Raw genomic sequence first — 144,179 nt, 5'->3', positions numbered from 1 at the left:
AATTGAGCCATCTAAAGAAGCTTCCAGGGAAGAGTCAGAAACAGGTATCTGAATTAAAGTTTAAAGGATCAATAAACAGCCTGACCAGGCGGTGGCACAGTGGATGGAGTGTCAGTCTGGGATGCGGAGGACCAGGTTCGAGACCCCGAGGTCGCCAGCTTGAGCATGGGCTCATCTGGTTTGAGCAAAGCTCACCAGCTTGGACCCAAGGTTGCTGGTTTGAGCAAGGGGTGTCTTGGTCTGCTGTAGCCCCACGGTCAAGGCACATATGAGAAAGCAATCAATGAACAACTAAGGTGTTGCAATGAAAAACTGATGATTGATGCTTCTCATCTCTCTTCATTCCTGTTTGTCTGTTCCTATCTATCCCTCTCTCTGACTCTCTCTCTGTCTCTGTAAAAAAAAAAGGGGGTGGGGAATCAATAAACATGTGGCCAAAGCAGAAAAGAGATTGTCACAATACGTGGTATGGGGTGTGTGTGAGAGGGGAACAATTTTCCAAATAAGTCAGAATCTCTGTCAGAACAACCTGTATTAGTAGTCATGCTGTTTTTATTGGTATGAACCATGTTCAAGAAAAAGCAGACCAGAATTTTATGTATAAAGTAAAACACATATTATGAGAGTTGGTTCAGGCTCATTTTCCATTTCTTCAACAATCTGTTTTTGATCCATGATTTCTGTGCTGAGCAGAAGTGGTATCTTGAATGCCTGGGTTCTTGGGTGTTGTCTTCCATGGGAGCAGTGGGGATGGGAGAATGGGGAGAGCAAATATTCTGGTTTGAGCTATGGGAAAAGAAGAAGATTTTGATTTCAAAGACAGGAAATCAGAGAGAAAGAAAAACAATAGAGAAATAAAAGAATAAGTGAATAAGTAGTTGAAGAAAGAAAACAAGAAAAGTCTCACCTGTGTTGTTTAAACCATGAGCTCACCACACCAGAGTAACCAGGGTAACTGCTACAGCCAAGCAGATCAATATTAGGGCAATGGGGTATCCATCTGATTGGAGAAAAAATAATGTCAATCTATAAAATACTCTCTATCCTACCTCAGTTAGTGCTTCTCATTTCACATGGTTGGGACTTTCCAAAAGTTTTCTTCTGTATTTTCTAGAGCCCTTATTTCAATTCTTCCTGAGACTATGTGTCTCATCTCACCCTTTTCTATCTTATTTACCAAATCATCAACTTCTTGTTTTATTTCTCTTTAGTACTTCTAATCTGCTTCGTTTTCTGGAAATTTAATTGCTATGAATCTTTACCCTACTTTATGATTTGTATTTTCCCACTTTTATCCTCCTGTGTATAACACTCCTATCCATTCTCCAGCTGTTCATTTAATAGCCCTGGAACTATGGGAAGACTATCATTTCCCAGTGGAGCCTTCATTCTTTCTCACCCCAGTGGTTGATAATATCATGACCTCCCAGGCTGCTGTGTTTCACTTGGCAGGTCAGTCCAGCTGCCTGTCCAGATGCCACATCCAGAGTTACTCAAAGATACCATGTCTCATCAGCATTGGGCAGGACTTCACCTTGCTGAGTGCCCTGCTGCTCCTGTTGACCCCGCATCCACATCACCTACACAGGTTTTGGATGAAAGCCAGAGACGTGGCACACCAGCAGCAGATAGCCAGGACCAGGCCTGGAGCTTTTTGTCACCCAAGCCTGTGGCTTCACTGGAAAAAAGACGAGAAGTGGAGTTTAGGAGGCCATCCCAATATGAGTTACATGACTCACGTACTTTAGCTCTTTGAGTAATCCCTTCTTTCTCTGGTCTTCGAAATGGTTCTGAACCCACACTCACCTTCTAGCCTCTTATTCTGTGTTTCAAAGGGATGACAATAAGTAAAAACTCAAATACAAGGGTTAAAGCAGTGAGGCTGTGAGGGGAGAGAATGTTGGGCTCACCTTGTTGTTCAGGTCTGACTTCCCTCCTTGCAGGAGACCTGTCAGGAATCGAGGACAAGTGCCACTGAGAAGGCCCTGCACAACTTCTTTAACAACGCGGTAGGGAATAAGCCCATTACAGACATTTGGAGCCTGACTCCCAGCTCCTGGAGATGGCTTCCCGGAATTTCTTTGGAAACTCAGGAAATCTGATCCTTGATATGCTGTATTTAAAAAATTCTCTGGGGTCTTTCTGGAATGCATTCTAAGGCCACCTGATACCTGGATCTCAAAGGGATCTGGGGGTGGACAAGTACAAGAATCAATATGGAAGGATGTGTAGAGAGGAAACACCAACAATCTAGAAAATAAAATAATTCAAGGGAAGAAACATTTACTGGCAAATAACATGAAGACTAGAGTTTGGATAAAAAAGTGGGTGGAAATCTGTGGGATGAAAATGTGAAAATAATAAAGAAATGTTGAAATAATTAATTTGAAGGGGCTAGATGGGAAGACTGTTAGTAGACCATTCAGGAAGAGCTAGCTCTGGAATGGTTAGGTCCTGGTTAAGCCATGTGAACATTAGGCCAGAGAGAAAGGGGTGCAGATTCTTGTGGCGAAAGATGAGTCTGAGGCCAAAGATGGTGCAAAGAACATAAAAATGTGACAACTATTCCCAGGAGACAGAATATGAGGGTACATTCAGGAGTGTGAAGAGACATGTACCTGTAGGTCCTTCTTTGTATGTGGGGGTGGGGGTAGGGTGGGAACAGTGGTAAAGGTGAATCAAAGAAGAAATGAGCCAAGGGATTCACAACACAAGGTCAGAAAGATTGAATAATGGTGAGAGCCCATATATCACCTGCCCTGGTTGGAGCTTTCAGGCAAATATCAGCTTGGAAAAGGAAACTCACATTCAAACTGAAACTGACTGGAAAATGCCTGCACTTTCCTGGAAAAACTGTGCATGTTCAACTGTAATAATGCCTGGATGTTCTTCAACTCTTCCTTGCTAAAATTACCCTGGGACCACGGCCACAGAAAGCAGACAGTGCTTGACACATTGTCCCAGCGATGAGTCTACAGCTCCCTCACCCAGCCTGAGCCCTCTGTGTGCTGCCAGCTCTGGTTGGCAAAGGAGGAGATCTGGAGTGTATGATAGGAGGGGACTCTACTTCTTCTGAATGATGGAGTGCTACTTGGGTCGCTGAAAAACAGAGAGGTGACTACTGAGAGAGGGTAAAAGAAAGAAAGAAGAGTGGCCAATGTTGGATAAGAAAGATGGGAATTGCCTGACCAGGCGGTGGCACAGTGGATAGAGCGTCGGACTGGGATGCGGAAGGACCCAGGTTCGAGACCCCGAGGTTGCCAGCTTAAGCACAGGCTCATCTGGCTTGAGCAAAAAGCTCACCAGCTTGGACCCAAACTCGCTGGCTTGAGCAATGGGTTACTCAGTCTGCTGAAGGCCCACGGTCAAGGCACATATGAGAAAGCAATCAATGAACAACTAAGGTGTCACAATGAAAAACTGATGATTGATGCTTCTCATCTCTCTCCGTTCCTATCTGTCTGTCCCTATCTATCCCTCTCTCTGACTCTGTAAAAACAAAACAAAACAAACAAACAAAAAACCACAAAAAAACAAGAAAGATTGGAATAGTAATAAAGTTCTTATTCCCAAAACCAGAGAAACAGACTTGAGTCAAGAATGGTGCCTTGCCCTTGCCTGGCATGCAGATTTTAAGGATGCCCAGTCAGAGCATTACTCCCTGCCTCCAGTTCCTCTTCAGAACTTTTCTCCACTCTGCTTTGCCCAGCCACAGATTCTTTCTACCTGAGTTCTTCTTACTCACTGTGCTTGGCCCATGCCAGAGAATTTCCTTGAAGAGCAGGGGCAGAAACAGCAGCATTGAACCTCTGGTTGGTAAGGATGCCTCAGTCAAATGAATGCCCACAGACTCAGATGTCAGCTTCCCCTGCAAACCCTTTTGAACTCATCTGTAACTTCCCTTGTCATACACACAAACCAACCTCCTCTCTGCTCACTTCCCTGTCAGAGAAACCCGACTGCCTCCCTCAGCCACAGCCTCCCACAGGGTCTCTCATTTCCACTCCATGTCTTCTCTGTCTGGCTTCCAGATTTTCTTTTTGCTCATGTCTGCCTCCTAACCACCCCACTGCCCCAACACCTACAAAATGGGTCCTGGTTTTATAACAAAATGTGTGGTCTGTGTTCTAATTAGAAAATGTAGTATCTCTTGGCTTTGGAAAACTCAAGCCCACACTTGGATTCTCAATATCCTTTCGTATAAAAAGAAGTAACAGAAGGTCCTCAGTAGTGCCTCGTGGCCTTTTCAGCAGTGTCCCCACTCCTGATCTCTCTGTGGTCTCCTCTGATCAGCTTTCCAGCCTTCCCTCTACCTCTTCTTGATCTTCTCTGTATATTTCTACCTACCCATTATTTTTTCCTCTGAAGTCTACTGTCACTCTCTTATTGCCTCACCTGTTTTTCCTGTTTCCTCTAACTACCATCCATCTTTTTATCTTGCTCTTCAGAAATCATTATCAAAAGACAACAAGAACTTTGAATGTAGCTACATAATCCACAGGCAAATCTCCGTAATCCACAGTGAGAAAGGAACAGCAGTGGCTATACAGATTATCAGGTAATCTCAGGAAAATACCCTTTTCCTTAGTTTCTCCAGTCAAGCCAATTGTCACTATTAAGGATCCATGAGTACTCTTGACCCAGAAGTAGTGAGCTGATAAGTAGACAAATTTTCATGCATGTTGTATGAATGGGTCTATCGGGGATGCACATGGCCTTGGGCTCCCACTCTACCCTAAATGAATTGAGTGTGTCTCCAGGTCCCTGGGTATGAAGAGCAGTCATGCAGCCTTCCCCTCATAGATTATGTACTGGAAGCACTGGAGTCCCCTCAGTGTGTCTAATTAGAGAAGAATTTTATTAGAGACAGGTACATGACTCCAGGGACTGGAGTGTTCATGGGAGAAATAATTACTGTGTTGAGTCTTGACTTTTGTTATTTTCACTGATGTTTGCTGTGCAACCTGCAAGCAGTTTAAATACCATCCCTACAGTTTCCATAGACGCATGCAATATTCAGAGCCTATTTGGTACCAAAAGATATGGCAGACACTAAGATTTCACAGACAAGTCCTTAAGAGAAAACAAAACAAAAGAAAACAAAACAACAGCAAATAAAACCATTCTAAAACCTTTACATTTATAAAATAAAGGACTCACAGAATTAATTGTGCTCAGAGTTACTGAGATTAGTTTATACTCAGCCTCATCCATTGTTTCTGACTTCTAGGACACTGGCTTCAGACATTTCATGTTCAATGCCATGCAAATACATCAGAATGTTAAGATAATGAGATAATTAAAATTTTTGTTACTCATGAAAATTTTTATTTTCTTTTGAGAGCCAAATAAATTTATATTTGAATACTCAAAAACTCAAAGGATAATGCTACATAATTTTTTATGAAACTAATGATCTAAGTAAAATAGAAAATTAATCTGAATGAGACAATAAATATAAATTTATTGTTATAAATGAATGGATTACATCACACTGTAAGGTTTCTGCACAGAAAGAACAACTATCAACAAAACAAAAATACAACCACCAAAAATTTAGAAGATATATTTACAAAAATTTTCCAATAAGGAGCTAATATCCAAATGTACAAAGAACTCACAGATCTCAACAAACAAGAAAGAGTTCAATTTTAAAAATGGGTCAGAACATCGCCCCCTGGTGGGCATGCTGGGTGGATCCCGGTCGGGCGCATGCGGGAGTCTGACTGCCTCCCTGTTTCCAGCTTCGGAAAAATGAAAAAATGAAAAAAAAATGGGCCAAAGTCTTGAAAAGATACTTTTCTCAAGAAGATACAGCATGGCCAACAGGTACATGAAGAGATGCTCAACCTCACTAGCTACAAGAGAAATGCAAATCAAACCACAGATTTACCACCTCACACCTGTTAGAATGGCTGTTATGAACCAGATAAAAAATAACAAGTTTTGGAGAGGATGTAGAGAAAAAAAAGCCTCATCCACTGCTGGTAAAAATGTAAATTGGTACAGTCACTATGGAACCAGTATAGAATTTCCTCAAAAAATAATATGTGAGATTGAAAACTGAAAGCAAGAAACAAACAAAAAACCCAATCAGATTGTCAAAGACAAGAGTAGGGTGGTTATCTGTGGGAAAGGAGAATGAGGGTAAGTTGAAGAGGGCAAATGTGGTCAAATATATGGTGATAGAAAGAGATTAGACTTAGGTCATGGGCTGTGGACAAGGCCCAACTGGGGTGAGGATGACGGAGATGCAGAGACCCGACTCCAGAGACCAGGTTCAGTGACGCAGATCTGATTTATTCAGGAAGTAAACTAGCTTATATACACAGGTTCAGCGTGTTACAGCGTGTCTTGCACAGCCAATGGCTGAAAAGGTCAGGGAGCTGCCTGGTTGGTGCTGAGTTACTTCCTTACAGTGGGCGAGTTCCCTCCTGGGTGTGCCTAGGAGGGTTACAGGTGCTGGAGTATTCTCATAGCATTGCATCAGCCACAGCTGTTAGGAATGCGCTCTGCACTCTACCTACATTTCCATTTTCTCATATAATTAGGGCCAAGTTGAACTTGATGAATGAAAGTTTGCTGTTGTCTCTATGGGCAGGATAATGCCAGGGTGAAGAAAAGCAGCGGGCAGGTCGCCACGTCTGGGGGTTAGCGGTTACTATAGCACACATAAGCAGGAACAGAGTAGTACCAGGGCCTGGGGCTAATCAGGCCTTGCTCTGCTAAAGCCTTCATATGCTCCCAGGTGATGGGATGTGCACATTGGCCATGAGGTCTTCTTCTGGAGATTAGCCATCTCCTGGGTTGGGGGGTTCGTCAGAGGGGTCATCTTAGGACACCAGGACTGGCCTTATGTTTCATCCTGGGATCCAAATTGGCTGAGGGCTGTTTTCTGTAAAGACACAAGCATAACTTCTCCCTTGCATTAGAAGGGGGTGTGGACCCTGCCACTGTGCTGTGGCTGGGTCCTTCCAGCGCACCAACGGTAAAGGACTTTGGGAGTGGCAACTTCCGCTTCTTTGGCTGGTGGAGCCAATGCGCAGTTAGCAATTTGGTTGGTTTTGTTTTTGCGCGCTCAGCTGCAAGTGTGTTAAACTCGGAGGCTTAGCCACTTTCCTCCTCAGTGGAGGGGGGCGAATAGGGAGGTAGGGGCTCCTCAGGGAGAGGGGTAGCCTGTAATATTTTTGGAATAGGGGGAGGGTCCTCGGTGGGAGATGGCTACTAGGGCAGGAGTGAGACCGAGGGGGAAGGTTTGCCCTTCATGTACTTCCACTGAACAGATGCGCCAGAGAGCTTGGGCCCAAGTATCGGGGTCCCAAAGATGAACCTCCCGAAGCAAGGGTTGAAACCTGAGAGGATTTCCTAATAGGTACAAAAATCCTTTTCATTAACTTTAACTCGCCTACTCTGCAATAGGGCATGGAGGGCTTGAGCTTGCGGGGCTCGGGAATGAGGGAGAAGGTTTCCCATTGCAGGAGGTCACTCACCCATCCCTTGGATGCCAGTTGGGTTCCTGTCTGGGCGCCAGTTGTGGACAAGGTCCACTGGGGGTGAGGACGATGGAGACCCAGAGGCCCGACTCCAGAGACCAGGTTCAGTGATGCAGATCTGATTTATTCAGGAAGTAACCTAGCATATATACACAGGTTCAGCCTATAGGGTGTTACAGCATGTTCTTCACAGCCAATGGCTGAAAAGGTCAGGGAGCTGCCTGGTTGGCGCTGAGTTACTTCCTTACAGTGGGCGAACTCCCTCCTGGATGTGACTAGGAGGGTTTCAGGTGCTGGAGTGTTCTCACTGCATTGTATCAGCCACAGCTGTTAGGAATACACTCTGCGCTCTATGTACAATGGGCACACAAAGCAATATACAGATTATTTATTATAGAGTTGTGCACTTGAAACTGATATAACATTTTAACCAATGTCACCTCAATAAATGTAACTTTCAAAATTTATTTTAAAAATATGTAGTTAACTCTAAATATTCATTTAAATGTCCATATATAAAATTTAATGCATTTGATTAATATTTTAAAAAGGAGTTACTATTCAAAGAATCAAATTTTATATTGTTTTACTCCCTGGGAAGTCATATATAGAAGTGAGATAAATAAGGTTTATATAAAATCATATTTTATTGACTACAGAAGAAAAATATAAAATACTGTTTGTCAGAAAAATTTGTTAAATTATAATTTTATAGAAGACTTTAGTCATGGTGATGAAGAGCACTAGCATTTTCTTTATCTCTAAAATGCTAAAAATGTTGTAAAAATATTTATTTAAAAATATAAATACATTCATTAACATTCTAGAAAGCAATGAAAGTGTTGAACTATAAAGAGAAACATTAAAGAATTCCTTCAAAAAAGACAGCAAAAAAAAATGCTTCAAAATCCGCTGCCCAAAATTCATGCAATAGAAATATAATATAAAGATAAAAGATGTTTGCAAATACTATAAATATAAATGAAAATATACAGAGTATGATAATTGGAGAATTATTTATTTTTTAAAAATTATATAAAATTTATTAAAATAACATTGATTTATAAAATTATATACATTTCAAGAGTACAATTCTATAATATATTTTTTCTATTTTGCAATGTGTGTTAACTCTAAATTAAGTCTTCTTAGACCAGCATATATTTACCTTCTTTATACTTTCTTATCCATTTTTCTCTCTGGTAACCACCGTACTGTTTGTTGTCTGTACGTTTTTGTTTCTTTTCTTTGTTCATTTGTTGTTCTCAGCTGTATATCTCACATATGCATAAAATCTTATAATTCTTGACTTTTTTCAAATGACTTCTTTCACTTAGCATAATATTCTCAAGATCTATTCCTATTGTTGAAAGTGGAAGTGTTTCATTTTTTTTCCTATGGCTGTATAGTATTTCATTGTTTTTATGTATCACATCTTTTTTATTTGATCATCTGTTAAAGGACACTTCAGTTGTTTCCACATCTTGGCCATTGTGAATAATGCTACAATAAACATAGGAGTACATATATCTTTAGAAATAAATGCTTTCAAATTTTTCAGATAGACACCAATTGAGAAATTGCTGGGTTATAGGGGAAACTCTATTTTTAATTTTTTGAGGAGTCTTCATATTATTTTTCATAGTGTTTATCACAATCTACGTTTCCATCAGCAACATATGAGGGTTTCTCTTTCTCCATAATATTTTCAACACTTATTATTAATTGTCTTGTTAATAATAAGTGAAAAATTATTTATCAACACTGGTTTTGTTGAGTTTCAAGCTGTAGGAGAAGTTGGTCATATGACAGTAATCCAAGAATTTCTCTCTTAGCAGAGTGATATGCTTGCCTGGAAAGCCCAAAAGTGAGAAATTTGGCTTTGGTAATAGTGCTTTTCAGTTGTAATTAAGAGGAGATATGTAAGGGTTAGGAAATAGTTAATCTGATTGCTCATCTCTTAATAGATCCCTGGCCTTTACTTTGAAATGCTGGTAAAATTTTATCTTTGCAGGAATTTTGGGGAGGAGGAACGTAATTACATTGGGCAGAAACCTGACAATTAGGGGAGTTTAAACCACAATAGTTATTTGTAAAAGCCTAGTCACAGTACTTACTGTGAATAGTTAATGCCTATAGATTAATTGAAAGCTTGGTTTACAAAATATTAATCTTTACTTTGTTGCCTAAAAAATACAGGTAGTTCTCTTGCAGAAAGTTTCCAGAGGTATCAGACCCCGACCTTTTAGGTGCAACATCAAAGATGGTGCAATAGATCTATGACAGTGTAAGAAGGACATTCTGGGGACCAGACTCCCACCTCCGGCACACTGTTATGTGACTAACTGTATGCTCTGTAATGAGTTGCTGACCTCTTAAAAACATATATAAAATGGCCAGTCAATGAAACTGTTAAGGCAGTTCTTTTGTACAGGAGTTCCCTGCCTTCTCATGTTGCCGCATTTGAATTAAAGACATTCTTATACCTATTTGGTTGCTGTCTCTTACAAAATTGGGGGAAAAAAAAGCGACAAACAACACAAATCTTGGCTTGTTCTCAGAAGCGAATTAAAGTTGGTTGAGGCCCCAGGTGCAGAAAAAATATTAAAGCCTTTATGTTAGAATAAAGTATAAAGTTGGGGTTTTGAGGGGCCCTTCAGAAGTTGGGTCCTAGGGTGCACTCCTGATATGCCTGCCATTAAATCTGTCTCTGCTTGTTCCAGAAACAAGATCCTGTTATCAATCAAGTAATTGAAGTACCATGTTTCTATATGCTGGCCACTCAAAATTTTCAGAATAACAGCCTCTTCAAGTACTTCTGGGTAATGTGGGGTCTTTCTTCCCCACCACCACCTTGTTGCACATATGCGAGCTAATGAAAGCTTGAGTACTTCATTTTTCTACAACACCACGCAACAGGCCTCCATGGCTCTTTTAAACATTCAACTAAGCTTTTGTTCAAGTTTTTAGTTCTGTGCATGGCACCAAGCCCTTACACGAGTGGAAATGTTCCTAATGCAACCTAATTATATGCAGACAAGCAGTGCTGCAGCAAATCTGACCACCTTTTTTTTTTTAATATGAGGAACTTTTAGAATATTGACATGAGGAGCCTAGCTAATTCTTTCACCAAAAACAGCATTGACATTGAACAATTTTTTCAAAGACAAGCACATTAAGACTCTGGAAATGGTTCAAAGGCATATAACCGAGAAGTGTTTATTCTAGAAAAACTTCTAAATCCAGATAAGCACAGCTGTGGTTCTAATCAAGGTTACTCTCATCTCCTTCCAATGCCCAGTACTCTCAGTGAAGTTCTACAAGAGAAGGGAAAGCCACAAAAAGCAGAAGCTTTCCAGTTAGAGGTGGCTAACTTGATTTAGAAAGGAGTAGGAAAAAAACAAAAGTCAGGGACAATATTGTCAGTAACAGTAGCAAACTCGAAGGCATGCACATAGAAAAAGTTAATTTTCCAACTTGCCTGAAGGTGTATCACTGGATGGGGGAAGCAAGGTACCTGCAGACTAGCAAGAAAATTTAGAGGAAGATCCTGTGAATAAGTTGACCATAGTGAACCATGATAATCTGCCACTTTTCCCTGAGAGTTTGGAAGGATGCACATATGTGCAAAGCAGCATGCATGCGCAAAAGAGACCAGAAATGACCAACTTCAGATTCTGCAGGTCCTTGGATGAACATGAGGCTTTTATACATGCTGTGGAAAGACAAGTTTAGAAAGTGGAGAGAAAGTCAAGTTCAGGGAAAACTTCCTAAACCTTACATGCACACTCCAACACAAACAAACATCCATTGGCAAAGGATAGCAACCTTACAGTCTCAGAGTTTGAATACAATTTACTAAGCTATACAGACATACAGTGTTCCATAAGAAAAATTAAAAAATAACTGAAATTAAAAAAGAAAACTTGCAGAGGTATCTGTGGCCACATACTGTGGGAGAGTCAAACTTTGCAGAAAAATTACAGGTAGGTCATTAAGCAAACATGCAAAGAAACAAAGAGCAACATCAAGAACACTTGTGTGATCAGAATCAATATATCATAATGCAGTTTTCAACAATATAATAAAAGGCATTAAAAGAAAGAGGGAAGCATGACTAGACACAGTATAAAAAGAAATCAGCATAGATTGCATTTGATATTGCTTAGATGTTAGAAGAGAAACTTCAAAGCTAGAAAAAATGAACATCAAATATATTCAAAAAATAAATTGCGTATTTAAGAACTAAGGGAAAGTATGAGCCTGACCAGGCAGTGGTGCAATAGATAGAGCATCCATTTGAGATGTTGAGGGTGCATGTTCAAAACTCCAAGATTGCTGGCTTGAGCATGAGCTTGTTGGCTTGAGTGTAGTGTCACCAGTTTAAGTGTGGGATCATAGACATAACCCTAAGAATGTCAACTTGAGCCCAAAGGTCACTGGCTTGAATAAGGGGTCACTGGCTCAGCTGGAACCCCCTGTCAAGGCATGTATGAGAAGCAATCAATGAAAAACTAAAGTGCTGTCACTACAATTTGATGCTTGTCATTTCTCTCCCTTCCTATCTGTCTATCCCTGTCTATCCCTATCTCTCTCTATCTATCTATTAGTAAAAAAAAAAAAAAAAGAGGGAAAGTATGAAAACAATGATGACTCATAACGAGAATATCAGTGAAGAAATAGAACATATTTTTAATAACTCAATGAAAATTCTGGATTGAAAAGTATAATGAATTACTAACAAGATGCAAGACAAATGTACTAAAATATTATATATCTCTATATTAACACTAAATAATTTTAAAACAAAATAAAATTTTATTTAAAGGCCTCAAAAATAATAAAGTACATAAGAACAAATTTATTAAAAGAAATGAAAAAATATAGAGTGAAAACTAAAAAAGATTGCTGAAATTAAAATTCTAAATAAATAGAGAAACATTTCATATAGTCATAAAAGCACCAAAAAGTAATATAAAAAGGATAAAATCAACTAAAATATACTATCTATTTACTTTATATCTACTTATGTCATAAACAACTCACCTTGGTTTTCTGCAAATAAAGTTTTATTGTCTTTTATTTTGTTTTGTTTTTTGATGAAAATCATTTAAAATAAATGGGTCTTAATGTAAATGTTTGTAATTTGGTATTATATTTACTTAACATGTTGATTTTGTATTCATTTAAATAGCTGAATTGTTTTCTTTTTTTTTAATTAACCTCTCTATTGTTTAATGTGTTCTATAAAGAAAACAGATCAGATCATATTATATAAAAATAATATGCATATTATAGCATACACAAAAAAAGTGGCAGTTTGGCAAAGAAATCTAAAGAAGTTTGAGCCAATGATAGGGGAGCCCCAAAGTGAGAAATTTGGCAGCAATAATAGTAGTTTTTAGTTGTAATGAATAGGAGATATTTAAGGGTTAGGAAATAGTTAATTTGCTTTCTATTCTCTCTTAATAGTTCCCTGGCCTTTACTTTGAAATGCAGGCAAAAGTTGATCTTTCCATAAAAATAGGGAAAAGCTTACATTGGGGAGGAATCTGACACTTTTGAGAGTTTAAACCACAATAGTTGTTTGTAAAAGCCTAGCCACAGGATCTACTGTGAAAAGTTAAGGACTATAAATTAATTAAAAACTTAGATCACCAATCGTAAATCTTTATTTTTATTCTAAGAAAACAGGGAGTCTTTTCACAGACAATTCCCAGAGGTAGATGGTCTCAGAGGTGCCAGGTCCAAGCTGTCCTTGGGAAAGACCTTTCCTCACTGCCTTGAAGATTTACCAAGGACACCAGATAGGACCATGCTGATTAGGCCTGTGCTACAACAGAAGAACTTGCAGGGGAGATGTTCCTGCAGCTGATCCCCCACTACCCACACATTATTACATAATTAACTGCAAGGAATCTCCCTTTATTTTCTGTGGCCCCTTACACCATTACTAACAGCCCCTGAACCATATAAAACACAGCAGCACCAGGAGAGTGTTAAGGCAACCTTGTGGATGAATGTCCTCTGTCTTCTCAGGCTTCTGGTTTCAGTACTGTTTCATGTTTGATTGACTAAAAGTGAGGGGCAGCCCCAAACCAGGCTCATTCCTGTAACACAATGAAAGGGAAACAATAGAAGAATTAAGAAGGATGTATCATTAGATTTTATCTTCTTATTCCCAATTATTATGTACAGATACAAGAGTCTAAAAATGTAGAAGGTTAATAGAAAAAAGAATGACTCATTGAAATATGATGTTGGAGGAGAGCTCTACAAATATCCTGGACTGTCAGAAACCAACAACTATACTAGGTTCTGAGCAAATTAAGTCTGAAGCATTGCTGGAGGCAAAAATGAAGCTGAAGCTTTTCTACTTTGGGCACCTCATGAGAAGCCAGGTTCTTTGGAAAAAAGATGATAATGCTGAGAAAAGTAGAAAGCAATAAGAAAAGAGGATGACTAACTATGAGATGGAGTGACTTTGTAAAATAAGCCATAGACATGAGTCTACAGGATCTGAGCAGGACTGTTGAGGACAAAACATTGTGGACATAACTCATTCATAGGGTCTCCAGGAGTCAGATCCAACTTAACAGCCCATAACACACATGCAAATAATGATGATTTAAACTTTCTTTCTACCCTATCTTTTTCTTTACTCACTGGGCTAGAAAGTACCACCTTAGTACCACTTTGAATAGTATAAGGCAATTGTAGACAGTCTTGTCCTGTTCCTAATTTAAATGTTAAACCTTCTAAATGTTTGTTATCAAGTGTATGTCCTTTAACTTGGTTATAGCTAAACTAAACTATATTAAAGAAGTTCCCTTTTATAGCAGAATGGATAAGATGTTTTCTTCATCAATGTACATATAATTGTTTTTAAAAAGGATTCCCAAGGCGACACTTTTTTTTAGATTTTATTTATTTATTTTTAGAGAGAGAGGAGAGAGACAGAGAGAACAGGGAGAGGAGCAGGAAGCATCAATTCCCATATGTGCCTTGACTAGACAAACCCAGGGTTTCAAACTGGTGACCTCAGCATTCCAGCTTGATGCTCTATTCACTGCACAACCACAGGTCAGGCTGTACATTTAATTTTATTGAGGGTTTTATTACAGATACAATGTGCTGATAAGGTTGTTTATTTTTTCTCCTTTAGTTTGTTAATTTAGACAACTATATCAATTCATTTTTTAATATTCAATTATTCTTACATTCCTAGTAAAAACTCTGCATGTACATATAAATTTACTTTCTTCCATGAGTAAAATTGGGTAAGAGCTCTTGGGTGTTTGGTTTATTCGTTTGCTTTGTTCTTATTTTTTTGCAAATATTTAGTTTCAAGCTTTTTTCTCAGGTTGTGGCATTTTTCAGCTGTGATATCCTAGTCTCATAAAATGACTTCAATTTTTTAATCTATCTTTTTTATATCCTGAAATTAATCATCAAATAAGAACTAGGACCTTTGAGGTTAGTTATGACTTTGACATTAGGTTTAATTTTTATAGTAACTGACATACTTAAAGTTTTTTCTTCCTTTGAATCCTATTTTAACCATTTATAATTTTCAATATAACACCCACTTTTTTTTTGTGGCAGAGACAGAGAGAGTCGGAGAGAGGGACAGATAGGGACAGATAGACAGGAAGGGAGAGATGAGAAATATCAATTCTTTGTTGTGGCTCCTTAGCTGTTCATTGATTGCTTTCTCAATGTGCCTTGACCGAGGGGCTACAGCAGACTGAGTGACCCCTTGCTCAAGCCAGCGACCTTGGGCTCAAGCTGGTGAGCCTTGTTCAAACCAAATGAGCCTGCACTCAAGCTGGCGACCTCGGGGTCTCGAACCTGGGTCTTCCACATCCCAGTACGACACTCTATCTACTGCCCCACCACCTGGTCAGGCAACATCCACTTTTAAAATCCCAGTGTTGTTCATTTGTGCATTATCTATTTCATCAGTTCTGCTAGAATTTACCTTTATGCTTTGTTAATATATATTTCCAAAAAATTGTTTATAAATAATTTGATAATTACTGTTATATGGTTTTCTTAATCTGTATTTTAATAATTCAGCCTTTATATTGTTTTCCTTTTTTCTACAATTTTGGTTTATTTTATGTTTCTTTTACTTGTTTCTAGAGTGGATTCTAGATTATTTATTGTTAACATTTATTCTTTTCTAAAAATACCTTTAAAACTAAAAATTATTCTATAAGTCAACTTGGTTATAATATCATTATAGACTATAGACAAAGAGAGATATTGAAGGGAATATAGACCAACTTAGAAAAAACTAAATAGTTAAAAGATTGAAATGATATATGCCAATCATCAATGTTATAAATTATTGTACTAATTTGAGGAAGTTTCAAATAATTTACAAAGTAAAATAAATAAATAAATAGATAATAAGATAATTTTATTTTTCCACAAGAAATTGCACTATTATATTGGTAAAGATAGCCACATACCATTTTTTAGTTTGAGGTGACCAGATTCACAAATCACAGCAAAGAAATGGGGAAAGTAGAAATAAATTTCTGATAACAACCCACTAACACAAATCAAATTATTAGTAAAATTACTTCTAAATTAAAATCAGTCAAAGGACAAATTCCAAAAGAAAATTGATGTAACATTAATTTTAATTTTTTGGAATAAAATATGGTATATTATTTCCTACTAGCTTGATAAAATTTCATTAGCTCCTAACTAACACTTAAAAATATTCATTGAATTTATTGGGGTGACATTGGTTAATAAAATTCTAAAGGTTTCAGGTGTACAATTCTAGAATATATCATCTGTATTTTTCATTGTTTACCACCCCAACTCAACTCTCCGTCTATCACCATCTATTCTTCTCTAATTTCCTCCAACTCTTGCTATTCTCCTTTTCCTCTGCAATACCTACAATGTTGTCAGCATCTATGAGTTTCTTTCTCTTGCTTAATTCCTTTTTTGACTAAAAATATTTATTCTCGTGGCCAGGTCACTTTTAAGTAAAAAGTCCCATCTTATGTCCCATAGTCATACTCACAGATCCTGTTTCATTAACATTCCTGTCTAAAGTAAAAAATTCACTGGAAACTCATCACAAGACATGAGTTAAACAAATTGAATTTTCTAACTAATCAAATGATGTTGGGGTAAATAATCTAGAATTGACCTAAAATCATATTTTTAAAAGTTGTATAAATGTAAGAAAATGTTCCATCTTCTATTTTTGAAAACTTTGAAATAATTAAAAGGATGACCTTCTTGTATTTCCTTCAAAAAAGTCTGATTTATAACTTTAAAAATATTAAACTAAAAATGCCTGTTTAATACAATATTAATAGAAGTTATCAGTCAAATCAAAAATTATATTTATAAACAATAGACATCTAAAGTTTTATACAATAAAATTGTGTCTTTCAATTTAAACATGTTGCTCTTTCATCTTAGGTCTAGAAGAGGGTGAGTGCCCAGACTGTCCTATATAGTCACACAATGAGGCCTTTTCTTTTTTCTTTTCTTTTCTTTTTCTTTTTAAGAGAGAGGAAGGGAGATAGTAAGACTTCTGTTTGCACCTGGACCAGGACCCAATTGGTAACTTATGTCTGGTGCTGACGCTCAAACCAATCAAGCTACTGGCTGCGGGAGGGGAAAAGGGAGAGAAGAACAGGGAGAGAAGAAGATGGTTGGGTTGCTTCTCCTTTGTGCCCTGACTGGGAATCAAACCCAAGACGTCCATATGCCAGGCCAATGCTCTATCCACTGAGCCAAATGACCAAGACCTACACAATTGGGCCTTTTCTAAATGTCATTTATCCACTCAAAAGTTATTTAATTTTTCAGCTCTGACACACAGCCAACTCCTTCTTAGGATTAATTTTTAGGAGGTTTATATATTCTAGCTTTCCCCCTTGCTCCATATCAAATTTTAAAGTTAAGTGATATTTTTTTTCTCTGAGGGCTCATTCTTTTTCAAAGCAATCTTCCTTTAGATAACAGCTTTCTTCATGTGAATGTATGAAGTCAATACTGTCCCAAACAACCACAGTAAAGGACGCAAGAAAGAGCTCTTCAGTGCTATCAACCACATTGCTCTAATGATCATTTCCCTACCTCTTAATTGCACTATTTTCAGATTCCTAAAAGCCTTTAATAATTATGATTCTTTCATAAACTCACCAAAATGAGTGCGTTTAGTGCCCACCTTGAAAACCTGTGTGAGAGTTCCTAGCCCTGTCTGCCATGGCCTCAGTCACCACCTGTCACGTATCATTACAGTCATGGCTATTGACATAAACTGGGTTCATAGGATAAAATTATTATATAAGCTCTGAGGCCCTCAAAGTGCTAAAATCAAATGGAAATCCTGTCTTTCTCCTCACCTTTAGTTACATTTTTTTATGTAGCTTAAGGAGCTTTAAATTATGCTATACATAATAGTATTTAATTAAAATTAATTCATTTTAATTAAATTTGGAAAGACATTTCATGTGAAAACTAAAAATAATAGTGGGTTTCTGCAATTTAAATGTTCAGCCCACAAATCAGGTTGGCCTACACCTCATCTTTGAATTCCAAAAATAGACACTGCTCATCCCCAGCTGAGACTCCTGACACACTTATATGGCAACTGAGGGGCTTCATTTAAAAACGTCTGGAGTGCCTGACCTGTGGTGATGCAGTGGATAGGGCATTGGCCTGGAATGCTGAAGTTACTGGTTCAAAACCCTGGGTTTACCTGGTCAAGGCACATAAGAGAAACAACTACTGTAAGTTAATAGTTCCCTCTCTTGTTTCTTCTTTTTCTCTCTCTAAAATCAATCTATAAAATTGTAAAACAAAACAAACAAAAAAAAAACAATACTCCCTTTCCCCAAAATCCCAAATCTGGAGTATTTAAGCCCTGGCTGGATAACTTGGTTTGTAAGAGCATCATTCTACAATTTCCAGTTTGATCCCCAGTTAAGGCACATACAGGAACAGCTTGATGTTCCTGTTTCTCTGTCTCTCTCTCCCTGCCTCTCTCTAAAAACAACAACAACAACAAACAGTCTGGAGCATTGATCACCACATAATTCTGTGCTTCTTCATCCAAGTACCCGGTCTATAATATACTAGAAAGGCCAGCGGTCATACGAAATGACCGCTGTTCTAGATATTATAAGTTGTAATTAAAATGATTTGTGCAAAGGTGTCTGCTAATTCAAACTGAATTACCCAGGGCAGGTGGCGAGGACCCCCCTTTGCTTACTGCCCCACGGGGTTTCCCCCTTCTACTTGCTTAATTGCTTAAAGTAGAGTGCAATGAAGGAAACCACTGGTGGTACATTTCTTAAGAGCCACCGCTAGCTCAATAAATAAAGGTGATTTAAATAATAAAATGTTAATTCACATGTCAAAGATCTCTTTGTACACAACATTTCTTGTGTAGATCTTTCCATCATTTTTAAGCTCCCCTTGCAGAGGACCATCAATTATTTTTAATTTTACGTCAGTTCTTTCACAAACTCTTGAACAGGCAACATAAAGTTGACCGTGTCCAAATGCAGGCTCAGGTAAAAAAATGCCAATACACTTAAGCGTTTGGCCCTGAGACTTATTGATGGTCATAGCAAAGGCAAGTTTTACAGGAAATTGTCTACGTCTCAATTGAAACGGCAACCCTGTTTGAGATGGAGCCAAATCAATTCTTGGAATGACATGTATTTCACCTTTAGAGGAGCCAGTCAAAGACTTAGCTATTATGACATTATTTTTCAATTGGAGAACCTCTAGTCTTGTACCATTGCAAAGACCCCTTCTGGTGTTAAGATTTCTTAATAGCATAATAATTGCTCCAATCTTTAACCTCAATTTGTGAGGTGGCATGCCAGAAGGCAGGATTATTTGAATGCCGTGGCAACTTCACCCCATTGGCTAGTACAGTTACACAAGCAAGCAATAAGCTATTGGCGACAAACAGACACTTAAGCCACATATAATAAAGATTCTATGGTTAAAAATGACCGTTTATTTATTCTTTGAACTATTAATGAAGTGTAACAAAAGGTGGAGTGGCCATTGCATGAAGTTATTTATTTTTATTTATTTAATTAACTCAGATGTCACTATTCTGATAAATTACAGCTAGGGTAGTAGGCACTTCACAATAGATTCATAAAGTTTTCCAATGACAAAATATTTGAATGATAGATTTAACACTGAAATTCAACCTTTATATTTTTTATTTTTATTGTCAACCTGTTGTCTATCTATTTCTAATTAAATTTGTGCCCTCAGAGTAAGTTTAGGAGACATACATTTGTGTAAGTAATCTTAATAGGTTACACACTGTAGAAACTTTAGGTTTTTCTTTGATTTTACTAGAACTTTTATAAATAAACACTCTATTTTAAAATGATTTTAGATTTAATAAAAAGTTCAGTGATAAGCATGGAGTTTCCATGTAACTTTTACCTGGTTTCTCCTAAAGTTAACATTTTACATCATTCTGGAAAATTTGTCAAATTTAGGAATTAAAATTGGTACATTATCATTACCTAAACAACAGATTTTTCTAAATTTCACCAGGTTTTTTTTTTAAAGTAATTTTTGTTTCCTATTCAAAGTTTCAGTTCAGGTTATCACACAGCATTTAGTTATCATGTCTCCTTAGTCTTCTCTGATCTGCGACAGCTTTTCAGTCTTCCCTTGATTTCATGACCTTGAAAATTTTAAAGAGTATTATTAGTCAGACATGACAGAATTTTCCCCACTTTGGGTTTGTCTGATGCTTTTCTTAGAATATTGAGGTTGTGGGCTTGAGGAATAAATACCACAACAATGACATGCTCTTCACATCACATTGTAGCTGGGACACATGATGTTGACATGTCTATAACCTTGATCATCTGGTTAAGATTGTGTCATCCAGTATTTATATTTATTTATTTATTATTTTTTACAATAAAGTTACTCTTTTTATCTTTACAATCTTTAACTGAAAGTGTGACACTAAGTATCTATTATGCAAGATGAAGAAGTTCTAAAGATATGTATATAGTATCTGTACTTAGCAATATGATATTGTGTATTTTAAAAATGCTTTAAGAGGACAGATCTTAAGTTAAGTGTTATAACCACAAACACACACACACATACATACACACACAAACAAGGTAACTTTTGGAAGTAATAGATATATTTAGTACCTTGGTTATGATGATGAAATTGTTATTGTAGATAGTTAGATATTAATAAAGGAAGGAGCAAAGGGAATCAGACATTAAAAAGCCTACTTGCTTCAATAGGAAGTTACAATTTTGAACATTCCAGGAGATTTCATCTTGCCCCACTAAGGGAATTACCACATTCACTCACCCATTAAAGACAAGCTCTTCTATCTCCCCAAGGTCAACCAGTCCATCCCCAGACTATGGGAGGAAGAAAAGCAATAGAAGTCAAGATGGCACTGAGAGAGTTGTTTCTGTTTGGAAGCGTGTGCATTAAAAGCCATGATGGAGAGCATCGGCCTGGCATGTGGAAGTCCCAGGTTCAATTCCTGGCCAGGGCACACAGGAGAAGCACCCATCTGCTTCTCCACCCTTCCCCTTATCCTTTCTCTCTATCTCTTTCTTCCTCTCCTGCAGCCAAGGCTCCATTGGAGCAAAGTTGGCTTGGGCACTGAGGACGGCTCCATGGCCTCTGACTCAGGCACTAGAATGCTCTGATTGCAGTGGAGTAACACCCCAGAGGGGTCGAGCATCGTCCCCTGGTGGGCATTTCAGGTGCATTCCCGCCAGGCACATGTGGGAGTCTGTCTGCCTTCCCGCTACTTCTCACTTTAGAAAAATACAAAGAAAAAAAAAAGCCATGATGGGAGCCATAGATGCCTGTCAGTCTAGCTTGGAAAAAGTATCTGATTGATTAGTGAAAGAATCCAACACAAGCCTGCAAAATATCTGAAAGTTAACTGGTTAGTTAAACAAGGCCAACTCCTATCCAAAGTTCAAAACAATATAACCCAAGCCTAAGAAAGAAGCTCTCTCTTCTTTGTTCTCACTGACCAAATGTTTGTCCCACTGATTTGTAAATTCTCCAAGCAGTCATGCAGCCTTAAGAGGCATATTGACAGGTTAGCTGCTAGTAGCTGTGTGGATTCCAAGCATGGGCCTGGACACAGCACCCACCAGAGGATAGCCAAGCACACAGACTATGCTGAAGGACAAAGACAAAGACTGGACTACACTAGGTTAGATAAGGATCGAGTCATTGCTCAGAATTTCTGCACACTAGTCTTCTCCCTGGACTTGATAAAGACTAGGCTAGAGTTTTTTTATGATGGAACCAACAGAGATGAGCTATTGGCAACCTGTGGACAGCTTTTTAATTTAACTCCATTAAATCTTACCAAGCTACCATCTCCCTTATGTGAATCCTTTGGAATGCCTTCCCTGCAACTTTGTAAAGAACATTGTTTCCACCAGCAACAGAATTATGCATTTAAGCATGTTAAACTCATTAAGAAGTACACAATGAATGTGCAAAATTTTTAAAATATTAATTATACCTAAATAAAGCTAAAAAATTAGAGATGACATATTTATTCATGAGGTAACATGAATAAGTGTTAAATTTATCATTTCAAATGTAAGATAGGTACTAGATCAGCATGATTACTTCATAATTTATATAAGTTGCACACCTGAAACTAATATAACATTGTATGTCAACTGTAAATAAAAATTTAAAAAGTTAAACTAATAAAAAAAAATACCAAGTCTTCAAATAAATATCAATGATGAAAATATAACCATTAATTTTTCTGCCTAGAAATTCAAAAATACTTGTTAATCCAAATTTGGAGGGACCCGAAATATGGAAGACAGGAGCAAGGTCCGTCGTTTACACATTAAAGCTTTATTGTCTAGCTTGGCCAAGCGGCGGGAACTCCGACAGAAAACTGGTGGAGAGTGCGCTGGCCCTTTGTTCTACTTAGTTTTTATAGTTTTGTAAGTGGGAAGTACAGAAGCAAAAATTGCAATTAGGAGCCCCTTACCGCTATTGGTTATAGTCATACGTCCTTTAACATGATAGGACCCCGTTCAATTTGCAAACCATACATTATTTTGGAGAAAACAAAATTTACAAGTCAACACAATGGTAGAAAGATATCTCTTTACATATTAAAAGGCCTTCCTATATTTCCTAGTGTTCATTCTCCATCTCTCTGTCCAGAGTCAGACGTATTAACCACATTCATTTACATAAGAGAGGTAGTTTCCGTGGGGACAAATGCCCGCAAATGGCTCATAGTTATAAGAAAAGGTTTATTTTGGCTTTTCTCTTCCTGCACCTGGCTAGCCATTCACCCCTTTCCCCACAGGTGTGGTGGAATGTCAGGGAATCCATGCTTTCCTTCCCTTTTCATTTACAATACAATGCCAAGGGCCATCCTGGTTATACCAATCACACAGTACAGAGACTATTCTCACAATTTCTCTGCACACCTTAACCCAAATTAATAAAATGTTCTCCAAGCCTCCTAAAATATTAATATTAATTCTGTAGCCTTTTGGTACTTTACAACATCTGCAGGTGAAATGGCTCAGTGGCTTCTCATACTAATTCTAAGTAACTGTGTCAAAATGATTATTAAAAAGGCAAGCACTATGTTCAACTTTCTTATATGCAGTTAAAGACATGCTTTAAAAAAAATTTTAGCCTAAAAATAAAATATGAAACGATGACGTCTAAATATATATAAATTATTTAAGAGTCTACATCAAGAAATGAGAAATAATGTGATATTATACTTTATAAGAAATATACATTTGGTCTTGATCCTGTTTGTGGCACAGAGCTCCTAAAAATCTTTGGAATTTTCTAAGTGTTGAAAAGCAATCAAGGTATTTTTTATTATGTTAATGAGGTGACTTTTGGAAATTCCTGAAGTAACCTCAGGATGAGGGCTGGTTACCAGCAGAGACAACCCTGTGATTGGAAGGTTAAAACTTTTAGTCACACTCAACTGACCTTCAGGAAAGGGAGAGGAAGTAGATATTAAATCAATAGTCAATGGCCCATTATTTAACTAATCTTACCTACATAAAGATGTATTCATACAAACCCTAAAAGAGAGGGTCCAGAGAGCTTCTGGGTTGACAGACACCTCAAGATTCAAGGGAATGGCATCCTTGAAAAGGGTTTAGGGCTCTGAGACATTTCTCTGTATATTGCCCTACGCATCTTTCAGCTGGTGTAAAGCCAGTAGTCAGGGCTAGGGCCAGAATCACAGCAGCCCAGCCCATGCAGGTTCGCATTGGATTCGGACAGTCGGTAAAGAAACAACGGAGCCAAAAACTAATAGGCCATTTTCTTTAATTCTAGCTTGCACCTGGTGGGCAAGTAAAAACACACACTGGGCTCCAAAACCCACTCACATTCAGTGCTCTCAAAGCCACTGACTTATCCGAGTTTCCTAGAATCAAAGGTTTCTAGCTCACCAGCCTTATTCACCTCTGTTCCCCATCTCCTTCCTTATCCCAGATACAAACTCTGCACAAACTGGTATCTCACTCAGCACTCCGCCATCTTGGCTGCTTCTCCTGGCCACATGGCCTCTTTCTGCTCTCTGCTCTGCTCCCTCTGCTCTCTTATGCTAACCAAGAGAGCAAGCTCCCGTTCTGCCCCCATTTTATAGTGTAGATTCAAAACCTTTAATCCAATATACAAAATAGGGAAGTCTCTAATACAAAGTCACTTCTCTGAGGCATGATTGGACTGTACCGCCCCACATCAAAAAGGGTGGGAAAGGCTTAATCCCAAAACCAAGCCCCAGACTACAAAGATCCTGCCTGCCCAGAAACACACATTAATATCACCTGGGCGACGGCCTCCACGTGGGAAGCACCATCTTTAACAAAGTGAGCATAATATATTTTATCTGCCCAACAGCTGGCTTTTTCTGAGTTATAGCATTTTCATAATTAACAGATGATCTATAAGGATATTTATCTGACTTCTGTGAGGAACTTTGGAAAATTAATTGAATCCCTAAATAAAAGCATAAAAACTTAAAATCTGTAATTATTTGGTCAGAAGCACAGGTAAAATCCTGAGCTTGCAATTGGCATATGAAGGTAGGTAAAAGGGGGCCATTCTTACAGAACAAAATTTTAACCTGTGAAACCTGACACTATCTTCAGGTAGTGTTAGAATTTAGTTAAATTATAAAATGTCTACCTGATGTTCAAGAAATTGCTTGCTAGAAATGTGGGGAAACTCCCTCTCCATTCATTGAAATTGGGGTATTAGATATTATTTGACACAAATAAAATGCAAAGAAAGTAGAAAGAAAAAAATAATAAAGAAAATTTGAAGAATAAACCTAGTGACAAAGCCATATTGCCCTTTTAAGAAAACAGCTGTGTTAGGCTTGCTCACTTGCACTTTGCATGATCAGTGCATGAGCACATGGCATAGCCACATGTATATAGCCTATGTAAGGCTATGGGCGCTTCCCCTGAGGGTGGATTGAAGATTGCTTGCCTGCCAATGTGAGGGGCCATTTTGCTGTTTTTTTGCCTACTGTCATGAGAGGATGTTTTTCCCTGCCTGTTTGTTTATTCACCATTGTGATAATCTATTAAATGGAAATGGCCCAAAGCTTTCTAGCTCTTCAGTTCCTTTACTATCTGCCTGAATCCAGTATGAACCTGCCTGGCCTTAGCCACCAGCATTACATCTAGTGTAGTATGCAACATTTAGATCAGATGGTATGGAGCTCTTGACACCCTTTAAGAGCGAAATAGAGAAGTGACTATTCTTGAGCGTGTGGTTCCCCGTGGCTTCCCTGTTGGGGTCATGGCTGGGTGTTTTTTACAGCCCTGTGAACAAAAACTAAATGCTTTCTGCAAGAGGCCAAGTGCCAGCAGCAACAGGAACTGAAACATTTGATACAGAAGGAATTTCAGGTTCAAGAGATCCAGGTTGCCCTAAAAGCCGAATGCTGGCACTGACAGTTGTTAGAAACCCAAGAGTTTCAGTTCCAGCTTCAGGATAAAAGCCAGCAGCTGTAAGAGCCAAAGCAATTGCTGAAGGAGGAGAAGGTTTAGGCTGAAATTCCATTGACAGACTCAGAGCCTGGCCAGTGGTCACCCAGAAGGAAAAAACCCAGCAGCAAAAAGTGCTTCAGGGCAGGCACAACCCCGTCCGCAACTAGTTGAGCACTCTGTGGTCCAGCCCTACAGAGTTGATGCAGACAGAGTTGATGAAGTTACGGGTGAAATTCAGGCAGAAACCTGAGTCCTTGGCAGCTTGGTTGTTGTGGTTGTGGATCATAGGGATGGATGGCATCATGCTCTCCAGAACAGAGATGGAGAAATTAGCTGCCATTACTATGCACTCTGCCTTGAGGCAGTGTCTTCAGAACTGTCACGACAACCTAGGAAATCATGCCCTATTAGAATGGGTGATGCTGCCCTTTGTACAGTCTGGCAATGCCAGATACTTGCCAGGGGTAGTGAGTTGGTCGTAGTCATACACTGAGCTATAGCAGGTCCTCTGGGAACTAGGTATGAGGAATACTGCTTTCAACCTGATGTCCTGTGGGCCAGATAAGGAAGTATTTACAGAAGGGATGAGGGACCTTGTCCTCTGTAGAGCCCCATCAGTCCTTGTTGGGTCACTAGTAGTTATCTTGAGCCCTTATGTGGAGCATCCCAGCAACATTGTTACACAGACGGGCAGATTTGGGGGAGGGGGAGGCAGCTTAGAACTATAAGTTTGTATGGTGGGCAAGTGATCCACAATTCACCTTGAAGGCAAGCACCTGTAGCCTTACATAGGCTATACACAGGCGTCTCTGCCACGTGCTCCTACACTAATCATGCAAAGTGCAAGCGAGCAAGCCTAACATAGCTGTTTCCCCAACATTCCACCCCTTTTGGGTTGCTCACCTCACAATCTACAAGACAGGTATCTTCCACAATGGTCCTTGTGTGAGTAGTAATTTACATTACATCACAGAAACAGGTCAGAATATAGCAAATGAATTACAAAAGCACAAGCTATACCAAAAAATGACAATAATTGCAAAGGTGCCCTACACAGTGACATCTCTCCAGGCACCCAAGGGACAACACACTTCCACCCCAGGTGTCCATGTGCCAGGTGCCTAGGGAGTTAACTAGAGGCCCACCTCTAGCCTCCTACCCCACGGTGCCAACAAGGCTACTCATCATAGTTAGGGAGCCTGTACAGCACAGGGCCATGCCTATTTAAGAAATGTCCTTGGTGCATATATGTGTCTGGATGAGAGCAGCTTCCAAATGCATAAGGACCCCCACAGGTGCCATGCCCCCCATCAGGGTCTCCTATTACTGTCCACAAGTAGTGTATCCACTCAGCAAGGAAACCAATGCCCCACTTTGCCACAGTCCCTGCTTCAAGAGTCCATTACAACACTCAATAATTAGTCCATGATAGACAGCCCAGATGTCTGTGCAAATAACCCAAGGTGAAAGTTCATTACAAGCAATTAGCCATACAACTAATAATAGACCTCAGTAACTTTCCATAAGCACTCTGTCCTTTGCCACAAGTCCCGTCCAAACCCCTCAGCAAGCTTATGAGTTCTGGCAGGTTCAAACACATTCAAGACCTGTGCGACCTTGACAGTTTTCTATGCCAAAATATCTTAATAAGAGGGAAATGGAGAATATCAACTAAATAAAATAAAAAGAGGAGGAAAATAATTTTGAGAAAACCCATTAACATGGCAGTTATAACAACTCAGATAATTTTTAATGAACAAATACATATACAAGTTAAAGATCTTGACAGGAATTCATTTAGACCAAGTGCTTTGCTCAAGGGATTTATGAGTACAAAAAAATAATGTCAATGCAATGTTGAGGACAGGGAGTAAGGTGGATTTCTGCATGACACCAGACAAGGGAAGGTGCTTCCACTGTAGTACTAGAGAAGGATGAAGCATCATCACAAGTGAGCTTTGAAGGTTAGAAAGTCATCCATGTAGAGACTAAAAAATTATATTAAAAATGATCAGTATCTCTGCAAACACAATACTTCTAACATAATTTTAGTTAGCTTACATTGACAAATATTATTTCAGAACAAGCAAAAAAAATTTTTTTACAGTAGGAAGACAAAGCTATGTCACCATTAAATTGGAGACCAATGCTCCTTGACCTATTATGGCATTCCATGCCAAAAAATCCATTGTAAATTGAAAATATTGTATGTCAAAAAAGCACTTAATGCAACTAGCCTACTGAATAGTGCAGTTAGCCATGCCTTCTTTAAACATGTTCAAAACACATTAGCTTATATGTGGGCAAAATCATCTAACAAAATAAACACTCAGTAGATTATCAATGGTTTATCTTCATGGTCTCATGGCTGACTAGGAGTTAGGCTCATTGACACTGCCTAGCATCATAAGCCCATACCTAGCCCAGGAAAAAAAAAATCAAAATTCAAGTACCATTTTTACTAAATATGGATTGTTTTACACCATTATAATGTAAAACTATTGTAAGTCAGGGACTATATATACTTTATTTATTCTGAGACACATTTTTTTTTTCATAGCTTACAACTATGAAATCTGGATGGAGTCCACTATTGATAGCATCTTATAATAAATTCATAGTTTTAAATTTTCTTCTGCTAGTGTATCAATTATATATATTTCACAACCTATGAGAACTGATTTGATCAAATGTGATAATTAATTTATTAACTATGACGAGATTGATTCCTGGGCTGACAACTTGAGCTTCTGGTCTTCTGGGTACATATTTCAAATGGGAAAGGAGACTTGATAAAATCTCATGGAATAGCCTGATATGACCTGTTAAGAACACAAACAATTTTAGTTCTACATAAGACATAATTGTACAGCCATTTCACAGCAGACTTACTCATAATGACCAAAAGGTGGAATCAACCCAAATGTCCATTGCCAGGTGAATGGATAAACAAACATATTACATACTGTATTTCCCCATGTATAAGATGTACCTTAATTTTGGGGCTGAAATTTGAAAAAAAAATGTATTACATAAAGTTATTGAACTCAAGTTTTTATTCATCATAAAATTCAACCAACTCCTCATCACTGTCAAAATTCCCATTAGCTTGTCCTCTCTGTGTTGATGATGAATCACTATCTTCATATATTGCCTCATCCTCAGTTCTATCTATGGCATATGAAATGCCACAGTTCTTAAATGCCTTGACAACGATCTCAATCTTGATTTTATCACAGGATCTTTTCAGCCTTGTACAAACTTCTCCTATAGTTGATTTCTTCACTTTTCCTGCTAGTGTCAAATTGTCCATTGGTTCCATTGGTCTCCCATGGCAGCTTTGAAAAGTTTGTTAATGCAGACATCAAGTGATTGGAGCTGGGATGTCAAGCCTTCAGGTATGATGGCAAATTTTGTTTTTTGCTCTGCAGCAATCTTCTTTGTGTTTTGTTGTTATTGTGCCCTAAATTGATCAAGCACTAATAGGGCAGGTTTGCATAAGAGCCCACCCGATCTTCTTCTCCAAACTTTCTCAAACCAGATCTTCATCCCATCCTGAACCATCCAACCCTTGTCATGAATGTGGACAATCACTCCTTGAGGAATGTCTTCTTTTGGCATTGTTTTGCATTTGAAAATCAGCATGGGAGGAAGCTTGGTTCCATTGGCACAACAAGCTAGAACAACTGTATAATGGCTTTTTTCATGTCCACTTGTCTTCACAGTTACAGTTTTCACCCCTTTCTTATCAACGGTTCTGTTACTTGGGAAATCAAATTGAAGGGAGACTTCATCCATATTTGCAATCTGTCCCAATGCAAACTGATGTGTCTTCTGACATTGAATGACAAAATGATGAAATTCAAGGACCTTCTGCTCATAGCTTTCAGGAAACTTGGGCAAGTCTGGTGTGAGTATGCATGCTTAGTCCATTCTGTTTCATGAACCTGAAGCACCAATTGTGTCTTCTTTTGAAATCAGTAACTTCTTTTTTATCAGCAATTCTTCTTGATCGATGCTAAACCATCTTTGTGGATGCAGGAATTCCAATTGCCCTTTACTCTTTGATCCATATCTTCACTTCCCTCTCTAAATCAAGCCATTTTGCTGACTTGCCTCTGATGGCTTTCTTCTGCCTTGGCATTTTCAGTAGGGTTTCTTCTTCCCGTAGCCAGTCTCAGATTGATTCCTCAGTTGGAGGAGGACCAAATTTATGTTCAGCAGCATAATTTCCATTCACTTCTGCAAACTGGATCACTTTTAACTTGAATTCAGCACTGTACAAAATATTTTTCTGAGCCATTTCTGCGCAGAACATGGCAAAATGTAACCTACCATAATATATTGGTAACAAGTGCGAAACAATGAGTGCAAAGACAACAAGCACAAAAAAACAGAAAATGCAAGTAAAAAATCTACAACCACTGTATGATACACACTCAGTTTTTAGACCCCAATTTTTTTGAGAAACGGTACATCTTATACATGAGGAAATATGGTAAATATGGTAGAATATATTAGCATTCTTTAAAAAGGAAATAAATTCTGACGCATGCTACAACAAAGCTGAAATGTAAGTGCATTGTGCTAAATAAAATAATCCAGTTATAAAAAGACATGCTGCTGATTCCACTAACATGAGGTATGGAGAGTAGTCAAATTTAAATAGACAGAAAGTGGAATGTTGGTTGTCTGGGCCTAGATGACCAGAAAATGACAAGCTGTTGTTTAATGGGTATACAGTTTTAGCTTTTCTAGATGAAAAGAATACTAGAGATTGATTGCTCAAAAATGGAAATGTAGTTAATACAATTAAACTATGCATTTCAAAATGACTAAGAGAATAAGTTTCATGTCATGTATACTTTACCACAGTTAAAAAAATAGATTTACATAGATAGAAGGGAGGTGAAGAGAAAGTGCAGAAGTATGGGCACAGAAAACAGATGGACAGCTGCAAAGACCGACTGGATCAAAGAAGGCAAAAGGATTAGCCAAAACATAAACACATAACACATAGATACAGACAATGAAATGGCAATGGCCAGAGGGAAAGGGGGGTGGTGGTAGAGAAAGGAGTTCAAAGGGAGGGGAAGGTGGGTGGAAAGAGAATTTATTGGGGGGAGGTTCAACCATGATGCAAAGTACAGATGGTGTTATATTGAATTATACAGTTAAAACCTGTACGGTTAGGTTAACCATGTTAATTCAATAAATTAAAAAAAATAAATGAAAAGAAGAAAGATTGAGGCTAAAAATGATGTAAATAAATAAAAATGGTATAAAAGAATGGGAAGTGGACAGAAAAATAAGATATTAAAAACTTACCGGCGCCTCAAATACCATAATGCAAGACATATCAAAAGAATGAAGGTGGGAAATATTATTGCCAAAATTATCACCGTGGTGGCAGTGGAATGTCCTGACAATTGGGAGAAGACACACAGATGTCACTGCAAAAGCCATTCCTGAGTCTCCTGCCCTTCCTTTGCTCACCTGAGTGTCAGCTCCATCACTCACAGGCTTTGATGTAAAGGCATAGCCAACTTCCCCTCTCAGATTCTCTAACACAATAGTCTATATCTATCTTCTATTACTTCTTCTTGCCCACATCACCCAATTTATAGGTCCATGATTCTTACCTCGTTTATACCTTAAGTGAGTGATTTTCAACCTTTTTCATCTTATGGCACACACAAAATTACTAAAATTCTGTGGCCTACCAAATATATATATTATATTTTTTGCTGATGTGACAAAAGAAATTGATAACATTTTTACTTATTCACTCTGCATAGCTATTGTTGTGTTGGCTGTTGCCATTTTTATTTGATAGTCTAAGGCAGTGGTTCTCAAACTTTTTGAAGTTGGGGTGCATTTAAAATTCTACAAATAATTGTAGGTGCACTATATACAAAGTTCTGAGAAATATGTTATAATAATTAAGTAACTATTTAAATATATATATATATATATATATATATATATATATATAAAGTCCAAGCATACTTTTATGGTAATTAAATGAAACAAATACAAAATTAAATTTATTCTGACATTAAAAACATTTTTATGTTACAGTTTTTGAGTTGTGCATTTTAGAATTCATAAAAAAGATGGGATAAAAAATAAAAAAACAACAAAAAAGTTATCTTTTTAAATATATAGATACATTCTTAGTAAGATTTAGTAAATTCAGCAGGTCCCAGCACAAATGTGTTAAGTTTTTTCATTCTTGTGTTTATGAGAAACATGAGCCTAGCAATTTCTTTAATGTTTAGGCATATATTTGAAAGGCAAACTCTCATTTCCTCATCAATACATTGAAGAATTCCTCTCCTTTTACTCTTAATTGTGTTGAGGGCAGAAAATCCTAATTCACATAAATAAGATGTTGGAAATTGTAGTAAAATGTTCAAACCTTTTTTAGATATTGCCACATATTCTTCTTTTATAGAAATCCAAAAGGCTTCAAGAAACAATTTTTTATGTTTAATCATCAATCCAAAACCTCCAACATACATATCATCTTAACTTTACACCAAACTAAGGATTAAAGAAACTTGCCTCCAGTCTTTCCCAGAACGTGAGGGTAGTGTAAACAATTCAGCACCACAGCTTAACAGCCTTTTGCAACCTAATCAGGCAAGTGAGGTGGGGGGTTGGGCAGACTGTCAGCTTACAGCCAATTCCCCATATCTCTGTCCCCCCAAAACCTAAACTCAAAAAACCCTGTTGGTTTTCTGGTCCCCAACAGGCACATAGGGCGTACCTGGAAATCTTCTAGGGTGCACCAGTGCACCATGGCACACACTTTGAGAACCACTGCTCTAAGGGAAAAGGGCTCAGTGCCCCTGAGGTGTTGCATGTTTTCAAAATTCTTGTGGCACACCAGTTGAAAATTGCTGCCTTAGTTCATCTCCCTCTTTCTCTTTCTTGTTTTTCCTCCTTTTTACTTTTATTTCCTCCCTCTTTCCTTGCTTCTCAGTCACACTCACTAAGTCTCACCATTTGCTTGCCCCTCCCTCCATGTTTGTGGACCATCTCCTCCTATATCCGGCCAGGGCCAGTTCTTTCTCACCCCAGTGGAGGACGATGTCCTGGCCTCCCAGGCTGCTGTGCTTTACTCGGCAATTCAGGTTAGCCTCCTCCCCAGCCACAACGTCCAGGGTTACTCGGAGATACCATGTCCCATCAGCATTGGGCAGGATGTCACCTTGATGAGTTCCTGGATGCTCCTGCTCACCCCTCATCCACATCACCCATACAGGTTTGGGGTAAAATCCTGAGACATGACACACCAGCAGCAGATGACCAGGCAGAGGAGGGGGGCCACTGGAAAGCCAGGCCTCAGGCTTCTCTGGGATAGAAAAGAGCAGGACAGTGTCACCTTATAACTCTAATCTAGAGCATAAGTACTCATAAACTGAGAAGTTTGGACAGTAAATTTGAATTCTAATAATTTATTGACAAAGCCTCTCTCTTCTTAGGGAACCCCCACCTTTGAATTTAAAGAGGTAGTGGAAAGTGAAATAGAAAAGTCTTGGAGAGAAAAAGGACTTACCTTGTCTCTGCAGTTCTGCCTTCCCTGCATCGAGAACCCCCAAGAGAAATCGAGGGCAGGTGTCTAAGAGGAGTCTCTTTAAAATAATAGAGAGACCTTGGTATTGAGTGAAAAGCACACAGAACCACTGTGCTCTGCTGCCGCCCTCTGCGGCAGGCACACATGAATCATTCTGGTAGCTCATGAAATCTACTCCTCCCAAAGCTCCCCTCAGGAAGCTTACTATGATCTCTTCAGAATGTAGCTCACAGCCGGCTATACCCTGGACCTCAAAGGGATCTGGATTGAAGAAAAACAAAGAAAAAGATATTAAAAGCTAACAAGAAGAAAAGGGATGAAGAAAGAAACTAGACTTTTGGATTTGAGTGGGGAGAAAGTTTTGAGACATGAAATGAGTCAAAAACCTATCCAGTACTGTCATGTGCTCCACAATGACTTTACAGTGAACAACAAACTACATACAAAAGGGTAGTTCCTTAAGAAGCTGAAAAATTCCTATTTGCCCAGTCACATCGTGGCCGTCATAATAGCATAGTGCATTGCTCATGTGTATGTGGGGATGCTGGCTTAACCAAACCCATTTTGCTGTTAGTGGTATATCAGAATAACAATGCAATATGTACAGTACATAACACTTGATAATAATAATAAATGATGTTACTATTTTATGTATTTATTATACTTTTAATTGTTATTTTAGAATGTACACTTCCTATTTACAGAAAGACAAGTTTGCTATGAAACAATATGCCTTGCATTCTTGTCTGATAAAGAACCCTCTTTGTTTGTGTATAACTTTTTCTCTTATTGTTGCATTACAAGAATGCAACAATATGACCGGCAATAGCCTTATACCTCTCTCGTTTACTGCACATCTTGATGGGATACTTTTATTTTTTGCTTCATTTAATGTTATATATTTTTTGTACAGTAATGTGCTGTATAGAATTATAAACTTGGAACAATAAAATATACCATATAGCCTAGGTGGGTGGTAGGCTATCCTATCTAGGTTTGTTTAAGTGCACTTTTTGATAGTTACACAACAATAAAATCGTCTAACAATGTATTTCTCAGAACATATCCTCAATGTAAAGTGGTATATGACTGTATTCAGAGACTGTAATTTTTAAAATTTTAATTGATTGATGATTTTAGTGAGAGAGAGAGAGAGAGAGAGAGAGAGAGAGAAAGAAACATTAGTTTGTTTTCCATTCATTCATGCACTCGTTGTATAAATCTTGTATATGCCCTGACCTGGGATTGAACCTGCAACCTTAGCATTTGGGATGATGCACTAAACAACTGAGCTACTCAGCCAGGGCTATTTGAAGAGACTTTTAATTAAGAAGAGAACAGGGGACAAGTACACATGTCATAAATGGTGGGGAAGGCCTGTTGTAATAAAGTACAGTGAGTGAGAAGAAAGAAGAGGGTAATGTGAGGAGCAGGGTGGTAAAGTCAGGAGGAAGTACACATTCCAGGATGAATGGGAGAATTACATTGAGAGGAGGAGCAGGCAGGAGATGCCTGAGAAGATGGATTGGGAACAAAGAAAGTCACACTTTAGTTCACTCAGGGATAGGGCAAGAAAAGTGATTGCTTCTTGCTTGGGGTTTAAGATAAAAAGTTATACACAAACAAAGAGGGTTCTTTATCAGATAAGAATGCAAGAAGCAGGAAGAGTCTGAAATACTATGTGGAGGTATGGAGTCTAAAATGGAGACTGCTCTACAAAAGTGTGTGTGTACAGCTGGATAAACTGGGAAGGAGGACAGAAAGATCCTGGGGTGCAGCAGCATGAACAGAGAGAGAGAGAGAGAGAGAGAGATAGAGAAATCACTGGTAATCTCCCCAAATCAAAGGACTGCACTCACATGTCAACTGGAATTCACTGATGTGATCCTGTACTATACGAGTGAATCCGATGAAATAGACTTGGATTATCTCCACCAGCGCTGTCACCTCTGCATCACTGAAGTTGCCCTTGGACCAAGGCTTCAGGAAAATGGCAGTGCCCGAGTTGCTATCCCAGTCATGAATCTGCAAATCTTCCAGCCAGCCTGAACCTTGATTTTGTTCCCAGGTGCTATTGACAAATGATGATATCTGGATAACATGGAAAGATGTCGGCCCCTGGAAAGCTGTCGGCCACTGGAAAGCTGTGGGTAGTGGAAGAATAAGAAAAATAAAAGAGAAAAGCAGCAGGGAATGGTGGGGGAAGGGTGGATAAGGAAATTAAAATCAGAAATATTCAGGAAAGAACCCCCCTCTTCCCCCAGAGTCTCAAGAACAAAATGGCAGAAACATTTGCCTGTGTCAGAACCTCTGGCTCCATCCTCAGCCTCCAAAATAGAAAAAAAGGGCTGGAGACGAGCTAGCCCAGACCCTCAGGGGTATGCACAACATGCTTTCATCCAGACCACCCACACCCAGAGTTCTGGTCAGAGTTACTCTTACCATGCTTATTGTCACCAGCTGGGATGAGATCTGATAGCAACAGAAGTGGCAAAAGCAGCATTTCACCGGTAGACAGAACTTCTGCCTCTTAGAGTTGGTGTTTGATCTCTGAACTCAGCAAACCGTTGTTTCCTCAGTCCTCTATAGTGACTTCCTCTTCCAAGGGAGAAGACTGCCTCATCCACATTGCACATCAGAGAAAAGTTGTGCCTCCTACACCCTGACCCTCCCACTCTGCCTGTCATTTCCACTCCAGCCCTTGACTTCCAGATATTTTCTTATTTCCCTGGCTTCCAGTTGTTCTTCCTAACCTCAGCTTTCTTTATACCACCTTGAAAAAGCCAGCATATAGTTTTGAAAAGTTATTTTTCTTCCTCAGTCTTTTATTATAACCTCTGTTAAATCAGAAGGCACCCAACTTGATATTCTTCCGCATGATCCTCTCTTCTCTTGAACATTCTCAGTGGCTCCTCTTTCTCATTTTACCCCCTTGGCTGATCTCCCTAACCCCACATTTGTATGTGAGTGTGTTGATGACAATTTATGAAAAGCAAAACATTCTTTTTTTCCCCCATGTTTTCAAGGTTTTTAGCTCTTCCAACACCTTTTAATGGATTTTAAAGAGGAAGGGTGAGAGAGAGAAAGAGAAACAGAAATATCAATTTGTTGTTTAACTTATTTATGCATTCATTAGTTGATTCTTATATGTGCCCTAACTGGGGATCAAACCTGCAACCTTAGAGTATCAGGGTGATGTTCTACCTTGCCAGGGCCCCAAAGGGAAAATATAATATATATATTAGCATTGGAGACAGGAAGAGACAGTGAGTGGGACAGATAGGGACAGACAAACAGGAGAGGACAGAAATGAGAAGCATCTGCCTGACCAGACCATGGTGCAGTGGACATAGCATTGGACTGAAACCATGAGGTCATCAGCTTGAGCACAGGCTCATCTGGCTTGAGCACAGGTCACCAGCATAAGCCCAAAGGTCACTGGCTTGAAGCCCAAAGTCTCTGACTTGAGCTCAGGGTTGCTGGCTTGAGCAATGAGTCACTTGCTCTGCTGGAGCTCCCGGTTAAGGCACATATGAGAAAGCAATCAATGAACATCTAAGGAGCTGAACTGAAGAATTGGTGCTTCTCATCTCTCTCCCTTTCTGTTTATCAGTCCCTATCCATCTCTTTCTTTCTCTCTCTCTCTCTCTCTCTCTCTCACACACACACACACACACACACACACACACAAGCTGGAATGAGAAGCATCAATTCTTTGTTGTATCACCTTAGTTGTTCATTGATTGCCTTCTCATATGTGCCCTTACTGGAGGCCATAGACAAACCAGTGATCCCTTGCTCAAACCAGCGACCTTGCACTTCAACCTAGTGCCCATGCCAGCGACCATAGGTTCATGTCTATAATTCCACACTTAATTAAGGCAGCTACTCCCTACTCAAGCTGGTGCACCTGTGCTCAAGCCCAATGAACCCACACTTAAACCAGTAACCTTAGGGTTTCAAATCTGGCTCCTCTGCATCTCAGGCTGACACTCTGTCCACTGCACCACCATCTGCTCAGGCAGATAAAACATTTAAAACATTTGCCTGAACTATATATTACTGCAGACCCAAATCTGCACATAAGGTAAATACTACATTTTATTCTCCAAGCAAAGTAATATGCTATATGCAATTTTTGGAAGGGAAAAATTACATTTGCTAATAGTATATAACTTTCTTTTCAGTAGCTCTTGACATTTGGAAGACTGAGTAACAAATTTTTATAGGACAAGCAAAACTTTCGGAGATATGCTATGTATAAATTCAGATAAAGTAAAAAATAACATTATTTTGTCTATGAATTTGTTCTTTTGTTTTATTTTTCTGCTTAGTTCCTGTTCCTTTTTCACTAAGCCCTCTCATCTCCAAACATTCATCCTTCTGACAACTGTCAGTCTGTTTTCTATGAGTCTTTTTTTTTTAAATTTTGTTTATTAGATTTTACATATAAGTGAAATCATATGGTATTTATCTTTCTCTGACTAGCTTATTTCACTTAGCATAATACTTTCTAGGTTCATCCATGCTATCACAAAAGGTAAGATCTTTTTATGAATGACTAGTATTCCATTCTGTAAATGTACCACAGGTTTTAATCCACTCATTTACTGATGGGCACCTAGTCTGCTTCCACATCTTGTCAATTTTAAAGAAACACTGCAATGAATATAAGGGTGCATGTATAATTTCCAATTAGTGTTTTAGTTTTCTTTGGATATGTTCCTAGACATAGAATCATGGGTCATAAGGCAGTTTTATTTTTAATATATTGAAGAAGCTCCATACTACTTTCCACAGTGGTTGCACCAATTTATGTTCCACCAAGAGAGCACAGAGGTTCCCTTTTCTCCACATTCTCACCAATACTTGTTTGTTGATTTTGTGATGATAGCTATTATGACAGGTGTGAGATGATAGCTCATTGTGGTTTTAGCTAGCCTTTTCCCAATGCTTAGCGATTTTGTGCATTTTTTTATATGTCTGTTGACCATCTGTATGCCCTCTTTGGAGAAGTGTGTATTCAGATACCTTGCCTATTTTTCTTTTTCAGTGAGAAGAGGGGAGGCAGAGTCAGATTCCTGCATGTGCCCCAACCTGGACACACCTGGCAACCCTGGTTGGGGGCAATGCTCTGCCCATCGGGGGCATTGCTCTATTGCAACCTGAGCCATGATTTAGTGCCTAAGGTGAAACTATGGAACCATCCTCTGTGCCTGGGGCCAACTTGCTCAAGCCAGTTGAGCTATGGCTGTGAGAAAGGAAGAGAGTGAGAGAGAAAGGAGAGTGGGAGGAGTGCAGAAGCAGATGATCACTTCTCTTGTGTGCCCTGACTGGGAATAGAACTCGGAATATCCATACCCTGGGCTGATGCTCTACCACTGAGCCTTCTTTGTCCATTTTTTAAATTAGATATTTTTTGGTTTGACTTGTATAAGTTCTTCATAAATTTTGGATATTGATCTCTATTCATATGTATCATTGGTGAATATGTTCTCTTATTCAGTGGATTTTCTTTTTATTTTGTTGATTTTTTTGTTATGCCAAAAATTTTTAGTTTAATTTAATCCAATTTGTTGACTTTTTTCTTTTGTTTCCTTTGCTTGAAGTGATATATCAGATAAAAAATTCCAGGGTGAAAGAAATTTTAGAGTTTTACTTCCTATGTTTTTTTTTAGGATTTTTATAGTTTCTAATCTTAAATTTAAGTCTTTAATCCATTTTGAGTTTATTCTTGTGTGTGGTGTAAGGAGGTGGTCTACTTTTTTTAATTTTTGCATGTATCTGTCTAATTTTTTCAACTTCCCTTACTGAGTAAACTGTCCTTATCTCATTAAAAGTTATTTCCTCTTTTGTCAAATATGAATTGACCTGTGTTTTACATCCTGGGATCAAATTCAAACCTTTCTTTTCTCTCAGGGCAAATATCTTATAAACTAAGTGATTCCAAGAGACTTTAAACCAGTAGAGCAATGAACATGAGCAACTCTTTAGGACTAACCCCATGAACCTATCTATCTCTTAGGCTCATTTTCTCTGACTTTTCAGTAAGTAAGCCAGTAGCAGCACTACACTGGCTCACTTTTGCCTCTGTGATATTTACTTCTTAGTGAGCTAATGTACCCATGACTAAGCTCATTTTTTCCTATAACATTTCTAGAGAGCAAAACAGCAGTGCCTGTACTCTCTCATGTTGCTTCCTCTATCCTAAGCCCCTCTTTGTTTCACTGTCCCCAACTTTAATAAGCAAACTCTCAGAATAAAAAAAAATTAATTGACCATCAAGGTATGGGTTTATTTCTGGGATTTTTATTTTCTTTCATTGGCCTATAAGTCTATTTTTATTCTAGTATCATGCTGTTTTGATTACTGTGTCCTTGTAGGAAAGTTCAACATCAAGTAAGATACTTCCTTCAACTTCATTCTTTTATCTCAACATTGCTGTAGCTTTCAGGGTTTTTTGTGGTTTTATATCTATTTTTGAAATATTTTTTCTAGTTTCTTGAAAAATATCTTGGTACCTTGATAAGAATTGCATTGACTCTATAGATTGCTTTGAATAGCATGGATATTTTAATGATGTTAATTCTCTCTAATTATGAACACAATATTATATATTTCCACTTTTTTGTATTTTCTTCAATTTCTTCCCTCATTGTCATATAATATTTTGGGTACAGGCTTTTTTATGGACTTTTTATATGACAAAGAGGACATGACAGCAAGAAGACATAATACTTCTTAGTATTTTCGCACTGAATCATAAAGCATCAAAATATGTAAAAAACGTACTTACAGAACAGAAAGGAGAAATAGACAAAAACAAAGTCATAGTTAGTGAGCTTTCTACTCCCTTTTATCCCAGAAAATCAGATTATACATTCTTCTTTAGTGCACATGGAACATTCTCAAGGATCAATCCTATTTTGGGTCACAAAACTAGCCTCAATAAATTCAAAATTTTGAAATTATACCAAGCATATTCTTTGAACACAATGCTTTGAGATTAAAAATGAACTGCAATAAGAAAGTAGTAAAACCCACAGAAATGTGAAAATTAAACATACTTTAAAAAAATGAACAGGTCAAAGAAGAAATAAAAGAAAAATTAAAAAGATATATATAGATAAATGAGACTGACAATACAACATATCAAAACTTTTGGATGCAACAAAGGCAGTAATAAGAAGGAAGTTTTCATTATTACAGTCCTATCTCAAGAAACAAGAGATATTTCAAGTAAACATTTTAACATTATATCTTAAGGAACTAGAAAATATCCTTACTAGTCTCACTAAGGGAAAAAGAGAAACAACTCATATAAATAAAATCAGAAATGAGACAAGTTACCACAGACATTATAGAAATACAAATAGAATACTGTTAAAGACTATATGACACCAAAATCAGTATTCTATAATAAATGAATAACTTCATAAAACTACATAATCTTTCTAGACTGAATCATGAAGAATGGCAAAACCTCAATAGACTAATAAACAGTAAAAAAATTGAAACAACTATAAAAAACTTTCCCCAAAATAAATGTCCAGGACCAGATAACTTCAGTAGTGAATGTTACAAACATTCAAAGAAGATTTGTTACCTGTCTTTCTCAAACTCTTCCAAAAAATTAAAGAAAAGGCAATACTACTTAGCTCATTTTATGAGACCAACATAACCCTGATACCAAAAGCTGGTAAGACCAACACAAAAAAGGAATACTATAAGCCAATATCTCTGATGAATGTAGATGCAAAAATCATAAATAAAATACTAGCAAATCAAATAAAACAATACCTTAAAAAGCCATACATCACAATTAAGTGGGATTTATTCCTGGGGCACAAGAATGGTTCAACATATGCAAATCAATCCATATAATATACCACATTAATGAAAGAAAAGGCATAAACACATGATCCTATCAATAGATGCAGAAAAGACATTCAATAAAATACATTTACTTATGATTAAAACACTCAATAAAATATGTATGGAAGAAAGCTATCTCAACATGATAAAGGCCATATATGAAAATCCACAGTCAGTATCATACTCAATAGTGAAAACTGAAAATTTTTTCTCTAAAATCAGAAAGACAGCATAGACGCTTATTCTTACCTCTTTAATTCAACATAGTTCTGGAAGTTCTAGCCTAAGCAAGCAGGTAAGAAAAAGAAATAAAAGGCATCCAAGTTAGGAAAGAAGAAGTAAAAGTGTTACTTGTTGCAGATGACATGGTTCTGTATATAGAAAGCCCCAAAGACCACCAAAAACCTCTTAGAAAGACTATTTAAATACTGTAAACTTGAAGGATATAAAATTGGTATACAAATATCTGCTTTCCTATTTGCCAACAATAAAATCTTAAAAATAAAATTAAAAAAAAATTCCTGTAGAAGTCCCGGGTTTGATTCCCAGCCAGGGCACACAGGAGAAGTGCCCATCTGCTTCTCCACCCTTTCCCTTTTCTTCTCTCCTTTCTCTCTCTCTTCCCCTTCCACAGCCAAGGCACCATTGGAGCAAAGTTGGCCCGGAGCACTGAGGATGGATCCATGGCCTCCAACTCAGGCACTAGAATGGCTCTGATTGCAGTGGAGCAATGCCCCAGAGGGGCCGAGCATTGCCCCCTGGTGGGCATGCCAGATGAATCACAGTTGGGCGCATGTGGGAGTCTGTCTGCCCCCACCTGCTTCGAAAAAATACAAAAAAATTCCTTTTAAACTGCAACAAAAATAATAAAATATTTAGGAATAAACTTAATAAAGGATGTGAAGGGCCTATATACTGAAAACTGCAAGGCATTATTAAAAGACATTGAAAAAGACACAATGAAATGGGAAGATTCTCTGTGTTTATGGATTACAAAAATCAACAGAGTTAAAATGGCTATATTGCAAAGCAATATACACATTTAATGCAATACTCATTAACATCATAATGCCAGTTTATAAAGAAATAGAACAAAAAATTATCAGATTTGTATGAAAACACAAAAGACTCTGAATAACCAAAGCCAACTAATAAGAAAAGAACGAAGCCAGAGATAGCACACTACCTGACTTTAAAGTATGCCACAAAGCCACAATAGAACAGCATGGTATTGGCAAAAACACACACTGACCAATGAAACAAAATTGAAAGCCCAGAAATAAAACCACATGTACAGGGTAAATAATTTTGACTAAGGATCCAAAAACACACAATGCATAATAGAAACTCTTCAATAAATGGTGCTCAAAAATTGGAAACCCACATGCAAAAGAATAACAGTAGACTACAATTTCTCCCCATGTACAAAAAGTAACTTAAAATTGACTGGTCTATGTGGTTTATATGATCCTTATATATGAATAGCAGATATATGTCCAAATATTCCAAATTCTAGTGTCATCTAACTTACTCTTTTTTTGCATCTGTAGTTGACAAAGAAACTTCTATCATTCTATTGATTACTTTATATACACTTTTTCCTCGGAGATTTTCCATCTTTTTTTCTTCTTTTCTAGTGGAACATCTTACCTTTAGACTCTGAGTTTTTATTTTTTGTATGAATATCTCATAATTACATGTTTTTTAATGAGGTGAAACATGGCATAAAGCTAACCATTTTAAAGTACACAATCCATTGACATTTAGTGCATTATATTTTTGTGCCACCATCAGCTCTAACAATTTCCAAACCAACTTTATCATGAAAAAGAATATCCCATATTCATTAAACAGTCACTCTCTCATCCCAGATCTCTATTAGCCAGTAACCTTTTCTTCTGTCTCTGTGGGGATTTTTGTTCTGGATATTTCATATACACTTCATTATAAAATATGTGACTTTTGTGTCTGGATTCTTTAACTTAGCATAATATTTTTGAAGTGCATTTCTATTCTATTCTATCACATTTCACGCATTCTTCATTTCCATTAGCAAGAAATATTGTTTTCCATGTTTCACTTTCAGTCTATGTGTATCTTTTGTTCTGAGGTGGGTCTCTTGTAGACAGCATATATGTGGGTCATGTTTTTTTATCCATGAAGGCACCCTATGTCTTTTGATTGAAGCATTTAATCTATTTATATGTAACATTATTATTGATATGTACTTACTTATTGTCAGTTTATACTTCTTTATTATATGCAGCTTAAGTGTCTGTTTGTCGCTGATAGCTTATTGGTTGCTTGCATAACTGTACTAGCCAATGAGGTGAAGTTGCCACGGCATTCAAATAGTCCATATACACTGTACGTCTTAACGTAATTTCTTTTAAGAATGCCTCCTAGAAAATACAGCACTGAAGAGGAGAGAAAAGGAGCTAAAGCTGCATAAAAACAGCTTTCTCGACAAAAAGAAACGACTGAGCAGAGAAAGACAAGGCTTGCTTCAGTCGCAGAGCAAATGTGTCTTTCTCGGCAAAATGAGACTGATGAGCATAGAGAAACAAGGCTTGCCTCAGATGCAAGACAAAAAAGCTTGTCTCAACAAAATGAGTCCCTTGAACAAAGGCAGGAGAGAAATGCAAAAAAAAAAAAACGACAGAGTAATGCTGACTGAAACACAAAAAGGATTAAAACAGTTTCAAATGGAGAAACTTTAATTTTTGAGCATTCCTATGGAGACATGAATATTAAATGTGAACACTGTCAGTCCTTAAACTTCAAGTTAGAAACTAATCGATTTGACCATGGCAAGAAAGGATTTTCTCAATGTTGCAGTACAGAAACATTGTAGTTCCACTAATTGAGAATTATCCACCACTCTTGAATAAATTATTGACTAATCAGCATCCAAATAGCAAACAGTACATGGATAGTATTCGATCCATTAAGAGTTCGTTTGCTTTTGCGTCCATGGGAAACAAACCAATTGACTTGCCTGGACCAGGACTTTATTGCTTTCGACTTCATGGTCAAGTTTACCATCAAACTGGAACTTTGCATCCTTCTGACGGGGAAAGAAAGTTTGCTCAATTATATATACTTGATCCCTCAGAAGCCAGTTCGGCATGTTTAGTTAGCAGACACCTTTGCACAAATCATTTTAATTACAATTTATAATATCTAGAACAGCAGTCATTTCGTATGACCGCCGAGCTTTCTAGTTAAATTTATAATCCTGTATCTCTTATTTTCCCTTTCTTCCCTTTTCTTATAGGAGACCACTTAACATTTTTGCAGTACTGGTTTGGTGATATTGAATTCCTTGAGTCTTGTTTTGTCTAGGAAGCTCTTTATTACTGATTCAATCTTAAATGAAAACTTTGTTGGATAGAGTAGTTTTGGTTGTAGGTTCTAGTTTTGTATCACTTCGAATTTTTCTTGCGAATTCCTTCTGGCCTGAAGTGTTTTTGTTGAGAAGTCAGATATCAGCCTTATGGGGGCTTCTTTCTACATAATTAATTGCTTTTCTCTTGCAGCTTTTAGTATTCTTTCTCTGTTTCTTACTTTTGGCATTTAATTATGATGTTACTTGGTGTGGGCTTTCTTGGAATCATTTTTAATGGGCTCTGTGTGCTACTTGAACTTTTGTGACTTTTCTTCATCAATGTAGGGAAGTTTTTGGCTATGATTTCTTCAAACAAGTTCTCTATTTCTTGTTTGTTCTCTTCTCCTTCAGAATTCCCTATGATGTGGTTCTTGTTTCTCTTTATGTTATCATGAAGGTCTTAGAATTTCCGTGGAAATTTTGAGTCTCTTTTCTTCTTGCTGTTCTGCTTCTGTGCTTATGTTTATCTCATCCTCTAAATCACTGATTCAGTCTTTCACTTCATCCAGTCTGCTGTTACTTCCTTCTAGTTTAGTCTTCATTTCAGATATTGTATTTGCCATTTCTGACTGGTTATTTATAATTTCAATATCCTTTGTAATGCTTACTATCTCCCTGTTTACATTCTCATTGTGATCATCCATTTTTACTCTAAGATCCTTGAGCACTCTAATAAACATTATTTTATACTCTGCATCTGGTAGTTTGATTACTTCCATTTTATTTAGTTCTTTTTCTAAGAATTTCTCTTGTTGATTTTTTTGAGTCACATTTCTTTGTCTTTGTATTACATAGCTCTACTCCAACTTCCAATTTTGTTGTGGCATCTCTACAAGAAAGGTGGGCTCAGTGGTACTAACCTTCAGGGCACCTGAGTTCTTTGAGGATTATATTTACCCTCCTGTTGTATGTGAGTCTTAATGCAATTGGCCCTTTTATAAGTGAGGTTATTCCTTCAGGCTGGCTGGCTCTAAAGGTAAACCTTGATGACATGTTTTAGATGCTATGTGTTGTGTGTCTTGTTGTGTGTATTTATTCTCCACAGTGTCTGGTTCTTGCTGAACTCCTCTTTTGGGCATGTGCCACAGACCAGCGTGGCTAGCAATTGTCCTGAGTAAAAGGTCCTGAGTGAGAATGATGCAGAATGAAGAAATAAACTCACAGAGAAAAAGAATGGGATTGGAAGGTTTCTGCACAGCCCATAGCTTGCAAGAGCGAGTCTCCACCACCCAACTGCTTTATTTATAGGGCAGAGCACGGTCATTAGCAAATCAAAGAGATCTCTGATTCAAAGTTACGTTTCCAAGGCAACTCAATAATTCTCCCAAGTGCAGAAACCCCTCACCATACATAACATCTTAACTACACAAAACAAAGTGTAAAAGAAAACTGCCTCCAGTCTCTCTGAGGGACATGGAGGATAGGAGGAGTAAAAACAATCCAGCATCACAGCTAACATGGAAGTGTGGAGAAAAACCTAGCCTTTAGCAACTTAATCAAGCAAGTAAGGTGGGGGGTTGGGCAGACTGTCAGCTTACTGCCAGTCCCCCACACCTCTGTCCCCCCTCCCCAATCTAAACCATAAGGACCCTGTCAGCTTGTAGTCTCCAACAGGCATGCCACTAGCTGAGTCTAGCATTGGTTTGGTGTGCCACTTACTACTGGTTGTGTTGGTTCTGGGTCCTCTTGACTGGTTTGAGTATGAGTTGGCATCAGCCATTGTTGTAGCCCTCTATGGGTTACCTGTCTGTCGCTACTGCTCTGTTTCTTGCTTTTGTCTTCAATTTCTGTACCTCGGTAGTGTAGGAGGGGCCATCTTTCTTCTGCTTAGTGGTAATAGGAGCTTTGTAACAGGGCCCAAGCTTTATAAGGTTTGCCTCCACTTTTTAGCTGCTCCACCTCTTGAAGTTGTCTGGTCTTTCCATAGAATCTTCTCTAAAACATCTGTAGTGTGCACTCAGACTGGTCTTACCCTACTAACCCATCTATAGGTTGCAAACTTGGTGGGTTAGGGCAGTTGAGGTTGGGATGAAAATGTGAGTGGGACCCCATGCTTCAGGGTTTTCTTGGTTAGAAGGTCAGTATGTGGAAAGAGCTTCCTACTCCAGAGCCTAGTTCCTCAGACATTGCTGGATACCCCAATTCTATTTGATCCTAGCAGGTTAAAATTGCGTGGGGCCGGCAGTCCCCTCTGCAGAAGTTCTTCTGGCTAGGGAGCCCTTGGTGAAAGACTAAGAAAGTCCTCTACTGAGGTTGACAGTGTCCTCCCCCCCTTCCCAGAAAGTGGCTAAGCCACTTTAAAGTTTCAACAATTGGCTTCAGGGAACCCACACCTTAAATATCTGTGCTCCACACATCTCTTTCTTTCCTCTGTGGGAAGAATATCTGGGACCTGGGACAGGCCAACCGTGAAGCTCCCTTCTATTCAATGCATTTGCAAAATGTTGTGCAGGTGCTGACCACAGAAAGCAGAACTCACCTCAGCTGGACCCAGTGCTCCACAAGCCCTTTTGTAGGATTCACCCCCCAGCAAGGGTCATTAAGTCCTGCTCCAATTCTCTTCACAGATGGCCACTGGATGTGCCAACATTGGGGCTCCCTGGAGGAAACCTGGTACAGCCCAGTGCAGGACACTGCCTATGAGTGGCCCTCAGCAACTTTCTTGGAGCTACAAGCTAGCCAGAGGTTGTGGCTGCCTCTACTGTGCCCAGGTGCACATGGACATTCCAACCTGCACACCTAGGCTACCTTTTACCCACACTGGGCCTGAAGGAAGGTCTGCAAAATGTCCAAGGATCTTCGAGAGCTGCCTCTGTCTGCTGGCTGCTTGTTGGGTTTGGCCACTGAAATAAAATCTCTGGTAAAGTATAGAACCTGAGGCAATTCAGGGATCAGGAAGGATACTGGGTGTGGCTTCAACCCCTCAGCCCCAGATGTCAGTCTATTCAGATTTTTTCTCAGGCCTTTTAAATGTATCAGGTGTGACCTCTGAGACCCAGATATGAGGTCTGCCCACAGTCAGGACAGTTTCCACTGAATCTCCCATGAGAATCTCTACTCTAGGGAGAGTGTGGTGGAAAGCTCTGGACTCAATGCTAGAAATCTGTGTCTCTGATGTACCCTTTGCTGCCTGCCATACTTCCCAGGATGTCCCAGTCTCCATAGGTTGAGATAGGAGAGATTCTTGAGGCTGAGGCAGTTGCTTTCCTCTAGGCTACTGCTGCCTGGAGCAGGTTGCTCCACCCAAAAAAGATGGTGACTGCAGCACTGAAGAATGACTAAACACAGGGGTTCCAGTGGCCATTCCCCACAGTGTCTCTACTTGGACCACCAACCTCAAAATCTCTTCATACTACTCACTTCCTCTCTGCCTTCCCTCCACCAGAGCCATGGATAAGTGTCTGTGAATGAGGTTTTCTGTGTTGGCCCTTTAAGATGGTGCCCTCATCTCTGGAGCTTCTGTCTCTTTTTTTCAGATGAAAAACTTGCCTCTTTTCATTGCCAAATGCTGTGTGGGTGCCTCTTCTAGTTTCTGGTGTTCTAGGCGGTGGTATCTGGCCTGGGGTTCAGGACCCTCAGAGCTCAGGGTGAACCTCCGCACAGTGAGAGTCCTTCTGGATCCTCCACCCCATTTGCTCCTGGGAGTGGGGAAGCACTTTTTGGGTTTCCATCCTCCTTCTAGTCTCAGTGTGGGTTCTGTGACAACTTGGTTGTAGACACTTCATTTAGTCCAAAGTTGGTTTTTCAAGATGATTATTCTTAAATTTATATTAACTCTAATTTGTTCCTGGGTGGTTCCTGGGTATGGCAGGCAGCAAAGGGTACATCAGAGACACAGATTTCTAGCATTGAGTCCAGAGCTTTCCACCACACTCTCCCTAGAGTAGAGATTCTCATGGGAGATTCAGTGGAAACTGTCCTGACTGTGGGCAGACCTCATATCTGGGTCTCAGAGGTCACACCTGATACATTTAAAAGGCCTGAGAAAAAATCTGAACAGACTGACATCTGGGGCTGAGGGGTTGAAGCCACACCCAGTATCCTTCCTAATCCCTGAATTGCCTCAGGCTCTATACTTTACCAGAGATTTTATTTCAGTGGCCAAACCCAACAAGCAGCCAGCAGACAGAGGCAGCAAGAGGCAGCTCTCAAAGATCCTTGGACATTTTGCAGACCTTCCTTCAGGCCTAGTGTGGGTATGAAGGAACAAATGTCTGCCTACTCTGATTAAACAGAACAGATTAAACAATAGAGAGATTAATATAAAAAGTGGGTATTCTTCTATTTGAATAAATATAAAACTAACACACTAAACAAATATAATCATACTAACATACAAAATTTTACATTGAGACCCATTTAACTAAAATGATTTCCAGCAAAAAACAAAAGACCAAAAAGCTTTATTTTCAGACAACCAAGATGAGTTCTTTATGATATAAGCAGATGTAAAATGAATAAATGTTATATATTTGTATATTTTATCCCTTTTATTTATTAATTATTGATGCTTTTATGGCTGCATGAAATGTCTCTCCATATATTAAGTTCTTTAATTTCTCTTAGTAACTGTTTTTGTTTTCACTGTATGTTCTTGCATAATTTTAAATAAGTTCTTGTATATTTTATTCGTTTTGAGGTTTTTGTGAATAAAATTGTTTCCTTATTCTATTTTAAAATTATTTCTTCTTATTATAGAGAAATATAATTTTTTTTTGCTATATTTGTCTTGTATCCTGTTAGCAATTTATTGTACATTTCTGTCCACAATTTTCATTGAGTTATTAAAATATGTTCTATTTTTTCATTGATATTCTTGTTTTGAGTCAACATTGTTTTCACACTTTCCCCTAATTCTTAAATGTGGGATTTATTTTAAAAGTATTTTTGATGTTCATTGTTTTACAGTTCTGAAGTTTTTGTTCTATGTCTAACACGTGAGCAACATCAAAGGCACTTTAATGTTGACTTCTTTTTATCCTGTGTATAGTCACTCTTTCTTCTTTCTTTTCATGCCTCTTATTATGCTGTTGAAAACTGCATGATGATATATGGATTTGGCTCTCCCAAGAGTTATTGGTGTTGCTTTTTGTTTCTTTGCATGTTTCGTTAGTGACTTCTCTGGAATAATTCTGTAGTCTGACACTCTTGCAGTATGTGGTCACAGATAATTCTGCAAATTCTTTTTTTCATTCTTGTTTTCTTTTTTAAGATAGTTTTTTAGGAAACACTTGTATGTGAGCACAGTTTAGTAAATTGTGTTCAAACATTAAGCCTGTAAGGTTTCTACCCGTTGCCAATGGATCTTTGATTTGATGGGGTGTGCATTTTAGGTTCAGGAAGCTTTCCCTGAACTTGACTTTCCTCTCTACTCTCTGTGTCTTTCCACAGCATGTGCACAAGCCTCTATTCAGTCAGGGACTTAAAGAAGTTGGAGTTGTTTGTTTCTGGTCTCTTTTGAGAATGCATGCAGCCTTGCACATGTGTGCATACTTCCAAACTATCAGGGATATATGGAGGTTTACCATGGTTCACTATAGTCGCTTTATTCACAGGATCTTTCTCTAAGTTTTCTTGCTATCTGCAGGTAATTTGCTTATGGTATCCAGAATTACACCCTCAGGCAAGTGGCAAGGTAACCTTTTTTATGTGTGTGCCCTTGAGTTTGTTATTGTTTTTGACAACATTGCCCCTGACTTTGTGTTTTTTCCTACTCCTCTTTAAATCAAGTTAGCCACCTCCAGCAGGAAAGCCTCTGATTTCCGTGGCTCTCCCTGCCCTGCTAGCACTGCACTGACAGTAATGGGCATAGGGAGGGGCTGAGAGCAGCTCTGATTAGAACCACGGCTGTGCTTATCTGGGTTTAGTCATTTTTCTAGAATAAACAGTATGAAATAGTTATAAGCCTTTGAACCAATGGAATCTTACTAGAATGGTCTTGAAGAAAAATTATGAGGGTCATCGCTGTTTTGGCAGAGAGGATGTGCTAGGCTCCTCACTTAAATGATCTGAAAGTTCTCCATAGTAAAGAAAGCAAGTGGTCAGATTTGCTGTAGCACTGCTTGTCTGCTTGGTATTAAGGTGCTTTAGGAAAATTCCCACTAGTGTGGGGCCACTCAAAGAACTAAAACTATAACAAGGGCTTAATTGGATGTATAAAAGGGCACTGTAGTTTGTTGGGTGGTGTTGTAGTAAAGAACTCAAGTTTGCTTTAGCTCACATTTGGGTAACAGGGTGGGGTGGGGTAGAAAGACTCCACATTACCCAGAATTAATTGAAGAGGATGTTATTCTGAAAATATTAGATGGCCAGCACATAGGAACCTGGTACTGTATTTCAGTAGGTTAATTGATAATGAGATTTGACACACCATTTCTGAGTTTGAGATTTGCATATGCTGCAGGCTAACGAAGTAAACTATGTCCTTTTCAGATAGCCAGCCTTCTGAATATGTTACTTACATATAAACATGATACAACCTATTTCCCAATGTATAAGATGCACCCTTTTTTAGAAAAGTTTGGGGTCTAAAAACTGGGTGTTATACAGTGGTTGTGGCATTTCAAATGCCATAGATGAACTGGAGGAGGCAATATATGAACATGGTGATTTTTCATCAGACACAGATGAGAACAAGCTAATGGATGGGAGTTTTGACAGTGATGAGGAGTTGATAAATTTTATGATGAATAAAACTTGAGTTCAGTAACTTTATGTAATACTTTTTTTTTCAAATTTTGTGCCCCAAAATTCAGGTGCACCTTATACATGGGAGCGTGTTATTCATGAGGGGAAATATGGTAAGTTTTACTAGAATATACTATGTAATTCAGTGAATAGTTATATCCTAAAATATCTTTTGTCCATTTTTTAAAGAATATATATACTTAAATAGAGTAGAAGATTTTAATGTTGGAGAGAAGTGTTGAGTTATGAAATACATGTGAATTGTTGCTTTTTCTAGTTCCTCAAATGGGATATACTCCCTGTATTTACTGGGTCTTAGTATATACTTTGCTCTGTTTATCAGGTTAACTCCTAATCTTTTCTCAGAATGCAGATCTCCCATCACTCTATGGAAATCCTTTGATATTCTTGACTTGGTCAGTCTCTCCTATCACTTGTTATCATGTCACTGTATGCTTAGAAAATGGCTGGCACAGAGAAAGTGCTCAGTATTTAATAAAAAAAATAGATAAAAAATTTCAAGAAACTTGAATACTTTCAAAGACACAAAAAATAATATTGATTAAATTTAGCTTAAAATGTACCTGAAGAAGAGGAACAGAGTTACAGACATCAACACTGCTTCCTATGGCCACGTGCTCAGCAGATCCAGTGCAGCCCATGGCACCTCCTTACAATAACCCATATGCCAGAGTCACCAAAATACCTCCAGCTGGGGCCTCAATTTCAACATGATCCAAACTGACTGTACTTCTCAACACCATCTTTCCCAAACTGTGTTGTCTATCTCCGTAAACGACACCTTTTTACCTCCTCCTGGTCACACTTTGACTAATCCTGTTTACCACCATGCTTTGTTATTCCTACCCTGCAGCCTCACTGCTACTGCCTTTGTTCGGGTCACTAAAGTCATCTGCCTTGTAGCTTTCATCACTGTCTGATTGCAAATGTCAACGTGAATTAAAATTTTTTTCTAAATGCTATTTTAACAACCTCATTCTCATGTTTAAAATTCACTTGCTTGAAATACAAGACAATTTTTCAATATGCCAACTATAATCAGGGCTTTCTCTTGTTGGTCTTTCTTGTTTCTTCTTTACCTTTGTTCCCTAAGCTTTACTATCTACTTCTCTCATGTAAGTATCCGTAGATTTCCAATTTCTATTATGTTTGCTATGTGGTAAGGCAGAGAGTCCCTTCATTACTATAATGCAAAAAATATGTAGGATTTATGCTTTTATTTTTTTCAGATAAAATTTAAAAATTATGTTATAGCTACTAGAACTTTCTGTAGAACTCGAGAGCTGCTACTCGATATACCCTGTTTCCCTTACCTTTTTCTGCACATGATGAAATTTATTGTAATTTCTAGCAGAAACAAAGGAGGAACTAGTAGGGGGTCTAGTTACTTTGGCCCCTATTGCTTGTTTTGGAAGCACAATGCCTGTTTTCAGGATCAAATATCTTTCCAGGCAAACATATCCTTCTACTAGAAGAGACATTTTTAGAATACTGTCATATGACCAATTGCTCTTACAGCCCAATAAAAATCAGTGTTAATAAATCATTCTCAGCTATTATTAGCAAGACAAGAAATAATAAGTGTTGGAGAGATTATGGAGAAAAAGAAACTCTCATACACTGCTGATGGAAATGTAAATTATTATAACCACTATGGAAAACAATGGAGGTATCTCAAAATGTTAAAAATAGAGTGACCATATGACCCAGAAATCTCTCAGCTAGTATCTACCTGAAAAATGAAATACATTTATTTCTAAAGGAATATGTACATTTATGTTAATTGTAGCATGGTTCACAGTGGCCAGGACATGAAACAACCAAAGTGACCCTCAGTAGATGACTGAATAAAGAGAATGTTATACACAAATACTATGAAATACTACACAGCCATTAGAAAAAAAATTAAGTACTTCCATTTGCACCAATGTGGATGAATCTTGAGAATATTATGCCAAGTGAAAAAGGTCATATGGAAAAATTCAAGACCATAGAATTTTACACACATGTGCAATATAAATCTGAAAACAACAAGTGAACAGAGAAACAAAAACTTCCAGACATAACAACGAACAGTGTGGTAATTACTAGAGGGAAAATACAGTACAATGAGGTAAAAAATGATAAACAGGGTCAAATGCACACTAATGTAAAAAGATTTCATTTAAGGTGGTGAACACATATTGCAAAATACAGAGAAAGCATTATAGAATTGTACACTTAAAACATATAATTTTATTAACTAATGGTATCCCAATAAATTTAATGTACTTTTAAAATAAATAAATAATTCTCTAATTATCATACTCTCTGTGTTTTCATTTATATTTGTAGTATTTGAAAATATCTCTTATATTTCTATTATTTTTCTATTGCATGAATTTGGGGATGTGGATCTTGAAGCATTTTATCTGCTGTCTTTTTGAAGGACTTCTTTAATGTTTTTCTTCACAGTAGAACTCTTATGTTTTATTCATTTGAGAGAGACAGAGAAAGAGTGAGAGAGAAAAAGGGGAAGAGGAGGAGCAGGAAGCATCCACTCTATATGTGCCTTGACTGGGTAAGCTTATGGTTTCGAACTGGCGACCTCAGCTTTCCAGGTTGACGCTTAATCCACTGCACCACCACAGGTCAGGCAGGTGAACCCTATCATTGTTTCAAGAAAGATAATAAATGTATTCATCTTTTAAAATAAATATTTTTAAAACATTTTCAGCATTTTGGATATAAAGAAAAGACTGATGGTCTTCACCACTGTGACTATATCAAATCTAAAATAAAAATCATAATTTAATGGATTTTTCTGACAAACACTATATTGTTCTCTTGTAGTCAATAAGATACGATTTGAAGCCTGGGCCAGATAGCTTGGTTGGTTAGAACATCATCCAGAAGAGCAGAAGATATGATTTGATATAAACCTTTTTTATCTGCCTCCCCAGAAAATAAAGTAATATGAAACTTAATTCTTTGATTATTAACATTAAAATTCTTAACATTTTTCTGAAATGTCTCTCAGGGGTCGTCAAACTTTTTATAAAAACCGCCCACTTTTGCAGTGCTGGCAGACCTGGTCCCTACCGCCCACTAGTGGGCGTTCCAGCTTTCATGATGGGCCAATTGCGGCGCTGTTTGGTTGCACGGTAGGGACCAGGTTGACCAGCACTGCAAAAGTGGGCGGTTTTTATAAAAAGTTTGACGACCCTTGTCAGATGACATTGGTTAATAACATATTACTTTCAAGCATACAATTCTATAATAAATCATTGGTATATTAGCTTTGTGTGTTCATGACCTAAAGTGTTGTCTCTTTCCATCACCATATAGTTGACCCTCTTTACCTTCGTCACCTCCCCTTACTCCCGTTTTCCTCTGACATCCAACCTACTGTTGTCTGTAACTATATGATTCTTTTGTTTGTGTGTTGCTTTCTGTTTTCAATCCCACATATTATTTTTGGGGAAACTCCATACTGTTTCCATAGTGACTTTACCAATTTACATTTTTTACCAGCAGTGGATGACGCTTTTTTCTCTACAGCCTCTCCAACACTTGTTATTTTTTATCTGTTTTTAAACAGCCATTCTAACAGGTGTGAGGTGGTAGCTCTGTGGTTTGATTTTCATTTCTCCTGTAGCTAGCGAAGTTTAGCATCTATTCATATATCTGTTGGCCATGGCTGTCTTCTTGAGAATAGTATCTTTTCACGTTTTCTACCCATTTTTAAAATTGGAACTTTTCTTTCTTATTGTGTTGTTCAGTTGTATGGGTTCTTTGTATATTTGGATATTAAAATGACAGTTGTTGTTTCTGATATTTTATTTGTCATTTCTGACTGATTTTTTTTTTTTTATGATTTCAATGTCCTTTTTGGTACTTGCTATCTCTTTATTTAGGTGCTCATTATTTCCTTCCATTATTTTAATTTCTGCATCTGGTTGTTTGGTTACTTCCATTTCATTTAATTCTTTTTCTGGGGATTAATCTTGTTGAATCTTTTGGATGGCATTTCTCTATCTGTCTATTTTGTTTGTGTATTAGGTAGCGCTATCTGACTTTGAATTTTTTGTGGTTTCTTTATGAGGAAGATGGGCACGGTGGTACTGACCTCCAGGCCACCTGTTTTCCTATTCTAGGAAAGCTTCTTGAGTATACTATTTTCTTTCTTGTTATATATGAATATTTAATGCAGTTGATTTTTTCATGGATACTGCTATTCTTTCAAGTTGGTTGGTGCTAAGGTTCAGCCTTAATCATGTGTATTACACAGTGTTCAATGTTTGAACTGTTGTGCATATTTATTGTCCACAGTGTCTGGTGCCTGCTAGACTTCTCTTTTGGCATGCTCCTTGTATAGCCAACTGAGTCTTGGGTTGATGCTGTGTAGCACCCACTACTAGTTTTGTCGGCTCTAGATCTTCTTGGGTTGGTGTCAGCTATTGTTTGTAACCTACTATGGTCTTTCTGTCTGCAGCTACTTCTCTTTTTGCTATTTGTGTCCACATTTTCTGTGCCTGGGTAGTGTTGGAGGGGCCAACCTGTGTAGAAGAATCAGCCTTCTCCTGCTTAGTGATGACAGCAGCTCCATAAAAGTCCCAAGCTCTGTAAAATTTGTCTCCACTTTTCAGATCCTCCTCTTCTTCTTGCAGCTGCCTGGCCTTCCCAAAGAGGCTTCTGTAGAAAGACTGTAGTGTGGGCTCAGACTGGCCTCACCCAACCAACCCTTCTACAGTTTGCATGCTTGGTGGGTCAGGGTAGCTGAGGTTGTGAATACAGTATAAGTGGGACCCCTTACCTAATCAGTCTCTTGGTCAGGAACTCAGTACAGGGAATGTGGCCCCTACTCCAGAGTTTAATCCCTCAGCCACTGTTGGATACTTACATTTTATTTCTCCTTAACAAGGTGAACAGCAGGTTTAGATCAAGTGTTGCCAACAGTCCCCTCTGCAGAAGTTCTTATAGCTGGTGAGACCCTGGTCTCAGGGAGAAAGACTGAGAGAATTTTCTCCTGGGGCTGACTGTGCCCCCCCAAAAAGTGACTAAGCCCCTCAACCAGATCCAACAATAGGCTCACAAGGACCCATACATTAAATGTACATGCTACAAGCCTGTCTTTCCCTTGTAGTATATAACCCAGCGTGGCAAGATATCCAGCACCCAGGCTGGCTGACTATGAAGCTCCACCCTATCCAATGCACATTAAATTGTTGTGCCAGTGCTGATTATAGAGCGTGGAACTTGCCTCAGGTAATCAGGTGTGAGGAGCCCTTCCTTAGGATACCATTCTAGCAAGGGTTGTTAGGTCCTGAACCAATGCTCTCCACTGCTGGTCACTGAATGTCCCAACCACGGGCCTCCCTGGCAGGAAACTGGTGCAGATTAGTCGGAGACACAGCCTGTGACTGGCTCTCTGAAACCTTCTTGGAGCTACAAGCAATTCAGAGTTTGTGGTTACTTCTGCTGGGCCCAGGTGCACATGGAAATACCAAGATGCACATCTATGTTGGCTTTTACCCACTCTGGGCCTGGGGGGGAAGGTCCGCTTAAAAGGCCAAGTTTTTTCTTGGCTTGCTGACTTCAATTTCTCCATCAGGTCTTTGTCTGTCAAAGGTTGTGAGTAGCATAGATCAGGTCATTAATATCATCAGGATCATTTCATTGAAGCCATCTCCTCCCAGTAGTTTTGCCAGCTTCATAGCCTTTTCTACTGCAGAGTGATGGAATTCATCAGGAAAGAATTATTTATAATTGTGGACCATTTCTGGTCACAAATTTTTCCAGCTGGCATTTAAAGTTATTTCAATTTAATATTTAAAATTTAATCAATTTAACATTCTTTTAACATGTTTTAATATTTTTTTATATTTTCATTGTTTTAGCCTAGAAAATGTTTATTTTACCACAAAAATAATTCAAATAATAACTATATAAAAATACTTATATACCACAAAATCCCATGATATAGTGAAAAATCTGCAATACAAAATTAGATATATACAATTTAAAAATCCACAATATAGTGAGACCGCAAAGAGTGAACTGCAATATGGCAAGGGATGACTGTATGTCCAGACTTTTTTTGCACACCTCAGTCGAGTGTGGCCCCCAAAGTCTGGTGGGTATAACCTCTGAGACCCAGAGGTGTGGTCTGTTCACACTCTGGGTAGTTTCTACTGAGTTTCCCATGAGGTGGAAGCACCAGTTGTAGACTCAGGAAAGCTACGGCCTCAACACCAGAAATCTGAGTCACTGACACTCCCCTTGCTTCCTAGCCTCTCAGAACAACCCAGTCTCATGACTGGGATAGGAGAGACTCCTGAGGGTGGAGTAGGTGCTTTCCCCCAGGCAGATGCCACTCAGAGGTGACTGCTCCACCCAGGAAAGATGGTGACTTCAGTATTGGAGAATGACTCAGCACAGGGGTTCCAGTGGCTGTCCCTCACTGTGTCTCTCCCTGGGCCTCCAACTTTACACTGTCCTCATACAACTCTAATCCTCTCAGTTCTCCCTACACCAGATCCCTGAGTAAGTGGCGTGAATGAGATTTTCTGTGCAGGTACTTTAAGATGGAGCCTTGGTTTACGAGAGCTCCATCACAGCAAGAGAGATGTAAGGCTCTTTTCACCTCCAAATGCTGTGTGGGCACCTCTTCTAATATCTGGGGCTCTATGCTGGGGCTCCAGGCCAGGGGCTGAGGACCCACACCTCTCAGGGTGACCCTCCTCACAGTGAGAGTCCTTCCAGAACCTCAGCCTCCATCTGCTCCTGGGAGCGGGGCAGCCCTTTCTGTATCTCCACCCTTCCTACCAGTCTCGGTGTGTCTTCCTCTGTGCTCCTTGGTTATAGACTCCTCTTTGTTTAGTCCAAAGTTGTTTTTTCAAGATGATTGTTCTTAAATTAAATTGTAATCCAATTTGGTCCTGGGAGGTGGCAGTTGAACGTCCACCTACTCCATCGCCATCTTGGAATCTTCTCCTTTCATCCTCTTGTAATCATCACATTATTTTCTGTGTCTATGTGGTTTTTTTTCTGATTAATCCCTTCAGCTTTTTTACCAACACCCCAAATTGCTCCCCTCTGACAGTTATCAACCTGTTCTATCTATGAGTATGCTTCTATTTTGTTTGTTAGTTTACTTTGTTCATTAGATTCCACATAAAAGTGAGATCATCTGGTACTTCTTTTGAGATTTCAAGTGAGCCATCCAGTGAAACTTCTAAGGAAGATTCAGAAACAGGCATCTGAATAAGACTTTGAAGATCAATAAATAGGTTGTCAAAGCAGAAAAGAGATTGCCACGAAATAGGGGAGAGGAGAAAGGTTTCCAAATGAGTTAGAATCTTTGTTAAACAAACTACTTTAGCAAATTAATGCTTTGATTATTTGATTGAACCCTGTTTAAGAAGAGGCAGACCAGATTTTTATGTATAAGGTTAAACAAATATCATCAGATTTGGTTTAGACTCACTTTCCATTTCTTCACAATTTGTTTTTGACCCATGATTTCTGTGCCAAGCAGAGATGGTTTCCTGAACTCCTGGGTTCTTGAGTGTTGCCTTTTGTGGGAGCAGCAGGGCTGGGTGCATGGGGAGAATAGACATTCTGATTTGAGCTGTGGGAGAAGAAGAGGATTTTGATCTAAAAGACAAGAAATCAGAGTGAAATAAAACAATAAAGGAATAAAAGAATAAATGGATAAGTAGTTAAAGAAACAAAGTAAGAAAAGTTTCACCTGTGCTGTTTAAACCATGAGCCTATCACAACCAGCATAACCAGGGTAACTATTATAGCCAAACAGATCAATATTGGGGACATGGGTTATCCATCTGATTGGAGACATAATAATATCAATCTATGGAATACTCTCTATCCTATCTCAATTAATGCTTCTCATTTCACAGGGTTGGGTCCCTCCAAGAGTTTTCTACTGTATTTTCCAGAGCACTTATTTCAATTATTTCTAGTCTATGTGTCTGATCTCACTCTCTCGTCTCCTTTTTATCAAACTATTTGATCTTTTTTTTTTCTGTATTTTTCTGAAGCCGGAAATGGGGAGAGACAATCAGACAGACTCCCGCATGCGGAGGATAATGGAGGGGAAAAGAGGAGCTCATGTAGGAAAAGAAAAATGGGAATAGTTACAAAGTTGCATATATTCCCTTTTGCCCGATTTAGCTTCTTATCTCAAAAATCGAAAAGGAAACGGATTGAGGTTAAAGATGGTGCCTGGCACTTGCCTGGCTTTCAGATTCCAAGAGTGCTCAGTAGGAGCATTACTCCCTGCCTCCAAATCCTGTCCAGAACTTTTCTCCATCCTAATTTGTCTAACCATAGGTATCTTTCCACCTGAGTTCTCTTTCGCACTGTACTTGGCCCATGGCAGAGAATTGTCTTGAAGAGCAGGGGCAGAAGCAGCAGCATTGGAGCTTTGTTAGGGAAAGGATGTCTTAGCAGGACAAGTTGTCCTCAGAACTCAGATGTCAGCTTTCCCTCCAAATATTTTTTTAACTCTTTCTGAACTACCCTTGCCACACAAACAAACCTCTCCCTTTGTTTCTCTCATCCACAAGCCTCTTACAGGGTCTCTCATTTCTCCACCATCTATTCCCTGTCAGGATTCTGATTTTGTTTTTGGTTTGTCTGCCTCCTATCCTCCCCATTGCTCCAAGGTCCTGGTTTTATAACAATGTCTGCAGTCTGTGGTCTGGCTGAAAAATGTAGTATCTCTTGGTCTGGGAGAACTCAAGGCCACATTGGGATTTTCAATGTCATTTCTATAAAAAGAAGTAACAGAAGGTCCTCAGTAGTGCCCCATGGCCTTTGCAACAGTGTCCCCACTCCTCATCTCTCTGTGGTCTCTTCCTCCTCCTATCAGCTTCCCAGCCTTTCCCCCTCTTCTTGGTCTTCTCTGTATTTTTCTACTTACGCATAACTTTATCATCTAAAGTCTACTGCCTCTCTTGTCATTGCCTTGCCTGTTCCTCCTGTCCCCTCAGACTACTCTCTGTCTTTATATCCTGCTCTTCCTAAGATCTCTATCAGAAGACAATAGGCACTTTGAATGTAGCTGTATAATCCACAGGGACATCTCCATAATTCACAGAGAAGAAGGAGCAGCAGTGACAATACAAATTATCAGGCAACCTGAGGAAAATACACTTTTGCTCAGTTTTCAGTCAAGCCAAGTGTCACTGTTAAAATTTTCTATGAGTATGATTACCCTGGAAGTGGTGAGGGGATAAATATGTGATAGATGGATGTTCATTCATGTTGTGTGATTGGGTGTATAGGGGATGCACAGGGCCTTGGGCTCCCACTCTACCCTAAATGAGTTGAGTGTGTCTCCAGGTCCCCTGGGTATGAGGAGCAGTCATGCAGCCTTCCCCTCACAGTTCATGTACTGGGAGCACTTGTGTCCCTTCAGTGTGTCTAATTACAGCAGTGTTTTATAGAAGGCACAGATGAGACTCCAGGGGGACTGTAGTGTTTATGGGAGTAATAGTTTCTGTGTTGAGTCTTTACTTTTGTTCTTTTCTTTGATGTTTGACAATTTAAACCTGCAGGCAGTTTAAATACTACTCCTATGCTTTTCATAGACACATTCAAGTGATATTTAGTCAGAGCTCACCCTTTGTTTCAAAAGTTATGTCAAACAGTAAGGTTACAGAGAGAAGTTGTTAAGGGAAAATAAACACAATTAAACTAAACAAAAATACCCAATCTAAAACCCATGTTTGTAATATAAAGAACTCACAGAATCATGCTCCGAGTTATTGAGAAAAGTTTACAATCAGTCTTATCTATTGTTTCGGACTTCTAAAACACTGGATTTAGACACCTCATGTTCAGTATTATGAGGAAATATGACAGAATTCTAAGATAATAAAATAATCTTTAAACATTTTGTTCAGGTAAAATATCATTTTCTTATAAGGGCCAAATAAATTAATATTTGAATACTCAAAAACTCAAAGAATATGCCATAAAACTCCCTCTTGAAATTAATGATCTAAGTAAGACCAAATATTAACTCAAATACAAAAATTCTAAAATAAATTTATTTTTATAAATGAATGTACTACATCAAACCAAAATGTTTCTGCACTGTAAAAATAACAATTAACAGAAGTAAAAGGCAATCAACAAAAAATTAGAAGATATGTGCAAACAGAATCTCTAATTTGGGGCTAATATCCAAATATACAAAGAGCCATACAACTGAAAAACACAATAAGAAAAAAAAGGTCCAATTTTAAAAATGAGTAGAAAACGTGAAAAGACACTTTTCTTAAGAAGACAGCCATGGCCAACAGATACATGAATAGATGCTGAACTTCACTAGCTACAGGAGAAATGAAAATCAAACCACAGAGCTACCACCTCACACCTGTTAGAATGGCTGTTTAAAAACAGATAAAAAATAACAAGTGTTGGAGAAAAAAGCATCATCTACTGCTGGTAAAAATGTAAATTGATGCAGCCACTATGGAAACAGTATGGAGTTTCCCCCAAAATAATATGTGGGATTAAAAACAGAAAGCAACACACAAACAAAAGAATCATATAGTTACAGACAACAGTAGGTTGGATGTCAGAGGGAAACGGGAGTAAGGGGAGGTTTCGAAGGTAAAGAGGGTCAACTATATGTTGATGGAAAAGACTACCCTTTAGGTCATGAACACACAAAGCTAATATACCAATGATTTATTATAGAATTGTATTCTTGAAAGTAATATAATGTTATTAATTAATGTCATCTCAATAAATGTAATTTTTTTAATGTATTTTATTTTATTTTTATTTTTTATTTTTATTTATTCATTTTTAGAGAGGAGAGAGAGAGGAAGGGAGAGAGAGAGAGAGAGAGAGAGGAGTGAGAGACAGAGAGAGAGAAGGGGGATGGAGCTGGAAGCATCAACTCCCATATGTGCCTTGACCAGTCAAGCCCAGGGTTTCAAACCGGCGACCTCAGAATTTCCAGGTCAACGCTTTATCCACTGCGCCACCACAGGTCAGGCCAATAAATGTAATTTTTAAAAACTAAAAAATATATAAAGTTAACTCTAAATATAATGGTTTATATTAGGTGTAAAATTTAATGAATTTGATATTTCAGAAAGATGTTAATAATCAAAGACTTAAGTTTCATATTACTTTATTTTCTGGGGAGGCAGATATAAAAGGGAGATAGAAAAGGTTTATATCAAATCATATCTTCTGCGCTTCTGGATGATGTTCTAACCAACCAAGCTATCTGGCCCAGGCTTCAAATCGTATCTTATTGACTACAAGAGAACAATATAGTGTTTGTCAGAAAAATCCATTAAATTATGATTATTATTTTAGATTTGATATAGTCACTGTGTTGAAGACCACCAGCCTTTTATCTCTAAAATGCTAAGTATGTTTTAAAAATATTTATTTTAAAAGATGAATACATTTATTATCTTTCTTGAAACAATGATAGGGTTCAACTGCTTGACCTGTGGTAGTGCAGGGGATAAAGCATCAATCTGGAAAGCTGAGGTCGCCAGTTCGAAACCATAAGCTTGCCCAGTCAAGGCACATATAGAGTGGATGCTTCCTGCTCCTCCTCTTCCCCTTTTTCTCTCTCACTCTTTCTCTGTCTCTCAAATGAATAAAACATAAGAGTTCTACTGTGAAGAGAAACATTAAAGAAGTCCTTCAAAAAGACAGCAGATAAAATTCTTTAAGATCCACATCCCCAAATTCATGCAATAAAAAATAACAGAAATATGATATATTTTCAAATACTACAAATACAAATGAAAATACACAGAGTATGATAATTAGAGAATTATTTATTTATTTAAAAATTACATTAAATTTATTGGGATATCATTAGTTAATAAAATTATATGTTTTTAAAAATCTTTTATTTATTTATTATTTATTTATTTATTTATTTATTTATTTGATATTAATTTTACTAGGGTGACATAAATAAATCAGGGTACATATGTTTAAAGAAAACATGTCCAGGCTATCTTGTCAATCAATCATGTTGCTTACCCATCACCCAAAGCCAGATTGTCCTCTGTCACCTTCGATCTAGTGTTCTTTGTGCCCCTCCCCCTCCCCCTTTCCTTCTCCCTCTCCCCCCAACCCCTATAACCACCACACTCTTATCAATGTCTCTTAGTTTCACTTTTATATCCCACCTACGTATGGAATAATGCAATTCCTGGCTTTTTCTGATTTACTTATTTCACTTCGTATAATGTTATCAAAATCCCACCATTTTGCTGTAAATGATCCGATGTCATCATTTCTTATGGCTGAGTAGTATTCCATAGTGTATATGTCCCACATCTTCTTTATCCAGTCATCTATTGAAGGACTTTTTGGTTGTTTCCATGTCCTGGCCACTGTGAACAATGCTGCATTGAACATGGGGCTGCATGTGTCTTTACGTATCAATGTTTCTGAGTTTTGGGAGTATATACCCAGTAGAGGGATTGCTGGGTTAAGGTAGTTCTATTTTCAGTTTTTTGAGGAACCACTATGCTTTCTTCCATAATGGTCCTAGTACTTTACATTCCCACCAACAGTGAATGAGGATTCCTTTTTCTCCACAGCCTCTCCAACATTTGCTATTACCTGTCTTGTTAATGATAGCTAATCTTACAGGTGTGAGGTGGTATCTCATTGCAGTTTTGAGTTGCATTTCTCTAATAACTAAAGAAGATGAGCATTTTTTCATATATCTGTTGGCCATTTGTATTTCTTCCTGGGAGAAGTGTCTGTTCATGTCCTCTTCCCATTTTTTTATTGGGTTGTTTGTTTGTTTGTTTGTTTGTTGTTGAGTTTTATGAGTTCTTTGTATATTTTGGATATTAGGCCCTTATCTGAGCAGTTGTTTGAAAATATCATTTCCCATTTAGTTGACTGTCTGTTTATTTTGTTATTAGTTTCTCTTGCTGAGCAAAAACTTCTTAGTCTGATGTAGTCCCATTCATTAATTTTTGCCTTCACTTCTCTTGCCTTTGGAGTCAAATTCATAAAATGCTCTTTAAAACCAAGGCCCATGAGTTTAGAACCTATGTCTTCTTCTATGTACTTTATTGTTTCAGGGCTTATATTTAGATCTTCGATCCATTTTGAATTAATTTTAGTAGAAGGGGACAAACTGTAGTCCAGTTTCATTCTTTTGCATGGGGCTTTCCAGTTTTCCCAGCACCATTTGTTGAAGAGGCTTTCTTTTCTCCATTATGTGTTGTTGGCCCATTTGTCAAAAATTATTTGACCATATATATGTGGTTTTATTTCTGGGCTTTCTATTCTGTTCCACTGGTCTGAGTGTCTATTTTTCTGCCAATACCATGCTGTTTTGATTGTCATGGCCCTATAATATAGTTTGAAGTCAGGTATTGTAATGCCCTCAGCTTCATTCTTTTTCTTTAGGATTACTTTGGCTATTCGGGGTTTTTTATAGTTCCATATAAATCTGATAATTTTTTGTTCCATTTCTTTAAAAAATGTCATAGGAATTTTGATGGGAATTGCATTAAATTTGCATATTGTTTTGGGTAATATGGCCATCTTGATTATATTTATTCTTCCTAACCAAGAACAAGGAATATTCTTCCATCTCATTATATCTTTTTTGATTTCCCTTAAGGATGGTTTATAGTTTTCATTATATAAGTCCTTTACATTCTTTGTTATGTTTATTCCTAGATATTTTATTGTTTTTGTTTCAATCATGAAGGGAATTATTTTTTTCAGTTTGTTCTCAAATGTTTTATTGTTGGCATATAGAAAGGCTATGGACTTTTGTATGTTAATTTTGTATCCTGTGACCTTACTGTATTGGCTTATTGTTTCTAGTAGTCTTTTTGTGGATTCTTTGGGGTTTTCTACGTATAGGATAATATCATCTGCAAAAAGTGATACCTTTACTTCTTCTTTTCTGATATGGATGCCTTTTATTTGTTTGTCTTGTCTGATTTCTCTGGCTAGAACCTCTAGTACCACATTAAATAAGAGTGGAGAGAGTGGACAACCCTGTCTTGTTCCTGATTTAAGGGGGAAAGCCTTCAGTTTAGTGCCATTTAATATGATGTTAGCTGATGGTTTATCATATATGGCCTTTATCATGTTGAAATATTTTCCTTCTATACCCATTTTGTTGAGAATCTTAAACATAAAATTGTGTTGTATTTTATCAAATGCTTTTTCTGAATCTATTGATAAGATCATGTGATTTTTGTTCTTTGTTTTGTTGATATGGTGTATTACGTTAACAGTTTTACGTATGTTGAACCATCCTTGAGATTCTGGGATGAATCCCACTTGATCATGATGTATTATTTTTTTAATATGTTGTTGTATTTGATTTGCTAGTATTTTGTTTAGTATTTAGCATCTGTATTCATTAGAGATATTGGTCTGTAGTTTTCTTTCTTTGTGCCATCCTTGCCTGGTTTTGGTATGGGGGTTATGTTAGCCTCATAAAATGTGTTTGGAAGTATTGCTTCTTCTTCAATTTTTTGGAAGACTTTGAGTAGTATAGGAACCAAGTCTTCTTTGAATGTTTGATAAAATTCGCTGGTATAGCCATCTGGGCCTGGACTTTTATTTTTGGGGAGGTTTTTAATGGTTTTTTTCTATTTCTTCTCTACTAATAGGTCTGTTTAGGCTTTCTGCTTCCTCTTGACTCAGTCTAGGAAGGTTGTATTGTTCTAGGAATTTATCCATTTCTTCTAGGTTGTTGAATTTAGTGGCATGTAGTTTTTCATAGTATTCTACAATAATTCTTTGTATATCTACGATGTCCGTGGTGATTTCTCCTCTTTCATTTTGGATTATGTTTATATGAGTTCTTTCTCTTTTTTCCTTGGTAAGTCTTGCCAGGGGTTTGTCAATTTTGTTGATCTTTTCAAAGAACCAGCTCCTTATTCTATTAATTTTTTCTTTAGTTTTTCTGTTCTCTATTTCATTTATTTCTGCTCTGATTTTTATTATCTCCTTTCTTCGGCTGGTTTTGGGTTTTCTTTGTTCTTCTTTTTCTAGTTCCTTAAGGTGTGAAGTTAAGTGGTTCACTTGGGCTCTCTTTTGTTTGTTCATATATGCCTGAAGTGATATGAACTTCCCTCTTATCACTGCTTTTGCTGCATCCCATAAATTCTGATATGTTGTGTTGTCATTTTCATTTGTCTGTATATATCTTTTGATCTCTGCACTTATTTCTTCTTTGACCCATTCATTTTTTAAAAGTATGTTATTTAGTTTCCACATTTTTGTGGGATTTTTTTTCTCTTTTTTGCTGTTGAATTCTAGTTTAAGGCTTTATGATCAGAAAATATGCTTGGTACAACTTTGATTTTTCTGAATTTGCTGATGTTGTTTTTGTGGCCCAACATATGGTCAATTCTTGAGAATGATCCATGTACACTGGAGAAAAATGTATACTCTGTCATTTTGGGATGAAATATCCTGTAGATGTCTATCATATACAGGTGCTCTAGTGTTTTGTTTAAGGCCAATATATCATTATTGATTCTCTGTTTGGATGACCGATCTAGAGCAGTCAGCGGTGTATTGAGGTCTCCAAGTATGATTGTATTTTTGTCAGTTTTTGTTTTAAGGTCAATAAGTAGCTGTCTTATATATTTTGGTGATCCTTGGTTTGGTGCATATATATTAAGAATTGTTATGTCTTCTCGATTCAGTGTCCCCTTAACCATTATGAAATGGCCATTTTTGTCTCTGAGTACTTTTGCTGTCTTGTAGTCAGCATTATCAGATATGAGTATTGCTACACCTGCTTTTTTTTTGGATGTTATTTGCTTGGAGTATTGTTTTCCAGCCTTTCACTTTGAATTTGTTTTTATCCTTGTTGCTTAGATGAGTTTCTCGTAGGCAGCATACAGTTGGATTTTCTTTTTATTCCATTCTACTACTTTGTACCTTTTTATTGTGAGTTTAATCTGTTTACATTTAGTGTAATTATTGACACTTGTGAGTTCCCTATTGCCATTTTATAGATTGCTTTCTGTTAGTTTTGTGTTACGTTTGATCCTTCTCTTTCGTTTTTCTATCTTTTGTTTTTATTTGGTTGTATTCCATACATCTTTTCTCTGTTGCTATCTTTTTTAAGTCATGTGCTTCTGTGGTGGCTTTTTCAATGGTGGTTACCATTAAGTAATGAAAAGGGTTCCTACCCTGTTCATTGTAGTGCACTATCTTGTGAGTACCTTTGCACTCATTCGTCCTTTGCTGCTGTTCATCTCTATCCTCTCCCCCCCCTTTTTTTGTTGTTGTCACAGTTTAAATTTGGTTTTATTGTGTTCTTCTTGGACCTTTCACTTGTGGCTTTGGGTTTTTTTTTGTTCTTTGTATCTTATTGGAGAATCCCCTTTATTAATTCCTGGAGTGGAGGTTTTCTGATGATAAATTCCCTCATCTTTTCTGTATCTGTGAATGTTTTTATTTCTCCTTCATATTTGAAGGATAGCTTTGATGGGTATAGTATTCGTGGCTGAAAGTTCCTCTCTTTCAGGACTTTAAATATTGGGGTCCACTCTCTTCTAGCTTGAAGAGTTTCTGTTGAGAAATCTGATGATAATCTAATGGGCCTTCCTTTTTATGTTGTATTCTTCTTTTCCCTGGCTGCCTTGAGAATTTTTTCTTTGTCATTGGTTGTGCCAATTTCATTATGATGTGCCTTGGAGTAGGTTTGTTGGGGTTAAGAGAACTCGGAGTTCTGTTTGCTTCTTGAATTTGAGGCTTTAGTTCTTTCCACAGGCTTGGGAAGTTCTCATCTATTATTTGTTTGAGTATGTTCTCCATTCCATTTTCTCTCTCTTCTCCCTCTAATATACCTATTATTCTTATGTTATTCTTTTTTATGGAGTCAGATAATTCCTGTAGGGCTATCTCATTTTTTTTTTAATTTTTGAGTCTCTTTCTTCTTCTCTCTGTTGTGCCTCAAGTTGCTTGTCTTCTATTTCACTAATCCTACCTCCTATCTGGCCTGTTCTATTAGCTAAGCTTGTTACCTCGTTTTTCAGCTCATGAATTGAGTTTTTTATCTCTGTTTGATTTGTTTTCATGGTTTCAATTTCCTTGGTAATATATTCTTTGTTTTCATTGAGTTGTTTTCTGAGCTCCCTAATTTGCCTTTCTGTGTTTTCTTGTATATCTCTGAGTATTTTTAGGATTTCTGTTTTAAATTCTCTTTCATTTAGCTCCAAGGTTTCCAATATATTAAATTTTTTCTTCATAGATTTTTCCTCATCTATCTGTGTTACCTCTCTTTCTTTTGTATCCATAACATTCGACTTTCTCTTCCTTAATGGCATCTGAGGGTGGTTTTCTTGATAGTATTAATGAGATTTAATAAATAATAAAAAGTTAAAAAAATAAAAATAAAAAATAGAAAAGAATTAAAAAATAAAAAAACTATTCCCCCCCCCTACTTTTTTTCTCTCCTCTCCTCTCCCCTCCTTCTTGAGAAAATCTTGTCATAAACTGTGAATTATATTGTGCTAAATAGAACAAACAATGCTTATAACGGAGGGCCTGAGTTGGGGATAAGTGATAAAGGGGCAAAAGAAGGGATTATGGATCCACAAAATGCAAATAAGTAAAAAATTTGGGTCAAGAATAAAATGATTTGCTTTTTGGTGTTGGTGACTAAGAAATATGATGCGAGGAATAAGAGGGAAACAGGAAAATGGCGGGAAAAATTAAAAAATTACTATTGCATTTAGAGGAACAAGAACTAGATAAAATGGAGATCCAGGGTTGGGAGCACTGCTAGTGAGTTAAGAAAGTGAAGTAACCCCCCCCCCCCCAAATGCCATAAACATAAGTTTGAGTCCCAAATAAGATAATTTGTTTGTTATTGAGTGTTGAATGAGAGAATACGTAAAGGAGAAAGGAAGAAACTAATATAGAGGGAGAAAAGAAAGAGAGGAAAAAAGAAAGAGGGAACCACTAAAAGAAGAAAAAAAGGAGAGAGAGAGAGAGAGAATTAAGGGTTTTGGAGTGCAACCCTCATAGAGAGAAAGGAAGAAGAAAGAGAAGATAATGGGCGATGTAACACTTATGGGTAGGGTAGTTCAAGGAAAGGAGAGAGTAAGACTGGCAGAGAATTAAATGACCAAATTGGAAGTGGAAAAAAATAATCAGACATGAAGATGAGAGAAACAAATGAACAAATATAATAAAATAGGATAGGTTATAAAGTCTGTGGATTATTCTTGATTTTGAGAGGTTATCTTCTTGCTTTTTCTTTTCTCTCCTTCTTCCTGGTTGGCGACTCTGTACCCCGGGTTCTGCCCCTGTGGCACGCTGAGGTAGAGGTTTGCAGTTGATAAGTTTTTATGGCAATGTCATATATTGGGCTTCAGTCTCCTTGGCAGTCGAGGCTCATTAGCATTTGTAGGCTCCGACAGTGAGAGAGTCCATGTTCCCAGAGACTCTCTCCTAGTCTTTCCTTCCTTAATTAGTAGCCTGATAATCCAGCTATGGGGTTGCTGCTGCCTCTGCCTGGACAGTAAGAGGCTCAAAGAGCTGGCAAATCCTCACTCTATGCCCACTCAGCACAGGGCTCTGGATAAGGCTCAATCAGTCAGAGCTGCTAGTATCATCAGGCGGGGCTTCCGCTCATACAAAGACCTCTGACTGCCACTCTTTCTGGTTACACTGGTGGGCGCCCACTCCTGTGGCACTCAGAGGAATCTCTAGCTCACTATCTGTGTGTGCAGACAGGGGTATGGAGCAGGCCGTCTCTTACTCCGAATGAGATCCCCGCCCGCACGGAAAATTTCCAGCGTTTGAATTAGCTATTGCTCCCTCCCCGTGCACGGCTTTTTCAGGGTGCTGGGGCAGCCTGAGATTCCGCTTTCAGCCCACACAAAGGCCCCTGACTCTGCTCCTCTGTCCGGGAACACAGGCACCCACTCCCGTTGCGCTTGGAGAAATCTTTTGCCCACTCTCCGTGCGCTGACCAGGATATCAGGCCAGCCGTCTCACACTCCGAGTGAGACCCATGCCCTTATGGAAAAGTTCCAGCATTGGAATTAGCTCTTGCTCCTTCCCTATGTGCGGCTTTTTCAGGGTGCTGGGGCAGCCTGGAGATTCTGCTTTTGGCCCACATAAAGGCCTCTGACTCTGCCTCTCTGTGGGGTAACACAGGCACCCACTCCCGAGGTGCTTGGGGGAATCTCTTGCCCACTCTCGATGCACGCTGACCAGGATATCAGGCCGGCCGTCTCATACTCCGAGAGAGACCCCCGCCCTCACGGAAAATTTCCAGCGTTGGAATTAGCTCTCGCTCCCTCCCCATGTGCGGCTCTTTCAGGGTGCTGGGGCGGTCCTGAGATTCTGCTTTCAGCACACACAAAGGCCACTGACTCTGCCTCTCTGTGGGATAACACGGGCGCCCACTCCCGAGGCTCTAGCAGGAATCTCTCGCCCACTATCTGCATGCGCCGACCAGGAGATTGGGGCAAATGGCTGCCCCACTTCTCTTTCTTTGTCTGGGTTTGGCGCGAGTGTTAGCTTGTATTGACTGGGTTGCTACAAGCACAGTTTTTCCTCGGCTTGGATCTCCGTGCCACAGCCTGGTTCTGCCGTTTGTGCCGTGGCCTGGATCTATTCATCCCCTTTGCCTGCCTTAGTTCCTATACTCTTAGCTCCCAGTGAAAGCAGCCCTATTTAGGTTAGTGAGGAAGATGGAGTGTTTCTTACTTCCTATTTCTTTCGGGGTTTGATTATATATTTAGCCAATTTTTTGCTCGACTATACCTTCAGGTGTATTGCAGAACATTTGGAGGCTCCAAGGATAGATTTTTCTGTTTCTGGTTGAAGATCTTGTTGAGTTTTTGGGGAGATTTATCGGTATTGCTTCCTACTGCGCCATTATTCTGATGTCATCTCTCAAAATTATATGTTTTAAGTGTACAATTCTATAATGCTTTCTCTGTATTTTGCAATGTGTGTTCACCACCTTAAATGAAATCTTTTTACATTAGTATGCATTTGACCCTCTTTATCATTTTTTACCTCATTGTACTGTATTTTCCCTCTGGTAACCACCACACTGTTCGTTGTTGTGTCTGGAAGTTTTTGTTTCTCTGTTCACTTTTTGCTTTCAGATTTATATTGCACATGTATGTAAAATTCTATGGTTTTGAATTTTCCCATATGACTTTTTTCACTTGGCATAATATTCTCAAGATCCATTCATGTTGATGCAAATGGAAGTACTTAATTTTTTTTCTAATGGCTGTGTAGTATTTCATAGTATTTATGTATTAAATTCTTTTTATTCAGTCATCTACTGAGGGTCACATTGGTTTTTTCATGTCCGGCTACTGTGAACAATGCTACAATAAACGTAAATGTAAATACTCCTTTAGAAATAAATGCATTCCATTTTTCAGGTAGATACTAACTAAGAGACTTCTGGATCATATGGTCACTCTATTTTTAATATTTTGAGATACCTCCATACTGTTTCCCATAGTGGTTATAATAATTTACATTTCTATCAGCAGTGTATGAGGGTTTATTTTTCTCCATAAACCTCTCCAACACTTATTATCACTTGTCTTGCTAATAATAACTGAAGAATGATGTATTGACACTGATTTTTATTGAATTTGGTGTTGTAAGAGCAATTGGTCAGTGACAGTATTCTAAAAATGTCTCTCCTAGCAGAAGGATGTCGAAAGATATTTGATCCTGAAAACAGGCATTGTGCTTCCAAAACAAACAATGGGGAACAAAGTAACTAGACCCCCTACAGTTCCTCCATTGTTTCTGCTAGAATTTACAATAAATTTCATCAGGTGAAGAGAAAGTTAAGGGGAACAAGGGTATATTCTGAGTAGCAGCTCTCTAGTTCTACAGAAAGTTCTAGTAGCTATAACATAATATTTAAATTTTATCTGAAAAAAATAAAAGCATAAAATCCTACATATTTTTGCATTATAGTAATGAAGGGACTGTCTGCCTTACCACATAGCAAAAATAATAGAAATTGGAAATCTATGGATACTTACATGAGAGAAGTAGATAGTAAAGCTTAGGGAACAAAAGTAAATTTAAAAAAAGACCAAACAAAAGAAAGCCCTGATTACAGATGGTATATTAAAAAATTGTCTTTGTTTCAAGACAATGTCACTTGTTTCAAGCAAGTGAACAATTTTAAACATGAGAATGAGGTTGCTAAAATAGCATTTAGATAAAATTTCTAATTCACGTTGACATTTGCAATCAGATAGCGATGACAGTTACAAGGCAGATAGATGACTTTAGTGACCCAAATAAAGGCTGTAGCAGTGAGGCTGCAGAGTAGAAATAACAAAGTATGGTGTTAAGCAGGATTAGTCAAACAAAGTGTGACCAGGAGGAAGTAAAATGGTGTCATTTACGGAGATAGACAACACAGTTTGGGAAAGATGGTGTTGAGAAGTACAGTGAGTTTGGATCATGTTGAAATTGAGGCCCCAGCTGGAGGTATTTTGATGACTCTTGTCATATGGGTTATTGCAAGGAGGTGCCATGGGCTGCACTGGATCTGCTGAGCACGTGGCCATAGGAAGCAGTGTAGACGTATGTAACTCTGTTCCTCTTCTTCAGGTACATTTAAGCTAAATTTAATCAATATTATTTTTTGTGTCTTCAAAAGTATTCCAGTTTCTTGAAATTTTTTATCTATTTTTTATTTATTAAATACTCAGCACTTTCTCTGTGCCAGTTGTTTTCTAAGGATATAGTGACATGATAACAAATGATAGGAAGGACAGACCAAGTCAAGAATATCAAAGGGATTTCCATAGAGCCATGGCAGATCTGCATTCTGAGAGAAGATCAGGAGTTAATCTGAAAAAGGGAACATAGTATATACTAAGACCCAGTAAATACAGAGAGTATATCTCATCTGAGGAACTGGGAAAAAGCAACAATTCACATGTATTTCACAACTCAACACTTCTCTGCATCATTAAAATATGCTACTCTATTTAAGTATATATATATTCTTTAAAAAATGGACTAAAGATATTTTAGGATATAACTACTCACTGAATTCCATAAGATACACTAGTGAAACTTACCATATTTCCCCCATGTATAAGACGCTCCCATGTGTAAGGTGCTCCTAAATTTTGGGGCCCAAAATTTGAAAAAAAATGTGTTACATCAAGTTATTGAACTCAAGTTTTATTCATCATAAAATTCGTCAACTCCTCATCACTGTCAAAATTCCCATCCATTAGCTTGTTCTCATCTGTGTCTGATGACGAATCACTGTCTTCATATATTTCCTCATCCAGTTCGTCTATAACAATTGAAATGCCACAACTACTGTATTAGATGCACCCAGTTTTTAGACCACAAATTTTCCAAAAAAGGGTGTATCTTATTCATGGGGATATATGGTGTATCATGTTTATATGTAAGTAACATATTCAGAAGGCTGGCTATCTGAAAAGGACATAGTTTACTTGTGTTACCCTGGAGCATATGCAAATCTCAAATTCAGGAATGGTGTGTCAAATCTCATTATCAATTAATTTACTGAAGTACAGTACCAGGTTCTATGTGTTGGCCACCTAATATTTTCAGAATAACATCTTCTTCAATAACTTCTGGGTAATGTGGAGTCTTTCTACCCCACCCCACCCTGTTACCCAGATGTGAGCTAAAGCAAACTTGAGTTCTTCACTTTACTACAACACCACCCAACAAGCTACAGGGCCCTTTTATACATCCAATTAAGCCCTTGTTAAAGTTTTAGTTCTTTGAGTGACACTAAGGCCCCACACTAGTGGGAGTGTGCCTAAAGCACCTTAATACCAAGCAGACAAGCAGTGCTGCAGCAAATCTGACCACTTGCTTTCTTTACTATGGAGAACTTTCAGATCATTTAAGTGAGGAGCCTAGCACATCCTCTCTGCCAAAACAGCGATGACCCTCATAATTTTTCTTCAAGACCATTCTAGTAAGATTCCATTGGTTCAAAAGCTTATAACTATTTCATACTGTTTATTCTAGAAAAATGACTAAACCCAGATAAGCACAGCCATGGTTCTAATCAGAGCTGCTCTCAGTCCCTCCCCATGCCCAGCACTCTCAGTGCAGTGCTAGCAGGGCAGGGAGAGCCACGGAAATCAGAGGCTTTCCTGCTGGAGGTGGCTAACTTGATTTAAAGAGGAGTAGGGAAAAACACAAAGTCAGGGGCAATGCTGTCAAAAACAATAGCAAACTCAAGGGCACACACATAAAAAAGGTTACCTTGCCACTTGCCTGAGGGTGTAATTCTGGATACCATAAGCAAATTACCTGCTGATGAGCAAGAAACCTTCGAGGAAGATCCTGTGAATAAAATGACTATAGTGAACCATGGTAATCCTCCATATATCCCAGACTGTTTGGAAGTATGCACACATGTGCAAGGCTGCATGCATTCTCAAAAGAGACCAGAAACAAATAACTCCAACTTCTGCAAGTCCTTGAATGAATAGAGGCTTGTGCACATGCTGTGGAAAGACACAGAGAGTGGAGAGGAAAGTCAAGTTCAGGGAAAGCTTCCTGAACCTGAAATGCACACCCCATCACAATCAAGATCCATTGTCAACGGGTAGAAACCTTACAGGCTTAGTGTTTGAACACAATTTACTAAACTGTGCTCACATACAAGTGTTCTCTAAAATAACTATCTTAAAAAAGAAAACAAGAATAAAAAAAAGAACTTGCAGAATTATCTCTGACCACATATGCGATAGTGTCAGACTGTACAGAATTATTCCAGGGAAGTCACTAATGAAACATGCAAAGAAACAAAAAGCAACACCAATAACTCTTGGGAGAGCAGAATCCATATATCATCATGCAGTTTTCAACAGCATAATAAGAGGCATGAAAAGAAAGAAGAAAGAGTGACTATACAGAGGATAAGAAGAAGTAAAAATTAAAGTGCCTTTGATGTTGTTCACATGTTAGACATTGAACAAAAACTTCAGAACTGGAAAACAATGAACATCAAAAATATTTTAACAATAAATCCCACATTTAAGAATTAGGGGAAAGTGTGAAAACAATGTTGACTCAAAACAAGAATATCAATGAAAAAATAGAACATATTTCAATAACTCAATGAAAATTGTGGACTGAAATGTACAATAAATTGCTAACAGGATATAAGACAAATATAGCAAAAACAATTATATTTCTCTATAATAAGAAGAAATAATTTTAAAATAGAATAAAGAAACAATTTTATTCACAAAAACCTCAAAAAGAATAAAATACACAAGAATAAACTTATTTAAAATTATGCAAGAACATACAGTGAAAACAAAAACAGTTACTAAGAGAAATTAAAGAGCTTAATATATGGAGAGACATTTCATGCAGCCATAAAAGCACCAATAATTAATAAACAAATATATAACATTTATTCTTTTTACATCTGCTTATATCATAAACAACTCATCTTGGTTGTCTGAAAATAAAGCTTTTTGGTCTTTTGTTTTTTGCTGGAAATCATTTTATTTAAATGTGTCTCAATGTAAAATTTTGTATGTTAGTATGATTATATTTATTTAGTGTGTTAGTTTTATATTTATTCAAATAGAAGAATACTCACTTTTTATATTAATCTCTCTATTGTTTAATCTGTTCTGAAAAATAACAGATCAAATTATATTATATAAAAATAACATGCATATTATAGAATATGCAAAAATGGTGGACACTGCAGCAAAGAAATCAAGGGAAGGTTGAGCAATGAAAGAGAAGAAATAAGTTTTCTACTTTGGGCATATCATACAAAGGCAGGGTTCTTTGGAAAAGATGGTAATGTTGAGAAAATTAGAAAACAGAAAAATAGGAAGACCAACTCAACTGTGAGATTGATTGACTTCATAAAAGAAGCCATAGGCATGAATGCACAGGAGCTGAGCAGGACTGTTGAGAACAAAACATTTTGGACATAATTCATTCATAGGGTCTCTGGGAGTCAGAGCCAACTCAACAGCACATAACACACACACACACACACACACACACGCACGCACACACACACACAATGACAGTTTCATCTTTATACTTCTTTTTATACTCACTAAGCTAGAAAGTACCGCTTTAGTACCACTTTGAATAGTGTAATGGCAACTGCATTCACCTTTGTCCTTTTTCTAATTTTAATGTTAAACCTTCTAAGTTTTGTTATCAAGTGTATGTCCTTAACCTTGGTATAGCTAAAGTAAACTGTATTAAGAAAGTTCCCTTTTATTGCAAAATTAGCAAGATGTTTTCTTCATCAATGTATATTTAATTTTATTGAGGGTTTTGTCAGGTGTATAATGAGATGATAGGGTTGTTCATTTTTTCCCCTTTTAGTTCGTTAATTTAGACAACTACACTAATTTATTTTCTAATGTTTAATTATTCTTACACTGTTAGTAAAATCTTCGCATGTACATCTACATTTACTTTTTCTATGAGTAAAATTTGGTACAAGTTTTGGGTGTTTGGTTTATTTGTTTGCTTAGTTTTTCTTTATTTTCAAGTATTTAGTTCCAAGGGTTTTTTGTTTTTTCTTTTTTGGTCAGGTTGTGGCATTTTTTTTGTTGTTGTGATATTCTCTCCTCATAAAATGACCTCAGTATTTTTCTGTCCTTTTTATATCCTAAAATTAACCATCAAATATGAATTTAAGACCTTTGAGGTTAGTTATGTCATTGCCATTAGGTTTCATTTTTATGATAACTGACATATTTAGGGTTTTTTCTTTCACTGAGTAATATTTTAATCATTTATAATTTTCAAAAAACCCCTTTCTATTTCAATTTGATGTCAGACCTCTTGAAATATCCATTTGCTCTGTCCATTGACACCCACTTTTTACATCCCAGTGTTGTCCATCTGTGCATTATTTTTCATGAATTCTGTTATCCTTTACTTTTATATTTTATTAAAATTTCTAAAAATAGTTTATGGTCATTGAATAATTACTATTACATGGGTTGATTTAATCACTGTTTTAATAATACAGCCTTTATATTGATTTACTCTCCTCTACACTTTTGGGTTTACTTTATGTTTCTAGAGTGAATGTTTTTAACTCTGAGCAGGAATAAATAATTCTATGTTATTTATTATCAACACTTATTCTTCTCTATAAATACATTTAAAGTTTCCCTCTTATGCTTTTCCCTGAGGGCATCCCATAGCCACACTCACAGATCCTCTTTCTGCCAAAAGAGAAAGATTCACCAGAAACACATTACTAGACATGCTTTAAAAATATTGAATTTCCTAAGAAAATGATGAGAAAGGACATCACATAAGATTGATCTACAATCATATTTTTAATAAATTTGTGTAAATGTAATAAATTGTTCATCTGCTATTATTAAAAACTTTGTACTCATAAAAAGGATGACCTTCCTGTATTTTCTTCAAAGAAGTCTGATTCATGAATTAACAATATTAAAATAAAAATATGCAAATATAATAAAATATTAACAGAAATTATAAAATAACATCAACAATTATTTCTATAAACAATAGATAACTAAAGTTTTGTAGAATAAAATTGTATCTCTTAATTTAAACATGTTGCTCTTTCATCATAGGTCTAGAAGAGGGTGAGTGCCCAGACTGTCCTACATATTCACACAATGGGGCCTTTTCTAAGTCCATTCATTTACTCAGCAATTATTCAATTTCCCAACTCTGCCCACACAGCCAACTCTTTTTTACAGTTAATTTTTAGAAGGTTTATATATTCTAGGTTTTTTTACCCTCCATATCAAATTTTAAAACTAAGTGATATTTCTCTTCTGAGGGCTCATTTCTTATCAAAGTGATTTTTCTTTAGATGACAGCTTTACTCAAGTGAACGTTTAAAGTCAATACTGTCCCAAGTAATCACAGTAAAGGATATGAAAAAAGATTTCATCAGCAATATCAACCCATATTGCTCTAATCATCATTGTCCCTCCTCTTAAGTGCACTACTTTTAGATTCCTGAAAACCTTTAACAATTGTGATTTTTTCATAAACCTACCAGTGAGGGCATTTAGCTCCCCCCTTGAAAACCTGTGTGAGAGTTCTTAGCCCTGTCTCCCATGGCCTCAGTCACCACGTGCCATGTGTCATTATGTGTCACAGCTCTTGACATAACCTGGGTCCATATGCTAAAATTATTACATAAGCTCTGAGGTCCTCAAAGCACTACCTTCAAATAGAAATCCCTTCTTACTCTTCACTTGTAGTTATATTTTTTTATGTAGCTTAGGGAGCTTTAAATTTTGTTACTCACAACTTCTAATCATCCTGTCTAATAGAACTATTATGGAAACAATTTATTCTGTGCTGTTCAGTATAGTAATTAATTAAGTTGAACCAATTTAGTTTAATTAAATTTGGAAAGTGTCTTCATGTTTTAACTAAAAATGATAATTTTTAGTTTTTATCCAAATTCTTATGGCTTTCTTAGATTCAAATGTTCAGCCCATAAATTATGCTGCCCTACTCCTCATATCTGAATCCCAAAAATGGAAACTGTTAATCCCCAGCTGGGACTCCTGACACACTGGCATGGTAACTACAGTGTTTCATTTAAAAATGTCTGGAGAATGTAAGCCCTGGCCGGAGACCTCAGTTTGTTGGAATGCTATCCTGAAGCACAGAGGTTGCCAGTTTGTTCCCTAGTCAGGGCACATATAGAAACAGCTTGATGTTTCTTTCTCTCAGTCACCCTCTCCCTGCCTCTCTCTAAAAAAAAAGAAGTCTGGAGAATTGATCATCACAGAATTCTACACTTCTTCATAAAACTACCCAGTCTATGCTATTTTATATTCTATGGTTAAAGGTTACTGTTTTCTTATTCTTTGAACTATAACTAAAGTATAACAAAAGAAGGAGTGGCCATTGCATGAAGCCATATACATATTTTTTTATTAACATAAATATCACTATTTTGCTCATCTATGTCAGGGTAGTCAACATTTCTCAATAGATTTATGAAGATTTCAATGACAAAATATTTGAATAATTGATTTAAAACTGAAATTGAGCCTTTTTTTGCCACAGAGAAAGAGACAGAGAGAGGGACAGATAGGTACAGACAGAAAGGGAGAGAGATGAGAAGCATCAATTCTTTGTTGTGGCACCTTAGTTTTTCATTGATTGCCCTCTCATACGTACCTTGACCAGGTGGCTATAGCAGACTGAATGATCCCTTGCTCAAATATGATGGCAGACCCTCTTTGCCAGTTGGTCAGCAAAACAGTTTCCCAAGGTTATTGGGTCAGTTCCTTTTTGATGTCCTTTGCAGTGTATGACTGCTACTCTTTTGGGTTTTCAGACTGCTTCCAGTAGTTGAAGAATTTCTTCTTTGTTTTGATTTCTTTACCCACAGCCATAAGTAGTCCTCTTATATATTTCTTCATGCACATGTTGGGTTGTGAAGACATATTTAGAGTCAGTGAAGATGTTGACCTTTTTCCCCTCTGAATATTGTAGCTCTTGGATTAGTGCCCATGTTTCTGCTCTTTGGGTGGAACATCCCTGTGGTAATGCTTCTGCCTTGATGACTCAGTCCTGGGTGGTCACTGCATATACAGCTTTTCATTCCCCATTTTGAATAAAACTATTCCCATCTGTGAACAGTTCCAGTTCAGGTTCAGTAAGGAGGGGTGTGTATTAAATTAGGTCAACATGAGTAGACTTCATTTGTGGTTTCATCACAGTCATAATCTGGCGGTCCAGCCTTGGTGGGGAAGACCTTGGCTGGGTTCAGTGTGCGTACTTTTTCTAGTGTCACCTTTGGGTTTTTGTGCAATAGTCCCTGATAGTGGGCCATTCTGGCACTGGTGAGTCACCAGTACCCTTGGCTATTCATCAGGGTTGCCATCGCATGTTGGATTGTCACATGAATGTTCCAACCTAATGTGAGCTTGTCAGCCTCTCTGAGTAGCGTCACCATGGTGGCTAGTGCCTGGAGACAACGAGGTCACCTGGCAGCCACTGGGTTGAACTGTTTAGACCGGTGTTTCCCAATGTGGGGCCCACGCCCCACAGGGGGGCAATTTGAAAATGGACTCAACACGACTTTAACTCTTTCGCCCCGGGCCATTTAAATGCAATGCTAGATATCGGTGCCAAATTTAACAAAAAATGCAATTCTTAAATAATTGCGGTAAATAATTATTAAGTATAATTTTGTTTGATGAGACCAAAATATCAACTGAGTGATTGGCGTCGTCAAGTAAACTTCGTCCTGGATTCACCGCGGAGCGTGCCGTCTGCCGCAGGGAACCCCGGACGTTTTAAAAACTCGCTAAACAACGCAGTTATTCTCACCTAATTGGCCCATCGCAACTTCTGTAGTGTTTCACATCATTCAGTTGGTGTTAATTTGAAATAAGTGTCAGTCAAAACTGTTGTAAAAGCTCGTTGATTTAATAAATATACATATACATATATATATATTGTATAGATAGAATTGGTAAGTATTTGATTTTATTTTTATCAATATTAAACTCTTTATTAAGTACTTCTTGCATCGGAGCTAGAAAGCACTAATATTTTATAAATATTATTGGGGCTATAATAGTGCATGCATGACAATTTTAATTTTAGAAGCATAACTTTCCAGAAAATTTTTTCAAGTGGAAAAAATATAGATACCTTTTGATTTGCGGTGGTAGTGTAGTAAATGTGTTATATACATTTAAATAAATATGAATTTTTAGTATACATTTACTCTATGTCACATTGAATATATTTTAACACATATTTTAATATTAGTTTTTAATTGATCTTATTTTTATTTCTTACAGCCCATAGTAAAATGAGTGGTGCAAGCAAGAAAAAAACTTGTCAATATTCAGAGGAATATTTAAAATTTGGGTTCATACCCACTGTTCACGATGAGCGGATTCCTTTTTGTCTTTTTTTGCCAGCAATGCTTGACCAATGAATCAATGAAACGAGGTCATCTTGAGGTGCATTAGAAGGTGAAACATAGTGCTCATATTAATTCAGATTTGAGTTACTTTAAAACTTTAAAGAAAAATTTTGAAAAAAGAACAACATTAAAGTCTCTATTTACTGCTCATACTTCAACTAATAATCGTGTTCTTGAGGCTAGCTATCAAATTTCTTTATTCATCACTAAAACTGGAGAAAATCACACTATAGGAGAGAATTTAATAAAACCATCAATATCAGCATTTCTTAAAACGGTTCTTGAAAAAGATGACAAAGATGTAAAAGCTATGCCACTCAGTGACAATTCTGTTAGCAGAAGAATAGATGAAATGAGTGAGGATATTGAAAAACAACTTATTGAAAAGCTGAAAACAAGAAAATTCTCCTTGCAAATGGATGAATCAACTTTGAGAGACAGTGAGGCAGTATTGACAACTTATGTAAGATATATTGATAAAGGACATTTTGCTGAAGAAATGTTGTTCTGTAAAAGATTAGAAAGCACCACTACCTTTAAAGATATATATAATAAGCTAAAAAAGTACTTAGATGTCAATGATATACCAATGAAAAATATAACATCTTGTGCTGCAGATGGTGCTCCCAATATGATGGGCAAGAAAAATGGCTGCTTAAAATTGATGAAAGATGCGAATCCAAAAATGATTCTTGTGCATTGTGTTATTCATAGGGAAAACTTGGTAGCTAAAAACATCTCGCCTGTTCTGAATGAAGTATTACATACAGTAATAAAGTATGTTAATGCTATTAAAGCTAGTGCCAAATGTGAGCGTCTTTCCAAGCTATTTTGTGAAGAACAAAATGAAGACCATGTGAGACTTTTACTTCATACTGAAGTAAGATGGCTATCTAAAGGAAACTGTTTGAAAAGATTTATGGAACTGTTTGATACTCTTAGTGATTTTTTTAAGCGACAAACCTGAAATGAAGTATCTGTTAACAATAGATGGTAAAGCATTTGTGAGTTATTTAGCCGATAACTTTGAAAAACTAAATATATTAAATAAGCAACTTCAAGGAACAAATAAAACTCTTGTCGATGCAAAAGCAAAGATATTTGGTTTCATTACCAATACTGAGTTATGTCAGAAATATATTAACAACAAAAACTTAAACAGTTTCATTGGCTCCAAAAATGTGAAGTAACTGATACCGCTTTATTTGTTATTGTCAATCATTTGAATATTCTATCAACTGATTTAAAAGAAAGATTTTCTGATTTAAAACAAATTGATTTCCCAACATGGATGATGCAGCCAATGTTAGTGGATTTGTCTGATATATCAAATATGCAGTATCAAGAAGAACTCGCAGAATTGCAAAATGATGAGTCAGTTAAAGCTTTATTTAATATCAAAGGAGCGATGGCATGGCTTTGTGAGGAAACAGAAATCAAATACCCAAATTCAACCAAATGTGCAAGAAAACTATTGCTACCATTTCCATCTTCATTTTTAGCTGAATGTGGATTTAGTGCTGTAAATGATTTACTGGTAAAAAAAAAAGAAATCGGCTGGATATAACACAACGTGGAGACTTGAGACTAAAGCTAACCAAATTGGAACCTAATATAAAATCTCTGTGCAGCAAGCATCAAGCTCAAGGATCACACTAAATTAAAATAATAAATTAATATAGAAAAATCTGTATTAAAATTATTTGGAATTTAAATTTCTGTTTTTCATTATATGTTTTGAAATTTTACTTACTGTGTTTTGTTAACAATTTCATAGTGATTTCTTCCTAGAACCTATCATTTATGTTTATTAAGTGAACAAATCAATTTTTTAATGTTAAAAATTATATATGTTACATAGGGGGGGACATAAAAATTTTAGAAAGGTTAAGGTGGGGCATGGCACAAAAAAGGTTGGGAAACACTGGATAGGCCAATGGTCTCTGCCATGGCCCGGCAGTTTGGATGAGCACCCCTAGTGCTACACAGTCTTTCTTGCAGACAAAGGGATTCAATTCATAATTTACATTCGGCAGTCCTATTGCTGGGGAACTGGTAAGCAGTTTCTTTATTTCCTGGTATGCTGTCTCCTGTTTTTCACCTTAGTGTAAGGGTTTCTTTTCTGGCCCATTGAGTGCTTCATATAGGAGCTTTGCTTTTCCCCAGAACCCAGGGATCCAGAAGTGGCAGAATCCCACTGCTCTGAGGAACTCTCAGAGCTTCCTTTTGTTGTTGGGTCTTGAGATCAAGCACATGGTTTGCTTCCTCTTGGGTCCTAGGGAACAATGTCCTTCAGTGATGATGAACCCAAGATATATGGGCCTGGGACCAGCATATTTGGAACTTTTTCCATACTTTATACACTGCCTCAGTCAGCACTGTAGCAGAATTCTTGTGCCTCTCTAGCAGTCATCTCAGGAGTCACTGGCCAGGAGGAGATCATCTACCACATTGTAGGAGGGCACAATTTACCTCTTCCCCTGGGAAGGCTGTGAGGTTCGCAGCCAAAGCTTCACCAAACAGGGTGGGTGATTTCTTGAATCTCTGGAGCAGGCGTATCCAGGTTAGCTGAACTTTCCTGCCTATGTCAAGTTCTTCCCATTTGAACACAAATAACAGCTGGCTCTTTGAGGCCAAATGTAGGCTGAAGAAGGAATCCTTAAGAAACAGGCAGGTGAACCAGCTTGCTCTAAGGGGAAAAAGAATCATGAGGGTATAGGGTTTGAGACTATTGGGTTCAGAGTAACAGCTGTACTATTGACTGCTCGCAGGTCCTGGACTGGCTGGTACCCACCTTCATTTGGCTTTTTTCACTGGTAGTAGAGGTGTGTTCCAGGGGGATGGACACTCTGCTAGAATCCCAGCTTCTTTGAGTCTCTTACTGTGTTCCTGTGTCCTGATCTGAGCTTCCCTGTGCACCATGTACTGCCTTTGTCTTATTGGGATGGCTCCAGGCTTTAGATCTATCACAATGGGGTATGTGATTCTTAGCTAGTCTGGGGGGGGTTCTTTTTGGCCCATGCCAGTGGAAACTCCTCTAGTAGTTCAAGATGGTTTTTCTCATTTATCTCCTGAGCATAGAGTTTCCATTTGGCCTTTCTAAGAACTGTTAAAGATGTTATCAGGCTCTCCTGTGTTTCTAAAGTTAGGCTGGCAGATTATTCAGGAGTAAAAGTTATTTAGGTTCCCAGCTTGGTCAACAGGTCTCTTCATAGAAGAGGGATAGGGCATTCAGGCAGATATAGAAACTCATGAACAACCTTATGTCCCCTGAGTTGGCATGTCTAAGACTTACTGAAGGGGTAAGTAGTTTGTGCTCCCTTGGCTCTGATTATGGTGGCCTTCCGTTCAGTAAAAAGTGTAACTGGCATGGTAACTACAGAGTGCTCTGTTCCCGTGTCCACCATAAAAGTCATTGGCTGGCCCCCTACTGTCATGCTGACTGTGGTTTCCCAGGGGCCTAATTTCATGGAGCCTTGTCTTACCTAATTGGAATCAACCCCAGCTAGCCTGATCAAGTCCTGGACTACTGGTTCTGGTTGATATTTTCCTTTCCTTGACTGAGCGGTTTTGTCAGCAGGGCTGGAAGCTGCTTTTAAGTTGGGGCACTTATTTTCCAATGTCTGATCTCTTTGTTATATGTACATTAATCAGGTATCAGGGGCTTGCCTCCTTTTGAAGAGCAAGCTACCAGGACCTTGCACCGTCCCTTTTTATTTTTTTTTTATTTTTTTTATTTTTATTTATTTATTTTTTTAAATAAATTTTTATTTTAATGGGGTGACATCAATAAATCAGGGTACATACATTCAAAGAAAACATTTCCAGGTTATCTTGTCATTTAGTTCTGTTGCATACCCATCACCCGAAGCGAGATCATCCTCCGCCACACTCCATCCAGTTCTCTCTGTACCCCTCCCCCTCCCCCTCTCCCTCCTTCCCTCCCCCCACCTTCCCATAGCCACCACACTCCTGTCCATGCCTCTTATTCTCGCTTTTATGTCCCACCAATGTATGGAATCCTGCAGTTCCTGTTTTTTTCTGATTCGCTTATTTCACCCTGCACAATGCTACCAAGACTCCACCATTCCTCTATAAGTGATCCAATGTCACCATTTCTCCTAGCTGAATAGTATACCATGGTGTATATGTGCCCCATCTTCTTCATCCAGTCCTCTATTTTTTTTTTACAGTGATTAAAAGCCTTTAAGCAAACTCTTGGCCAATACAGCAAGAATCCCTAAAAGAGTAGTGTCCTTAACATGTTCCCCAAGTCCAAGTTGGCCCCATCACCATGCCAAATCCCTGAAAAATGCAACCCAACCACAGTTCAGTCTGTTAGGAGCTGTCACAGGGAGCAGGAGTCCAGGAAAGTTCCACACAGGAAAAGTCCGCATGGCACTGGAATTGTTGTCACCATTCTATATTTTGCAGCTCATGTCCAAGTCCCAATGACCGCTGCTTCTAGCTGGTAATGATTCAGGTAGACTGGAAAAAGCCATTTGCAGCATGCGTGGATATGAAGCTTCTGTTCTCCTCTGCCTGGAGAGTTGAGACCAGGTAGCTTTTTCCTGGAGCTCTGTGACTGTGGCCTGGTAAAGAGAACCTTTGGATACACTAAGCTGGGTGGCAAAGGTAAATTCATAATACAAGTTGGCTAAAGGAGGAAAGAGAGCTCTAAATTAGGAGTAGGTCCCAGCCTGAAATATGAGTGGGGCATTGAGGTAGGAGGGATAAAGGAAACACTATATATTAAGCAAAGCAGCAGAAAATAGGACTATCAACACCCACAACAGAGATCTTTGAGGGAAGAATAAAAAACCTGACTATTCAGGCCAAACATAGTTAAGTGGCCCTTGTGCGAATGAGATCAGTTTACCTGCTTCTTGGAAGAAATACCCTAGGCTCGTCCACAGTGTTGTAGATGGGGCCGACGGCCCTGGGCACCTTCAGCCTTCAGTGGCAAACCCCAGCTTTCTGGGCAAGGTTAGGTCATAGGTGGCTGGAGCAGGACTGGAAGAGACTGAACCCTCCCTTAGAGGAGCAAGGGGGAAGCCCACCTTCCAGTGTCCCTGTTTCCTCGCAGCAGAGGCGTGTCAGCCTGGCAGGCTTTAGCTCAATGACCTTCCTTTCCACTATTGAAGCAGGACCCAGATGGCATCCTATGAGACCCCTTTGGGGCGTTGGAGCCTTTAAGGGTGTATCCTAAAAGCTGGTAGTTTCCCTGATCTCTATTGGGCTTTTTCTGCCTCTAGGTATCTTAAAAGCCATTCTCAGAAGATCTCGCTGAGGGGTTTGAGGATCCCCATCCGCCTATATAAATCTTTTCCATATATCTGGAGCTGTTTGGAAAAAAGACAGAACAGTGTTATTAGCTAGATCTAATAAAGAGGGAAGTAGTTTGCAGGCGAAAAAGATTTGGTGTCTCCTGCTCATCAGCATTCAAAAGAAATGTAAATTTTTTTTTTTTTAAGTGAAAAGCATGATATAGTAGACCCATCGGAGTCATTGGCCTGGTGTGCAGGATTCCCGGGTTCGATTCCTGGCCAGAGCACACAGGAGAAGTGCCCATCTACCTCTCCACTCCTCCCTCTCTCCTTCCTCTTCGTTTCTCTCCTCCTGCCCGCAGCCAAGTCTCCACCGGAGCAAATCCACCCTGGGCACTAAGGATGGCCCCACGGCCTCTGCCCCAGTTGCTAGAATGGCTCGGGTTGTAACAGAGCAACACCCCAGATGGGCAGAGCATTCCCCCCGGTAGGCATGCCAGATGGATCCCAGTCAGGCGCATGCAGGAGCCTGTCCGACTGCCTCCCCATCCCCATCATCAGAAATATACAAAAAATAAATAAATAAATAAAAGAAAAAATACTAAAAAAAAAAACAAAAACAAACAAACAAAGGGAGGGGGCATTCCCTTGTGCTAAAGCTCCAGGGAGCATGGAGTGAGCTTGAGTATGTCCTATGAAACATGGAGCTCTATGTTTACATATAAGTCTTTGAAGAAGGAGGAACTGCTGAAGTAGTTTATCAGCATTTGTCCCTAAGACAGCAGTCTTTGTAGTGGGAACACCATACGTAAATATTTGCTGTCTGTCTATAGATTAAGGGGGGAATATGGCAAATGCTGAAAAGTCATGATCTTTGTGACCCTACCCTCCCCCAACCCCCTCCCTCTCCTCCCCTCACCCTGTAACCCCAACACTGTTGTTCATGTCTCTGAGTCTCATCTTTATGTCCCACCTATGTATGAAAACATATAGTTCTTAGTTTTTTCTGATTTACTTCTTTCACTCAGTATAATGTTATCAAGGCCCATCCATGTTGTTGTAAAAGATCCTATGTCATCATTTCTTATGGCTGAGTAGTATTCCATAGTATATATATACCAAAGCTTTTTAATCCACTCGTCCTCTGATGGACACTTGGGCTGTTTCCAAATCTTTGCTATTGTGAACAATGCTGCCATAAACATGGGGATGCATTTCTTCTTTTCAAACAGTGCTATAGTGTTCTTGGGGTATATTCCTAACAGTGGTATAGCTGGGTCAAGAGGCAGTTCGATTTTTAATTTCTTGAGGAATCTCCATACTGTTTTCCATAGTGGCTGCACCAGTCTGCATTCCCACCAGCAGTGCAGGAGGGTTCCCTTTTCTCCACATCCTCGCCAGCACTTATTCTGTGTTGTTTTATTGATGAGCGCCATTCTGACTGGTGTGAGGTGATATCTCATTGTGGTTTTAATTTGCATTTCTCTAATGATTGGTGATGTTGAACATTTTTTTATATGCCTCTTGGCCATCTGTGTGTCCTCTTTGGAGAAGTGTCTATTCATTTCTTTTGCCCATTTTTGGATTGGATTGTTTGTCTTCCTGGTATTAAGTTTTACAAGTTCTTTATAAATTTTGGTTATTAACCCCTTATCAGACGCTATGTCAAATATATTCTCCCATTGTGTAGTTTGTCTTTTTATTCTGTTCTTATTGTCTTTAGCTGTGCAGAAGCTTTTTAGTTTGATAAAGTCCCATTTGTTTATCCTGTCTTTTATTTCACTTGCCTGTGGAGACAAATCAGCAAATATATTCTGCGAGAGATGTCAGAGAGCTTACTGCCTATGTTTTCTTCTAAGATGCTTATGGTTTCACGGCTTACATTCAAGTCTTTTATCCATTTTGAGTTTATTTTTGTGAGTGGTGTAAGTTGGTAGTCTAGTTTCATTTTTTTGCAGGTAGCTGTCCAGTTTTCCCAACACCATTTGTTGAAGAGGCTGTCTTTACTCCATTGTATTGTCTTACCTCCTTTGTCAAATATCAGTTGTCCATAGAGCTGTGGGTTTATTTCTGAGTTCTCTGTTTTGTTCCATTGATCTATGTGCCTGTTCTTATGCCAGTACCATGCTGTTTTGAGTACAATGGCCTTATAATATAACTTGATATCTGGAAGTGTGATACCTCCCGCTTTTTTCTTCCTTTTCAGGATTGCTGAGGCTATTCGTGTTCTTTTTTGGTTCCATATAAATTTTTGGAATATGTGTTCAATGTCTTTGAAGTAAGTCATTGGTATTTTCATTGGTATTGCATTGAATTTATAAATTGCTTTGGGTAATATAGACATTTTAATGATGTTTATTCTTCCTAACCATGAGCACGGTATATGCCTCCACTTATTCGTATCTTCCCTGATTTCTTTTATCAATGTTTTATAATTTTCCGAGTACAAGTCTTTAATCTCCTTAATTAGATTTATTCCTAGGTACTTTATTTTTTTGGTTGCAATGGTAAAGGGGATTGATTCCCTGATTTCTCTTTCTGACAGTTCATTATTAGTGTATAAAAATGCCTCTGATTTCTGAGTGTTGATTTTATATCCTGCCACCTTGCCAAATTCTTTGATCAGGTCTAGTAGTTTTTTGACTGAGACTTTAGGGTTTTCTATATATAATATCATGTCATCTGCAAATAATGATAGTTTTACTTCTTTTCCAATTTGGATGCCTTTTATTTCTTTTTCTTCTCCGATTGCTGTGGTGAGGACTTCCAGAACTATGTTGAATAAGAGTGGTGAAAGGGGGCACCCCTGCCTTGTTCCTGATCTTAAGGCGATTGCTTTTAATTTTTGCCCATTGAGTATGATGTTGGCTGTGGGTTTCTCATAGATGGCCTTTATCATGTTGAGGTATGTTCCCTGTATTCCCACTTTGCTGAGAGTTTTGATCATGAATGGGTGCTGGACTTTATCAAATGCCTTTTCTGCATCTATTGAAATTATCATGTGGTTTTTCTCCTTTCTTTTGTTTATGTGATGAATCACATTGATTGATTTGCGAATATTGTACCAGCCTTGCCTCCCAAGAATAAATCCTACTTGATCATTGTGTATGATTTTTTCCATATATTGCTGGATCCGGTTTGCTAATATTTTGTTGAGGATTTTTGCATCTAAGTTCATCAGGGATATTGGCCTATAATTTTCTTTTTTTGTGTTGTCTTTGCCTGGTTTTGGAATCAGAATTATGCTCGCCTCATAAAAGGAGTTTGGGAGTCTTCCTTCCTCTTGAATTTTTTGAAATAGCTTGAGAAGGATAGGTGTTAGTTCTTTTTTGAATATTTGGTAGAATTCACTTGTGAAGCCATCAGGCCCAGGACTTTTCTTTTTTGGGAGTTTTTTGATAGCTGTTTCAATCTCATTTGTTGTAATTGGTCTGTTTAGGTTTTCTGATTCTTCCAGATTGATTTTTGGAAGATTATATGATTCAAGGAATTTGTCCATTTCATCTAGGTTGTCTAGTTTTTTGGCGTACAGTTCTTCATAGTATTTTCTTACAATATTTTGTATGTCTGTTGTGTCAGTTGTTATTTCTCCACTCTCGTTTCTAATTTTATTTATTTGAGTCCTCTCTCTTTTTTTCTTGGTGAGTCTTGTTAAAGGTTCATCGATCTTGTTTACCTTTTCAAAGAACCAGCTCCTGGTTTCATTGATCCTCTGTATTGTTTCTTTAGCCTCTATGTCATTTATTTCTGCTCTGATCTTTATTATTTCCTTCCTTCTACTAGCTCTGGGCTTTACTTGCTGTTCTTTTTCTAGTTCTTTTAGATGCAGGGTTAAGTTGTTTATTTGAGCTTTTTCTAGCTTCTTGAGGTATACCTGTAATGCTATAAACTTCCCTCTCAGGACTGCTTTTGCTGTGTCCCATAAATTTTGAGTTGATGTATGCTCATTATCGTTTGTTCCTAGAATTTTTTAATTTCTTCTTTGATCTCAATGTTAACCCATTCATTGTTTAATATTGTGCTATTTAGTTTCCAAGTGTTTGAATGTTTTTCAATTTTTCTATTGTGGTTGATTTCTAGTTTAATGCCATTGTGATCAGAGAAAGTGCTCGATATGATTTCAATCTTCTTAAATTTGTTGAGCCCGCTTTTGTGCCCTAACATGTGGTCTATTCTAGAGAATGTACCATGAGCGCTTGAAAAGAATGTATATTCTGCTGCTTTAGGATGAAAGGTTCTGAAGATATCTATTAGATCGAGTTGATCTAATATGTCCTTTAAGTCTGCTGTTTCTTTGTTAATTTTCTTTCTTGAGGATCTATCTAATGATGTTAATGGGGTATTGAAATCTCCTACTATTATAGTATTGCTGTTGATCTCGCCCTTTAAGTCTATCAAAGTCTGCTTTATATATTTAGGTGCTCCTATATTAGGTGCGTAGATATTTATAATGGTTATATCTTCCTTTTGGATTGCTCCCTTTATCATTATGTAGTGACCTTCTTTATCTCTAACTATGGTCTTTGTTCTAAACTCCATTTTGTCTGATATAAGTATTGCTACACCAGCTTTTTTTTCATTTCCATTTGCGTGAAATATTTTTTCCATCCTTTTATCTTCAGTCTGTGTGCATCTTTTGTTTTAAGGTGTGTCTCTTGTAGACAGCATATGTATGGGTCCTGTTTTCTTATCCACGCAGCTACCCTATGTCTCTTGATCGGCTCGTTTAATCCATTAACATTTAAGGTTATTACTGATAAGTAATTGTTTATTGCCATTTTTTTTCTTTAAAACTGTTTTTCTCTTTTGCTATATTCTTTTTTTCCTTTGACCTGTTTACAACAGGTCCCTTAGCATTTCTTGCAGCCTTGGTTTTGTTGCAGTGAAATCCTTGAGTTTTTTTTTTTGTCTGTAAAGCTTTTTATTTCTCCTTCAATTTTAAATGATAGCCTTGCTGGATAAAGTAGTCTTGGTTGTAGGTTCTTGTTCTGCATTACTTTGAATATTTCTTGCCATTCCCTTCTGGCCTCAAGTGTTTCTATTGAGAAGTCAGAAGTCATCCTTATGGGGGTTCCTTTGTAGGTGATAGTCTTTTTTTCTCTCACAGCTTTTAATATTTTCTCTTTATCATTTAGCTTTGGTAATTTAATTATGATGTGTCTTGGTGTTGGTTTCTTTGGGTTTCTCCTTAATGGAGTTCTCTGTGCTTCCTGAACATGTGAGACATTTTCCTGCCTTAACTGGGGGAAGTTTTCCGCTATAATTTGTTTGAACAAAGTCTCTATCCCTTGTTCTTTTTCTTCTTGTTCAGGAACCCCTATGATGCGGATGTTATTTCTCTTCATGTTGTCACAGAGCTCTCTTAGAGTTTCCTCAGACTTTTTGAGTCTCTTTTCTTTTTTCTGCTCTGCTTCTGTGCCTTTATTTATTGTGTCCTCTAACTCTCTGATTCGATTCTCTGCTTCATCCATCCTGCTTTTAATTCCTTTCATTGTATTCTTTATTTCAGATATTGTATTTGTCATTTCTGTCTGATTCTTTTTTATTATTTCAATGTCCTTTTTTATATTTGTTATCTCTTTATTTAGGTTTTCGTAATGGCCATCTATGGTGGTTCTAATATCTTTGAGCATCCTAACAATCGTTATTTTAAACTCTGCATCTGGTAATTTGGTTATATCTGATTCACTTAGGTCCTTTTCTGGGGATTTCTCTTGGTTTATTTGTGTTGTATTTCTCTGCCTCCGCATTTTCTCTTCACGGGAGTGGCTGTGATCACGTGCTCGGGTGCACAAGGGTTGGTGGCCTTGGCCTTTGCCCCACCCCCGTGTGTGACGTTATGCTCAGTCCTGAGGGCACTGGCAGCACCTTTGCTCAGCTGCAGGTCTCCGCCTGTTTCTGAGCTTTCGCCCTGCCTTTGCTGGATGATCCCACTCCAGGAACAGCTGCTAGCCTTGGCTCTACCACCAGGCAGGGCTGCGTGCCCAAGCTCAGCTCCGTAGCGGAACTCCGCCTCTTCTGGGCTTTTGGCTCCACCCCCGCGGGAGGAGCTGGCTACCAAGTCAGACCGCAAGCCTGGGTTGCACGGGCGGGGCAGGGATGTGCTCCTCTTCCCTTGCTCCGGGGCTGGTTTCTACCCTTTCCGGGTTTCCTGCCCTTCTCCCGAGGCTGGATTACAGGCTGCCGGCAGCTGAGCTTGGCCGCTTTTGCACGCCCCCTTTTCCCTAGCCGGGCAAGATTGAGCTCACACCTGAGCCCAGTGGTGGCCAGCCGGCTTCCAACCCTGCCAGCAGAACCGCGCTTTTGTCTCCCACTGCTGCCCGCCCTCCGGCTCACCCTCAGCTGCGTGGGTGGGGGCGTTGCAGCTCGGACCCTAAGACTCACTACTGTAGACCCTAAAGCTCCCTCCTTCTATGCGACTCTGCTCTGAATGCTGCAGGGGAGCTTGTTTGGCTGCTCTCCTGCTTCCCTTTGCTGGTATTGCTATTTCCGGGGGAAATATTCACTTCAGCTTTGGGGAGTGACTTGTCCCAGGGGTTAGGGTGGCTATCTCCCAAAATGTTTCTCCCTGTACCTCCTAGATTATACTCTCTTCCTGTTACTGTGGTTCTCTCCCCTCTCCCTCCGTCTCCAGGAGCCCCGGGTGAGTGTTTGTGAGACAGATGTTCTGCGTGGTCCCTTTAAGAAGGATCCTGGGTCTGAGAAATCAGACTCCCTCACAAACAGTATCCTGACTTGTTTCTGGCTAAATACTGTCTTTACGCCTCTTCTGGGCTCTGGGGCTGCAGGCTGGGGCTTTGTTCCTGGGGCTCAGGACCCTTTCCCCTCTGCTAAACTCACTTCCCACCACGCGAGTCTCTCCCTGCTGCCGTTCGCTCCGAGGAGCTGGGCAACCCTCTCCGCGTTTCCGCTTTTCCTACCAGTCTCTGTGTGGCTTGTTCAGCGTTCCTTGGTTGAAGAGTCCTTTTAGTTTAGTCCAAAGTTGGTTTTTCCAGCTGATAGTTCATAAAATTAGTTTGTAATCCACTTTGGTTCTGGGAGGTAGATGCTGGTACGTCCGCCTACTCCAGCGCCATCTTGTCTCTCCCGTCCCTTTTTATTAACGCAGAACCGAACCCATGGGAACAGGGTCTTGGCTCTCTGTAACCAGGAATCTATATAAAAAAACTTATCTGGGTATCCAGGATTACCCATCACAACCTGGTACACTGCCGGAACCATTGGCAAATCTAAGGTTCTTTCCAATGGCCACCCAACCTGAAAGGTGGGCCACTCCAGTTCACAAAGAGTGCAGAGCTCTCAGGGGTTAATTTCATACCTTGTCATCAGAGAATCCCCTTTTAATGTTTCTGAGCATATAGTCTGAATGGACCTGAGTTCTACTTTAGTCCTCCCTATGTCCAGTGCCACAAGATGAACAAAGGTTGGGTGCCCCTTCCTCAAGAATCATTTAGGTGCCCACCTGGATATGTCTCTTGTGAGAACTTAGGCATGTCTTGATGTGGGGGGCCTCCAGGAAGGAGTTCCTGTGCAAAATGTCAGGTAGCGTCGCCTCATTCACACAGAAGGTCCCTGCCAGCCGATGGCTCCTGTTGCCAGGTCAGTGGTACAAGGGACCAGTATGGTTTGCTTCCCAGTCAGCGAACCAGATGTTGTTGCAGAAAGCCAAACAACACTAGAAGAGTTGGAGAACTGGTTTATTATGCCAGAGGATTTAAAGGAAGTTAATGCTCCAAAGTCTAAGCCCCAAATGGCAGAGTCTTTGGGGTTTTAAGGTCACAAAGTTAGGTGGGGTTACAAGATATGCAGAATGTGGAAGCAGGTTTACAGATACTAAAAAGGCGGGATTAGTAAAAGAACAAAGCAGCAGTAATAGCCATTTTAAGGTAAAGTATTTTGCTTGGTCATCATGGAGTCATAGCTATATCGTTAGAATCTAAAAATAACTCAAATGAAATGCAAATAAAGTAGAAAAAGGAAGTGCTAAAGAAAATTAGAAAAATAGACCTAGTTAAAAAGCCATATTCCATGCCTGATCAGGCAGTGGCACAGTGCATTGGACTGGGATGAGGAGGACCAAGGTTCAAAACCCCGAGGTTGCTGGCTTGAGCACAGGCTTATCTAGGGCTCATCAGCTTGAGCATGAGGTTACTGGCTTGAGCATGGCATCATAGACATGACCCCCTGGTCACTGACTTGAGCTCGAAGGTCACTGGCTTGAAACCCAAGGTTATTGGCTTGAGCCCAAGGTTGCTGGCTTGAGCAAGGGGTCACTCACTCAGCTGTAGCCCCCTGGTCCAGGCACATATGAGAAAGCAATCACTGTACAACTAAAGAGCTGCAATAAAGAGTTAATGCTTCTCATCTCTCTCCCTCCCTTTCTGTCTATCCCTCTCTCTGACTCTCACTCTGTCACAGTAAAAAAAAAAAAAGGCCATATTGCCAAAGGCAATATATAAATTTAATGTTATCTTTATCAAAATACTAATGATATTTTAAAAGAAATAGAAAAAACCCCACATCAGCTTTTTAAGAAATCACAAAAGACCTCAAATAGCCAAAGCATCTGGCATAACAAAACAAAGCAAACAAAGTCAGAGATATTACACTTCTGACTTCAAATTATACTATGAAACAAAATAATCAATACAGTATAATATTGGCAGAAAAGCAAACACAGAGGCCAATAAAACAGAACTGATAGCTCAAAAATAAATCCGCATGTATTTGGGACATTAATTTTTGACAAAAAAGCCAAAAACACACAATAGAGAAAAAAAGTGTCTTCAATAAATGGAACTGGGAAAAATAGAAACAACATGCAAAATAATGATAATAGATTACTCTTAGTCTGCATATACAAAAATTTACTCAAAATGGACAAAGACCTACATATAAGACCAGAAAAAATAAATTACATAAAGAAAACTTGAGTAGTTATAATTATGGACCTTGGACTTAAAGTGAATTTTATGCATTTGACCCCAAAGCAAGGGAAAAACAGGCAAAAGTAAATGAATGGGACTACATCAAACTAAAAAGCTTCTGTAAAACAAAACAAACTACCAACAAAACAGAAAAGGGCCAACCAAATGAGAGAAAATATATATATATTTAAATTTTATTTAGATAATTAATTTTAACAGGGTAACATTGATCAACTAGAGTACATAGATTCAGAGAAAAGTATCTCCAGATCATTTTGACAATTGATTATGTTGTATACCCATCACCCAAAGTCAAACTGTCCTCTGTCACCTTCTATTTGGTTTCCTTTATGCCCCTCCCCTCCCCCTATCCCCTCTCTCTCTTCCTGTCCCCTCCTCTTGGTAACTACCACACTCTTGTCCATATCCATGAGTCTCAATTTTGTGTCCCACCTATGTCTGAAATCATACAGTTTTTAGTTTTTTCTGATTTACTTATTTCACTCAGTATAATGTTATCAAGGTCCATCCATGTTGTTGTAAACCTATTTCATCATTTCTTATGGCTGAGTAGTGTTCCATAGTATATATGTACCACATCTCCTTTATCCAATCATCTATTGAAAGGCTTTTTGGTTGTTTCCATGTCTTGGCCACTGTGAACAATGTTGCAATGAAAATGGGCTGCATGTGTCTTTACATATCAATGTTTTTTGAGTTTTGGGGGTATATTTCCAGTAGAGGAATTGCTGGGTCATATGGTAGTTCTATTCTTAATTCTTTGAAGAACCACAACACTTTCTTCCATAATGGTTGTACTACTTTACTTTCCTGCCAACAGTGGATGAGAGTTCCTTTTTCTCCATAGCCTCTCCAACACTTGTTATTACCTGTCTTGTTGATAATAGCTAATCTAACAGGTGTGAGGTGGTATCTTATTGGAGTTTTGATTTGCATTTCTCTAATAGCTAATGAAGATGAGCATCTTTTCATATATCTGTTGGCCATTTTTATTTCTTCCTGGGAGAAGTGTCTGTTCATGTTCTTTTCCCATTTTTTATTGGATTGTTTGCTTGTTTGTTGTTGAGTTTGGGAATTCTTTGTATATTTTGGATATAAGGCCCTTATCTGTGCTGTTGTTTGAAAATATCATTTCCCATTTAGTTGGCTGTTAGTTTTGTTGTCAGTTTCTCTTTCTGTGCAAAAGCTTCTTAGTTTGATGTAGTCCCATTCATTTATCTTTGCCTTCACTTCTCTTGCCTTTGGAGTCAAATTCATAAAATGCTCTTTATGGCCAAGGTCATCAGTTTAGTATGTATGTTTTCTTTATGTAATTTATTGTTTCAGGTCTTATATTTAGGTTTTTGATCCACTTTGAATTAATTTTAGTACAAGGGGACAAACTGTAGTCGAGTTTTATTCTTTTGCATGTGGCTCTCCAGTTTTCTGAGCACCATTTATTGAAGAGGCTTTCTTTCCTCTGTTGTGTGTTTTTGACTTCTTTATCAAATATTATTGGACCATATGTATGTGGTTTTATTTCTGGGCTTTCTATTCTGTTCCATTGGTCTGAGTGTCTATTTTTCTGCCAATATCATGCTGTTTTGATTATCATGGCCCTATAATATAATTTGAAGTCAGGTATTGTAATGCCCCAGCTTTATTCTTTTTCCTTAGGATTACTTTGGCTATTTGGGTTTTTTTATAGTTCCATATAAACTTAATGATTTTTTGTTCCATTTCTTTAAAATGACATTGATATTTTGATAGGAATTGCATTAAATTTGTATATCGCTTTGGGTAATATGGTCATTTTGACTATATTTATTCTTTTTATCCACAATCAAAAATATTTTTTAATTTTATTATATTTTTTTGATTTCCCTTAACAATGCTTTGTAGTTTCCATTATATAGGTCCTTTACATTATTTGTTATGTTTATTCCTAGGTATTTTATTTTCTTTTGTTGCAACCAAAATGAATTATTATTATTATTTATTTATTTATTTATTTATTTATTTATTTTGTATTTTTCTGAAGCTGGAAACGGGGAGAGACAGTCAGACAGACTCCCGCATGCCCCCGACCGGGATCTACCCGGCACTCCCACCAGGGGCGACGCTCTGCCCACCAGGGGGTGATGCTCTGCCCCTCCGGGGTGTTGCTCTGCTGCGACCAGAGCCACTCTAGCGCCTGGGGCAGAGGCCAAGGAGCCATCCCCAGCACCCGGGCCATCTTTTGCTCCAATGGAGCCTTGGCTGTGGGAGGGGAAGAGAGAGACACAGAGGAAGGAGGGGGTGGGGGTGGAGAAGCAAATGGGCGCTTCTCCTATGTGCCCTGGCCGGGAATCAAACCCGGGTCCCCCGCACACCAGGCCGACGCTCTACCGCTGAGCCAACCGGCCAGGGCCACGAATTATTTTTTTGAGTTCATGTTTTATTGTTGGCATATAGGAAGGCAATAAACTTCTGTATATTACTTTTGTATCCTGCAACCTTCCTGTATTGGTTTATTGTTACTAATAGTTTTTTTTGTGGAGTCTTTGGGGTTTTCAATGTACAGGATTATATCATCTGCAAAAAGTGAAACCTTTACATCTTCTTTCCCAATAAGAATGCCTTTTATTTCTTTCTCTTGTCTGATTGCTCTGGCTAGAACTTCAAGCACTATGTTGAATAAGAGTGGAGAGAGTGGGTAACCTTATCTTGTTTCTGATGTTAGTGAAAAAGTCCTCAGTTTTTTGCCATTTAACATGATGTTAGCTGATAGTTTGTCATAAATGACCTTTATTATGTTGAGATATTTTCCTTCCAATTCTGTTTTGTTGAGTGTTTTAAACATAAAATGATGTTGTATTTTATTGAATGCCTTTCCTGTATCTATTGATAGGATCATATGGTTTTTGTTCTTTATTTTGTTGATATGGTATATTACATTAACTGTTTTATGTATGTTGAACCATCCTTGTGATTCCAGGATGAATCCCACTTGATCATGATAAATTATTTTTTTAATGCGTTGTTGTATTCGATTTGCTAGCATTTTGTTTAGGATTTTAGCATCTGGATTCATTAGAGATATTGGTCTGTAGTTGTTTTTTGTGTATTGTCTTTGCCAGGTTTTGGTATGAGGGTTATGTTGACCTCATAAAATGTGTTTGGAAGTATTGCTTCTTTTTCAATTTTTTGAAAGACTTTGAGTAGAATAGCAACCAAGTCTTTGAATGTTTGATAGAATTCACTAGTATAGCCATCTGGCCCTGGACTTCTATTTTTTTTGGAAGTTTTTGATAGTTGTTTCTATTTCCTTCCTGCTTATGGGTCTGTTTAAGCTATCTAATTCTTCATGACTCAATCTAGGAAGATTGTATTGTTCTAGGAAATAATCCATTTTTCTAAATTGTTATATTTGGTGGCATATAGTTTTTCATATATTCCACAATAATTCTTTGTATATCTATAATATCTGTGTTGATTTCTCCTCTTTCATTTTGGATTTTGTTTATATGAGTCTTTTCTCTTTTTTCCTTAGGGAGTCTTGCCAAGGATTTGTCAATTTTGTTGATCTTCTCAAAGAACCAGCTCCTTGTTTTATTGATTTTTTTTGTATAGTTTGTCTGTTCTCTATTTTATTTATTTCTGCTCTAATTTTTATTATTTCCTTTCTTATGCTGGTTTTGGGTTGCCTTTTTTCTTCTTTTTCTAGTTCCTTAAAATGTGATATTAAGTTGTTTACTTGGGTTCTCTCTTATTTGATTATATAGGCTTGTAGTGATATGAACTTCCCTCTTATTACTGCTTTTGCTACATCCCAGAGATTCTGATATGTCATATTGTCATTTTCGTTTGTCTGTATGTATCTTTTGATCTCTACTTTTATTTCTTCTTTGACCCACTCATTTATTAGAAGTATGTTGTTTAATTTCCACATTTTTGTGGGTTTGTTTACTTTTTTTGCAGTTGAATTCTAGTTTCAAAGCTTTATGATCAGAAATATGCTTGGTCTAATTTCAATCTTTCTGAATTTGTTGATGTTAGTTTTGTGGTCCAACATATGGTCAATTCTTGAGAATGTTCCATGTACAATGGAGAAAAAATGTATACTCTTGTATTTTGGGATAAAATATCCTATAGATGTCTATCATATTCAATTTTTCTAGTGTTTCATTTAAGGCCCATATTTCTTTATTGATTTTTTGTTTGGATGAATGATCTAGAGCCATAAGCAGTATACTCAGGTCTCCAAGTATGATTGTATTTTTATCGGTTTTTATTTTTAGATCAGTTAGTAGATGTCTTATATACTTTTGTGCTTCTTGGTTTGGTGCATATATATTAAGAAGTGTTATGTCTTCTTGATTCAATGTCCCCTTTATCATTATGAAATGACCATCTTTGCCTATGATTACCTTTGCTGTCTTGTAGTCAGCAATGTTAGATATGAGTATGACTACACCTGCTTTTCTTTGGATGATATTTGCTTGGAAAATCATTTTCCAGCCTTTCACTTTGGATTTGTTTTTATCCTTGTAGCTTAGATGTGTTTCTTGAAGGCAGCATACAGTTGGATTTTCTTTTTTGATTCATTCTGCTACTCTGTGTCTTTTTATTGGTGAGTTCAATCCATTGACATTAAGTGTAATTATTGACACTTGAGGGTTTCCTATTGCCTTTTTATATATTGCTTTTTGATGGCTCTGTATCTTGTTTGGTTCTTCTCTTTTGTTTTTCTGTCCTTTGTTTTTGTTTGGTTGCATTTCATACTTCTTCCCTCTGTTTCTTCTTTTTTTAAGCCATGTGTTTCTGTAGTGATTTTTTAGGGGTAGGTACTGTTATGTAATAAAAGGATATATATTATATTCACTGTAGTACTTTATCTCATGAGTGCTTCTGCACTCCATCCTCCTTTGCTACTGTTAATCTTTGTCTTCTCCCCTTTTTTGTTTTTGTTGTCACAGATTAATCTTGTTTTTATTGTGATCTTGGAGCTTTTACTTTAATTTTGTTTTGTTTTTTTTCTTTGACTCTTGTCAAATAACCCCCTTTAGTATATCCTGAAGTGGGATTTTCTGGTGATAAATTCTCTCATCTTGGCCTCACCTGTGGTGGTGCAGTGGATAAAGTGTTGACCTGGGAATGCTGAGGTTGCCGGTTCAAAACCCTGGGCTTGCCTGGCCAAGGCACATATGAGAGTTGATGCTTTATGCTCCTCTCCCTTCTCTCTCTCTCTCTCTCTCTCCATGTCTCTCTAAAAAAACAAACAAAAACAAAAGCTAAATAAAGTTAAAAATAAAATATTAAAAAAAATTTCCTCATCTTTTTTATATCTGTGAATGTTTTTATTTCCACTTCGTATTTGAAATATACCTTTGATGTATATAGTATTCTTGGCTGGAAGTTTTTCTCTTTCAGTACTTTAAATATTGGGGTCCACTCTCTTCTGGCTTGCAGAGTTTCTGCTAAGAAATCTGATGATAGCCTAATGGGCCTTCCTTTGTATAATATTGTATTCTTTTTTTCCCTGGCTGCCTTGAGAATTTTTTCTTTGTCATTGGTTTATGATAATTTCATTATGTGGTGTCTTGGATTAGGTCTGTTTGGGTTAAGCTAACTTGGTGTTCTGTTTGCTTCCTGGATTCGAGGTTCTAATTATTTCCACAGGCTTGGGAAATTCTAGTTTATTATTAGTTTTAATATGTTCTCCATTCTATTTTTCTCTCTCTTCTCCTGCTGATATATCCATTATTCTTATGTTGTTCTTTCTGATGGAGTCAGACAATTCCTGTAGGGCTTTCTCATTTTTTTTTTTTTTTTTTACAGAGGCAGAGATAGACAGGGACAGACAGACAGGAACGGAGAGAGATGAGAAGCATCAATCATTAGTTTCTCGTTGCGCATTGCGACTTCTTAGTTGTTCACTGATTGCTTTCTCATATGTGCCTTGACCGTGGGCCTTCAGCAGACTGAGTAACCTCTTGCTGGAGCCAGCGACCTTGGGTCCAAGCCGGTGAGCTTTTTGCTCAAACCAGATGAGCCCACGTTCAAGCTGGCAACCTTGGGGTCTCAAACCTGGATCCTTCCACATCCCAGTTCGATGCTCTATCTACTGCGCCACCTCCTGGTCAGGCTCTCATTTTTTTTTTAATTCGTGAGTCTCTCTTCTTTTCTCTGTAGTGTCTCTAGTTGCTTGTCTTCTATGTCACTAATTCTCTCCTCTATCTGGCCTGTTCTGTTAGCTAAGCTTGTTACCTCATCTTTCAGTTCATGTGTTGATTTTTTTTTATCTCTGTTTGATTTGTTTTCATAGTTTCAACTTCCTTGGTGATGTATTCTTTTTGTTCATTAAATTGTTTTTTGAACTCTCTAAATTGCCTTTCCATGCTTTCTTGTATTTCTCTGAGTATTTTTAGGACTTTAATTTTAAATTCTCTGTCATTTATCTTCAAGGTTTCCAAGCAATTAAATTTTTTTTCTAGAGATTTTTCATCATCTATCTGAGATACATCTCTGTCTTTTGTATCCATGATATTTGATTTCTTTTTTCTTAATGACATTTGAGAGTGGTATTATTAGTAACACTAATAAGAGATGATTAAAAATAAATGTTGAAAAAGGTACAGTGAAAAAATGAAAATTCTATTATGATAAGTGGAACAAAAACTACATAGAAGGGGAGCCAGAACTGAGGGAAAATGACAAAGAGATAAAAAAATGAAGTAAAAAACACACAAAATTCCCCAAAGAAAAATATGAATCCAGAATAAAATAATTTGTTGATAAATGATGATCGAATGAGAGAAAAAGAAAAAGAGAGAATAAAAGGAGAAAATAAGAAAAAAAAAAACAAGGTTTTTGAAATGTAATCTTCTTAAAAATAAACATGAATGAAAAATGTAACACCTATGGATAATGAAGTTCAAAAGGAAAAGGAAAGAATAAGATGGAAAGAAGATAAAATGACCAATGTGGAAAAAAAACGAGAAAAAATGAAAAAAAATTATAAAAAGTATAATTTTTTCTTGATTTTGAGAGGTAGTTCCTTCTTTTTTTCTTTTTCTTTCTGGCAGGTGGCGTTATACTATAGGTTTTGCCTCTGTGGTGCTCTTGAGTAGAAATTTGCTGTTGTGTTGCTATGGCAATGACATAAACTGGGCCTCAGTCCTGTTGGTAGCTGGGGCGTGTTAGGGTTTTCAGACTTGAAAATGGGAGTGTCAGTTAGTTTTCCAGGTGCCTCTCCTCACGTCTCTCCCTCCTGAGCTAGCAGCCTGGGGACTTAGCTGTGAAGTTGCCCCAGCCACTGCTTGCAGTGCAAAAGGCTCTAAGCGCTGTCAAGTCCTTCCTCCAGCACTGCTCAAAGCACAGTTCTGGGTAAGGCTGTTCCAACCAGAGCTTCCAGTGAAAGCAGGCAGAGCAAGGAGCCGAGTGCTGATCATGCACCTTTCTAAGGGCCCCTGGGCACGTCTAGTATGCCTCAGTGCTCTGCGGGTCTAATCTCCACAGGTTTTTCTCCCTTGTGCCCACATCAAGCTATATGCACACCTAGCATCCACGACTTCTACTGTGCACTAGGAGTTCTGCTCTGCAGGAATGCACTTTATAACCTGTATTGGCTTGTGGAGGTGCCTTGCCCAGACGGGTCCAGGCCTGGGGATCCTGGCTTTTGTGCACTTCCTGTGCTGTTGGTCTGGGAGCCAGGATCACACAGAAATGCTGGCAGAAATGCTGGCTACAGCACACATAGAAGTCCACTGCTGACAATCTCGGGCTTAACCCCTCCTCCCATGAACATACGTGCCCACGCCAGAGGCACTGGGTGGAGCCACTCATACACTGCCTGTGATTGTTGACTGGGAGTGCACAAAGGCCAAAAAGCTCTGGCGCTGGCCTCCGCAGGCAACCCACTCCAGGAACCTTTGTTGGAGCCTGCTGCCTACACTAGCCCGGTGTCCACAATCTCAAAATGAGCTGGCATGCTCTCTCCTCTGCTTGATCATCTTCTCTAGCCCAGCTTCTTCCCTCTGCCCTAAATCCTCTGTTTCTCTCAGTTCCAGGCAAAAGTGGCCCTTCCTGAGATCAATAAGGAAAGCAATATATTCCATTCTCTATCCTATTTCCTTCAGAGTGGATTATATATTCAGCCATCTTTTTGCCCAATTGTACCTTGTCCAGTGTGTGTATATTTCATATGCTCCTGAGATTGTTTCTCTGTCTCTAGTTGTTGAATTTGTTGAAATTTCAAGGGGAGATATTGGGAGCACCCCTTATGGCGCCATTTCTCTGACATCACTCTCTCTCAAGAAGATGTTTTTAAACAACTCTGACAAGGGGTTAAACTCAAAAATATGTAAAGAACTCATACAATTCAACACTAACAAACAAACAATCCAAATAAAAATGGGCAGAAGACCTGAACAGACACTTCTCCTAAGAAGACATATAAATGGCCAACAGATATATGATTGTCAACTTCACTACCCATTAGGAAAATAAAAATCAAACTTCAGTGAGACAGCATCTCATCTTGTTACAATGACTATTACCAACCAAACAAGTAACAATAAGTGTTGAAGAAGTTGTGGAAAAAATAAACCCTCATTCACTGCTGGTGGGAATGGAAACTGGTAGTCACTATGGAAAACAGTGTAAAGCTCCTCAAAAAAATTAAGAATAGAGTTCCCATATGATCCAGTATCTCTCTTCTGGATATCTACCTAAAAAATTTGAAAATATTTACTTGCAGAGATTTATGCACCTTTATGTTCATTGCAGCATTATTCCTGGTGGCCAAGACATGGAAACAACTAAAACATTTTTTGATAGATAATTGGATAAATAAGATGTGGTATACATATATACTACTCTGCTATAAGAGAATATAAAATACATAAGTGGATTTTGAGGATATTATGCTAAGCAAAGTAATTCAGAAAATATCGAGAACCATATGATCTCACACACATTTGGAATACAAAACTGAATGCAACAAATAAACAAATAAGAAAAACAAATAAACAAAAACTCATAGGCACAGACAATAGTATGGTGGTTACCAGAGGAAAAGGGGTGGGAAGGTAGGAAAAATTAAAGGGGTTAAATGAAGTATGTCGTGATGAAATAAGATTTGACTTTTGGTTGTGAACATGATACAATATACAGATAATGTATTATAGAATTGTACAGTAAATCTCATATAATTTCTTAACTGTCACCCCAATAAATTTAATTTAAAAAACAAATTACTACTAGCAAAAAAAGAAAAAATATGATTATAGATAGAATCATCAAAGCCAAAAGTTAGTCTTTGAAAAAAAATTAAATTGTTAAATTCCTGTCAAAATTAGAAAAAGAAACAACAAGAAAGAGTACAAATTTTCAAACTCTGGTAAAAAGGGTACATAATTGTGAATCCTCCAGTCATTAACATAATAATAAATAAAAATTATGTACAGAGCCAACCATAAATTGCACACTGGGAAACTTGGACAAATTTTTAAAAAGCACAACATAGCAATAATGACACAAAAATAAATATATAATTTGAATAAAAGTATACATATTTTTAAAATTATCTTTGAGCTTTCCTCAACCCCCCAAAAGTTATTTCTCAAGACATATGGCTACACAGGTGAATTATACTAAATAATAATAATAAAAAAACCCACCAATCCTCTGTGAGAATAGAAACATAGGAAATATCTATTTTTGACTTATTTTATGAGATAAATTATCCTTAGTAGAATTACTTGACAAGAAAGTTCTTGACAAGTAATAACTAGCAACATAGTATAAACAAAATATTAGTAAACTGAATCCACATACATACATTATGAACAAGACCAATATGTTACACAAACACAATTTTATTTTACCATTTGATTATCAGTAAGTGTGATTTGCTACATTAAAGAAAAAATATAAAATACCTTGTTATTTCAAGAGAAGCAAAATAAACACCTAATAAAATTCAATAGCTATTCATACTAACAGTAATAATAATAAACATTTAGCAAATTTGAAAGAAAATATTCTTTATTTTATAAAAAATATTCCAAAAACACAACAGTAATTATTATAACTAATGTTAACTCCTGAATAATTGTTATCTAGTATATTTAAACAGATGAGAATGTCAGCTGTCAGTTCTACTCTAAGGGTACCTAGAGCTCATAGCCAGTGCAGTTGGGCAAGACAATGCAATAAAGAATCAAAAGAAACAACTGGATTTTCCATATTTAAAGATGCCATAAAAGTATACATAGAATATCCAAGAAGATCTACAGTTAAATCTTAAACTTCATAAGTTAATTTAAAATGAATACTGGGAGCCAGGTATAAATATTTTTAATATATTTTTTATATTAGCAAAAATCACAGGAACACAGAATCACATTCATGAACACACTGTCACCAGAAAAAAAAAGTTGAAAAGCTCATGTATTTATATTTTGAAACTGAAATTCTCTTTCTAAAAGTCATTCATCCAGAGTTTATATGAAAATCATGGGTGAATTAACATTTTTGAAGATGAGGACATTTAGAAGACAATCATGAGTTCAAGCAATCACCTTTGAGAGATGTTGATTTGGGGCAGGAAGGAGAATAAGAAGAGCAAAGAAAACAGAGAAAAGGTAAAGAAGAATATGAAAAGACTGTTGCAAGACATGAGACACCAGAGAAATACCAGAATTTTAAAGGAATTTAAAGTTTCAACTAAATTGGTTTAAAAGAAAAATGAAAGCTGAGTTTATTTAAGTAAGGTATCCAGAGGTAACTAAGTCTCCAGGTAGAGTGGGATTTGATCTTTGGCTTTGTGAATTTACCATTCTGTTTTATTTGTGCATTTTATTTCTGGTCAGCTTTACTCATGGAACAAAATTCTGCGGCAGTCTTAGGCGTTGAAAGAGGCATACCATTCAGACAGTAAAGACCCCTTCTTTTCTCACCCACCAAATATAATCAGTCAGCTTCAGCTGTTTTGGAGAAGATTACATCGCATACACACTGTGAACAAATTGTTCCAACTAAGCCTGCTCTCATCTGCCACCAAACGTGCCCCCTACAGGGCATTTGTCAGTGTCTGAAGATATATTTGCTTGTCAAAATTGGGAAGGTACTACTGGCATCTGGTGAGTAGAGATGCTGCTAAAATTTGTATTGTGCACAGGACAACCCTCCATAACAAAGAATCATCTGGCCCTGAATGTCAATAGTGAAAGGCTAAGAAATCTTTAGACTACGAGTTCTATAACTTATAAGAATAATATAAGTTATATAAGAATAATCTGAAACACAAGTTTCTAGTTTCCATTTTTTTTTTAATGTAATAGGTCTAGAGTGGGGTCTGAAAATTACTTTTTTTTTTTTTTTTTTTTTTTAACAAACTCATAGGTACTGCTGCTGGTAGTGACTCATAGTCCACACTTCAAAAAACACAAAATGTTTAGGACCCCATACTGTAGCTGAGGATGCAGTCAAGCATACGACAATATGCTACTCTACAAGATGAGGTGGAGTTTAATGCATTCTGGAGAAGTAACATGCTATTCTAATGGAGAGAGGATAAAAACATATTTTCAGTTATTTGCTTCTCTTCCCAACTCCTAAATTCAACATTGTCCTGGAAGTTCCAGGTGGGAATCAGCTTACAGTCCTTATAGCTTCTCCAAAAGTTCTGCCTGCTTAGATTTCCCTTTCTAAGTTCTATAAAAAAATATACTCAACTGCTCTCCACCTCTACCTGCTGCTGTTTTAATCAAATTAATTTGGATTTTTTTTTTTTACAGAGACAGAGAGATTCAGAGAGAGGGATAGATAGGGGCAGACAGGAACTGAGAGATGAGAAGCATCAATCATCAGTTTTTTGTTGCGACACCTTAGTTGTTCATTGATTGCTTTCCATATGTCCTTGACCATGGGCCTTCAGCAGACTGAGTAACCCCTTGCTCAAGCCAGCGACCTTGGATCCAAGCTGGTGAGCTTTCCTCAAATCAGATGAGCCCGTGCTCAAGCTGGTGACCTTGGGGTCTCGAACCTGGGTCCTCCGCATCCCAGTCCAAGCTCTATCCACTGCACCACTGCCTGGTCAGGCAAATTAATTTGAATTTTTAAAATGGTGTTTTTAGAAAACTATAGAATAAGAAAAATAAATAAAAATAAAACAAACAAAAAGCCAAATAAATAAATGTAAATCAAAGATAAAAATAAATCAATACAATACAAAGATCTCAAAGTCTTTGTGGCAAGAAAAGCCCTATTGACTTTAACCTGTTTAACAACTTTCTTGCACTATTATCTCGCACACATTCTACCTCTCACTCATTCTTACAAAAAAAATTAGCAGGATTCTATTCTGATTAATCTTTGTAAGTAAATTCTAGTTATATAGTATGGGCATGAGGGGTTTTCACAGAGGGGTTCAGGGCAGAAAAAAAGAACATGGTATATCTACTCTTTGCTATGTGAGAAATATTTTAATAAGAGGGAAATATACATAGAATATCAACTTAAAAATAAATGAAAAAAAATTGATTTTGAGAAAACCTATTTACATATTTACATGGCAGCTATATCAACTCAGATTATTTTTGCTGAACAAATATATATACAAGTTAATAATCAAGCCAGGGATCCCTTGAGAGAAGAATTATTTTTTGCACCTACAAGTACAAAAAAGTCACTGCAATGTTGAGGACACAGAGAAAAGTGGATCTCTGCATGACACCAGAAAGGGGAAGGTTATTAACACTGTAGTACTAGGGAAGGGGGAAGAAGCATCACAAATAGGCCTTGAGGGTTACAAATGCATCATGATAGAGACACAGAAATTACATTAACAATGATCAGTATCTTTGCAAACACCAATATTCCAGCATAATTATAGTTAGGCTGCTTTCACAATTTTTTTTTATTTATTTATTTATTTTTTTTTGCATTTTTCTGAAGCTGGAAACAGGGAGAGACAGTCAGACAGACTCCCGCATGCGCCCGACCGGGATCCACCCGGCACGCCCACCAGGGGTGACGCTCTGCCCACCAGGGGGCGATGCTCTGCCCATCCTGGGCGTCGCCATGTTGCGACCAGAGCCACTCTAGCGCCTGGGGCAGAGGCCAAGGAGCCATCCCCAGCGCCCGGGTCATCTTTGCTCCAATGGAGCCTTGGCTGCGGGAGGGGAAGAGAGAGACAGAGAGGAAGGCGCGGCGGAGGGGTGGAGAAGCAAATGGGCGCTTCTCCTATGTGCCCTGGCCGGGAATCGAACCCGGGTCCTCCGCACGCTAGGCCGACGCTCTACCGCTGAACCAACCGGCCAGGGCCTCACAAATTTTTTTAGAACAAGTAGAAAAATAAGTTTTAAAACAGAAAGATCACTGATATCATCTCATAATAAATTCACAGTTCTTAATTATTTTTTTTGTTAGTTTGTTAATTATGATATATCTCACAACCTATGAAAATTCAAGTTGGTCAAATATGATAATTATTTTATTAAGTATGATAAGATTGACTCCTGGGGTGACCACTTGAGTTACTGGTCTTCTGGGTATCTATTCCAAATGGGAAAGGAGGCATGCTGAAAGCTCATGGAATACTCTGATATGACCTGGTAAGAACACAAGCAGTTTTAGCTCTGCATAAGACATATTTGTACATTCATTTCATAGAAGACTTATTCATAATGATCAAAAGGTGGAATCAACCCCAATGTTCATTGCCAGGCGAATGGATAACAAACACGTAAATAAATACTAGCAACTATTATTCAGCCTTTCTTAAAAACAAAATAAATTCTGACACATTCTACAACATAGCTGAACCATAAGTACATTATGCTAAATAAAATAATCCAGTTTTAAAGACAAATATTGATGATTCCACTGATATGAGGTATGTAGAGTTGTCACAATTATATAGACAGAAAGTGGAATGTTGGTTGTCTGGGCCTAGATGACCAGAAATGAAAAGCTCTTGTTTTATGCGTATACAGTTTTAGTTTCTCTGGATGAAAAGAATACTAGAGATTGTTTGTGCCAATAAAAAAGTGTAATTAATGTTATTAAACTATGTACTTAAAACAGACTGAGATAGCAAGTTTCATATTGTACATATTTTACCACAATTAAAAAACAGATTTATGGCCCTGGCCGGTTGGCTCAGTAGTAGAACGTTGGCCTAGTGTGCTGAAGTCCCAGGTTCGATTCCCGGCCTGGGCACATAGGAGAAGCGCCCATTTGCTTCTCCACCCCTTCCCCTCTCCTTCCTCTCTGTCTCTCTCTTCCCCTCCCGCAGCCGAGGCTCCATTGGAGCAAGGATGGCCCGGGCGCTGGGGATGGCTCCTTGGCCTCTGTCCCAGGTGCTAGAGTGGCTCTGGTCGCAACAGAGCGACCCCCTAGAGGGGCGGAGCGTCGCCTCTGGTGGGCGTGCCGGGTGGATCCCTGTTGGGAGCATGCAGGAGTCTGTCTGACTGTCTCTCCCCGTTTCCAGCTTCAGAAAAAACAACAACAACAGATTTACATGAATAGGTGGGAAGTGGGGGAAAGTGCAGAGGCAGGGACACAGGAGCAGATGGACAGCTGTCAGAGGGATGGGGCAGAGGGTACTGGATCAAAGAAGGCGAAGGGATTAGCCCAGAATAGAGATACATAACACATAGACACAGACAACAGAGTGCCATAGCTAGAAGGAAACGGTGGTGGAGGGAGGGGGAGGAGGGCAAAGGGAGGGAAGGTGGACAGAAAGAGACTTTGCTGGGGTTGGGGTATGATGTGGTGCGTGGATAGTATTATATTGAGTTGGACACTTGAAATCTGCATGGTTTGCAAACCATGCCAACTCAATACATTGAAAAAAAATGAGGCTAAAGTGATGTAAATAGATGAAAATGGTATTAAAGAGTGGAAGGTGGACAGACAAGAATGGTTTTAAGAAACTTATTGGTGCCTCAGATACCATAATGCAAGACAAATAAAAAAATGAAGATGGACAATATTATTGCTAAAATTATCACCGTGGCAGAGGTAGGATGTCCTGGCAATTGGGAGAAGACACACAGATGTCACTGCAAACCCCATTCCTGAGTCTCCTGCCCTTCCTTTGCTCACCTGAGTGTCAGCTCCATCACAATCTGCTTTGATGTAAAGGCAAATCCAACTTCCCCTCTCAGATTCTCTAACACAATCATCCACATCTATCTTCTACCACTTTCTTTTCCTCACGTCACCAAATTTATGGGTCTTTGATTCTTACCAGCTTTATACCTTAAGTGAGTGATTTGCAACCTTTTTAATCTCGTGGCACACACAAAGTACTAAAATTCTGTGGCACACCAAAAAATATATTTTTTCTTATCAGACAAAAAAAATAGGTATAATTTTGATTCATTCACACCTGGTGGCTATATTGTGCCTGCTGTTGTTATTTCTTTCTTTATTTAACAATCTAAAAAAAAAGGTTACTGCCCCTGACTAAATAGTCAGATATTACAGTGTTTAAAAATTCTTGCAGCACACCAGTGAAAAATTGCTGCCTTAGTTCATCTATCTCTTTCTCTCTCTTGTTTTTCCTTCCTTTTTCCTTTTTTCTCTCCCTTCCTCCTTGTTTCTCTGTCACACCCACTAAGTCTCCCATTTTGCTCGCCCCTCCCTCCATGTTTGTGGACCATCTCCTCCCATTTCCGGCCAGGTCCAGTTCTTTCTCACCCCAGTGGAGGACGATGTCCTGGCCTCCCAGGCTGCTGTGCTTTACTCAGCAATTCAGGTTAGCCTCCTCCCCAGCCACAACATCCAAGGTTATTCGGAGATACCACGTCCCGTCAGCATTGTGCAGGATGTCACCTTGATGAGTTCCTGGATGCTTCTGCTCACCCCTCATCCACATCACCTGTACAGGTTTGGGGTAGAATCCTGGCACACTAGCAGCAGATGACCAGGCAAAGGAGGGGGGCCACTGGAAAGCCAGGTCTCAGGCTTCACTGGGGCAGAAAGGAGCAGGACAGTGTCACATTATGGCTCTATTCTAGAGCAGTGGGGCTCAGAAACACAGTAGTTTGGAGGACCCCTCGCACTCATTTGGGAACCAAATAATTTTTTGCTTAAGCCCCTCCTTTTTTAGGCACCTTATACCTTTGAATTCCTAAAGGTGGTCTAAATTGAAATAGAAATGTTTTAGAGAAAGAACAGGACTAACCTTGTCTCTGCAGTTCTGCCTTCCGTGCATTGAGAATGCCCAAGGGTTATCAAGGGCAGCTTCTTGACTGGAGCTTCTCTAGGATACTAGAGATACCTTGGTATTGAGAGAGAAGTGTGCAGTTCCTCTCTGCTCTGCGGCCACTCTCCGTGGCAGCACACATGAATCATTCTGGCAGCTCAGGAAATCCATTTCTCCCAAAGCTCCCCTCAAGAAGTTTACTGTGGTCTCCCAGAATGCAGCTCACAGCTGGCTATAGCCTTGTTTTCAAAGGGATCTCGATACAAGAGAAACAGAAAAAAGATATTTAAAAGGCAAGAAGAAGGATAGGGATGGAGAAACACGTAGAGTTTTGAATTTTGTTGGGGAGAAAGGTTTGAGAAATGAAATGAAGCCAAAAGCCAATCTAGCACCATCATGTGACACACAATGACTTCAGTTAACAACAAACCACGTGCAAGAAGGTAGTCCCCATAAGATTATAATGAAGCTGAAAATTTCTTATTTGCCTAGTGACTTTTTGCCATGATAACAGCATAATATATTACTCACGTGTTTGTGGTGATGATGGGGTCAAATCTCCATTGTGCTGCTGGTTGTATAGACAATAACAATGCAATATATACAGTACATGATACATGAGAATGACAGTAAATGCTGCTACTGGTTTATGTGTTTATTTTTCTTTTAATTGCTATTTTAGAATGTACGTTTTCTACTTACAAAAAAGAAGTTTATGAAACACAGTATGCTGTGTCAGATTAGCAATAATTTTATACCTCTCATATTTACTGCATCACTTGATTAGATCATTTTTTCTCTTGCTTGATTTAATATTTTATATATTTTTTACAATAATGTGCAATACTGGGTTTTAGTTATTTAGCAATAAAATATACTGTATAGCATAGATGTGCAGTAGCTACCCTATCTAGGTTTGTTTAAATGCACTCTGTGATAGTTACACAACAATAAAATTGTCTAGCAATTTATTTGTCAGAACATGTCCTCAGTGTCAAGTGGTATATAACTGTTTCCAGAGATGTTTCTTTTTAAAATATTGGTTGATTGATTGCAGAAAGAGAGAGAGAGAGAGAGAAACATCAATTTATTTTTTACTCATTGATGCACCCATTGGCTGAGTCTTCTATATGCCCTGACGAGGGTCAAACCTGCAACTTTAGCATATCAAGATGATGCTCTAAACAACTGAGCTACCCAGCCAGGGCTATTCAGAGACTTTTCAACAAGTACAGAACAGGGGAAGGTATACATGTCATAAATGGTGGGGAAGAGATGTTGTAGTAAAAGAACAGTGGGTGAGAAGAAAGAAGAGGGTAATGTGAGGAGCAGGGTGGTGAAGTCAGGAGGAAGTACACATTCCAGGATGAATGAGAGAATTACATTGAGAGGAGGAGCAGGCAGGAGATGCCTGAGGAGATGGACTGAAAAGAAATCACACTTTAGTTCACTCAGGCACAGGGCAAGAAAAGGGAGGGCTTTTTGCTTGGTGTTTAAGAGAGAAAGAGAAACAAACAAAGGGGAATCTTCATCAGATAAGAGTGAAAGAAGCAAGAGAAATCTGAAGTACTTGGTGGAGGTGTGGAGTCTAAGAGGAGGACTGCTCTAGATAAATGTGCACATACAGTTGACTAAACTGGGAAAGAGGGGAGAAAGATCTTGGGGTGCAGTAGCATGAATCTAGAGAGAGAGAGAGAGAGAGACAGAGAGACAGAGAGACAGAGGCAATATTGATAATCTACGCAGATCACAGGACTGAACTAACACGTCATCTGGAAGTCACTGACATGATCCTGTACTACCTGCAGGAGTCAGATGATATTGAACCAGAATATTTCCTCCAGCTCAATCACCTTCACACTACTGAAGTTTCTCTTGGACCAAGACTTCAGGATAATGACAGTGCTTGAGTTGCTATCTCAGCCTTGAATCTGCATATCATTCTGCCAGCCTGAGCCTTGATTTTGTTGCCAGGCGCTGTTCACAAATGATGATATCTGGATGACATAGAAAGAGGTTAGCTCTCGAAAAGCTGTGGCTAGTGAAGAGATAGTAAAAGTGAAGAGAAAGAAGAAGAAGAGGATGGGGAAAAACAAATGAAAACCAGAAAAATTGAGAAAAAAAAGCAGAGTCTGAACAGCAAAATGGCAGAAACATTTGCCTGTGCCAGGGCCTTCGGCTCCATCCTCAGCATCCAATATAGGAGAAGAGGGCTGGAGACCAGCTGGCGCAGACCCTCAGGGGTATGCACAGCATGCTTTCACCCAAACCTCCCACACCCAGAGTTCCGGCCAGGGTTACTCTTACCTTGCTAGTGTTTGTGCTCATTGTCACCACCTGGGATGAGATCTGATAGCAACAGAAGTGGCAAAAGCAGCATTTCACCAGTAGATAGAATTTCTGATACTTAAAGCTGGTGTTTGATCTCTGAACTCAGCAAACTGTTGTTTCATCAGTCCTCTTTAGTGACTTCCTCTTCCAGTGACAAAATTCTACCTCATTTACGTTGAACATCATAAAGAAGCTGTGTCTCCCCCAGCCTTGACCCTCCCATTCTGCTTGTCATTTCCAATCTAGCTCTTGAATTCTAAATTTTTCTTCTTATCTTCCTGGCTTACTGCTGTTTTCCTGATCTCAGCTCTCTCTATACTACCTTGAAAAAGCCACCATGTGGTTTTCTTTTCCTTTCTCTTTTTTTTTTTTAGATGAGAGAAGAGGGATTTGGATATTGAGGCAAACTCCCACATGCAATCCGAGTAAGACCCACCAAGTAACCCCATCAGGAGCTGATAATTGAATACCAAGCTATATTTACTGCCTGAGGCTGTTGTGCTCTAACTGAGCAATCCTCAGCACCCAGGGCCATGCTAGAACCAATAGGACCTGTGAAAGGGAAGAAAAGAAAAGGGGAGTAGGGCAAAGTTGATAGTCGCTTCTCCTGTGTGCCCTGACCGGGAATTGAAACCTGGATGACCATACACTAAGTCGATGCTCTTCTCTCTGTACCACTGGCCAGGGCCCACTATGTGGTTTAAAAGGTTATTTTGCCTCCTAAGTCTTTCATTGTAACATCTGTTACATTGGAAGAAACTGTTACACAATCACCTGCTTTAATTTAGGAAAATTCTTTTCCTTCATCCATACAATTCAATCTTTCTTCAGCATGACCTTGTCTTCTCCTGCTCTTTGCCTTTACCTCTTCTCCGCATTCTCAATGGCTCCTCTACTCATTTTATCCCCTTGTCTCATTGCCCTAGCCCTACATTTGTGTGGCGTGTGTCGGTGACCATTTACAAAAGGCAAAGCAATCACTTTCTTCATGTTTTTAATGTTTTTATTTCTTCCAACACTTTCAAAGAGAGAAAAGACAAGAGATAGAAAGAGAAACAGAAACATTAAATTGTTGTTTTATTTGCTTATGCATTCATTGGTTGATTTATATATGGGCCGTGACCAGGGATTGAACCTGTGACCTTGCTTTATCAGGATGATGTGATACTGGGCCAAGGCCCCAAAGGGAAAACATTTAAACATTTGCTTCGACTAAAGTACTGCAGACCCAAATTCTAAAATTAATAAGGTAAATACTACCTTATTATTTATTCTCCAAGTAAAATTATCTTATGCCTTAGCAATTGTTGAAAAGGAAATTTGCATATACTACTAGTACATGACCTTCTTTTCAGTAGCTCTTGACCTTTGGAAGTTTGAGTAACAAATTTTTATGAGACAAACAGAACTTTGGAGATATGCTATGTATAGCTTCAGACTAAGTCAGAGATAACTTATATTATTTTGTCTATCAGTTTGTTTTTTGGTTTTATTTTTTATTTTTTATTTTTCTGCTTATTTCCTGCACCTTTTTCACCCTGGCACCCCTCCCCAAACCTTCACCCCTCAGACAACTGTCATTCCATTCTAGAATATGATTCTTTTTTCTATTTGTTTGTTTATTTTGTTCATTAGATTTTACATATAAGTGAGATTATATGGTATTTGTTTTTCTCTGATTGGCTTATTTCACTTAATGTAACACTCTCCAGGTTCAATCATGCTGTCACAATAGGTAAGATTTTCTTCTTTTTATGGCTATTATTCCATTGTGTAAAGTAACACAGGTTTTTAATCCCCTTGTTTACTGATGGTCTGCTTCTAAATCATAGCCATTGTAAATAACACTGCAGTGAACATAGGGTGCATATATAATTTCAGATTAGTGTTTCTGTTTTCTTTTGTGATATTCCTAGAGGTAAAATCACTGGGTCATAAGGCCATCTTATTTTTAATATTTTTAAGAAACTTCATACTGTTTTCCACATTGGTTGCATCAAGAGTACACGGTTTCCTTTCTCCACATTCTCACCAACACTTGTTTTTTGTTGATTTTTTGATGAAAGCCATTCTGACAGGTATAAGGGATATTTCGTGTGGTTTTAATTTATATTTTTCCAATGCTTAGTGATGTTGAGCATTGTTTTATATGTCTAGTGACCATTTGTATGTCTATTTTGGAGAAGTGTGCATTCAGGTTATTAGCCAATTTTTTAATTAGATTTTTTTTTTGGTGTTGAGTTATATAAGTTCTTTATAAATTTTGGATATGTCCCCTTATCAGGTGTATCATTAGTGAATATGTCTTTCCAGTCAGTGGATTTTATTTTTATTTTTTTGACAGTTTCCATTGCTATGCAATAACTTTGTATTTGATTTAATTCCATTTGTTTAGTATTGCCCCATGTATATACTTGGAGAGTAAGAAAGGCAAAATGGAAGTCAGTAAAGACGTTTGCTCTTCTTTCTTCACTGAGCTCCAGGGCTCCAGTCAGAGCAATCAGTTCTGCTCATTGAATGAAGTGCCTTGGGGTAGAAGCTGCTCCTCCACAGTCTCAGTCAGAGTTACCACTGCATACCCTGCCTGCCTCTCTCCCCTGATTGGACAGAACTGCTTCTGTCTACATAAAGCTTCTAGTCTGGGTCTCTCATGGGCTGGTCTAGCAAGTCCTACCAGCTTGAATACACTGAATCAAACACCTCCAGACAATTGTGCCATGGTTCTTCCTCCTGCACTGGGAGTAGCATAGCTAGATTTAAAGTGGTGCCCACTTCTATTACTAGTCTTGGGCTTTCACATAGCAAGATTTGGTATGTAGTGAGGTAGGTATTGGTGAGCCAATGATGTCCTTTGACATTCATCAGAGTCACTACAGCATGTGGCACTTGCACCTTTTGGTCTTTTTCTAAAGTTAATTTGTCTGCCTCTTGTACTAACATAGCTGTAGTTTCCAATTTTGTTAAACATGGGGCCCAGCCTTAGCAACCCCATCTAATTGTTTGGAAAAGTAAGCAACTGATCTAGGCCATGGTCCTAGGTTCTGAGTTAACACAGAGACATACAGTATAAAAGGTTTTGCTAGATTGAGAAGGCCTAGTTCTGGGGCAACTTGCAATTCCTTTTTGAGAATCTGCAAAACACAGTTCTTATCAGGCCCCCCCTCCATGGGTTTCTTTTCTCTCTCCTTTGTGATCTCATAAAGAGGTTTTGCCAGTGCTTCTAAATTGGGGATCCACAAATGGCAGAATCCTACTGGACCCAGGAACTCTCTGATCTGTCTCCTAGTGGTGGGAATCAGGATGTTTTGAATGACTTGCTTCCGTCCACTTCTAGCCTTCTCTCCCACTGCTGGAGAATGAATCTCAGGTACTTTACTTACCTCTGACAGATCTGGGCCTTTTTTCTTGGAGACATTATATCTATTTTTTTCTAGATGATATAAAAGCTCATCAATTCCTTGAGCACATCCTTGCAGTCTTGTGGCCCAGCAACAAGACATCTACATACTGGAGGAGGATGCTTCCAATGTCTTGTGCTGGAAACTGCTGGAGGTCACAACCAAGAGCTCCCTCAGAGATGGTTGGGGGGGGTTATTGAACCCTTGTGGACGTCGGGTACAGGTGTGCTTTACCTTTGCTCCTGTAGATGGCTCTTCCTACTGGAAAGCAAACAGTTCACAGCTCTCAGGAGCTAATCTTATACTGAAAAAGGCATCTTTTTAAGTCCAAGCAAGTCAAACAAGAGGCTTGAGCAGACAGGAGTCTTGGCGGGGGCGGGGGGGGGTGTAGGGGTTTGGTACTGTTGGATGCAGAGTTACTGCTGCCTGGTTACTGCTTCAGTTCTTGTACTGGTTGGTAGTCATTGGTTCCTAGTTTCCTGTCAGGGAGTAAGAGAGTGTTTCAGGGCAACCTGTATGAAATGATAATGCCATATTCCTTGAGCCTCTGCAAATATACTTGGATTCCTTCCAAGGCCTCTCAAGGACTTCGGTATTGTCTCTGGTTACAGGCAGGACCTCTATTTACAGTAGCACTTGGTTTATGACCAGCCCAGGAGTATTGTGAACCAGTGTGACTAGTAATTCCAGGTCCTGAGTGGGAGCAGGATGGAATTAAAAAAAATACACTTAAAGAATTAAAGAATGGGATTGGAAAGGCTCTGCAAAGCTGATAACAGAAACAGATCATGACCAAAAATCACATCTTCCTTTATTTATAGGGCACAGTGGGCCATTAGCAAATCAATGAGATCTCCGGTCATGTTTCCAAGGCAACCCAAGAATTTTACCAAGTGCAGAAAACCCCCACCATACATTACATCTTAACTTTGCTAAACAAAGGATAGAAGAAACTTACCTTCAGTCTTTCTGGGAAACATGTGGGGTAGGATGAGTATTAGCTAACATGAAGATGTGGGAAGGACTTAGACTTTTGCAACTTAATCAGGCTAGTGAGGTGGGGGTTGGGCAGACTGCCATCTTACAGCTGGTTCCCTATACCTCTGTCCCCCAAATATCTAAGCTGCAAAAATTCTGTTGGCTTTTTTGGTCCCCAACATATCCCCCTTTTCTATTTTTAACTTCTATTTGTGTGCTGTGATTCATACTCATCTGATTTAAAATAGCCAATACAAACAGATACCAAAACAAGTGTCATAATACAATGAAGGGATTAAAGCCTTTTAGATTATCAAGCAAATTCTTAGCTAATACAAAAGGATCTAAAATAAAATCTTTTCAGTTTTTAATGTCCTTAACATGTTAATGTAATTTTACCAAGTCCATGTTGACACCATCACTGCTTTATATTATTCATAAATGCAACCTAACCCCATTTTATTCTGAGAACTTTCCCAAGGAGCAGGAGTCACACACATTCAGGAAATGTTTGTATGGCACTGGAATTGTTCACACAATTCTGTACTCTGCAGCTAGTGTCCAAGTCCCAATGACCACTGTTTCTAGCACATTAAGCTTTTGTCTTAAGCTTAATGTCAATACTGGATTTCTGGCAATGATTCAGATAGACTGGAAGGGCCATCTGAAGCATGTATGGAGATGGAACTTCTGTTCTCTTTAACATGGAAAGATGAAACCAGGGGTCCTTTCCTTGGAGCTTTGCAGCTGTGGGGTGGTGAAGAGAACTTTGGGATACACTATGCTGGGTGGTAGAGGTAAATTCATAACAGAAGTGGGCAAAAAGGAGAGAGAGAGGCTTTACATTTGGAGTATGTCCCACCCTAAAATAAGCATGGGGCATTGAGGCTGGAGGAGAAAAATATGTGTAAAGGAGACACTGTATATTAAGGCAGTGGATCCATGGAAAATGGGGAGGAGAATAAGACCATCAACATGCACAACAGAGATCTTTGAGGGATGAGCATAACCCAAATATTCAGGCAAGGCAGAGTAAGCAGCCCTCGTGTTTATAAAAAATGAGATCTGTTTACCTGCTATTTGGATGATTACCCTAGGCTCGTCTACAGTGACATGAGAGGATGCCGATGATCCTGGGCACCTTCAGTCTTCAGTAGCAAGTCCCAGCAGGCTGGGCAAGTTTAGGTCAGAAGTGGCTGGAGCAGGGCTGGAAGAGACTGAGCCTTTCCTTGGAGAAGCAAGGGGGAAGCCTACCTTCCAGTGTACCTTTTTCCCACAGCAAAGAATGGCCCTAGTGAGGGCCGAGAAGCCAGGCAGGTTTTAGCCCAATGACCTTCCTTTCTACTCTTGAAGCAGGGGCCCAATTGAGTCTTATGAGGCCCCTTTGGGGCAATGGAGCCTTTAAGGGCTCATGCCAAGAGCTGGTATTTTTCCTGATCTTTTTGGGCTCTGTCTGCCTTTTACTGTTCCTTTGGTCATTATAAACTTTAAAAGCCATGCTCAGAAGATTTCACTGAGGGGCTTGAGGATCCTCCTTTGCTTATATAAATGTTTTCTGTATGTCTGGAGCTGATTGAGAAAAGATAGCTGGATCAAATAAGCGAGGGTAGGAATTTTTAGGAGAAAGAGGTTTGGAGTGTGCTAAGAGGATTTGATAGATGAAACAGGTTTGACAGAGAAAGAGATGAGAGCATAGTGAATACAATTGCTCTTGTGAAGTGAGTCTCTCATCCTGGCTCATGGTGTCTCTCACCAAACATTCAGGAACCCACCGCGGACCTTCAGCAGACCTAGGAAAAACACACACATATCCTCGGCCCTATAAGTAAACAGGGTCTGGCCCTTGCCAGATTCCTGTGAGTGGGTCCCTCCATTGCACTTCAGGGAAGGTTTTCCTTGAAGGATTCCAGAGTCTCTCGGCTGCTGAATGGCCCTGTACATCAGCATTCAAAAAAAATTTTAAAGTAAAAAGCATGATAAGAAAGATTTGCAGGAGTTCCAGGGTATGACTCCCTCTTTTTTATTTTTTAAACTGACCTTTAAGCATTTGCTGGGTACACTTTATCATGCCTTGACCTTGAGGATTGTAAGGAAATACCTGTTGTCAGGTTAATTCCAAAAGTATGACAAAATATAGTAAATGCTTTTCTAAGTAACACTCCCATGTTCTTCACAATATTTCTACCCTATTAATTAATAAGCAATTTAGAGAGCATATTCAGGCTGGAAAAATCTGATATGACTTTCATTATATTCCCATTTTTTTAAAAAAAAGTTACACTTTTGTTATGGAAAATCCACCCTGTCTCAGCCTTGCAGCTTGTAGCTTGCAGCTTGCAGCAGCTTGGTGACTGTTTCATGAGTGAGTAATCAATGTTGCTTAACAATAACAGATGCATCTGCTTAACCAAATTAGCAAGTCTTTAGGACCCACATTCCATTTTATTTAAATTTAAATGAGTGCTCCTTACAAATTCCAATTAAAAAATGTAGGGATAAAATCATTTTATTTTTTCAATATTAGAGCTGGCATTTTCAGTTTTTGCATGCAATAACTTAATTCAGGCTTTAAAAACAGACACATTTTAGACAACATTAAACAAAGACTAAGCACAAACAAAATCAGATGATTCAGACAAACAAGAGAGAAACCCGGTATTTCATTTTTTGAGAGAGAAACAAAAGATGAATGAGGCTAAACAAAATTCTTTTGAGAAAAATCTCCGGCAGCCGCAAAAAAATTTGCATAACCAGATCCAAACAGGTGTCTCCTGCCCCAATTTCCAGGCAAAGAATAGGAAAACAAAATAATAGTTCAGAGGATTGTAGCTAAAATATTAAAGAAAATTAGACAATAATAAGAAAAGCTGTAACTTTCCTAACACCCGAGTCTTCTATTTATTTTCATATTCCAATAGCTGCTGCAATGGGCAGTTCAGATTGATTATGCTGAGATTTCTCTACCTCAATTTTACCTGAGTGACAAACTTAGTTGATGGGGGTGAGGAAGGCTCCATTGTCCATTTGTTGTAAAGTACCGTTTTGCTGGGTTTACGCAGAGACAACAAGTCCAAATGAATTTTTAGGAGTTTTATTAATAGAGGAGATATATTAATAAGCCAGCTGCATATGACAAACACGGGGTATAGCTGACCCAAATTGTGCCATCTCGAATATAGCTCTGAGGCTGGCTATATACACTTAATCACATACAGGTTGGCGGGAAAAGGAGGGGGGCATGACATAATCATTTTCAAGCTGATAACATTTGTCTATAGGATCTATAAAAAACATTCCTACATATTAAAATTTATAAGGTAACACAATAGCAAAAAATGTTGTTTTATATATTAAAAGACATTCCCAAATCTTTTAGTGTTTATCTGCCATCCCTTTGTATTAAAGGTATATACATTAATCACACGATTTCAGGATGGGGGGCTTACATGATGTCAGAGGATAAGCATTTGTAAATTGTCCATTAAAGAGAAAGAATGAAGGGAGAGGAAAGGGCTGCTTAATCTTTCTTCCCTTCACTCACACCTGGCTAGCTATTTACCTTCTTCCTTACACCTGTGAGGAAGGCACAGGGTCCAAGTTTCCTTCCTACTTTCATTTAAAACCTAGTACATTTACAATACAATGCTGTCGGCCATCCTGAGCTGGTGTAAATCACACAAGTATAAAAATAATATTTATAAAATCTCTTTGTATGCTTAGCCTAAATTATAAAATGCCATTTAAACTTCTTAGTAAAAGGGGGTTTCTTATATAGTATGTCCCTGTAAACCAGGAAACTCCCACATTCCTCTCCCTTTATTCTCTACCGAAGGGAGAGGGCAAGAAATCTGATTCTTTCTCCTAAAATATTAATATTAATTTTTGCAATTCTTTGGTACCTTACCACACATTTCCCTAAATTACCTGCCCTTCAGCAGTATATTTACATTCATTCACCCAATGTTTCCTGCTCCTCCAGAATGGACAGAGCTCTGGAACCTTAAGAGCTGGCTGCCCTTGAGGGAGAGGCTGAGACTGATATCTGGGGGGAGAAGGACAGTTTTTAGCAAAATGACCTGAACCCCCGCATTGGAAACAAGATCCATGGGCAGAAGTACTTCCCTGACCTTCCTTCTTTTGTTTGTTTTGCCTTTTATTAAAGTATCCTGAAAGTCTCACCTTAAGCGCTATGGCAATAGCAAGACCTTTCATATATGAAGTCCCAATATCAGCGCATATTCTGATATAGTCCTCTGTATCTCCCTTCTTACAGTCAGAGCAAAGTGCAGCCTGAAAAACGGAATTAGCATTTTCATAATCCATAATCCTCTGAAAACCCATTCTTAAAGTTTTTTTATCACATTGGCCACGGGAGTGGGTTTTCCCTGTGAACCTCTCATACCTCCTACGACAGGCAATGGTCATGCCATATGGAGAAAATGGGGAAACGGTAGGGGGAATTTAAAGGGGACATCATTCACTTCCTCCTTTACTAGCAGCTCTAGTTGTAGAGATGTCAGACTATCTTGGCTTATGGCAGGCTGATACAAACCATCAGCATGCAATTCTTTCTCTGAGCCATATGAGGTACCCTATGAACCTGTGCTTTGGGACTCAACAGTAACTTTGGCCTTGTTGGAAGAATCTGGAATCCTCCAATGTCTGTCTTATTTACTCCATACTCACTCTTTCACATAGCCTCCCAATACTCCTAACCTGTCCTCTGGAGGGTGATCAATCCTCCTAATCAGCCCAACTGGGGCAGGACCTCTTAGCTAGCTACCCTTGCCCAGTTTGCCTTACTGTAACTCAGGCATACCTGTGATCGCCTATTACTGCATTGTCTGATCCTTGCTGGGATGGTGGAAGGGATTGCCCCCCACCCCCCTGCTGCTCCATCTTTAGGAGACATTCATAAAGGGAATGCCCCAGTGCACACTCAGTGGGCTGTGTCTACAGAACGGTTCGGGGGCACTCCAATGGAGTGCCCAAATTTCACCAATTTCTCTATGCTTCCTAGCCAATGCAGTAAAAACTTTATTGCAGAGACAAAAGAAGCAACTCGTGGAAGACAAACAAACTCAGACCATGTGCTGGAGGAAGGAGATTTATTTGCTGGTGAAGCAGTGTGGCCCAATAGGCATCAAGATGCTGGATTCTCAAAGTTGGCTTTTCTCAGTATTATATACCTTTACAGCTTTCACTCAAAAGGCACCTGTTTCTTTTGTCTGTAGATCTATGTCCCTAATATCTCTGGGAGGGGCGGTAGGGAGGGGGAGTTTCAGACCATTTGTCTTGACCATTTACATATCTTGTTTTTCTTACTTGTGCAGCAAGTTGTTCTAGGAAGCAGATAAAGGAACTGCATGTCTGTGGGCTGTAACTTTATAAACAGATTCATTTAGCCCTTTGGGCCCTTCCATCCTCAGTAGTGGCTCTCTCAAAACTGCACCATGAACCTATCTCTAGAGTTTTGTTTTCTCTGACTTGTCAGTAAGACAATAATAGCACTATCTTGGCTCACTTCTGCCACTGTGACATTTACTTCCAGTGAGCCAAAGCAGCCCTGCCTAAGCTCATTTTTTTCTATAACATTTCTAGAGAGCAAAAACAGCTGTGCTTGGGCCCTCTGATGTTGTTTCTTCTATCCTTAGCCCCTCTTTGTTTTACTGTCTCCAGCTTTAATAAATGTACTCTCAGAATCAAAAGAAAAATTAATTGACCAACAAGGCATGGCTTCTTTTCTGGGGTCTCTATTCTGTTCCATTAAATTATATGTCTGTTTTTATGCCAGTATCATGTTGTTTTGATTTCTATGGCCTTGTAGTAAAATTCAATATTAAGTAGCATGCTTCCTCCAACCTCATTCTTCTCTCTCAAGATTACTGTAGCTATTGGGTATTTTGTGGTTCCATATCCATTTTTAGAATATTTGTTGTAGTTCCTTAAAGAATATCATGATGTCTTGATAAGAATTACATATAATCTACAGATTGCTTTGGGTAGTATGGGCATTCTAATATTATTAATTCTCTCTAACTATGAAAACAATATATTTTTCCACTTTTTGGTATTTTCTTCAATTTTTCTTTAGAACCTTATAATTTTTTTGAGTACAGATTTTTTATGGACAGTTTATATGATGAAGAGGACACAACAGCAAGAAAACATAACACTTCATAGTATTTTTTCACTGAATCATGAAGCAATAAAATATGTAAAGCAAATACTCACAGGAATAAAAGAAGAAACAGACAGAAACACAATCATAGTTAGGGAGCTTAATACCCCAATGGCAGTTCTAAATAAATTATCTAAAAAGAAAATTAATAAAACCATATTGGCCTTAAATGACATGTTAGACCAAATGGACATAACTGACACTTACAGAGCCTTTCATCACAAAACATCAGATCATACGTTGTTCTCCAAGGCATATTGTACATTCTTAAAGCTCAATCATATGTTGGGTCACAAAACTAGCCTCAACAAATTCAAAAGGTTTAACTTATACCAAGCATATTCTCTGTCCACAATGCTTTGAGATTAGAATTGAACTGCAAAAACCAAGTAAAGAAATCCACAGAAATGTGCAAATTACACAACATACTATTTAAAAATGACCTGGTCAAAGAAAAAACAAAGGAGAGATTGAAAGATATATAGAGACAAATATGAATGACAATACAACATATTAAAACTTCTGAGATTCAATGATAAGAGTAATAAGAGGGAAGTTTATATCATTCCAGGCTTATTTCTAGAAATAAGAGCTATTTCAAGTAAACAATCTAACACTACATCTTTAGGAAGTAGAAACACCCCTGACTAGTTTCACTAAGGATAAAGGAGAAACAACTCATATAAACAAAATCAGAAATAAAAGAGAAGTTACTATACCCATAATAGGTATACAAAGGATCATACTAGAATACTGTGAGAGACTACATGCCACCAAAATAAATGATTCATAAAAAATGGATACCTTCCTAGAACTAAACAACCTTCTTAGACTTACTCATAAGATATTGCAAAACCTAAATAAACCAATAAACAGTGAGGAAATTGAAACAAATGCATAAAATTATCCCCCAAATAAAAGTTCATGACCAGATGGCTTTACTAGTGAATTTTATCAAACATTCAAAGAAGATTTGGTACCTATCTTTCTCAAACACTTCTAGAAAACTGAAGTAAATGCAATACTTTTTAACACATTTTACGAGACCAACATAACCCTGATACCAACATGTGGCAGGGAAAAACAAAATAGAAAGCTACAGACAAATATCTCTGATGGATACAGATGCAAAAATCTTAAACAAAACTAGCAAATTGAATATAATAATATGACAATACCTTAGGAAAAAATATACATCACAGTTCAGTGGGATTTTTTTCTGGGTATAAGAATAGTTCAACACATGCAAATCAATCAATGTATTGTAATACACCATGTTAACCAAATGCAGGACACACACACACAAAAAAGATCCTATCAATAGATGGGGAAAAGACATTCTATAAAATGCAACATTTATTTATGATTGAAAAACACTATAAGTTATGTATAGAAGAAAATTACATCAACATAGTAAAGTTCAAATACAAAAATCCTCAGCCAGTATTATACTCCATTGTAAAAAACTGAAAGCTTTTTCTCTAAAATCAGAAAAAAACAAGATTGTTTACTCTTACCACTCTTATTCAACATAGTTTTTAAAGTTCTAGACAGAACAATCAGGCCAATAAAAGAAATAAAAGGAATCCAAATCAGAAAAGAAGTAAAGTGTCACTTTTGCAAATGACATGACTCTGTATACAGAAAACCCCCCAAACTCTTAGAAACAATAAATACTGTAATGTATCAGAATATAAAAAAAATCTTCTGCTTTCTTCTATGCCAACAATGAATCCTTAAATAATTAAATTAAATTTTTTTAAAATTGAAACAAAATATTAAAATATTTAGGAATAAACTTAATGAAGTATGTAAAGCACCTAATTACTGAAAACTACATAGCTGTATTAAAACAATGATAAATATGCAATGCAATGAAAAGATACTTTACATCCATGGATTGAAAGAATCAACATAGTTGAAATGGTTATACTACCCGTACAGATTTAATGCAATTCCCATTAAAATATCAATGTCATTTTTAAAAAGAAATAAAACAAGAAATCATCAGATTTCTATGTAATCACAAAGATCCTGAATAATGAATACTAAGTGAAAAAAAGAATAAAGCCAGAAGTATCACACTAGTTCACTTCAAATTATACCACAGAGCCACGTTAAAAGAGCATGGTATTGGCAATAAATCACACTGACCAATAGGACAAATTGAGAGCCCCGAAATAAAACCACTTGTATAAGGGCAAATAGTTTTTAACAAAGGAGCCAAATACAAAAAATGAAGAAAAAAAATCTTCAAATTGTGCTGAGAAATTGGAAACCACATGTAAAAGAATGATGTAGATTACTGTTAGTTCCTTTATGCAAAAATGAACTCAAACTGGATCAAAAACCTAAATATAAGACCAGAAACACGAAATTACATAAAGAAAACTGGAATAACTATACTTATGAACCTTGGTCTTAGAGTGAATTTTTGCATTTGACCCCGAAGCAAGAGAAATAAAGGCAAAAAGAAATGAATGGAACTACATCAAACTAAAAAGTTTCTGATTAGTGAAACAGACTATCAGCAAACAGTAAGACAGGCAACCAAATGAGAGAAGATATTTTTAAATAGCTCTGACAAGGGGTTAAAATCCAAAAAGGTTAAAGAACTCAAACAAATCAACACCAAAGAACAAACAATCCAATAAAAAATGAGCAGAGGACATCAACAGACATTTTTCCCAAGAAAACAGACAAACGGCCAACAGGTATATGATTGTCAACTTCACTACCCATTAGGGAAATGAAAATCAAAACTACAGTGAGGTAGCACCTCACACTGTTACAATGGCTATTACCAACAAAACAAGTAATAAGAGTTGAAGAAGTTGTGGAGAACAATAAACCCCCATTCACTGCTGATGGAAATGAAAACTAGTAATCACTATGGAAAACAGTGTGAAGGCTCCTCAAAAAATTAAGAATAGTGTTACCATATGACCCAGTATTTTACTTAGGCATCTACACCAAAAATTTAAAATTATTTATTTGCAATGATTGATACACTTGTATGTTCATTGCAGCATTATTCATGGTGGCCAACACATGGAAAAAAACAAAGTGTCATTTGTTAGATAATTGGATAAAGAAGACATAGTACCAAAACAATTGAATACTAGTCAGACATAAGAGAAGATGAAATACTGTCATTTGCAAAAACATAAGTAGATTTTGAGAATATTATGCCAAGCAAAGTAAGTAAGACAGAAAAAGTCAGGAACTATACAATTTTGTTCACATTTGGGACATAAAACTGAAGCAACAAATAAACAAGAAAACAAACAAACAAAAACTCATAGACAAAGACAATAGTATGGTGGTTACTAGAGAGGAGGTGGGAGAGTAGTATGAGTTAAAGGGATTCAAGTATGTTGTGATGGAATAAGATTTGACTTTGGGTTGTGAACACACAAGGCAATATACAGATAAGGTGTTATAGAACTTACACTTTAATCCTATATAGTTTCATTAACTAATGTCACCTCAATAAATTTAATTAAGAAACCAAATAACTATTGGCAGTAAAAGGAAATAGTATGCTTATAGAAACACCTATCAAAGCCAAAAGTTAGTTTTTGAAAAATTTATAAAATTGTTAAATATCTGTCAAAATTAGAGAAAGAAAGAAAATATGAGAAAGAGAATAAAATTTGCCTGACCAGGCGGTGGTGCAGTGGATGGAGCATTGGACTGGGATGTGGAAGGACCCAGGATCGAGATCCCGGGGTCGCCAGCTTTAATGCAGGCTCATCTGGCTTGAGCAAAAAGCTCACTAGCTTGGACCCAAGTTCGCTGGTTCGAGCAAATGGTTACTTCGTCTGCTGAAGGCCTGCAGTCAAGGCGCATATGAGAGAGCAATCAATGAACAACTAAGGTGTCACAATGAAAGACTAATGCTTCTCATCTCTCTCCATTCCTGTCTGTCTATCCCTATCCATCCTTCTCTCTGACTCTCTCTCTGTCCCTGTAAAAAACAGAAAAGAAAAAAATAAAATTTCAAGACCTGGCAAAAAAGATACATGACTATGAACCCTCCAGATATTAACATGATAATTAACAAATATTATGCACAGTGCCAACAATAAATTGGACATTGAAAACTTGGACAAATTCTTGAAAAACACAACATAACAAATATGACACACAAATAATATAATTTGAATAAAGATATATTTATTTTTTAACTAGCTGTGAGATTTATACCCTACTAAAAAAAATATGTTCCAAACTATATGGCTTCACTGGTGAATTATACAAAATAGTAATAGTAAAACAACACACAAACCATCTCTGAAAATAGAAATATGGAAAATATTTCTTGATTCAACTTATGAGGCAAACAATCCTTAAGAGAATTACTTAACAGGAAAGTTACAGATAATCAGTAACAATATATTATAAACAAAATATACCAACTAAATTCATATATATACATTAAGAATAAGAGATATGTTATAGAAACACAATTTTATTTTACCATTTGATTATTAATAAATGTGATTTACTCTATTAAGGACAAAATATAAAATATCTTATTTCAAGACAGGCAGAATAAGCACCTAATAAAATTCAATAGCTATTCATAATAACAGTAATAATGATAAATATAAATATTTAGCAAATTGAAAGATAATGTTTTTAGTTTTCTAAAAAAATTACAAACTCTTAACAGTAATTATAATAACTAATGTTAAATCCTGAATAATTCTTGTCTAATATAATATATTTAAACAGATGAGAATGTCAGCTGTCAGTTCTCCTCAATAGTACTAGAGCTCGTAGACAGTACAGTTGGGCAAGACAAGCACTAAAGGATCCAAAGAAACAATTGGATTTTCCTTATTTATAGATGTCATAAAAGTGTGTATAGACTATCCAAGAGGAACTACAGATAAAATATAAAAGTTCCTCAGTTAATTTTATAGATACTGGGAGCCAGGTATAAATATTTTAAACATATTTTTATGTATTAGCAAAAATCACAGGAACACATATACAAGTACAAACACTATTGCCAAAAAAGAAAAAAAAAAGTTGAAAAGCTCATGTATCATGAAACTGAAATTCTCTTTCTAAAAGTCATTTATTTAGAAGTCATATGAATATCATGTGTAAATTAACATGTTCCAATGTGAGGACACTTAGAGGAAAATCATGAGTTCGGGAAACTACATTGGAGAGATGATGATTTGAGGGAGGAAGGAGATTAAGAAGAACAAAGAAAATAAAGAAAATTTAAGAAGAACATGAAAAGACTGTTGCAAGTCATGAGATGGCAAAGAAATCAAAATTTTCAAGGAATTTAAAGATTAAACTAAATTAATTTAAAAGAAACAATGAAAGCAGGGTTTATATAACTAGGTATCCAGAGGTAGCTAAGTCCCCACGAAGAGCAGGATTTGATCTTTAGCTCTGTCAATTCATCATTCTGTTTATTTGTGCACTTTATTCCTGGTCAGCTTTATTCATGGAAGAAAATTCTGTGGCAATTTTGAGCTTTGAAGGTGGCATACTGTCCAGACAAAAAAGACCCCATCTTTTCTCATCCACCAAATATAATCAATTAGTCAATGTTAGCTGGATTGGACCAAATTGGTCACATACACACTGTGAACAAATTATTCCAACTAAGCAGGCTCCCATCAGAAGTTGAATTTACCCCCTAAAGGACATTTGGCAGTATCTGAACCATATATAGTAGCCAGAATTGGAAATGTACTACTGGCATCTTAAGAGTAGAGATGCTGCTAAAATTTCTATGGTGCACAGGGAAATCCTCCATAACAAAGAATCATCTGCCCCCAAATATCAATAGTAAAAGGCTAAGAAATCTTTAGACCAGGAGTTCTCAAACTTAAATGTATATCAGAATAATCTGAAACACTTGTTAATACACAGCTTTTTAGTTTCCTTTTTTGGGTTCTTTTATGTAATAAGTTATAGTGGGGTCTGAAAATTATATTTTCTAACAAACTCATAGATACTGCTGCTGATGGTGACTCATAGTCCACACTTCAAGAAACATGGATTATTTAGGGCCCTCGACTACAGCTGAGGGTGCAGTAAAGCATACAACAACAGGCTTACTCTACAAGATGAGGTGGAGTTTAATGCATTCTGGAGAAGTAATTCGCTATTCTTATGCCGAGAGCATAAATCTATATATTTTCAGCCATTTTCTTCCCATTTCAACTGCTAAAGTTGACATTTTCCTAAAATTTTCAGGTGAGAGAAAAGCTTCCAGAACCTCTCACTTCTCCAAAAGTTCTGCTTGCTGTGATTTCCCTTTTTAAATTTTATACAAAATAAATTCAAATGCTTTCCACCTTTATCCTGCTGCATTTTAATCAAATGAATTTGGATTTTTAAAGTAGTGATTTTAGAAAACTATGATATAAGCCAGTGGTGGGATTCAGTCAGTTTGCACTGGTTCATCAGAACTGATACCTAATTTTTTGTTGAGTTTGGCAAACTGGTTGTTAAAATAGCACTTATAATCAAGGTTCTATCCAATGTGGACTCCTGGGCAGCCACTCAATGTGAAAATCACAAGTTAGCATTCTTTACTCTTTTTTAACATTCATCTGTGCAACTTCATACTGTAAGCACCCGTGGTAATGTTCATTTTGTCCATTGGTACAAAAAGATTGCAAGTGGAAATCAAAAAGCAATATGGAAATATCTTTTTATTATTTACTTATTTATTTACTGTGACAGAGACAGAGAGAGAGACAGAGGAACAAACAGACAGGAAGAAATAGAGATGAGAAGCATCAATTCTTCATTGTGGCATCTTGGTTGTTCATTGATTATTAATCATTTTTTCAATTGTGCCTCGACTGGGGCAGGGGGCTACAGTGGAGTGGGCAAACACTTACTCAAACCAGTGACCTTGGGTTTCAAGCCAGCCACCTTTGGGCTCAAGGCAGAGACCATGGTGTCATGTCTATGATCCCATGCTCAAGCCAGCAATACCACACACAACCTGGTGAACCTTGCTCAAACCAGAGGAGACCACACTCAAGCCGGTGACCTCAGGGTTTCAAACCTTGGTCCTCTGCATCCCAGTCCAATGCTCTATCCATTGTACCACCACCTGACCAGGCTAAAAATATTTTAAATAACAGTTTTATTGCTTTTCGTTGAGTATTATTCAATTTTTTAATGAATATTTTAAAACTCTTTTTTATAACATAATCTAGTTTTAGGATCCTCTTTTGTTGTTCTTATTTAAGTATTAAATGCATAAAATAATAAAATACCTTTTGGTATATCATTTTTTAATACTTAAAACGATAATTAGGACAGAGAATGTGTTGTGAAATTATCTGAATCCTACTACTGAAATAAGCAAAATAAATAAATAAATAAATAAATAAATAAATAAATAAATAAAATATATAAATCAATGATCAAAATGAATTGTTACATTATAGATCTCAAAGTCCCTGAAGGCAAAAAGAGCCCTCTTGATTCTGAGTTGACTATTTAACAACTTCCTTGCATTGTTATTCCTCACACATTCTACTTCTCATTTATTCCCACTAAGAAATGAAGAGCAGATTCATATTCAGATTAATCTTTGGAGGTAAACTCTAGTTATAGTATGGGCATTAAGGTGTTTTTTCAGAGGGGTTCAGGGCATAAAAAGGGAGAACATGATAAATATATATAAATATATATTTGCTATATAAGAAATACTTTATTGATAATAAGAGGGAAATGTAAAATATCAAATATAAAAAATAAAAGGAGGAAAAAAGTAATTTTGAAGAAACCTATTAACATGGCAGCTATATCAACTCAGATAATTTTACTGAAGCAATACATATGCAAGTTAAAAATCTTGCCAGAGATCCATTTAGAACAAGCTTTCCCTCAAAGGATTTTCAAATACAAAAGAAAGAAAAGTTACTGCTATGTTGAGGACATTGAGTAAAATGGATCTCTGCATGACACCAGACAAGAAAAGGTATTTCCATTGTAGAGCTAGGGAAGGAGGAAGAAGCATTACAAGTGGGCCTTGAGGGTTAGAAAGTTATCTAGATAGTGACAGAGAAATCACATTAAAATAATTAGTATCTCTGCAAACACAACTATTCCAGCATAATTTTAGTTAGCTTACTTTGACAAATGTTATTTCAGCACAAGCAGAAAAAATGTGTAACAATAAGACAAACAATACTTCACCATTAAATTGTATACAGATGCTTCTTCTTTTTCTTTTTTTTTTTGTATTTTTCTGAAGTTGGAAACAGGGAGGCAGTCAGACAGACTCCCGCATACGCCCGACCGGAATCCACCCAGCATGCCCACCAGGGGGCGATGCTCTGCCCATCCTGGGCATCGCTCTGTCATGACCAGAGCCATTCCAGCACCTGAGGCAGAGGCCACAGAGTAATCCTCAGTGCCCAGGCCAACTTTGCTCCAATGGAGCCTTGGCTGCAGGAGGGGAAGAAAGAGACAGAGAGGAAGGAGAGGGGGAGGGATGGAGAAGCAGATGGGCACTTCTCCTGTGTGCCCTGGCTGGGAATCGAACCCGGGACTCCTGCACACCAGGCCGACACTCCACCACTGAGCCAACCAGCCAGGGCCACAGATGCTTCTTGACCTACAGTGTAGAAACATGCCAAAAATCCATGTATTTCAAAATATCGTATGTCAAAAAAGAATTTAATGCACCTGACCAGGTGGTGGCACCATAGATAGAGCATCAGCCTGGGATGCTGAAGACCTAGGTTTGAAACCCCAAGGTTACCAGCTTGAGCACAGGTTCATCTGGCATGAATGCAGGTTCACCAGTTTGAATGCTAGGTCGCAAGCTTGAGTGTGGGATCATACACATGACCCCATGGTTACTGGCAGACCTAAAGAACACTGGCTTAAGCCCAAACTCACTGGCTTGAGCAAGTGGTCACAGTTTCAGGTAGAGCCTTCCAGTAAAAAAGAAATCAATCAATGAGCAACTAAGGTACTACAACTTCAAGTTGATGCTTCTCATGTTTCTTCCAGTCTGTCTGTCCCTGTCAATCCCTCTCTCTTGCTAAAAATAAAAAAGCAGTTAATGTAAGTAGCTTACTGCATAGTATAACTAAGCTTTGCATACTTAAACATGCTGAAAACACTTTAGCCTACATATGGGCATAATCATCTAACACAATAAGCACACAGTAGAATATTGGTGGTTTATCCTCATGATCTCATGACTCCATGTGTAGTAAGGTACCAAAAAGCTGCAAAATTAATATTGATATTCTAGGAGGAAAGGTCAGACTTTTCTGTCCTGTCCTTTCTTTGGAGGGGAGGGAGAAGAATGTAGAAGTTTCTGACTTGCAAGGACAATGGTTCATTTAGCTCTAACTATAGAATAAAGGTTAACTGAGGAACGTCTTTTACCTTTCAGTAAGAGACAGAATTTACATACCTCCCTTCTTGGAATCCTGAGAGTAAAATACCTCTAAGCAAAGGAGGGGAGAGAGACGCTGAAAGATCTGTAAATATCTTTGATTGTATTACCTTAAAAGTCTTACAGATTTTGTGTATCCCCTAAACAAATGTTGTAAGCTTGTGCCATGATGTCATGCTGCCCTTAGCCTGTGTGTGATCAAGGTATATATCCAGCCTTTGAAATATATTTATGCACATGATTTGGGTCTGCAAATGCCCCATGTCAGCCATATGCAGCCAGCATATTTAATAAATCTCCTTCTTTAATAGAACCCTTCAAAATTCACCTGGACTTGGTGTCTCTACATAAGCCCGCAGAAGTGAAGTACAGTACTTTTTAGCATCTGAGGTGTGGTACTTTACAGCACAGGTGGGTATCTAAAGAAAGAAAAAAATTCAAGTACCATTACTACTAAATATGTATTGCTTCCACACTATTATAGAGTAAAAAAAATGTCAGTTGAGGACCATCTGTACTTTATCTATTATAAGATACATTCTTTCTCCCATCTTACATCTCTGAAATCTCGTTGGAGTTTATCATTGATACCATCTTATAGTTCTTAATTCTTTTTTCTGCTATTATGTAAATTATGATATATCTCACAACCTATGAAAACTCTGAGTTGTTCAAATATGATAATTATTTTATTAAATATGATGATATTGACTCCTGGGCTGACAACTTGAGCTTCTGGTCTTCTGAGTATTCATTGAAAATGGAAAAGGAGACATGATGAAATCTCACTGGATATTCTGATATGACCTGTTAAGAACACAAGCAGTTTTAGCTCTACATAAGATATATTAGTATACCCATTTCATACCAGAATTTTTCATAATGACCAAAATATGAAATTAACCCTGATACCATTGCCAGGTGAACAGATAAACAAACATGTTATATAAATAAAATAGAATATTATTCAGTGTTCCTTAAAAAGAAAATCAATTCTGACACATGCTACAATAAAGCTGAACCATAAGTACATTATGCTAAATAAAATAATCCAGTCATAAAACATAACACCAAATAATGATTCCACTGATATGAGGTATGTAGAGTAGTCAAATTTATATAGGCAGAAAGTGGAATGTTGGATGTCCGGGCCTAGAAGACCAGGAAATGACAAGATGTTATTTAATGGGTATACAACTTTACTTTTTCTAGATGAAAAGTGTAATTAATATTGTTAAGCTATGCATTTAAAATGACTGAGATAATAACTTTCATGTCATGTATACTTTACCACAATTAAAACACAGATTTACATAAAATAGGTGGGAAGTGGGGGAAAGTGCAGAGGCAGGGACACAGGGAGCAGATGGACAGCTGTCAGAGGGACAGGGGAAGAGGGGACTGGATCAAAGAAGGCGAAGGGATTATCCCAAAACATAAATATATTATAGATAAGACATAGATACAGACAACAGAGTGGCAGTAGTCAGAGCGAAAGGGGGTGGAGGGAAGAGGAGGAGGGTAGAAAGAGACTGAGTTGGGGAGAGGGAGCAGGATGCGGAGTGCAGATGGTGGTATATTGAGTTGTACACTTGAAACCTGTGTTATTTGGTGAACCATGTCAACCCAATAAATTAAAAAATAAATAAAAGGGAGATCAAGGCTGCACTGATGTAAATAAATAAAAATGGTATAAAAGTTTGGGAGATAAACAAAAAAGAAAGATTTTAAAAGACTTACCTTCTCCTCAAGTACCATAATGCAAGATATATCAAAACAAATGAAGGTGGGCAATATTATTGCCAAAATTATCACCATGGTGGAGGTGGGATGTCCTGACATTTGGGAGAAGACACACAGATGTCACTGAAATACCCATTCCTGAGTTTCCTGCCCTTCCTTTGCTCACCTGAGTGTCAGCTCCATCACTCACCTGCTTTGATGTAAAGGCATAGCCAACTTCCCCTCTCAGATTCTCTAGCACATGAATTCTTATCTATCTTCAATCATTTCTTCTTGTCTCATGTCACCCAATTTATAGGCCCATAATTCTTATGTTCTATATAACAGGTGAGTGATTTTCAATCTTTTTTTTATCTAATAACACACACTAATTTCTAAAATTCTGTGGCATCCATCAAAATATATTTTAAGTTGATCTGATAAAAAAAATAAGTAAAATTTGATCCAATCACACCAGATGGACATTATTGTGTTGGCTGTTGTCATTTTTTAAAATATGGCAATCTAAGAAAGAAAGAGTTCAGCACTCATGACTAAATAGTCAAGTACTGCGTGTTTTAAAAAATCCTGTGACACACCAGTGGAACATTGCTGCCTAGGTCATCTATCTCTTTCTCTCTCTTGTTTTTCCTCCTTCTTTCCTTTTCACCCTCCATTACTCCTTGTTTCTCTGTCACACCCACTAAGTCTCACCATTTTGCTCGCCCCTCCCTCCATGTTTGTGGACCATCTCCTCCCATTTCTGGCCAGGTCCAGTTCTTTCTCACCCCAGTGGAGGACGATGTCCTGGCCTCCCAGGCTACTGTGCTTTACTCAGCAATTCAGGTTAGCCTCCTCCCCAGCCACAATGTCCAGGGTTACTTGGAGATACCATGTCCCGTCAGCACTGGGCAGGATGTCACCTTGACGAGTTTCTGGATGCTCCTGCTCACCCCTCATCCACATCACCCATACAGGTTTGGGGTAAAATCCTGAGACATGGCACACCAGCAGCAGATGACCAGGCAGAGGAGGGGGGCCACTGGAAAGCCAGGCTTCGGGCTTCACTGGGGCAGAAAGGAGCAGGACAGTGTCACATTATGACACTAATCCAGAGCATAGGGAATCAGAAACCCACAACTTTGGACAGGGAACCCTCCCACTCCTTTGGAACCCCCCCAAAGTAAATTGATTAAGCTCCTCTCTCTTAGGAAAATACTCCCATAAAATTTAAAGAGGTGGTGGAAAGTGAAATAGAAAAGTCTTGGAGAGAGAACAGGACTAACCTTGTCTCTGCAGTTCTGCCTTCCCTGCATTGAGAACACCCAAGAGAAATCGAGGACAGGTGTTTGAGAGGAGCATGTCTATGATATTAAGGAGACCGTGGTATTCAGAGAGAATTGCACAGAACCTCTGTGCTCTGCTGCCACCCTGTGCAGCAGGCACACACGAATTATTCTGAAGGCTCATGAAATCCACTCCTCCCAAAGTGTTTCTCAAGAAGCTTACAGTGGTCTCCCCAGAATGCAGCTCACAACCGGCTATACCCTGGTACTCAAAGGGATCTGGATAGAAGAAAAAAGAGAAAAAGATATTTAAAAGCCAACAAAAAGAAAAGGGATGGAGAAAGAACCTACTCTTTTGATTTGGGTGAGCAGAAATGTTTGAGATGTGAGAGAAGCCAAAAGCCAATTCACTACCATTACATGCTACATAATACCTTTCAATGAATAAATTACCTATGTACAAGAGGATAATCCCATAGAATATAATGAAGCTGAAAAATTCCTATTGTTTGCTGACATCATGTCCATTGTTATCAGCATAAAGCATTGCTCATGTGTTTGTGGAGATGCTGGGGTAAAAAACCACTGTGCAAGGCCCTGGCTGGTTTGCTTAGTGATAGAGCATTGGCCTGGCGTGAAGGAGTCCTGGGTTTGATTCCTGGCCAGAGCACACAGGATAAGCTCCCATCTGCTTTTCCACCCTCCCCCTCTCCTTCCTGTATGTCTTTCTCTTCTGCTCCTGCAGCCAAGGCTCCATTGGAGCAAAGTTGGCCCGGGCGCTGGGAATGGTTCTATAGCCTCTGCCTCAGGCGCTAGAATGGCACTGGTTGCAGTAGAGCAACGCCCCAGATGGGCAGAGCATCGCCCCCTGGTGGGCATGCTGGGTGGATCCCGGTCGGGCGCATGCAAGAGTCTGTCTGACTGCCTCCCTGTTTCCAACTTCAGAAAAATACAAAAAAAACCCCAACAAAAAACGAAAACAAAAAAAATACTGTGCAGCCTGTTGTATAAGAGAATAACAATGCAATATGTACTGGACATAATACAAGATAATGATAATAAATAATGTGACTAATTTATGTATTCATTATATTTTTATTTTTTATTTTAGAATGCATGCTTCCTACTTACAAAAAGTTTGTTGTAAAAGTATGTCATGTTATACCAGCAATAGCCTTATACCTCTCGTGTTTACTGCATCACTTGATAGCATAATTAACTCTTCTGTTTGATTTAATGATACATATTGTTTGTACAGTAATCTGCTGTATAGTATATTAGCCTTGAAGCAAAAGTTACTGTAGGCCCTGGCTGGTTGGCTCAGCGGTAGAGCGTCGGCCTAGCGTGCGGAGGACCCGGGTTCGATTCCCAGCCAGGGTACACAGGAGAAGCGCCCATTTGCTTCTCCACCCCTCTGCCGCACTTTCCTCTCTGTCTCTCTCTTCCCCTCCCGCAGCCAAGGCTCCATTGGAGCAAAGATGGCCCGGGCGCTGGGGATGGCTCTGTGGCCTCTGCCCCAGGCGCTAGAGTGGCTCTGGTCGCAACATGGCGACGCCCAGGATGGGCAGAGCATCGCCCCCTGGTGGGCAGAGCGTCGCCCCTGGTGGGCGTGCCGGGTGGATCCCAGTCGGGCGCATGCGGGAGTCTGTCTGACTGTCTCTCCCTGTTTCCAGCTTCAGAAAAATACAAAAAAAAAAAAAAAAGTTACTGTATAGACTAGGTGTGTGGTAAGCTATCTTATCTAGGTATATTTAAGTGTTCTGTATGATAGTTACACAACAATAACACTGTCTAACAATGTATTTCTCAGAACATGTCCTCACTTTAAAGTATTGTATGACTGTATTCAGAGACTGTTAATTTTCTTTTTTATTCTTATTGATTGATTGATTTCAGAGATGGAAGGAGGGAGTGGGAAAGAGAGAGAGAGAGAAAGAGAGAGAGAGAGAGAAAGGGAGAGAAACATCGATTATTTTCCACCTATAAATGCACCCATTGGTTAAATCTTCTATATGTCCTGACTGGGGGTTGAGCCTACAAACAACATATTGGGATAGTGCTCTATACCACTGAGCTAACCAGTCAAAGCTCTTCAGAGACCTTTTCATAGAAGAGAACAGGGAAAAATAAACATATCATAAGTGGTGGAAACAGGCTGTTGTAATAAAGTATAGTGGGTAAGAAGGAATAGGGGGTTATGTAAGGAGCAGGGTGATGAATTCAGGAGGAAGTACACATTCCAGGATGAATGGGAGAATTACATTGAGAGGAGGAGCAGGCAGGAGATGCCTGAGGAGATGGACTGAAAACAAAGGAAGTCACACTTTGGTTCACTCAGGGACAGGGTAGGAATAGTGAGGGCTTCTTGCTTGGGGTTTAGGAAATAAAATTTATACACAAAAGGAATTCTTTATCAGACAAAGGTTAAAGAAGCAGGAAGAATCTGAAATACATTGTGGAGTTATGGAATCTAAGAGGAAGACTGCTCTAGAGATGTGTGTGCGCACAATTAGATAAACTGGGAACGAGAGAGAAAGATTCTGGGGTGCAGCAGCATGAACCGAAAGAGAGAGAGAGAGAGAGAGAGAGAGAGAGAGAGAGAGAAAGAGAGATTATTGGTATCTCCCCAGATCAGAGAACAGCACTTACATGTTAACTCCAATTCACTGACACGATCCTGTATTTGCTGTTTGAATCCAATGAAATAAACCCGAAATGCTTCCACCACCTCAGTGAGCTCTGCATCACTGAAGTTGCCCTTGGACCAAGGCTTCAGGAAAATGGCAGTGCCTGAGTCACTATCCCAGCCATGAATCTGCAAATCTTCCAGCCAGCCTGAGCCTTGCTGTTGTGTCCAGGTGCTGTTGACAAATGATGATATGTGTATGACGTGGAAAGAGATCGGCCCATGGAAAACTGTGGGTAGTGGAAGGATAGGAAAAGTGAAAAAAAAAAAAAAGAGAGAAAAGCAATAGGGAATAGGGATGGTGGAAAAGAAAACCAGAAATATCTAGGAAAAAATAAAAGAAACAGAGTCTGAACAGCAAAATGGCAGAAACATTTGCCTGTGCCAGGGCCTCTGGCTCCAATAGAGAAGAATAGGGCTGGAAACCAGCTGGCCCAGACCCTCAGGGGTATGCACAGCATGCTTCCATCCAGACCACCCACATCCAGAGTTCCAGCTAGAGTTACTCTTACCATACTCATGTCCATGCTTGTTGTCAGCACCTGGGATGAGATCTGTTAGCAACAGAAGTGGCAAAAGCAGCATTTCACCGGTAGGTAAAAGTTCTGACTCTTTGAGCTGCTGTTTGATCTCTGAACTCAGCTAACTTATTATTTCCTCAGTGCTCTATAGTGACTTCCTCTTCCAAGGGACAAGTCTCTGCCTCATCCACGTTGCACATCAGAGAAAAGTTGTGCCTCCCACACCCTGACCCTCCCACTGCCTGTCATTTCCACTCCAGCCCTTGACTTCCAGATTTTCCTCTTTACCTCCCTGGCTTCCAAGTGTTCTTCCTGACCTCAGCTTTCTTTATACTACCCTGAAAAAGCCACCATATAGTTTTGAAAGGTTATTTTACCTCCTCAATCTTTTATTGTAACACCTTATAAACCAGAAGGCACTGGGAAACAATCGCCTGCCTTAATCTAGGAAAATTCTTTTGGTTCATCCACCCAACCTCCATCGACCTCTGCATGGCCCTCTCTTCTCTTGCACGTTCTCAGTGGCTCCTCTTTCTCATTTTATCCTTTTGTCTTGTCTCCCTAACAACACATTTGTGTGTGTGTGTGTGTGTGTGTGTGTGTGTGTGTGTGTGTGTGTTGATGACTATTTACAAAAGGCAAAGCATTATTTTTCCATGTTTTCAATGTTTTAAGTTCTTCCAACACTTTTTAATTGATTTTAAAGAGAAGAAGGGTAAGAGAGAGAGAGAGAAAGAAAAACAAAACATCATTTTGTGGTTTCACTTATTTAGGCATTTATTGATTACTATATGTGCCCTGACTGGGGATTGAACCTGCAACGTTGACCTATTAGGATGATATGCTTCATTCCAGGCCCTAAAGGGAACACATTTAAAACATTTGCCAGTACAATGGAATTACAGACACATATCCTAAAATCAAATAAAGTAAATATTGCAGTTTATACTTCAAGCAAAATTATCATATGCCATAACAGCTTTTGACAAGGAAAATTACATTTTTTCAGCAGTATATGACCTTCTTTTCAGTAACTCTTGACACTGTAGCAAGGAAAAGTCAACAATCTACAAAGTAAAGTGATTAAAGGGAAGGAACATTTTCTGGTGAATCACGTGGAAGACAGCAGTTTGAAAGAAGTGGGAGGAAATCTGTGGGTGAAAATAATAAAGGAATGTTGAAATAATTAATTTGATGTAGCTAGATGGGGAGCCTGTTAGAAAGATAGCAGACCAGTCAGGAAGAGCTCACTCAGGAGTGGTTAGGTCCTGGTTAGGCCACAAGGAAGAAGGGCAGGTTCTGTTGAGAAAGGCTGAGTCTGAGACCAAGGATGGGGGAATGAACATCTAAAGGTGAGAGCTGTTCCAAGGAGCAAGAATATGAGGGTATATTCAGGAGTGTGAAGAGATATGTGCATGTAGGTCCTTCTTCGTATGTGGTGGTGGGGGAACAGTCAGAACACTGGTAAAAGATGAAACAAAGAAGGAATGAGCCAAGGGAGACCTAACACAAGGTCGGGAAGATTGAATAATGGTCAGAGCCCATATATTATCTTCCCTGGTCAGGACTTTCATGAATATATCAGCTTGAAAAAGTAAACTCACATTCAAACCGAAACTGACTGGAAATGCCTGCACTTCCAATGCAAACCTACGCATGTACAACTGCAGTAACACCTGTATGTTCTTCAACTCTCCTTGTTAAGATTACTTCGGGACCCAGGCAAGAGAAAGGGAATGGTGCTTAACAGTGTCCTAGCGATGAGTCTGAACCTTGCCCAGTGAGCATGTGCTCTTGGTGTGCTGCCAGCTCTGGTTGACAAAAAACGAGATCTGGAGTGTGTGCTAGATATTGGGTACCTGAAAGAGAGAGAATTGACCATTGAGAGAGGGTGAAAGAAGTGGTGATGAGGGACACATGATAGAAAATGGGAACAGTTACAGAGATTACAGATAGTCTCATGACCTCTTCTTTCAATCCAGCTCCTTATTTCCAAAACAGGAACAGACTGATGTCAAGATCGGTGCCTGGCAGTCGCTGGCAGGCAAATTCCAGGGACGCCCAGTAGGAGCATTACTCCCTGTATCCAGATCTTCTCAAATACTTCTTTCTACCCTGCTTTGCCCAAGCACAGATATCTTTCCACCTGTGTTCTCTTTCCTACTGTACTTGGCCCATGCCAGAGAATTCCCTTGAAGAGCAGGGGCAGAAGCAGCAGCATTGGAGCTCTGTTAGGTAAGAATGCTTCAGCAGGGTGAGTGCCTGCTGACTCAGATATCAGCTTCCCATCCAAACCCTGTAGAAGCCTTCCATCACTTACTTTGCCACAAACTGACATCTCCCTCTGCTCACTTCCCTGTCAGAGAAACCCAACTGCCTCCCTCAGGCACAAGCCTCCCACAGGGTCTCTCTCATTTCCAACTGATTCTTCCACTATTAGGATTCCAGATTTGCTTTTTGCTCTTGTGTGCCTCCTGACGTCCCCATTGCATCAACATGTATAAAAGGGGTCCTTGTTTTTAACAAAGTATGTAGTTGTTGTTCTGACTAAAAATATAGTACCTCTTAGCCTTGGAGAACTCAAGCCCACAGTTGATACTCAATGTACTTTTCTATAGAAAGAAGTAACAGAAGGTCCTCAGTAGTGTCCTGTGGCCTTTTCAGCAGTGTCCTCACTCCTGATCTCTCTGTGGTCTCCTCCTCTAATCAGCATCCCAGCTTTCTTTCTCTCTCTTCTTGGTCTTCTCTGTATTTTTCTAATCTTTCACAATTTTATCAACTGGAGTCTATTGCCTCTCTTCTCGTTATCTCACATTTTCTCACTGTTTTCTCACTACCCTCTGTCTTTTAATCCTGATCTTCACAAAATCTTTATGACAAGACAATAGGCACTTTGAATGTAGCTGTATAATCCACAAGAACATTCAATAATCCACATTGAAGAAGAAACAGCAGTGGCAATACAGATTATCAGGTAATCTGAGAAAAATACTCTTGCTCTGTTTCTATAGTCAGGCCAACTATCACTGTTAAGGAACCATGTGTAAGCTTGACTAGAAAGTGGTAAGCAGATAAGTAGATGGATGTTCATTCATGTTGTGTGAGTGGGTCAATAGGAGATGCACAGGGCCTTGGGTTACTCTACCCTAAATGAGTTGAGTGTGTCTCCAGGTCCCTGGGTATGAGGAGCAGTCATGCAGCCTTCCCCTCACAGTCCATGTACTGGAAGCACTGGAGTCCCCTCAGTGTGTCTAATTTGAGAAACGTTTTATTAGAGACGGGAAGTGACTCCAGGGATGGGAGTGTTCATAGGAGAATTAATTAATGTGCTGAGTCTTTACTTTTGTTATTTTTATTGATGTTTTCTTGTGCAACCTGCAGGCAGTTTAACTACTATCACTATGGTTTTCATAGACACAATCAACTGACATTGAGTCAGAGCACACCTGGTGCCAAAAGATATGTCAGAACCTAGGATTTCACAGACAAGTCCCTAAGAGAAAATAAAACAAAAGCTAGAACAACAAAAAAAAAACAATATAAAAAGTTCTTATCTAAAACCTCTACATTTATAATATAATGGACACACAGAATTGTGCTCTGAGTTATTGAGAAAAGTTTACACTCAGTCTCATCCATTGTTTCTAACTCCAAAATGGTGGCTTCAAACACTTCACGTTCCGAGATTTGGGGAAATATGTCAGAATCCTAAGGTAATGATATAATCCTAATATTGTCTGCTCAGGAATATTATCATTCTTTTGTGATGACCAAATAAATCTATATTTGAATACTCAAAAACTCTAAGAATATGATTTATAACTTGCTTATGAAACTAATGATCTGAATGAAACCAAAAATTAACCTAAATAATACAGTGATTACTAATATAAATTTACTTTTATAAATAAATGTATAACATCAACTGAAAGGTTTCTGTACAGTGGAAAAGAAATCAACAGAAAAAAAGCAACAAACAAAAAATTAAAAGATATGTGAAAACATAATCTCCAAAAAGTGGCTAATATCTGAATATATGAAGCACTTAACAGCTCAACAACACAACAAAAACCAAAAAGTTTGATTTTAGAAATGGGCAGAAGACCTGAAAAGACACTTTTCTCAATAAGACGTACAAATGGCCAACAGATACATGAAAAGATGCTCAACTTAACTAGCTACATGAGAAATGCTAATTAAACTACAGAGCTACCACCTTATAC

At 38.2% G+C, this 144,179-nt stretch overlaps 1 protein-coding gene and 2 pseudogenes across 1 annotated transcript; all 3 read right to left on the bottom strand.

Moving 5' to 3' along the window:
- Nucleotides 1–532: 532 nt before the first annotated feature.
- On the bottom strand, nt 533–3,830 carry LOC136398457 (T-cell surface glycoprotein CD1e, membrane-associated-like; annotated as a pseudogene).
- Nucleotides 3,831–27,238: 23,408 nt separating this feature from the next.
- LOC136400738 (T-cell surface glycoprotein CD1b-like) lies at nt 27,239–35,660 on the bottom strand. The gene is made up of 6 exons (XM_066377886.1): nt 35,556–35,660; nt 34,973–35,257; nt 33,096–33,374; nt 32,613–32,891; nt 30,860–30,953; nt 27,239–28,353 (listed from the first exon to the last, which is right to left on the bottom strand). Exons 1-6 carry the CDS (start codon nt 35,614–35,616, stop codon nt 28,332–28,334), a joined length of 1,020 nt encoding a protein of 339 aa, XP_066233983.1. The 5' UTR covers nt 35,617–35,660; the 3' UTR covers nt 27,239–28,331.
- A 22,871-nt stretch (nt 35,661–58,531) lies between these two features.
- LOC136397870 (T-cell surface glycoprotein CD1b-2-like) lies at nt 58,532–140,032 on the bottom strand (annotated as a pseudogene).
- Nucleotides 140,033–144,179: the final 4,147 nt, after the last annotated feature.

Source organism: Saccopteryx leptura, chromosome 3, assembly GCF_036850995.1.
Source record: "Saccopteryx leptura isolate mSacLep1 chromosome 3, mSacLep1_pri_phased_curated, whole genome shotgun sequence".
NCBI lineage: Eukaryota > Metazoa > Chordata > Mammalia > Chiroptera > Emballonuridae > Saccopteryx > Saccopteryx leptura.
Note: the sequence above shows the minus strand (reverse complement) of the source record. Positions and strands in the feature narration are given on the sequence as shown.

Excerpts from the sequence above, each read along its gene's own strand:
- LOC136400738 (XM_066377886.1), bottom strand. The coding sequence starts at position 35,616 with ATGCTGCTTTTGCCACTTCTGTTGCTATCAGATCTCATCCCAGCTGGT. Across the intron at positions 32,892-33,095 it reads GGCAGAACTGCAGAGACAAG|AGAAGCCTGAGGCCTGGCTT; the intron begins GTAAGTCCTTTT and ends TTTCTATCCCAG. Across the intron at positions 30,954-32,612 it reads GGACATCGTCCTCCACTGGG|GACATTCCACTGCCACCACG; the intron begins GTGAGAAAGAAC and ends CCCAATTGTCAG.